The sequence below is a fragment of the Neoarius graeffei genome, chromosome 3 (genome assembly GCF_027579695.1).
Source record: "Neoarius graeffei isolate fNeoGra1 chromosome 3, fNeoGra1.pri, whole genome shotgun sequence".
Lineage (NCBI taxonomy): Eukaryota > Metazoa > Chordata > Actinopteri > Siluriformes > Ariidae > Neoarius > Neoarius graeffei.
Genome location: NC_083571.1, coordinates 37,631,541 through 37,775,719, shown reverse-complemented (window position 1 = coordinate 37,775,719; position 144,179 = coordinate 37,631,541). Strand labels below are relative to the sequence as shown.

Below are 144,179 nucleotides of genomic sequence, written 5' to 3'. Positions count from 1 at the left end.
GATTACCACTGCTGTTTACTGGATGACGTCATTTTCGTTATATACCTGGGTGCACGTGAAACTCCCACACCACTCGGTTGGATCGCGACTCTCTTGTGGATCGGCCTGCTGTTACGCTTGGACCATTGAAACAACATTGAGAAAAACACTGGACCATGCTACATTTTCATTCATCCCTGGACATCTGGTACGTACCATTATTCAGTCACTATTAATAAAGGGAATTTCGAATACAATTTCAAGCAGTTTAAGAAGTTATGATGAACTTCAGTCATATCACTCGTTGGAGAAATTTCCCTCAACTAGTATCCATTTGAAACAACAACAATGCAGATGCATTATTCAATCGAAAAACGAGTCGAAGTAGTTGTCTTGTTGGAGTGAAAACTTAGCGTTTAAATCGAGCATGTAGGCCTAGGTCGCATGTCGTTTTGAGCTGACCTGTTCTTTTGTGTAGTCTCATTATTGTCTTCATGCTACATTTTATTCTATCAGGTGTCTACCTTAGCCTTTTGTGGAGGAACCGACGTAGGGGTCACAGTCAGGCGGATGCTGCGTAGCCTCCTGGTCAACAGCTTGGCCAGCCAATTTAACTGGGCTGGAAAGGGGGGAAAAAAACTGCGTTTAAGGACACCAAGATCCATGATGTCCTGTTTGGTAGGTTATGCATGTGCACAAAGCTGTAAAAGAGGGTAAAATAGTAAGCTGTCACAAGTACTTGCACACTACTTCTAAACGTTCTTTGATAACTCCTTCACTAACTGTAACATTACGATTATAACGACAACGACAAACATATTGTGAAAGATGCAAAGGATTAAAAAGGATTAAGAAACTCACCAGGCGCCTTACTCAGAAAAAGCAGGTGTGCAGGCAACAGGGTCTCCGCGGATCCTTAAAAAGTCTTATTTTTAATATGTGTTTTTTAAGGTCTTAAAAAGCATTATATTTCGCTATTTTTTGAGCTATGGTATTAAATTTCACATGGGAGGTATTAAATTTCATCCGGGTAGCCTACGGTAAATGAAAAAAAAAAACATATGTCTGGATTTTTTTTTTCCGCGCTAACGTTATTTATTCAACCAGCGTCGTTTGTTATAAAGATGCTGAACAAGTAGCACAAGAGCCGTTGTGTGTCTAGCACTAGTTCTAATAGCGCAGGAACCACGCCACTGGGGGCAGTGTGTTCTTTTATCCATGTAGTAGACAGTGATGGGAATAACGGCGTTAGAAATAAACGGCGTTACTAACGGCGTTACTTTTTTTTAGTAACGAGTAATCTAACTAATTACTTTTTACATCGTTATAACGCCGTTCCCGTTACTTACAATAAAATACTATGCGTTACTTTATTAAAGCTGTTCTCATCTGGCACGCTGCTCGCTCAGCCTTTCTTTCCTCTGCTTTCGTGTGGGGCGGGGAGACACGAGACAACGGCACAGTAAGCCAATCAGAGTAGATTTGGACAACATACGTAGGTAGGCCACGCCTACTGCACGCTCTTTCAATCAGAAGAGCCAGCGATGGCGAGCGGTCAGCCCAGCACTGCGCTTTCACACTGGAAATACAGCCAGGACTTTTCATTACTTGAAATAAAAGGCAAGAGTGTTTACGTGCAATGCACATTATGTCGAGGAACAAAGCGTTTGTCCTCGTCAGTGGCCAGTAATTAGTAACAATTTTAATAACTACAGAAATATATTACATTTGATAGATGTCTTATCTCACATTGTCCCACAAAAATATTAATATAGTGTAGATAACATTACTAATTGGTTCTGTTAAGTGTCCATTTCAGTCATTAAACACATTTAACATTCACTTTTATTATGATTATACCAATTGAATTTGATTTTTTTTTTTTGAGGGGGAACAAAATGTAACGGAATAATTACTTTCTCTGGTAATTAGTTACTTCCCAGATAGCAGAGGGTCGTTGATTCGACGTGGAATCATCGGCATGTTCTTCGACCTATACGCCGTCGAATCACCGTCGATCACCGACGTTGATTCAACACCGCTTTGCTCATACGAGTTTCCGTTGAAACGACGTTGAAAAGTGGCTGGTGGTCGACAGAGAATAGACCCCCTTTCACCCTTTATTCAACTACGTATTTCGGTCGATTTATAGTTGAATTTTCGGCGATGATTCATCCAACTTTACTTCCTGTTTTATGTACAACAGGAAGGCTACAACTTAAGCAAAACAGGCTAAATTAAACTAGCTAACAAAGCATCGGGGCTCTTGCCTAGGATGAACACACACATGCATACTTCAACCATGAAAGTGAAACTTATATCAATGTGCGTAGGCTCCGTCCTGTTTAATGTACAACAGGATATAAAAATGCATGCAACAATGCACCTCTCCTAATGTTTGTCAAGCTATCTAATGAGGCATAACTTAACATTTATAAGGAACAGAACACACTTGAACAAGTTCTTAGAAACATTTTATGATTTATTTATAATTTATAATTGTGGCCTATTCCTCCTGCGGCGCAGACACCTGTACATAGAAACAGAAAAACATAACCAAAATTAATTTGATGCAGCATTGATAAAGAAAGTCAGCAGTAGGCTATGGGTTTCTAAATGCCACCCTACCTCATTATTTGGACATGGGGAAAAACTATATTTAAAATCCAAAGAGGGATGGAGGGAGGAAAATTAAAACAAAAGAAAGAAATGAAATATAGAGTAGAGTATATTTGATAAAATTAAGGATGTTTTTATTCAGTAAACATTTTAAAAAAATGTTCTACAACACTCTAGCCTAGTGACTTACCAGTAACAAAATAGACTTGAAGTATTCAGATCCGCTCTGCATAAAGCAGCTAAATCCTCTCTCTGTCTCCCGGCAGAAAGCTCCTTGGTTTGCTTGTGTCTCAATCACAGCTGGTATTCTGTAGAAAGACTTCTTTTCACCTTTCCCATCAGCTTTGTTAGAACCCTAACACAGCACAAAAGTTTACCATTGTAGGTTTATGATGAACCCGTGGGTTCACATACCGCGCGCTGCCGTTATTTCCCCCTAATCACGAGTTTGTTGGTCTTCCAATGTGGCGCAGGGTTTGTTTACTTCCGGTTTCGGGTGACGTCAGTGAAAGGGGTCTAATGGGGGCATTACCGCCACCCACTGGATTGGGGTGTAAAGCAGTCTGAACAAAACGTGTAAACATAAACATAGGAGAAATGAACCCGTTTTTCTAACTCGTCCTCACTTAGTCTACTTTTCTTTTTTGATTAGTCTGGATTTGATATTGTAAATTTAAATGTGAATCAATGTATATTCATCGGACATGAACAAATGAATAAATCTTGAGTAATCTTGAGGGGCGTGTGTGTCCGGGGCGCGGTGTCGCGGGGGGGATCAAACGAACCCTCCGATCCCCCCTGGCTACGGGCCAGTTGCTCATCCTACCAATGTTGAAAACTGGCCGGCAAAAGTGACGATGGTTCAACGTCGTATATTCAACCTTCTCTGACGGTCGACAGATCAACCTTTACCCACGTTGATTCAACGGTGATAAATCGACCCTCTCAGACGGCGGAGAAATCGACGTTTCACGGCGCCGTTTCAACGTTGATTTTCTGACGTACGACGGAAACCGACCATTCTGACCAAAACTCTACGTCGTTTCAACGACCCTCTGCTATCGGGGATTTTATGACAAAGTAACTCCGTTACTAACTCAGTTACTTTTTGGGAAAAGTAACTATAACTAATTACTTTTTGAAAGTAACGTGCCCAACACTGGTAGTAGAACCATTGAGAGTAGAGCAGACGAGGAAGAAGTGGTTGAACTTGAACATGAACGGAGATGGGGAAGTGTAAGTTTAGTAACAAGTGGCTTGAGGAGCCAAAATACAAAAGTTGGCTAACAACAGCAACTTCAGAATATGAAGCGAGATGTAAGGTATGTCGGAAAGACATCAAGTTAACAACAATGGGCTGTAAAGCCCTTGACGCTCACTCGAAAGGGGAAAAGCATATGCGCTATGCTGCTAGTCGGGCAACAACAGTCCCCAGAGGCAGTTCGATCAGTAGTCAAACTTCCTTGCTTCCTCACTGTTTGTTCATGGCAGTACCCTACTATTAAAATATTGAGAAAGCAGTTAATGTTCTGTTTTGTTAACTGAAGATCAATTTGTTTCCTCACTGTTTGTTTACAGCAGTACCCTACTATTAAAATATCGAGAAGGCAGCTAATGTTCTGTTTTGTAAACTGAAGATGCACATTTTTTATAAAAAAAAATGCTTTGAACTTAACCTAGAGTGTGCTTTTTTTTTTTTACTGTACGTATTTGTTCCACGGTAGTGGTCTTATTTTTTATACTCAGTGGTCTTAAAATGGTCTTAAAAAGTATTATTTTTGCTGGTCAGAAATGTGCAGAGACCCTGGGCAAGTCCAGGGAGGCTGACTGAGTGACGAACGGTCCGGTAGTGGCATTTCTATTTCCGCTTTGTGTCAATGGGGAAATTAAAATGTTTTTTTTTTTTTTTAAATCCCGTTTAAATTGTCACAAGATTCACATCTATGGTTTCTGATTTTTACATATTTTCTGTACTAGTGCCATTACTTGCCACCTACCACTAGAGTGTGACGTGCATAGTCTTAACAACTCAAACTTTAACAATTATCACCATGCAAAGTCTCAATGTTGTTTTGTTCTTTTTCTTTCAGATGCTCTACAAAAGCAGCTGCCAGGGAGCACACGCTACTTTTAGTGACGCAATCAAGAAGTGGCTTAAGTATGCGCCAGAGAGAGAGGGAGGGATGAGGAGACGTGAGGTAGGGTGGCATTTAGAAACCCATAGCCTACTGCTGACTTTCTTTATCAATGCTGCATCAAATTAATTTTGGTTATGTTTTTCTGTTTCCATGTACAGGTGTCTGCGCCGCAGGAGGAATAGGCCACAATTATAAATTATAAATAAATCATAAAATGTTTCTAAGAACTTGTTCAAGTGTGTTCTGTTCCTTATAAATGTTAAAAGTTATGCCTCATTAGATAGCTTGACAAACATTAGGAGAGGTGCATTGTTGCATGCATTTTTATATCCTGTTGTACATAAAACAGGACGTAGCCTACGCCCATTGATATAAATTAAGTTTCACTTTCATGGTTGAAGTATGCATGTGTGTGTTCATCCTAGGCAAGAGCCCCGATGCTTTATTGTTAGCTAGTTTAATTTAGCCTGTTTTGCTTAATTTGTAGCCTTCCTGTTGTACATAAAACAGGAAGTAAAGTTGGATGAATCATCGCCGAAAATTAAACTATAAATCGACCGAAATACGTAGTTGAATAAAGGGTGAAAGGGGGTCTATTCTCTGTCGGCCACCATCCACTTTTCAATGTCGTTTCAACGCAAACTCGTATGAGCAAAGCGGTGTTGAATCAACGCCGGTGATCCACGATGATTCGGCGGCGTATGGTCGAAGAACATGCCGATGATTCCCCGTCGAATCAACGCCCTTTTGCTATCTGGGTCTCCACCTGACATGTTAGCAAAATCTTTTCAAACTCGAAATCATATTAGGTAGCTAACGTTACTAGAAAAGAAAGATTTCTGCATTTTGTTTATTTGGCAAGATTATGCTAAAACATTTCTGAAAGGACTTCAGATAAGTTAATGTTATTCATGTGAGTGTAACTCAGTTTTTACATGCTAACTAACAGTGTCCAATTTAACTAGCTACGTTTTATCATTAGCTGTGGATAAGGCTATGACAACTTGGTGGGAAAATGCATAGAAAGTCATTTGACTAACCAGACTGCTTAGGTATTGCAATGTTATCACTAGCTCTAAAAGCACAGACAGCTTCATTGCAAGCTTTCTCTTGGAATAAAATGTTTACAGATCTCAATATGCTTTCACAGGTCGGACGGCAAGTTTTTGAAGGCTGTGATGTGGTTTGTTTTAGGCAAACAAAGCAAACATTTAAAATGAAACAACTCTTTATTCCTTTCAGAAAACTGAAACATGGGTTCTAGGTATAGCCATAGGTGTGGGCATTCCCCAGAAGAACCGCCTCCTTCCGTTCTGTCATCAACTGATCGTGTTAAATAATGCTGTGGAGAAATCATTGATCTTGATTTTATACAGTCTATGGACACGACGTGACCCTAGTGATTACCGATAGGCTGTCTCAGTGTCACCTGCGAAAAAAACCCCCACCATGTTTTAGAAAAGAAAAAAAAACATCCACTTTCAAAGCCACTTCATAGTAACAAGTAACAAGGATAGAAATGTAGTGGAGTAAAACGTAAAATATTTGTCTTTCAAATGGAGTGAAATTAAAGTCATAAGTTGCCTAAAAAAATTACTCAAGTAAAGTACAGATACTCAAAAAGTGTACTTAAGTACAATACTCAAGTAAATGTACTTCATTACTGTCCACCTCTGGCATATGACAATAAACACTTTGAAACTTGAAACTAGAATAACAGAGTTGGTTGTGGCTCTGAACTGAGTAAAATAGTACAAGAGTTAATTTCAAGACACACGGAATTGAGTCAAATACCAAAATAAAGTCAAATACCAGATAAATGAAGTGGTTGTAAAAAGCAGTTTTAGAACTGTGTTGGAATGTGTGAAAAAACATTACCTTAACTATTGTGACTTGACCTGATGAGATTAAGAGTTGGCAGTGGGAGGGGGGTTTCACTCTCCTCATTTAATGGAATGGAATTTTTTTACCCTTCTCATTGAATACCCCTCCCACTGCCAACCCTTTAAACCAAAACAATAGGACATACATTTTTGATGGCCACTTAATCGTCCAAATCAATGTAGCAGATTTATTTTTTTTGTTCCCGATATATTCCTAAGACTGAACAGAATCACCTCAAGTGACCAAATCGGTTTGTCACAATGGATAAGGTAATTTTTTTTCACACATTCCAACACAGTTCTAAAACTGCTTTTTACAACATCTTCATTTATCTGTTTTTTTTTTTTTTTTAAGTACAATCATGATATGCACACTACATAGATATTATTGTAGGTGAACTTGTGCTGAATACACAGAGTCATATGACTTTGAAAATACTGCTTAGATTTGTTGAAATTTACAACAAAATCAGAGCATGCCAAAATCATTAGTGTGCCAAAAAATACCCTCAGACCCCAGAGGGTTAAAATTATCTCCCGAGTTGGGATTCCCAAAGAAATCCTGACTCATCAGGGTACTACATTCATGTCACGCACACTTCATGAGCTCTATGATGTACTAGGGGTTAAATCAATCTGCACCAGTGTTCATCACCCACAGATAGAGGGCTTGTTTGGTTAAACCGTTCAACCTCTTACAAACTTGATTTGTAAATTTGTAAGTGAAGACAGACATAATTGGGATAAATCACTGAAGCCCCTGTTATTCACAGTATGAGAGGTCCTGCAAGCCTCCATGGGTTTTTCTCCATTCAAATTATTATATGGACATAAGCCTCGTGGCATCTTGGATGTGCTGCATGAAAATTGGGAGGAGGGACCTTCGAGCAGTAAAAGCAAAATTTGATACATTCTCGACAATTTGCAGCAGGCATAAGAACGTCAGGCCTGGCTGTACTACAGGGGTGTGCACCTTTAAAGAATTCACACCAGAAGATAAAGTGTTTGTATTATTACCCACGTCAAGCTCAAAATTACTCGCTAAGTGGCAAGGGCCCTTTGAAATCACACAGCGAATTGGGTATGTTGACTATGAGGTGAAGCAAACGGGCAGGGGCAGGGCGCTATAGATAGACCACCTCAGTCTGTTAAAACATTGGAACAAGGGGGTCCCTGTGGCATTGGTACCAGTAGTTCCAGAGAGGATGGAGCAAGGGCCGGAGATAAAAAATGAAAGTAACCACTTAAGTCACTCCAGTCCTCTGTGGAGACCACCTCTCGCCGGCCCAACTCACAGAAGTTGCCATGTTGCGAGTGGAGTTTTCAGACATGTTCTCGCCCCTCCCTGGCCACACACATCTCATAGAACACTACACCAAGACGCCCCCGGGGTGGTGGTGCGTAGCCACCCGTACCACTTACGTGAACACAAGAAAGCTATGGTTTGGGACAAATTAAAGGCCATGCTCGAAATGGGAATAATTGAGGAGTCACACAGTGACAGGGACCAAGACCATCAGACTGCTCCAAAGACCAACTGGTCAGTCCGGTTCTGTGTGGACTACAGAAAGGTCAATGCGGTGTCTAAATTTGATGTGTACCCAATGCCTCGCATTGAAGAGTTGCTTGATTGGTTAGGTGCTGCTTGTTTTTACTCAACACTGGATTTAACAAAGGAATATTAGCAGATCCCCTTGACTTCTCTATCTCGAGAAAAAAAATGGATTTTTCCACACCGTTTGGCTTACACTAGTTTGTCACCCTTCCTTTCAGGTTATTGGGGGCTCCAGCAAAGTTCTAGCGGCTCATGGACAAAATTCTCCATCTGCATGCTATCTAGATGACATAATTATATATAACAATGATTGGCTGCAGCTGATTTCCAACATGGTCCTTGATATTAAGACATTGTGACAGTTCGTATGGGTGGGTGGAGCACAGAAGGACGGCAGGCCAGAACTGAGTTCACAAAACTTTTTTATTGTGACACTTTTCAGCGTACACTCTCCCAGACACTCAGACACATGCTCACACATTAGTCGTCTGGTTGGGGAGAGAGCTCCCTCTGCTCTCTCTCTCTCTCTCCTTAAATAGGGCGCGGTCACTGGGGAAGACACACAAACACATTAACATCAGGTGTAGTGATTCTGCCACTTACCTTCCCTGACTCCGCCCTCCGGTCACAGACCGACGCTTGACCACACCCCCGCTGCCACAGACATAAAACATAAAAACAATAAAACACAAACTTTAACACAGACAAGTCCAAGAATATCACTAAAACAAAATGGGACAAATCATCTAAAAAAAAAAAAAAACCACTACCCTACAAAGAGACAAATCTCACCAAATTCATTATGAATCTAGCCTGGCAAGCCAGACTAAATGTGAATATTTAGTCTGGTCTCGGTCGTAGACATTTCCAAAGGGTGTGGGAGGAACAACCCGTTGTCTTTCAAACTGTCTCTGTGCGTATAGGCCAACGCTCTGACAAATCAGCACAACAGTGACTGTGACGTAGTCAGAGCAACAGAAAGCAGTGGGGGAGGCCTTGAAATAAATAATTTTTCAAAATGCGTATTAATTAATAAACAGGTTCTAGATATTAAGAAGTTTGGAGTCTGTACCACATACTTAACATACACTCATTTTTTTTTCAAGTGTTTTTCAAGGGTTTGCTTAAACTGTTTTTGAGAGTTTTTATTTTTATTTAGTGGTGTTTGGTGAAATAATTTCCCTTAAATTTAAAATAAAGGGAAAATAAGAAACAATCAAAAAGTAACGTTTCAAAGCTGTTTATTAATTCTTCGTACTGCACAAACTAGCCCCATCCTTTTGGCTACTAGCGGAGCCAGCTGGTAGATCAGACTTTTGCCATAGCCGGTCGGCAAAACAGCGAAAATGTCCTTCTTGAAAAGGAATGAGCGGAGAGCCTCTTCCTGCTCATGTTTCAACGAAAACTCCAAGTCTAATTCTTCTAAAACTGATTCCAAAGCGGAGTCAAATGTGCGCTGTTCGCTAGCCGTAGCCATCTTTCCTGTTGTGCTTTCTCCAGCGTCGCACAGCCTTGTCGTCACTCCTGCAAAAGGCCGCCCAAAGAATCCAAACAAAAACCTTGCGTTGTGATTGGCGGGCACGATTTGATGCCCGGGGTGTTTTGTTGATATGGTGCGAGGCTAGACCCACTCGTAGGCAAAAATATTTTTGGCCGCTAGGCGGGTGGGTCTAGTTTACTAGGCTATTATGAATCTGTTACTCTATTCCATAAAAAGTCTTAACCTGACTTCTAAAAGCCCCTCCGATGTTTAAGATTTTAATGGAAAGTGGCAAACTATTCCATAACATGATACCAGTGTAGAAAACAGCATGTGTGGCTGCATTATTGACTCGGGGCACTTTACAAGAGCAGACACTGGCTCTAATGTTATGATTATGTTGTGTATAAACCATTGTTATATGAGAGCATAAATATTTGGGAGCATGGCCATTCATGACATTATACATATGATTTAACTTTAACTGCTCCACTCTGAGATATACTGGCAGCAGTCCTACCCTTTTAAATTCATTTCTACCAATATGAGTCCAGGGGGCTGCATTTAACAAATACCAGATAACATTATTTTGCATCACTTGCAATTTGTTTTTAAGTTTAGCTGACAATCCACAGTACCAAGCAGAACATGTATAGTCAAAGTGACTTGAATCAGTGATGACAAGTAATTTCTTGATAGAAAATTCCAAATGCTTTGTCCTACGAAACAGAAATTTCAATTTACTGGCACACTTGGATATTTTGGCAGCAATAGATTCACAAGTTAGTGACTGTTCTAATGTTAACCCCAAGTATGTAATGCTTGCTTGTGACACTATTTCAGTGACATTACATGTAACCTTTAGTGCATTAGTTTTTGACAACTTCCTCTTAGTTCTAAATAAAATGGACTCAGTTTTACCCTGATGTATTGAGAGCTTATTGTCAATAAGCCACTTGTTAACTCTCTCTAACTCTCTACCAAAAGTATTCTCAATCTCACTGACATTACTCACAGGAACCAGTAATGCAGAGTCAACGACATATAAAAGAAGCTTACATTTCACTACAGCTGGCATATCATTGATATGAATGAACCCTTTATTATCACTGTTGCCAGTGAAATTGACCATCAACCTGTCCTTACAGAGGGGGAACAGGACAGGAAGACAGGGATAAAAGAAAAGGAAACACAACATGAGGAGAGATAAGGAAAAAAAAAGAACACCCCCCACCACTATGCTCCTGTCAGGAGTACAGTGTGGGAACATTTAAAAAAACATTTGCACATAAGCACACAATAACACAAGTACACTTTAAACACGGGACTTGAGGGGGGGAAAGGAGGGGGCAATCAGGGGGAGGGGAGGAGGTAGAGGTAACCCAGCGCAAGCAAGCAGCCGTCCGCTCCTGCAGCCATGAAGGCGCTGGTCACGCACCCGCTTGTCACACTGGGGATGAAAATGGCAACCGCGGAAAGTTGGAGAAGGAATGCGAGGAATGCAAGAGCGTCTCCCAGCAGTGACCTTCAGGGGGAAATGTTGTCTCAGCAACGGCCTTAACCGAGGCCGGTGCTGTCTCAGGGAGCCGAATGTCAATAAGATATAAATTGTTTGGTCTTTCCAGACGCAGTCTTTGCATGTCCACACCGCTCGTCTATATCTGTCCATTCTGTTCAAATTGGTCTCTGAAAAACTTATTCCTTGCAAAGCCAAAAGCTTCTCCAAGATAACAACCATATTGTGGTTCAAGTTCTGAATATCCACAGTCTGAGTGCTGACGGCTTTGCCCACCGCTCCAATCATATCAGGCAGCTTTGTGGGGTTTTGAACAGCTGTCACCATTGTCTGATTTCTTCGATATACCAGGGCAATGCCTAATCCAATCAGCAAAAGTCCTGTAATCATGGTTCCGAATAGGTAAATATCTTCAATGTCCTCCACAGAAAGAATCGCCAGGCACACGACTTGCCACCGCTCCCACGCGTCCATCGTGTAACCAGCCGCAAATGTTCCGGCAGGACAGGCGGGTTACCCCGAACCCAGGCTTCTCGTCGAGAAAACTGTGTCAATTTTGTTAGGAGACCAGTTTATCAATTCCATGCTTTTTTAGTTTAGAAAGTAATGCAGGGAGAGTCTCTTCAAAAAGTACAGCAGACAAGACAAAGAAGCGCAAGCAGGGAAAAAAAGAAGGGAGAGGGAGAGCAGAGAATGCGACCGCCTTCCGTGGAAGCACGGAGAGAAAAAACGTATATAAACTAGAAATAAAAGGAGGCCCAGAATAGAACCTTGGGGCACTCCACATGTAATATCCTGAGGTTCTGATATGGTCCCCCCCCCAACATCACAAACTTGAGTTCTTCCAGTTAGATATGAAGTGAACCATTTTAAAGCAGTACCTCTGAAGTGTAGTTTTAATAGTAGTATTTTATGATTTACAGTAACAAAGGCTTTCTGCAAATCAAGAAGAATCATGCCAACATACTTTCCTTCATCAAAGTTCTGTCGAATATAATCAAATAAATGAATAAGACATGTTTCAGTAGAGTATGCTGCTTGAAAGCCAGACTGGAACTCATACAGCAGATTTTGTTTGACTAGATACTCCTTCACCTGCTCATACACAAGACGCTCAAACACCTTCGATATGGCTGTCAGGATTGATACTGGCCTATAATTGCCAACAACTGATCTAATATTTTCTTAAAAAGGGGGACTACCCTGGCCCTCTTCATTTCACTTGGAAAAATACCCTTACCTAAAGATAGATTTATTATATGTGAGTGTACACTAGAGATTACACTAGCACTATCCCTCAGAAATCTGGATGGAATAAGATCCAGTCCAGTGGCTTTATTCATAGAGAAAGTGGATAGACATGTCCTCACCCTCTCTTCTGAGACAGGGCTCATTTCAAAAGTGTCAGGAATAACATTTTTATCTTTATAAAAGGAATTTACAAATGCCTGGTCATATCTACCTGAAACATTAGGCAACTTATCAACCAAACTGGCAGCAATGGTTGTAAAAAAAATTATTAAAATGACAAGCAACCTGACATTTATCAAAATGTATCTTATTCTCAATAACTAAATCAATATTGCCAGACTTTGATTTTGACTTTCCTGTGGAGCCCATATCATTAAGTACCTTCGCTTTTTAAGTTGATGTGAGTTTGCAGCAATAGCATCAGCATAAAATTTAGACTTTGTTTTCTGTACCTTATAGCTAGCCTGGTTTCTGAAGTGGATGTATGTATCATAATCACGAGGCAATTTTGATTTCTTGTACTTTCTGAACCATCTATCACATTGTCTGATAAGATCCAGAATTTCAGAAGTTATCCAATTGGCACTTCTGCTTCATTCTTGTTTCCTTCATTGGTGCAACAACATCAAGTGCAGCTATAAAGTGCTGTGTAAACAAAGCCCAAGCCCTATCAACATTATTGCTTCCTAATACATCAGACCAATCCCGCTTGGAGAGCTTTTTTATAAGCCCTTCGGCTGTATAATATTTTATGCATCTGTATCTAATGGATTGATGCTTACCAGTCATCCTTTGTGATTTAGATATCTTGCATGTTCAAAAAGTGATGTGATCATTTAAAGCAATATCAAGGACCATGGGCGCTGCCAGGGGGGGAAAGGTTAGAACAATTCTAGGGGCCCAGCACTGCCATGGGGCCCTTTAAGGGGCTGATAATATGCTTTTAATGATTTTCATAAGACTCTTGAAATAACAACAATGCAATATTCCATCTGATAAAATGAGCTAATTGAACAAGGTTGTCTATTTCTTGAGTTCTTCAACATATTGTCATTTAACCCTCCCCCTTTTGCGAAATGGTACGGTCCAGTTCCGGTAGAAGCGCGATGCATTAAATCTGTGTGCTGATCAGTGCAATGCTACTTGCTGCTGTGTCGCGGTGCAGCAACCAGCCAGCCAGCAGTGGAGTGCGTACAGTCTATGATCGCTAAATATGAAGAGTGGCTGTCAAAAACGTAAAGAAAGGCAGCTGAAAGTTGAGAGGGACCGGAGAGGCAGGCAACTGGTCACTCAGTTTTTCCTAAAGAAAGGTAGCTATCGCTCACGTGTTTAAAATATTAGCGAATAGTAAATGAACAGTATGAACGTGGTTGGATTATCCTATCAAGAGAACACTTTTACAGTTTGTACAGTGACATTTTTTCCATTTTAATAACTGAACTGACTTGTGTGATAAACAAGATGAAATATTACGTTATGCTGGTCAGTGGCGGTTCTAGACCAAAATTACTAGGGGGGCCAAGGTGGGGCCAGTGTTTTTTCAGGGGGGCACATACACTACCGTTCAAAAGTTTGGGGTCACTTTGAAATTTCCTTATTTTTGAAAGAAAAGCACTGTTCTTTTCAATGAAGATCACTTTAAACTAATCAGAAATACACTCTATACATCGCTAATGTGGTAAATGACTATTCTAGCTGCAAATGTCTGGTTTTTGGTGCAGTATCTCCATAGGTGTATAGAGGCCCATTTCCAGCAACTATCACTCCAGTGTTCTAATGGTACAATGTGTTTGCTCATTGCCTCAGAAGGCTAATGGATGATTAGAAAACCCTTGTACAATCATGTTAGCACAGCTGAAAACAGTTTAGCTCTTTAGAGAAGCTATAAAACTGACCTTCCTTTGAGCAGATTGAGTTTCTGGAGCATCACATTTGTGGGGTCGATTAAATGCTCAAAATGGCCAGAAAAATGTCTTGACTATATTTTCTATTCATTTTACAACTTATGGTGGTAAATAAAAGTGTGACTTTTCATGGAAAACACAAGATTGTCTGGGTGACCCCAAACTTTTGAACGGTAGTGTATAAGGACAAAACATGGCAATATTTAAGCATTCAAAATGTTTTGTTTAGTTTATTTAAAACCAAAACAAAATACATTGAGCATAAATACAATGAGATAAACATTCTGTCTCAATAGCCTAAACATAAAATACATTGTGCTCAATAAATCTTAAAACCATGTTTCTCTTTTTTGTAAAATAAGATTTCTATTTTTGCTTACAATGAACCTTTTATCTGTACATGACACTTTTTAAATTCACAGCATGAATGAATTTTCTTTTTCACAGCATGAGACTTGAATGTATAATCACTATCTTTATCCAAATCACACTGTCATCATCTCAGTGTGATTTTTCACACTGAAATTCAGATCAATTTTCCTTACCTTCTCCTCTTTGCAGTAGCCTAGTCCTTGCAGGGCTGCAGCTGTTATCTCTCACATCCGAAGTTTACAATTCGCGCTGCTGCTGGTCTTTCTGCTGCAGGTAACAGTGTGCGTGTAGCGCTTTAAGGAGTCCATGTAGAACACGCCGTCATGTCAGTTCCGATCTTCGAGCCAGCGCACTTTGAAATTAATAAATCTTATTATCTGTTCAGCACAGGGGCCACAGCAGGGGCCAGGAGCAATTTTACAGGGGCACTGGCCCCCCCTGGCCCCCATTTAAAACCACCTATGATGCTGGTGCTAATAACCAGTTTCATAACTAATGGGGTGCCCTAAATATGCACAGATTCAGCCTCAGGGGGACCTCTGCCCTACCAAACCACTGAACCCCCCTTTGGAGAAGGAGGTAAGCAGCAATACAACCCATAAATGCTTTAGGATTGAAGTTTTTAATGAGTGAGCACCATATACAGTTTGCTAGATTAAAGTGTTGCTAATGTAACAGACGTTGCGTTGTGTTGTTCACCAGTCTTTTTATTCTGAAGAAATGAGACACAAATACACTGCTGAGGACGGGCTGCAAACGTCCAGTGGCATTGGCGCTTACATTTCCAAAACGAACTGAAGGAGGCCAGCGCCTCGTTCCCATAACTGCCTGCGCTCTTAAAGGGCCAGCGCAGAATTTCCCCACCACTACACACAATGGCAAGTGGAAAAAAATAAACCCGTTACACTAATAACGGACACCAGTCAAGTGTTTGACATGGTTACGTGTGTGGAATGTTCACACGTTCTAAACCATTGGTTTCAACCATTGGTTAATACATAAAACGTAATAACAAAGTCACAAACTCAAGGTCCATGGGCTATCAAAAGTCGAATAATGACAATAGTGCAATTGTGACGAGGGTGGGCAAAGTTGAGGGGCCCAAAATTCTAATCTTTCATGGGGCCCAAAATTTCTGGCAGCGCCCCTGTCAAGGACACCTGACTGAGATATACTATCAACTTCTGAGACTAATATTAAATCCAACAGGGACTGACTATTAGCAGACACTCTAGTTGGTTTAGTAATTAACTGTTGCAAACTAGACATTTTACAAAAATTTAAGGAGGATTCTTTCAAGCTACTATGACGCAGTAACAGGTTTGTATTAAAGTCACCCATAATGATACATTCTTTCTCCATGCATACATTACTCTTACAACAGTTTCTTTGGGTTTTTTTTAACTTTAATTTTTATTGGATTTTTTCATTCAAATACAATAATACACAAAAAACAAACAACAAAGAAAGAAAAAAAACCCTTCCATTAACAGCTTATAGGTCCTTCCATTCAGTCACAATGCAACAATTCTGTCTTGTTCAGTTGTCATGACTATAATTTCTAGTGGTATCATCCTTACCCCTTCTGTAATAATTCCATTTCTCCCATTTCCTTTTAAACTGTTCCTCCCTCATTCTCAAGGTATGTGTGAACCTCTCCATATCATAAATCTCCTCCACAATGCTCAGCCACTGATCTCTAGTTGGGGGGGGTCTACCTTATACCAGACCCTTGTAATTGCCTTCCTGCTAGCCACCAATAATACTTTCACCAGGTATTTATCTTCTCCTTGTACCTCCTCTTGTGGGATGTTCCCCAGATATAATACCAAACAAGTTTTAGGTATCTCATATCCCAGTATCTCCCTCAGTACACTCCAGATTCCCTCCCAGTATCCCTCCATCTTTTGACATTTCCAAAACACATGTGTATGGTCTGCCTCCGCTTGACCACACAACCTCCAACATGATTTCTGATCTGGTGTGTATCTCCCCTTAATCTTTGGTGTTATGAAAAACTTTATAATGTTCTTCCACCCAAATTCTCGCCATACCCTAGAGCTAGTGGCTGAGTGTTGAACCTTGCACACTTTATACCAGTCATCTTCTGTTATTTCTATTCCAAGCTCTTTTCCCCATTTTTCTTTAATATAGACAGTTGAATTACCCCCACTGGCACCTATAGCTTGGTATTGAGGTATTTCACTCACGTGACCAAGTCATGTGATGCTGCCATTTTGGACGGCACGGCTCGAATCAGTTTGAATGCGAGGAAGGCGACAAACGAAAAACATAAAAGAAAAAGGAGCGAGATGCAGAAAACACCTTCACTATCCAGCGACGTAGGGCATTTACAGGGCGAGCAGAGGGAGAGGTATTTGCAAAAATTGAGGTTAGCAGGCTTAGAGAATGACATTTACCTGCTTCCACCAGGATTGTTCACTGACAGCTAAGATTTGTTCACATTTTCATTTACTTTCGGTCCTCAGGATAAACAAAATGTTATTAAATGTCATTGAAATAACTTCTTAGTCTGTTGAGACATGGCCCGTTATAAGTTTTTTCTTTACTGTATTTACTAGTTTACTGAGCGCGCTCCGGGGCTGGCTGGCCGGCTAGCTAGCGCTCCGGGGCTGGCTGGCCGGCTAGCTAGCGCTCCGGGGCTGGCTGGCCGGCTAGCTAGCGCTCCGGGGCTGGCTGGCCGGCTAGCTAGCGCTCCGGGGCTCGCTGGCCGGCTAGCTAGCGCTCCGGGGCTCGCTGGCCGGCTAGCTAGCGCTCCAGGGCTCGCTGGCTCAGTAAACTAGTAAATCCAGTAAAGGAAAAACTTGAGACTGAAAGGTTTTAACAGTCATCCAAATGACTGAACGTAAACATTGCTACAGTAACATACCAGCTACTGTTGTTGACATTAGCTAGCTTGCCATCCAAAATGGCGGACACCGGGGCGTCATGTGACCCTGTGACGTCAGGTGAAATACCTCAATAGAGCTGAGATTACTCTACATTTTCTCCCTTCGTATGCATTTATCATTATTTTAATAATCATATTCTGTTCTTTGGGTTCTTCTAACTTTATTTCCTTTAAATAATAATCCCTTACCTGAAAATATCGAAAAAGTTCATTTGCCTCCAAATAAAATGTCTCCCTTAAAGCCTGAAAACTCTGCATTTCCCCCCTCTCAGCTAGTGTACATATTGCTGTAATACCCCTATGTGCCCATCTCTCAAAGCCCCAATCACTAATTCCTGGTTTGAATCTCTTGTCATGGGTTATCCACCTCAGAATGTTTGCTTCAGTCTGTAGTCCACACTTTCTCACTACCAAGTACCAAATCCCCAATGTGAATTTAGTTATTGGGTCCAACAATCCCTCTTCCCTCTTAAACAATTCCCTATCAGTTATTAATATTTGTACTGGGCTAGCCTCTACCTTCATTTCTATATCCTTCCATCCAGCTACATATTCTCTATTACACCAACAAGTTACAACCCTAAGCTGTGCAGCATAGAAGTAGTCTTGCAGATTCAGTACTGCCATGCCCCCTTTGTCCTTGGGGAGCTGCATGGTGCTATATCGAATCCTTGGCCTCCTACCCCCCCCCCCCCCCCCCCCCCCCATGAACCTGGATATCCATCTATCCCACTCCATAAACTGTTTCTATCGTATCATTACTGGCAGAGTTTGAAACAGGTACAGTAGCCTCGGTAATACATTCATCTTGATTATTTCTATCCTTGAACTAAGATCCAATTGTAGTATTGACCATCTTCCTATATCCCGTCTGAGTTCCTGGTTAATCTGAATGTAATTTGCAGCATATAACCTCCCCACTCCCTTTGTGATGTTCACTCCCAGGTATCTAATTGTTTCTGAATTCCACTTAATTTTGTATTTCTCTTCTAACTCTGGTGTAGGGGCATAGTTTATAGCCAGGATTTGCGTTTTGGTAACATTAAGTTTGTATCCTGAGTAATATCCATATTCCTCCAGTAGGTTCATCAGTGCAAGGAAGGACTCACTGGGTCACTCCAAGTAGGCTACCACATCATCTGCAAACAACCCTATGTTATGTTCTCTACCATTCACCTCCACCCCTTTGATGCCCTGGTTCTGTCTAATCACCTGTGCCAATGGCTCTATAAACATTGCAAAGAGAGTTGGAGAGAGACTACACCCCTGTCTAGTAGACTTTCCCAGACAAAAGGGGTCCGTGAGACTACCATTCACCTTAATCCTAGCAGTCGGTTCTTGATATAACGCCTTAATACACTGGACAGATTCCTCATTGAAACCAAATCTTTCTAACACCTTATTATAAGTGAGTCCAATTGACACTGTCAAAAGCTTTCTCTGCGTCTACACTAATTAAAATTGCACTATTCTTCGTTCGTTGAGTCTCTTCTACAATGTGTATCATCCTCCTAATATTGTCCGGTGTCTGTCTTCCTGTAATAAAGCCAGTCTGGTCTTTGTCTATAATGTCAGTCATGAATGTCTCAAATATTTTGGAGATTATTGAGGTGTACATCTTGTAGTCCACATTTAGTACTGATATTGGTCTATAGCTACTACAATGCTCTTTATTTTTGCCCTCTTTGGGTATGGTTGTGATAATGGCTTCCCTCCATGAAGGAGGGATTTTCCCTTCTTTAATTGTGTGTCTAAATGAAGCCAACAGTACCAGGGTCAACTCTTGTCTAAAGGTTTTATAGAATTCTGAGGGGAATCCGTCACTGCCAGGAGATTTATTGTTCTTCATCTTAGAGGTCACCCTTTCCATTTCCTCCTCTGTGATATCTGCAGTCAATAATGTATTCTGCTCTTCCCCTATTGATGGTAGATCCAGCCTGTCCAGGAAGTTTCTCATATCATGTTCGTCTGCCATTGCTGGTTGTGTGTATAAGTTTTGATAATATTTCCTGAATACTCTCTCTATTTCGTCTGGTTCAGTAAGCAAGTCATTAGTTTGGGCGTCTCTAATTTTGTATATGGTGTTCAATGCTTGTTTTCTATTGCCGCTTTTCCACTACAAACGCGGCTGAGTCGGGCTGAGCGGGGCTGTTGGAGTTGCATTTCGACTACAACCGCGCTGAACCGTGCTGGCTGGAAGTGGGTGGACACATTGGGTGGAGTTAGCGAAAGTGGGTGGACGTCAGGTGATGTCGTTAAGCAGCGCAAACAGTGACATCAGTGAGCTTTTAAGCGGTAGTCTCACGACCCGGATAGTAAACAATAAACATGGAGGACATGGAGTCGTTAGTGTTGCTGGTCTTGGTGCTGTGGCTTGTTGTCACCGACAACGCGGACAGATACTGGCAAGAGCGTATAGATGAGGCGAGGCGCATAAGGCTTCAGAAATTCTCATAATTCGTAATTCTTCTCCTTCCGGGTTTGCGGTGTTTACAGATCCCAGCGTGCTTGCGGGGCATGTGTGGGCATGTGAGGACACTCCTCCTCACCAATCAGTGCACAGGGGAGTGTCTGCTCACGCCCCCAGCCTCACTCAGCTCGGTTTGGCTCGCTTCAGCCCTACTCCAAAACGGTGCGAGTTTTAGGGGCTAAGCAGGGCTGAAGCGAGCTGAGTCGTGCTGGTTTTTGGTAGTCGAAACGCGAGCCGTGTCGGGCTGAAGTGAGCTGAAGCGAGCTGAAGTGAGCTGAAAAAGGGTAGTGGAAAAGGGCCATTATACATCTAGCCTGTAATCTGCTTGCTTTGGGACCTCCCTCATAATAGGTTTGTTTGACAAATCTACCCTTCTTTTCCACTTCTGACAGTAATATATTATCAATTTTATTCTTTGTTTCTTTCACTTGTCTAAGTACCTCTGGGTCGCTTGTGGCATTATGTTTTCTCTCCAAATCCTTTAAGTGACCAATTTGTGTCTGGTAGTTCACTAGTCTAGATTTCTTGCAAACCGTTGTCTGTGGCATCAAATTCCCCCTAATGACAGCCTTATGCGCATCCCAAAGAATGGTTGGATCTATTTCCCCATTATCGTTTTCCGCTATATACCTATTTATATCCATTTTCATCCTTTCCACCACGTCTTTGTCATTCAGTACCCCCACATTCACCCTCCACACTGTAGTCCTCCTTCTCTTGTTTAAGTTTATTGTCAGGTAGACTGCGTTATGGTCTGATAAATATGCTACCCCTATCCTACAGTCCTCTACCCTATGCACATCTCCCTTTATCATGAAGAAATAGTCCAACCTTGCATACATTTGGTGTGGGTCTGAATAGTGTGTGTAGTCTCTCTCCAAGGGATGTAGGTCTCTCCAAACATCTACTATTCCCAAATCAACCAGTTGCGTACTCATATCTACTAAGCCATGTCCGATTCTTCTTTGTACTAGTCGCATCTAAATTGTAATTCATCACCATATTGAAGTCCCCTCCACATATTAAGATCCCCTCCAATTCTACATTAACGATGTCAAATAATGATTCAAAGAAGGTTTTCTTGCTATCTGGAGGTGCATATACATTGATCAGTGTCACTCTCTGTCCGTCTAATTTACCCTTTACCATTATGTACAGTGGGGCAAAAAAGTATTTAGTCAGCCACCAATTGTGCAAGTTCTCTCACTTAAAAAGATGAGAGAGGCCTGTAATTTTCATCATAGGTACACTTCAACTATGAGAGACAGAATGGGGGGGGGGAGAATCCAGGAAATCACATTGTAGGATTTTTAATTAATTAATTGGTAAATTCCTCAGTAAAATAAGTATTTGGTCACCTACAAACAAGCAAGATTTCTGGCTCTCACAGACCTGTAACAACTTCTTTAAGAGGCTCCTCTGTCCTCCACTTGTTACCTGTATTAATGGCACCTGTTTGAACTCATCAGTATAAAAGACACCTGTCCACAACCTCAAACAGTCACACTCCAAACTCCACTATGGCCAAGACCAAAGACCTGTCAAAGGACACCAGAAACAAAATTGTAGACCTGCACCAGGCTGGGAAGACTGAATCTGCAATAGGTAAGCAGTTTGGTGTGAAGAAATCAACTGTGGGAGCAATTATTAGAAAATGGAAGACATACAAGACCACTGATAATCTCCCTCGATCTGGGGCTCCACACAAGATCTCACCTCGTGGGGTCAAAATGATCACAAGAACGGTGAGCAAAAATCCCAGAACCACATGGGGGGACCTAGTGAATGATCTGCAGAGAGCTGGGACCAAAGTAACAAAGGCTACCATCAGTAACACACTACACCGCCAAGGACTCAAATCTTGCAGTGCCAGACGTGTCCCCCTGCTTAAGCCAGTACATGCCCAGGCCCGTCTGAAGTTTGCTAGAGAGCATTTGGATGATCCAGAAGAGGATTGGGAGAATGTCATATGGTCAGATGAAACCAAAATAGAACTTTTTGGTAAAAACTCAACTTGTCGTGTTTGGAGGAGAAAGAATGCTGAGTTGCATCCAAAGAACACCATACCAACTGTGAAGCATGGGGGTGGAAAGATCATGCTTTGGGGCTGTTTTTCTGCAAAGGGACCAGGACGACTGATCAGTGTAAAGGAGGGAATGAATGGGGCCATGTATCATGAGATTTTGAGTGAAAACCTCCTTCCATCAGCAAGGGCATTGAAGATGAAACGTGGCTGGGTCTTTCAGCATGACAATGATCCCAAACACACCGCCCGGGCAACGAAGGAGTGGCTTTGTAAGAAGCATTTCAAGGTCCTGGAGTGGCCTAGCCAGTCTCCAGATCTCAACCCCATAGAAAATCTTTGGAGGGAGTTGAAAGTCCGTGTTGCCCAGCGACAGCCCCAAAACATCACTGCTCTGGAGGAGATCTGCATGGAGGAATGGGCCAAAATACCAGCAACAGTGTGTGAAAACCTTGTGAAGACTTACAGAAAACGTTTGACCTCTGTCATTGCCAACAAAGGGTATATAACAAAGTATTGAGATGAAATTTTGTTATTGACCAAATACTTATTTTCCACCATAATTTGCAAATAAATTCTTTAAAAATCAGACAATTTGATTTTCTGGATTTTTTTTCTCATTTTGTCTCTCATAGTTGAGGTATACCTATGATGAAAATTACATCTTTTTAAGTGGGAGAACTTGCACAATTGGTGACTGGCTAAATACTTTTTTGCCCCACTGTACCTTCCCTCCCTATCACACATTTCTTTTTCAGGTTCAAATTTGGTTGAATTTGTTATTAATATGTCTACACTTCTCCTATTACTTTGTTTGTGGTAAGTGCTATAAAATGTGTTGTTATACCCAAATCTCTTTATGGCCCTTTTCCACTACCCTTTTTCAGCTCACTTCAGCCCAACACGGCTCGCGTTTCGACTACCTCAGAGCAGCATGACTCAGCTCACTTCAGCCTCACTCAGCACCCAAAACTCGCACGGTTTTGCAGTGAGGCTGAGGTGAGCCAAACCGAGCTGAGTGGGGCTAGGGGCGTGAGGAGACACTCCCCTGTGCACTGATTGGTGAGGAGGAGTGTCCTTACATGCCCACACACGCCCCGCGAGCAAGCTGGGAACCACCATCTGTAAACACCGTAAACCCGGAAGAAGAAGAATTACAACAAATTATGCGCCTCACCTCATCTATACGCTCTTGCCAGTATCTGTTGGCGTTGTCGGTGACAACAAGCCACGGCACCAAGACCAGCAACACTAATGACTCTACGTCCTCCATGTTTATTGTTTACTATCCGGGTCGTGAGACTACCGCTTAAAAGGTCACTGATGTCACTGTTTGCGCTGCCTAACAACATCACGTGATGTCCACCCACTTTCGCTAACTCCACCCAGTGTGTCCACCCACTTCCAGCCAGCATGGTTCAGCACGGTTGTAGTCGAAATGCAACGCCAATAGCCCCACTCAGCTTGACTCAGCCCAACTCAGCACGGCACGGCTCAGCCCAACTCAGCCGCATTGGTAGTGGAAAAGCACTATTAGTTTCTCATGTTCCTCTGTAGACAAATGTGTCTCCTGCAGAAACACCACCTGCATTTTTTCTTTTCTGAATTTGGCCATAAACTTTGCCCTCTTAATTGGACTACTCAGCCCATTCACATTCAGTGATACCACTTTAACACCTTCATACTGCATTATACATCAGTTCCCCAATGCACTTTCATTACCCATAAGCTAAACATGGACACAAAAAAACATCAACAACAGCTGTTCTAACTAAACAACAGTAAACAAAAGTGATCTCCCATGGTAAACTGGGGTTCTTTATCTCTCCCCATTTCCCCTGTTGGTGAGGAGAGGGGAAATCCTCTCGTAAGAGGGCCCCTCTTAGCGATGGAAAACTCTCCAAACTGAAGTCCTCCGTTCATGCTAAAAATGTCCAACATATTCCAACCATCACTCCCAGCCTTGTCCTTATGGTTCTTTTAAAGCCAGCAAAACGTTAGGCATAGGGATATATCTTTACCCACACTGTCCAAACCTCCCCACTTAATGAAGAATGAAATAAAATAGAATAGCATACCCCATTCAGTAAAACAAGTAGGATAACAAAGAAAAAAACCACAACAAACAAACAAACAAAAAAAAAAACAAATATATACACGTGTGGGCTATGTCATTCGGTTCGTCTCTCATAGCATGTGTAACAGTACTTAGCAGCTAGCATCTAGTGTTTCCCCTCATTCTTCACCCAAATAAAATATGCCTAAAGGCTACTTACGTAACTTTCAGAAATCAGCCAGGGACCAAATAGAATCTTTGGGAAAAATAATAAAAATCCAAATAGAAAATACAAAAGTTCGTGCCTGTTTCATGATATAGGCCACAGAGATAATTTCTTCTCGCCTCCTCTCATTTCTTCCAAGTGAACCATTTCAGTTCCTTCCTTGCTCTCCCAGCGACGTCGGTCTCCTGGTCCCCAACTCTGCGCCACTTGAAAGCGGACTCAAGCTGCTGCTCCAGCGTCGGTTGTTCCTCTATCAGTCCATCTACCTTCATTCCCTTCTCCTCCATCACCCGCGCAGCTTCTTGTGGACTGCCATAGGTCTTGATGCCTCCTTGCCAGTGGACTCTCAGTGCCGTTAGCAGTGACTGGAACCTAATCCCTTCTCCCTTTAGAATCCTCTTCAGTCCCGCATAGCTACGGCGCTTTGCAGCCACCTCCATTGGGTCGTTGTGGTCGAACGTCACTCTCCTTCCCCCAATCTCGATTTTTGTCTGCCAGGCCTTTTTGAGGATGTCCTCCTTGATTTGGTACTGCAGGAAGTTGACAATGATCACTCTGGGGTTCTTGTCTGGGGCGGGTCTCAGTGCCAATGCTTTGTGAGCACGTTGTATTTGTAGACTGGCATCTTCCCCGAGTTTAAGCTCCTCGCGAATCAAGCGCTCTATAAACTCGGATGCTGAATCCTTCTCTGCGCCCTCTGGTACTCCCCAAACTTGAATATTGTTCCTTCTCAATCTGCCTTCTAAGTCAGTTACCTTCTCCTGTAACCACCTTTGCTGCTTGAGGGAAGCAGCGAGAATCCCCTTCCGATCTGCATTCCACTCCTCAGTCTCCACCACATGCTCTTGCATGTCTGCAATATCTCTGCCCTGGGCTTCCATTCTCCTGTCTGGCCTCGAACCTGTTGCCCATCTCCTCCTTAAAAGTGGCTAGTTCTTGTCTCAACATACTTCCTAGATTTTGAATACTCTCTCGAATGTCCTTCATTTCTTTTTGGTTTTCCTCACTATTGGTCCCAATCTGCTTGGACACTTTGTCAAAGCCGGCCTTCATGCTAGCTAGCATGTTGTCGTTAGCAGCATCTGACCTATCGTCTCCCTTTCTATCTCCCATTTTTTCTCGCTCTCTTTGCTTCTCCTCCGTTTCTTTTTTGGACTGTTCCCTTTTATTACTCATCCCCTCTCTGGTTGCACGTTTGAATTTTGGCTTTTCAATGTTTTATCACTTCATCCACCAGGAGCTCCTGATTTAATGTCTATCCACTAGTTTGCTAAACCGGAAGACCCTTACAACAGTTTCAAGGAGTTCATGAAACTCTGTTTACTTAGGAGGTCTGTAGGAAATGCCAATAATAATGGGCTTGGTCTTGTGAAGCAGCAGTTCACCCCATGCTGTCTCCAAACCCTCTGCCTGGAGATCGGCCCGCGGATTATATGTTAAATAGTTTCTTATAAAACAGGCACACTCCTACTCCATTTCTGCTATGATTGTGCCAGTAGATGGAGTAACCATCAAGCTCGACTTCAACATCTTGAATGGAACAATCAAGCCAGGTCTCTGACACAGCAATCACAGTGACCTTAGATGTAAATGTGGGGTGCCTGATCTCCTCAAGCTTAGGCAGCAAACTACTTGCATTGATATGAATAAAATGAAGCTCTTTCTGATTAAAAACAGGCTCAGAATTACAGTGGTACTTGAAAGTTTGTGAACACTTTAGAATTTTCTATATATTTCTGCATAAATATGACCTAAAACATCATCAGATTTTCACACAAGTCCTAAAAGTAGATAAAGAGAACCCAGTTAAACAAATGAGACAAAAATATTATACTTGGTCATTTATTTATTGAGGAAAATGAATGAATGAATGAATGAATTTATTTATTTCGAACATGTATAAAAATGTATGTAACTATTTGTACATACAAAAAAAGAAAATGAAAATGAAAAAAGTGACAAAAAAAAGAATAAATAAAATAACATAAGAGCTAATACATTACAATACACCGCACATTGTTCGAAAAAGGAGTGGGAAGAAGTACAATACTTTTTTTAATTTCCCACCCCTTTTTAACTACCCCGAAATCCAAACTACATTAATACACCTATAAAAATATATACCATATATACACTTCATGATTATCCATATAAATATATAATTACAAAAATAAATATATACTACATACCATATCCATATACCTATATACATATACACATATACATACACATATATAATCTCCTTCTCACCCCCGGCGGGGGGTGGTATCCATGTCATCCTCAAGCTCGGGTCCTCTACCAGAGGCCTGGGAGTTTGAGGGTTCTGCGCAGTATCTTCGATGTTCCTAGTACTGCACTCTTTTGGACTGAGGCTTCAGATGTTGTTCCTGGGATTTGCTGGAGCCACTCTCCCAGTTTGGGGGTTACTGCCCCAAGTGCCCCCACTACCACGGGGACCACGCAACCCTTGACCTTCCACATCCGTTCCAGCTGCTCTTTCAACCCTTGATACTTCTCAAGTTTCTCATGTTCCTTCTTCTTGATGTTGGCATCAGCTGGGATCACCACATCTATCACCACCACCCTCTTCTGCTTTTTGTCCACCACCACTATGTCCGGTTGGTTAGCCAGGATCTGTTTGTCAGTCTGGAAGCTGAAGTCCCACAGAACCTTGGCCCTGTTGTTCTCAGCCACCTTCTGTGGTATGGCCCATTGGGACTTGGGTACTTCTATTCCATACTGGTTGCAGATGTTCCTGTATACTATCCCAGCCACTTGGTTGTGCCTCTCCATGTACGCTGATCCAGCTAGCATCTTACACCCTGCTACTATGTGCTGGACTGTTTCAGGGGCTTCTTTGCACAGTCTGCATCTTGGGTCTGATCTACTCTGGTAGATCCTGGCCTCTATGGCTCTTGTGCTTATGGCCTGTTCTTGTGCTGCCATGATTAGTGCCTCTGTGCTGTCTGTCAGTCCTGCATTATCCAGCCACTGGTAGGATTTCTTGATATCAGCCACTTCCTCTATCTGACGGTGGTACATGCCATGTAGGGGTTTGTCTCTCCAGGTTGTCTGTTCCTCCTCCTCCTCCTCTGCACTCTCATCAGGGTTCTGCTGCCTGAGACATTCACTTAGCAGTTCATCCTTTGGGGCCATCTTTCTGATGTATTCTCGGATTTTCGATGTTTCATCCTGGACCGTGGTCTTGACGCTCACTAGCCCTCGGCCTCCCTCTTTCCACTTAGTGTATAGTCTCAGGGTGCTGGACTTGGGGTGGAACCCTCCATGCATGGTGAGGAGCTTTCTAGTCTTGATATCTGTGGCTTCTATCTCCTCCTTTGGCCAGTTTATGATACCAGCGGGGTATCTGATGACTGGTAGTGCGTACATGTTGATGGCTCAGACCTTGTTCTTACCATTTCTGACTTTTCAGGACCTGCCTTACTCTCTGGAGGTATTTGGCTGTGGTTGACTTCCTTGTGGCCTCTTCATGGTTTCCATTAGCCTGTGGAATGCCAAGGTACTTGTAGCTGTCTTGGATATCACCTATGTTGCCCTCTGGTAGGTCAATCCCCTCAGTCCGGATCATCTTGCCTCTCTTTGAGACCATCCGGCCACACTTGTCCAATCCGAATGACATCCCTATGTCATCGCTGTAGATCCGGGTGGTGTGGATCAGCGAGTCTATTTCTCGCTCGTTCCTGGCATACAGCTTGATGTCATCCATGTAGAGCAGGTGGCTGATTGTTGCCCCACTACGGAATCGGTACCCGTAGCCGCTCTTCGTGATGATCTGACTGAGGGGGTTCAGGCCTATGCAGAACAGCAGTGGTGATAGCGCATCTCCTTGGTATATGCCGCACTTGATGTTGACTTGGGCAATGGGTTTTGAGTTGGCATCTAGGGTTGTCTTCCACATTTCCATTGGGTTCTGGATGAAGGTCTTTAGGTTCCTGTTGATCTTATACAGTTCCAGACATTCCAGTATCCATGTGTGTGGCATTGAGTCGTAGGCTTTCTTGTAGTCAATCCAGGCAGTGCACAGGTTGGTCTGTCTCTTCTTACAGTCTCGGGCGACTGTTCTATCGACCAGTAGCTGGTGCTTGGCTCCTCTGGTGTTACTGCCAATTCCTTTCTGTGCGTCGCTCATGTATTGAGCCACATGCTTACTCATTTTTGCCGCAATGATGCCTGACAGGGCCTTCCATGTTGTGCAGAGACAGGTAATTGGCCGGTAGTTGGATGGGATGGGTCCCTTATGGGGGTCCTTCATGATTAGGACTGTCCTGCCTTGGGTTAGCCATTCTGGGTGGGTTCCATCCCTCAGCAGCTGGTTCATCTGTGCTGCTAGGCGTTCATGGAGTGCAGTTAGCTTCTTCAGCCAGTACGTATGGATCATATCGGGGCCTGGTGCTGTCCAGCTCTTCATCTTTGACACTCTTTCTTGGACGTCTGCCATTGAGATGGTTACTGGTTCTTGTTCTGGGAGGTTGCTGTGGTCAGCTCTTAGGTCCACTAACCATTGGGCATCGGTGTTGTGTGATGCCTTTCTTTCCCATATGTCTTTCCAATATTTTTCCACCTCAGCTCTTGGTGGGTCTGACCGGTTGTTGTTCCCCTGCCACTGAGAGTACACCTTGGCTGGTTCAGTGGAGAACAGCTTGTTTATGGAGAGTGAGTTGTACTTCCTGGGTGCCCCTTTATTCACCATGTTCCCTTTCTGTAGTTCAGCTAGCTGGCTAACTTCTCTCCGTGCTGCCTTTATCTTGGCCTCTAATCGTCTCTTCCATGGTGGATACTGTTTATGTCCCAAGCCCACCTTGTGTCCAAGCATCTCCATGATTACTGTTGCTGTACTGTGTATCAGCTTGTTGGTCTCAGTGATGGTTCTTGTGGAGATTGTCTTCAGAGCAGCATTCACATCTACTAGTAGATCTTCTGAAGGTACTTGGCAACTCAGCTTCGGTATTCGTCGGGGGCTCCAGGTTTCCAGTTGGGTCACGATCTTCCTTCTCAGCAGCTCTTGTGTTGAGGCTGTTAGTTGTTGGGGCTTGGATGATGAGGGATAAATAGAATAGGGTTGATTGTTATATTAGAACTAGCTTAGTATATGGTATATATTTATTTATGGGGATAGATATCTTCATATTTACAGGGATAAGTATGTAGTATATATATTTTTTGTAATTATATATTTATATAGATATTTATGAAGTGTATGTGTTTGTATGTATATGTATGTATATATATATATATATATAAAAAATGTGTGTATATATATCAGCTGGATAGTACAGTGGTAACGCTTACTGACTACGACGCAGGAGATCGGGGTTCGAATCCCGGTCGGATGCAAAACATCATCCAGTAAGGGTTCTTAGGCAAAAACCCCTCATGATATATCAGCCTACCTCAGGAATGAGTGAATACATAAATGATAGAGTCATACCGGCTCAGACGTCGAACCAGGGCAAACTGATGAGAAATGGGCTACTGGAACAAGACATCGATGGACGAGGACAGAAAATACGGATTTGCTGGAATGCTACTATACAAGCAATCCCAGAGAGCAGCGAATGTGGGACCATTGGATACTTCGAAACCCACAATCAAGAAACAGCTATTAGCTATTAGTAATCACAACTAGAGATTAATGATGCTACGGCAAGGGGGAGCCAGGAAGACAGGTCAGCGGGGAGATGTCATCATCCCCACAACCAGAGACTGGGTACCAAGCCCCAACAACTAACAGCCTCAACACAAGAGCTGCTGAGAAGGAAGATCGTGACCCAACTGGAAACCTGGAGCCCCCGACGAATACCGAAGCTGAGTTGCCAAGTACCTTCAGAAGATCTACTAGTAGATGTGAATGCTGCTCTGAAGACAATCTCCACAAGAACCATTAACATACTTCCTCTGCAATATACTTGTTTAAAAATATTTTTTGTACCTTTTTTTAAACAGATTTATATTTGCACTTTGTTTTATTTCTGTCTCCAGTCTGTTCCATAAAGTCACCCCACAGCTCGATACGCACATGCTTTTCATATTTGTTCGAACCTTTGGTTTTTTAAAATTTAGGTCTCCCCTTAGATTATATCCCCCCTCTCTCTCACTAAACATTCCTTGTATATTTTTCGGCAATAGATTATTTCTTGCTTTGTACATTATTTGTGCTGTTCTGAATTTGACCAGATCCATAAATTTCAACATGTGTGATTTTATGAATAGTGGGTTTGTTTGATTTCTGTATCCTGTTTTGTTTATTGTCCTTATTGCTCTTTTCTGTATTGTACATATCGGCTGCAGAGTGGTTTTGTAGGTGTTTCCCCAGACTTCGACACAATAAGTCAGATATGGCAAAAATAATGAGTAATATAGAGTATGCAAAGATTTACAATCAAGAATATATTTTGTTTTCCACAGAATTGCCAAGCACTTTGCCAGTTTTGCTCGTACGTATCCTACATGAGGTTTCCAGCAGACTTTAGGATCCAAAATCACACCAAGAAATTTAATTTCCTGTACCATTTCTATCTTAGTATTGTCTATTATCAATTCTACATTACAATCTATTTTATGTCTCCCAAACAACATAATCTTTGTTTTGCTTAGATTTAATGATAATTTATTTTTGTCAAACCATAGTTTTAGTTTATTTATTTCAGTTGTGATTATCTCTAAAGTCTGCTGCAAATTCTCACCGGAACAAAAAATATTGATGTCATCTGCAAACAAAACAAATTTCAGTTCTTGCGAAATTGTACATATATCATTGATGTATATTATGAATAATTTCGGGCCTAATATTGACCCCTGTGGTACCCCGCATTTAATGTTCATGAAATCAGATTTATGGTCACCTATCTGCACAAACTGTTGCCTGTTTTTTAGATAGCTCGACAGCCAACTCCACCCAACTCCCCTAACACCACACTTTTCTAGTTTACTTAATAATATACTATGATTAATAGTATCGAATGCTTTTTTTAGGTCCACAAATACTCCAATTGCTATTTTTTTTATTGTCTATACATTTTGTGATTTCCTCTATTAGTTCCATTAGTGCCATCGATGTTGATCTGTCCGTTCTGAATCCATATTGACTGTCTGTAAGGAGGTTGTGTTTTTCAATGAATTTGTCCAATCTATCTGAAAAAAGTTTTTCGAGTATTTTGGAAAATTGGGGGAGTAAAGAAACAGGCCTGTAGTTTGTGAAATGGTGTCTATCGCCAGTTTTAAACAATGGTATCACTTTTGCAATTTTCATTTTGTCTGGAAATGTACCTGATTGAAAAGATAAATTGCAGATGTGGGTGAGTGGTTTCACAATTCCCTCAATAACTGTCTTTACTGTTAACATGTCTATATCATTCCAGTCTGCCGAAGTTTTGTTTTTACATTTTCTTACAATTTGGATAATTTCTTCCTCATCAGTTGCAGTTAGAAAAATTGTACTTGGATTTCTGTCCCCCATATCTTCTATGTTCCCACATTGTGTTGTCTCAGGTTCCTTTATTTTTGCCGCTAAATCTGGTCCCACATTTACAAAGAATTGATTAAAACCATTCACCACATCCTCCATATTATTTATGGTCTTATTTTCAGTGTAGTACTCCGGGTAATTTGAAGTTTTGGATCCATTTCTCACAATACCATTTAATACAGTCCATATACCTTTAATATTGTTTTTATTTTTCTCCACTAATTTATTATAATAGTCTTTCTTACATATCCTCATAATATTAGTTAATTTATTTTTATATTTTTTATATTTTTCCTCGGGCGGCACGGTGGTGTAGTGGTTAGCGCTGTCGCCTCACAGCAAGAAGGTCCTGGGTTCGAGCCCCGGGGCCGGCGAGGGCCTTTCTGTGCGGAGTTTGCATGTTCTCCCCGTGTCCGCGTGGGTTTCCTCCGGGTGCTCCGGTTTCCCCCACAGTCCAAAGACATGCAGGTTAGGTTAACTGGTGACTCTAAATTGACCGTAGGTGTGAATGTGAGTGTGAATGGTTGTCTGTGTCTATGTGTCAGCCCTGTGATGACCTGGCGACTTGTCCAGGGTGTACCCCGCCTTTCGCCCGTAGTCAGCTGGGATAGGCTCCAGCTTGCCTGCGACCCTGTAGAAGGATAAAGCGGCTAGAGATAATGAGATGAGATATTTTTCCTCTGCCTCTATAGTTCGATGCTTTAAGAATTGTCTGTATAATATATTTTTCTTTTTGCAGGCATTTTGTAGCCCCTTGGTGACCCACGGACTATTTGTATATTTATGTATATTACTGTATTTCTTTATAGGACAATTATTATATAGTTCATTGAATATTATTAAAAATTTCTCATATGCTTTATCAACATCTTTTTCTTTATAAACTACATTCCAGTCCTGTATTATTAAGTCATTTTTTAGTGCAATCATGGTTTCTTCAGTTTTCACTCTTATATATTTATAATTTTTAGTATCCTTTTTCTTGCTATAATTACAGTAATATACATTAAAAATAGGTAGGTGGTCACTGATGTCTGTTAATAGTAGACCGCTCTCTATATTATTTTCCAGGATATTAGTACATATATTATCTATTAAAGTGGTGCTGTGAGAAGTGATCCTGCTTGGTCTGGTAATAGTTGGGTACAGTCCCATACTGAACATTGAATTAATGAACTCTTCTGTCATTTTGTGTTTCTTATGATTTAAGAGGTCGATGTTAAAATCACCACAGATGTACATGACCTTCTGAGTTGATTTTATAAACATACTTTCCATCCAATCTATAAAAACTTCTATGCTTGATCCAGGACATCTGTATATACAGCTCACCATTATATTTTTCATTTTTTCACAGCATATTTCTATTGTAATACACTCCATCCAATCATCAACAGCTACCATCATGTTATTATTAATTTTATATTCCAAACTATTATCAACATATATTGCTACTCCCCCTCCTCTTTTGTTCTTTCTATTGATATAATTTAATTCATACCCGTTCAGCTCAAAATCTACTCCCATCTCATCGTTGATCCAAGTTTCTGATATGGCTATTATATTGAATGGAGTATTGAACTGACTGAGATATTCCTTCATTTTATGGAAATTGGCATACATACTTCTGATATTGAAATGAATAATTGATATCTTATTTCCGTCTCTGATCTTTGCATTGTATTGATATTCAGTGTAATACCGGCAGCTGATATTGATGTTGCTGAAAAGATTATTTTCCGGATCAATATTATTTTCCATATCTTGTATTTTGTGCTCAGTATAAAGGAAAGTGTCCAGTTCTTGTGTCCAGTGTCCAGTCCTTGTGTCATGATTGTAAATTGCTTTATTTGGCTCCCTCAGAATTTGTCCAGTTCCCCAATATCTCGGATGACCAAGATCTTGGCCTCTTCTGGAGATCCCTTCAGCTTAATGAAAATCTTGCAGTTTTGTGTCCAAGTGTTTTGGATTTTCCCCTGTTTCCTTAGTAGTCTCGCCTTTTTTGCAATGTCTGCATTTTTTTTTGTTAAGTGCTCATTTAAAAAAACATCTGAGCCTTTCAGTTTCTTCCCTTGTTTTAACAGTTGCATCTTATGCTTTCTGTTGGCAAATCGCATTATTACAGCTGGTTTGCCTGTGTTGCTTCTCCGTGGGAGAGGGTGACATGCTTCGATGTTATTGCTTTTTACCTCAATCCCCTTGGAGTGCAGGAATGCTAACACCTGTTTCTCCACAGAGTTAGCATCCTCCTCGTTCAGTTCCTCTCCATCTCTTCTCGCCACTGCTCCAGCATATGAGCGGGGTTGAATTTGCAGTCCGGTCACAATGATGTCATTCATCCGGGTGTACTGCTCCAGCTCCTCCACTCGGTTCTCGAGAATGGCAATCCTCTTTGCCTTCTCTGAATTCTGCAGCCTCAGAGCTTTGACCTCTTCTACCAGGTCCAGGATGGTCTTCTGCTGCATCCTGACAGCAGAGATTTCTTCCCCCAGAAAGTCGAGGGATTTTTTAATATCATCTATCTCCTCGACCGTAGGAGCTTTCTTCGGGGGCATTGCGTTTGTTGTTATTACGCGGCCCATTCCTGCGCAACCTCTCGGCCCGCTCTCGCGCAGCTTCACTCCCACGCAACCTCTCGGCCCGCTCTCGCGCAGCTTCGCTCCCGCGCCCCATTCAGTTCCCATTTATAAAATGATAAAATATTATATATTTGTGAGTGGCAAAACTATGTGAACCTCTAGGATTAGCAGTTAATTTGTAGGTGAAATTAGAGTCAGGTGTTTTTAATCAATGGGACAACAATCAGGTGTGAGTGGGCACCCTGTTTTATTTAAAGAACAGGGATCTATCAAAGTCTGATCTTCACAACACGTTTGTGGAAGTGTATCATGGCACAAACAAGAGAGATTTCTGAGGACCTCAGAAAAAAAGTGTTGATGCTCATCAGGCTGGAAAAGGTTACAAAACCATGTCTAAAGAGTCTGGACTCCACCAATCCACAATCAGACAGATTGTGTACAAATGGAGGAAATTCAAGACCATTGTTACCCTCCCCAGGAGTCGTCGACCAACAAAGATCACTCCAAGAGCAAGGCATGTAATAGTCGGCGAGGTCACAAAGGACCCCAGGGTAACTTGTAAGCAACTGAAGGCCTCTCTCACATTGGCTAATGTTAATGTTCATGAGTCCACCATCAGAACACTGAACAACAATGGTGTGCATGGCAGGGTTGCAAGGAGAAAGCAACTGCTCTCCAAAAAGAACATTGCTGCTTGTCTGCAGTTTGCTAAAAGTCATGTGGACAAGCCAGAAGGCTATTGGAAAAATGTTTTGTGGACAGATGAGACCAAAAAAAACTTTTTGGTTTAAATGAGAAACATTATGTTTGGAGAAAGGAAAACACTGCATTCCAGTACAAGAACCTTATCACATCTGTGAAACATGGTGGTGGTAGTATCATGGTTTGGGCCTGTTTTGCTGCATCTGGGCCAGGACAGCTTGACATCATTGATGGAACAATGAATTCTGAATTATACCAGCAAATTCTAAAGGAAAATGTCAGGACATCTGTCCATGAACTGAATCTCAAGAGAAGATGGGTCATGCAGCAAGACAATGACCCTAAGCACACAAGTCATTCTACCAAAGAATGGTTAAAGAAGAATAAAGTTAATGTTTTGGAATGGCCAAGTCAAAGTCCTGACCTTAATCCAATCGAAATGTTGTGGAAGGACCTGAAGTGAGCAGTTCATGTGAGGAAACCCACCAACATCCCAGAGTTGAAGCTGTTCTGTATGGAGGAATGGGCTAAAATTCCTCTAAGCCCAATTCCTCCAAGCAGGACTGATCAACAGTTCCCGGAAACGTTTAGTTGGAGTTATTGCTGTGCAGGGGGGTGTCACACCAGATACTGAAAGCAAAGGTTCACATACTTTTGCCACTCACATATATGTAATATTGGATCATTTTCCTCAATAAATAAATGACCAAGTATAATATTTTTGTCTCATTTGTTTAACCAGGTTCTCTTTATCTACTTTTAGGACTTGTGTGAAAATCTGATGATGTTTTAGGTCATATTTATGCAGAAATATATAGAAAAGTCTAAAGTGTTCACAAACTTTCAAGTACCACTGTATTCCTTGCATCATCCAAACTGTCCTCAGAACAATGCATTGTCTCCTCCAGACCATCAGTCAAGTTTGCATGACACATTTCATTCAAACAGCACCTACTGCACACCAGGGGAATGTTGGACTTACTCCTAAGGGCCAAATCATATGTTTTCAAAGTGATATTCTCACATTTTATGTGAACAAAGACATCACAAAAAAGTCACAAGCAACTGCTTTCACGTTAACACTCACCACCCTTCCACAGTTAGGACAGTCACTACTGCTGCTGGCATTTGGCTGGTGCTTCACCTATAAGTTGTTTGGGCTCGCACACTGATGGATATCTCCAGAAAGCATCAGACAGATGGATAATATGGTGCCAAAAGCATCAGCTTGTTGCATTTCTTGGGCTTCATTTGCCTTACCAGGGAGACTGAACTGTATGGTGGTCAGAGCAATATTGCCATGTCCAAAATATTTTTTCTTAGCATTCACTGAGGATCAACCATCTGTCCAAAAACTCTTGAAAAGGTGCATTTCCACAGTAGTTGTGGCAATACTTGACAGTTTTCAAATCTAAAACCCAAAACATTTAAAAACAATACATAAACCAATATTGCTGCCAACACTCCACATGCACCTGGCACCATCTTTCGTCGCCACTTCATATGCTGCATGAAGTGCCTCACTGACAGAGCACTGCAAAAAAGTGAAAACTGAATTTGAGGAGAAAATTACTTAATATTAGTGAAATTATCTTTCTGCATGGGCAGATATTTTTACTTGATAAGGCATCTTAGAATAAATTGGTTGCAATCTAGAACTAGGTTTAATAATTTTAGAATTGGTGTCTTGTATTCTTCTAATAGGAAATGCTAGATCATTTCAACTATTTTCAAGATATTTTCACTTGCTAAGACATTTTTTGCAGTGAGAAAAGTGCAGTCTCGGTTGAGTGCCTGGCTTGGAAGCTGGACTGGTGAGGACCCAGGAGGTTGTTCTGTGAGAGAAAAGAGGAAAGTTGGTTAGCAAAAGCACATTCAAGCATCTTTGACAGGAAAGGGAGAAGAGAAATGGGGTGGTAGTTCTGGATGACGGGGGTCTAAGTTGTTTCTTTTTTTTTTAGAAGAGGAGTGATGTTGGCCTGTTTGAAGTTGGAGGGAAAGTATCTGGAGGACAAGGAGGAGTTGACAAAGGAGATGATAAAAGGGAGGAAGTCAGGAGTGATGGTCTGGAGGAGAGATGAGGGGATAGAGTCAAGGGCACAGGCAGTTGGATGATGAGAGATCAGGAACCGGGAGATATCTGAAGTGGAAAGAGGGGAAAAAGCAGAGAGCAAGAGGGAAGAGACGGGGAGGGTGGGGAGGGGGCATGATGAAGGAGTTGTGGATGGTTATGATATTTTCTTCAAAAAAGACCTCTGCAGTGATGGAGGACTGAGGTGTTGGTGGTGGAGAGTTGAGAAGAAAAGAGAAAACAGCTGACGAGGGTTGAAGATGGAGGTATGAATTTTGGAGTGATAAAACTTGATCTTGGCTGATCTGAGCACGGCTGTGAACTCAAAAAGGAGGGACTGGTAGTGGGACAGGTTGACAGGGGCCTTGGATTTTGCCCACTTCCTCTCTGCTGCACATAGACCAATTTTGTAGGAGTGAAGTGTTTTGGACATCCAGGGACTAGAAGAGGAAGATCTTGCTGGCCAATGTATTCAATGATGAGGAGAGAGAGGAGAGCAAGGAGAATGCAGCAGATTCAGTGGGGAGACTGGCAAAGGATTCAAGCAGGGGGAGGGAAGCAGTGACAGAGGAGGCAAGAGAGGAGAGAGAGAGAGAGAGAGAGAGAGAGTGGAGGTTATAACGGACTGTAACAATGGAGGTAGGAGGGGGGATGATGGGTGGAGAGGACAAGTGAGGGAGAATGAAATGAAGTAGTCATGAGACAGATGGAGAGGGGCAACTGAACTGTGGGATCTGATGCAGAGCAGTTTCTGAGGAAGACCAAGTTGAGGAGGTTGCCAGCTTGATGGGTTGGAGGAGAGTTCAGCAGGGAGAGATCAAAGGAGTGGAGTAGAGGAAGGAAGGCAGCAGAGTGGGAGGCTTCTAGGTGGAGGTTGAAGTCTCCCAGGAGCATCAGTGGGGTACCATCTTCTGGGAAGGAGCTGAGTAGGATGTCCAGTCCATCAAAGAAACATCCCACAGGGGCAGGAGGGCGATAAACAAGAATGACAAAAAGGTAAACAGGAGAAGAGACTGAAACAGAATGAAATTCAAGGGAAGAGATGGAGAGGTGGGAGAGTGGAAGAGGTGAGAACTTCCACAGCTGAGAGATCAACAAACCAGTAGCACCACCACCATGACCAGCCAGGCAAGGGGTGTGAGAGAAGGAGCAGGAGGTGGAGAGGGTTGCAGGTGTAGTGGTGTTGTCAGGTGAAATCCAGGTCTCAGAAGGGAGGCATGGGCAGAGATAAAGTCAGCCTTCCGTGTGGCAAAGTGGCAGTTCCATACTCCAGCAGTGATCCAGAAGGTGTCAGTGGAGGTAGCTCAAGGGTAGATGAGGTTGGAGAGGCATCGTTCTCGCAGGGGGCCATAACCATGGAAGCACCTCTTGTGGGTGAGACCACAAACAGGAATGGTGTCAAGACACATGATGAACAGGTTATGGGAGATTTAGGGGAGGGGGAGAGATTTTGAGAAGGCATGCTCAAAACCACACTAAAACCCTAGCTAATTAGCAAAGGAAAAACAGCTGATTGCTCATGCAATCAAAACCGATTTGCAAATCCCAACTAGTAGCAAAGCAGATGTAAACACAAGGTAAATGCAAGGAGTAGCATGTGCCTAACAAGCAGCAGATAAGCAGAGTATTCAACAGGTACAAGCAGCAAAAAAGCACACAGTATTCCAATCACAAAAACAATTGCCAGAACACAGAAAACTTAGCCTGCTCTAGTAGTTATCCAAAGATCCAGTAACCAACAATGAATGCACTCAACTGGACAGTCTGAAGACACATTTAGAAGTTGACTCTGGACACTTAGAATTTTGCTATGATGGCTGAGGACTACAATCATCATGATAATTTTAGGACTGCAGTTGTCATGATCAGTTTTACACTCAAGTGTAGCACTTAAAATGTGCAAGGACTTTTATTTTGAGATGGGACTTAAGAACCAGGAAGTGCAGAAGAAGAATGGAATGTTGGAGTACAAAACCAATGTAGTGCTGACACTCTGGGTTGATCGGTAACCTCAAGTAGTGAACAGCCCTTTAGAAATTGTTGTATACTTTGAGGTAAAAATGAACTTCAAGAGTTCCAGATACAACGAAACTCAGTGTTAAGTTGTGTTTGATGCCCCCACAGAACTTAACATTACACAAGTCTCCATCAATGAACAGTTAATAACTTCAACAAAATAGACTTCATGTTAAACTATAATGAATTTCCTGGTTACACAGTTATATTTTTTGACTCTATAGGACACAGTTATAGAAATGATTTATTTATAGTCATGCTATCTGTTATCACCCAGATGAGGACGGGTTCCCTTTTGAGTCTGGTTCCTCTCAAGGTTTCTTCCTCATGTCATCTGAGAGAATTTTTCATCACCATTGTCACCTCTAAAATCTATATTTTCTGCAAAACTGCTTTGTGATGATGTCAATTGTTAAAGGCACTATACAAATAAAACTGACTTGACTTTGCACTCGAAACATGGATCTGACAACAATTAGAGCAACTGATTTTTTCTGGTCGCTACAATAATAATCCTCCTCCCGAGAACTAACTTTATTTTCAAAATCAAACTGAGAATGGGACTAAAGGCCATTTAGATAAAAATAATAATAATTGTAAAAGTTGTAAATAAGTGACTACCTACAAGCATTTTCTTTACTTGTTTGGAGCACAGTGTCAGTGAGGTATTTAAAAATACTATTTCATGAGCTTCTATAAAAACATTTTGGCTTCCTCAAAATTTACACCAGTGGAGAACTGCTGGCCTCTAAATCAACACCTTCTGACCAATCACAATCCAGAATTCAACGAGTACATGATGCAGCCATGGTACATGTCATGTTTAGTGCTGTGTCATTTATTGTGTATTGTGATTTTGACATGTTTACTGTATTTTAATGACTGTGACCTTGCTGTACAGCACAGAACATTCTCAGGAGGCTTCAGGAGGGCATGAGGAGGATCTGGAAAGTTTTAAAAAGGAAAGAAAAACAGAACAGAAAGTTGTTGATTAGACAGAAAACACCAATGGGAACTATAAACTGCAATGTCATCATCCATAAAACTGCACACACACACACACACACACACACACACACACCTCCAGTGACCTCAGATTTCTCCAAATTGTCGTAATTAGGCATTTCCCAGTCAGACATTCTGACCATGCGGTAAGTGTGGGGTGAAAAAGTTCAGCTCCTGCTGAACTATTTGTAGCTGACTAATCCCCAACAGTACATCGAGCAGTAATGTACACAGCCTCATCAGCAATCGTGCCAACATTCCACATTAACCGACTCGCATGATTAATACATGATACTGAAAGATAGGTTTATGATTGTTCAACATCAATATTAAAAAAATTAAAAATTATATTTTAAAAAAACCACTGAATTTTGTGTGTGTGTGTGATGACCCCTGCCCCTTTCTGCCAGCCTGCTTTGTGTACCAGCTTTTGGGCAGGGGATCTTATGCCTAGCCCTGCGATGATCTGGCAACTTGTTTAGGGTGTACTCTGCCTCTTGCCCAAAGTCAGCTGAGATAGCCTCCAGCTTGCCTGCGACCCTGCACAGGATAAGCGGTTATGGATGATGGATGGATGGATCCTTGGTCATTTAGTAATAGTCTCTCTCTCTCTCTCTCTCTCTCTCTGGGCTGTTTTTCATTCGGTCCCTCACTTTCAGTCTGGGATTTGGCTTCATCTGTTTGGCAGGCTATAAAAACCTGCATTCCTCAAAGATGATGTCTCTCTGATGTTGCCTTTTTTTCTAGGAGGCTGAGGCCTTCTGGATATTTGTTTTGTTATGTCGTTTATTTTGTTACTTTAGTAGTTTTCTTTCTTTGTATCTGACAATACTCATTTACCTTTTTGTATCTTAATTATGTATGTAAGTAATTTCAATTATTTAATAAATTACTTTATCTAATGCTGCAAAATGGTATGTCTTTGTCGTGGCCGTGCGTGTGTGTGTGTGTGTGTGTGTGTGTGTGCAGTAATAGCTCGAAAAGTCCAACATTAATGTCATTACTAATGTAATATAATGTTTTTCAAAGAAAAAAAAAAAAACCTAAGATTTTAAAGTATAAAAAATAAAAGATTACTTCAATTAATTATGCTTTTTTTCCTTCATAAAAACAGTGTTGATGATTGAAGAATGTGATGAAAGGAATAATCTGGAATTCTGGCAATTTTCCGAGACGTAAGCTCGTACACTACAGTTAATAAACCAGATAAAACTATAAATATTAAAAATGTCCAGTAAACGTTCCCTCATGATTTCAGCAACAAATAATTTACCAATTACAAAAGGACACAAGAATGGAACATCCTCATTCTCTTATCTCAAACACACACACACACACACACACACACACACACTATAAAACCCTGTTCATGTTCACACTTCAGTGCTGTGAGGATCAACACAAACCTTTCTGGTGAGTGATGCTGTCTACCTGAGCATTTTATAGTCATGTATACATTTTATTAACGTACGGTATTGCTATATCAATAAAAATAAGGATCTGTTTGGACGTTAAGTTGTGTGTTAACCAGTGGTATGGTTTCTATCATAACAGCTCATTCACAAGGATATGTACAGCAAATGCCCCTCATTAACTGAATAAAAACGTCATCAATGATATGAAGTTTTCTGTCAGGAGACTTTTATTTCAATCTTTAAGAAATAAAACAGCACGGGGGGCTGCAACTCAGCACATTGATTATTTTCCTATAACAGCACATCCTGAAGTGTTACAATTTTTTAATTTATTATTGAACCAATTTAATCACACTTTGTATAAAATCTGTGAAACAGGTTACTTCCTGTTCTTGTTTACATTATTATGAACATCCTGAAGATGTCGGAAAACTGAAAGTTACAGATATTCTACAAGGGTGAGTGTAACTATAAATGAATAAAAAGTTTGATGCTTTCCTGTTTTTTATCACAGAGATGGTGAATTGGATGGTTCTGCTTCTGGCGTTAGCGTCCGTCAGCCTCTCTCTGTGTAAAAGAGGTATGATTTCACTGATACGGTTTATTTTGTAGATCAGTATATAGGTACAGATGAATGTTTGTGTCAAACTTAAAGAATTATTTTGTTTACAAGTATTACGTGCTGTTGACTACAACTTTTTTTAAATAATAACAGGATAAATTAATTTACAACAAAACACAGTGGCATAACCCCACATTTATTTCTGCAGAACCGGAATACTTCAGTCCACAGAGCTGCAAAGAGCTGATGCAAAGATATAAAACCAATGAAGGTGTGTTAGAAAATAATTTCTTGAAAAAAAAAACATTTTATGAACTGTTTCAGAGCCTCACTCTGCACTACAGTGTGGAATATTGTGTAATTTTTTTTTTTGTCCATGTGACTGCAGATGGTATTTATTACCTGAGCACACCAAGTGGTGTTGTGTATCAGACGTACTGTGACATGACGACTGCAGGAGGAGGATGGACTCTGGTGGCCAGCGTTCATGAGAACAACTTGGACGGGAAATGCTCCACCGGTCAGTTCTGTAGCTTTACGTCATTATTTTTAATAAAATTCATCTAATGCTCATCTAATGTTCATCTAACCTTCATCTAACTCTCCAATAACATTTTGTAGCGTGGCTCGAGTGTGGGTGGAGCACAGAGGATGACAGGACAATGCTTGAGATGCAGAGGGGGCTTTTATTAAGCAACTTTTCAGTCTAATCGCCCGCTTCTCGTATGCTGCATAACACACAAACACACACACTCTGTAATCTCGTCCCGGGTTGCGCTCCCTCTCCTCTCTCTCTGCCTCCTTAAATAGGGAGCGGTTACTGGGAAAACACACACAAACACAGGTTAATTACAGTCAGGTGTAGCGATTCTGCCACTCACCTTCCCTGGCTCCACCCTCCTGTCACAGACCGGTGCTTGACCATGCCCCCACTGCCACATACTGTACCCCCACCGCCCGACTCAGGCCGGGCGCCCGTCCGGCCCGCAGCCGACTCCCCCCCCCCCCCCCCCCCTTGATGGGAGAGGAAGTCCGCCACGACCATCTGCGCCCCCGGCCTGTGGACCACCTTGAAGTTGAAGGGTTGGAGTGCCAGATACCAACGGGTGATCCGCGCGTTGGCATCCTTCATGCGGTGGAGCCACTGGAGGGGCACGTGGTCCGAACAGAGGGTGAAAGAGCGCCCCAGCAGGTAGTAACGGAGGGCGAGGACCGCCCACTTGATCGCCAGGCACTCCTTCTCAATTGTGCTGTAGCGCCCCTCATGCACTGACAGCTTCCGGCTGATGTATAGGACTGGGCGGTCCTCCCCCTCCACCTGCTGGGACAAAACGGCCCCCAGCCCTCTGTCCGACGCATCGGTCTGCAACAAAAAAGGGAGAGAGAAGTCAGGGGAGTGTAAAAGTGGCCCCCCACACAGTGCAGCCTTTACCTCAGAGAAAGCCCGCTGGCACTGCTCCGTCCACTGGACCGGATCTGGCGCCCCCTTTTTAGTGAGGTCAGTCAGCGGGCTGGTGACGTCCGAATAATTAGGTATAAACCTACGATAGTAGCCAGCCAGCCCCAGGAACTGTCTCACCCCCTTTTTGGTCTTGGGCCTCGGGCAGGCCGCAATCGCTGCTGTCTTATTAATTTGGGGACGCACCTGCCCGTTGCCCAAGTGGAAGCCCAGATACCGTACTTCCACCCACCCAATCGCACACTTCTTCGGGTTGGCAGTGAGTCCCGCCCGCCTCAGCGACCTAAGGACGGCCCTCAGGTGTTGTAGGTGCCACTGCCAATCATTACTATAAATGATGATATCGTCTAAGTAAGTGGCCGCATAAGTGGTGTGAGGCCGGAGGACCCGGTCCATCAGCCGCTGAAACATAGCGGGCGCCCCAAACAGCCCAAACAGAAGTGTGACGAACTGGTGTAAGCCGAACGGTGTGGAAAAGGCCGTTTTTTCCCGGGATAATGGAGTCAAGGGGATCTGCCAATATCCCTTCGTCAAATCCAGTGTCGAGTAAAAGCGAGCCGTGCCTAGTCGATCGAGCAGCTCATCAATACGAGGCATTGGGTACGCGTCAAATTTAGACACCGCGTTGACTTTTCTATAGTCCACACAGAACCGGACCGAGCCGTCGGCCTTGGGAACCAAGACCACCGGGCTGCTCCAGTCACTGTGGGACTCCTCGACGATGCCCATTTCGAGCATGGCCTGAAGTTCTTCCCGAACCACCTTTTTTTGTGTTCGGGTAATCTATAAAGACGGCTCCGCACTACCACCCCCGGGGGCATCTCTATGTGGTGTTCTATGAGGTTAGTGCGACCGGGCAGGGGCGAGAACACATCCGAAAACTCGGCCTGCAACTGGGCGACCTCCGTGAGTTGGGTCAGGGAGAGGTGGTCTCCACAGGGGACCGGAGAGGTACGTGATGCCAATGACCCTTTTTGGACCTCCGGCCCCAGCTCCGCCTTCTCCGGAACTACCGACACCAATGCCACGGGGACCTCCTCGTTCCAGAGTTTCAGCAGATTAAGGTGGTAGAGGTGTAGTGCCCCCTCCCTGTCCATTTGCCTAACCTCATAGTCGACGTCCCCGACTCGCCGTGTGACCTCAAAGGGTCCTTGCCACTTGGCGATTAATTTGGAGCTCGACGTGGGCAACAGGATGAGTACCTTATCTCCCGGAGTGAACTCTCTAAGGCGCGTGCCCTTGTTGTACAGGCGGGCTTGCCGTTCCTGGGCCTGCCGCAAATTCTCCTGAGTTAGGTGGGTGAGCGTGTGGAGTTTTGCACGCAGATCCATAACGTACTGAATTTCGCTTTTGCTCTGTGAAGGTCCCTCCTCCCAATTTTCCCGCAGTACATCTAAGATGCCACGCGGCTTATGCCCATATAATAATTCAAACGGGGAGAACCCCGTGGAGGCTTGGGGGACCTCTCGCACTGCAAACAACAAGGGTTCGAGCCACTTATCCCAGTTACGTGCGTCCTCACTTACGAATTTTTTGATAATATTCTTGAGGGTGCGATTGAACCGTTCAACTAAACCGTCCGTCTGTGGGTGATAAACGCTGGTGCAGATCGGCTTAATACCCAGTAGCCCATACAGTTCGCTCAGTGTTCGTGACATAAACGAGGTGCCTTGGTCAGTCAGAATCTCTTTTGGGATTCCAACCCGGGAGATGACGTGGAAGAGGGCCTCCGCAATACTGCGTGCTGAGATATTGCGAAGAGGCACTGCTTCCGGGTATCGCGTTGCATAGTCCACCAGAACCAATATAAAGCGGTACCCTCGTGTTGACCGATCTAATGGCCTGACGAGATCCATCCCAATTCTTTCGAACGGGGTCTCGATTAATGGTAGGGGGCGCAAAGGCGCTTTTGGAATGGCCGCTGGATTTACTAACTGGCATTCACGGCACGCCGTACATCACTTACGGACGTCGCCGCGAATCCCCGGCCAATAGAATCGGGCCATTATCCGGGCTAGTGTCTTATCCTGCCTTAGGTGTCCAGCCATGGGATTAAAGTGAGCCGCCTGAAATACCAATTCCCGGCGGCTCTTTGGAATTAACAGCTGTGTGACTCGCTCTTTCGTCTGAGTGTCCTGCGTCACTCGGTATAATCTATCCTTCATAATAGAAAAATAGGGGAAGGACGGGGTGGCGTTCGGCTGGAGCGTTTGACCATCGATTACTCTCACTTGGTCAAACGCATGTCGCAGAGTCTCGTCTCGCGATTGTTCTAATGGGAAATCCGCGAGTGATTCCCCAACAGAAAGAGGAGGAGCCGGCGGCTCCTCACTCTGTCGCGGAGATGACGTAGACGGCTCTGCGACAGCAGCTCCAGCCAAAGCGACACCGGGACCTCCCCCTGTCAAATGGCAGGACCCACTCTTTACTAGGCACGTCATTTAACCCCGAAATCCCGGCCAATCAGTCCCCAAAATTAAAGAGTGGGTAAGGCGAGGATTAACCGCCGCCTTCACTATAGATTTTTCCCCTCTGAAATATATGTGGACCGACACCAAAGGGTAGCTGTGAACATCCCCGTGCACACACAACACCTTCACCCCCTGTGCTCCCCCCAATGCCTCGTCTTGCACCAGGCTTTGGCGGATTGAGGTCTGATTGCAGCCAGAATCCACCAACGCCTGATATGTAGCCCCTTGTACACTCACCGGTATGCGATACACTCCGGCCCGATCGAGGGCAGCCTCTGGCGCGTCGGGGATCCTTACCACCGCGCCCACCTCCATTGCTGCGCATTGTTGTTGCAGATGGCCCGGCTCCCCGCAGCACCAGCAAACCGGCCCGGGCCTTCCCTCTGCACCTGTGCTCTGGGGCTCACTCACCTGAGGGGGTGGAGAGACAGACACAGAAGGGAGAAACGGGAGGGCACCACGGGTGCCCTCCGCGGTGGGGTAATGGGGCGAGGACGGGACACAGAAGGGGGTGGAGGAAGAGATAGAGAAGAGGAGAAAGAAGACGATGTCCTTGGTTGTCCTGCCGCCGGAACAGCTGCCAGATGATCCTCCGCCAGTCCTACGGCCTGATCCAGCGACGCCGGGCGGTGGCACTGGACCCACTCCGCGGTTCCGGCGGGTAAGCGGGCGATGAACTGTTCCAGCGCCACCTGGTCGATGATTCCCTCAGCGTCACGATCTTCGGCCCTCAGCCACCGCCAGCAGGCGTCCCGGAGCTGCTGGCCGAATGCGAACGGGCTGCCGACTTCCTCCATCTGCAGCGCGCGGAAACGCTAGCGCTGCTGCTCCGGCGTGCACCCCACGCGCTGGAGGACAGCCCGGCGAAGGTTGGCGTAGGCCAGCCTACAGTCGGCAGGGAGCTGTAGTGCAGCCAGCTGTGCCTCTCCCGTCAGGAGGGGGAGGAGGCGCGCCGCGCGCTGCTCCATCGGCCACCCCGAGGCTTCAGCGACCTGCTCGAACAATGTGATGAAAGCCTCGGGGTCGTCCTGCAGGCCCATCTTGGTCACGGTGAGGGGAGACGGGCCCGCAGCTGGGGCGCTGGTGGACCCCGCCGACGCGACGAGACGCCGGAACGCCTCTCGATCTTCCTGCTGGGCCAGCACCAGGGCTTCGAAGCGGCGCTCCTGCTCCTTTCGGAGCGTGACGAGTGCCTGGTGCTGGCTCTGCTGAGCCATGGTGAGGGCGTGGACCAAGTCCATGAACGGGGAGGATTCCACGGGGCTGCTGCGTTGGTGCTCCACCTTAATCCCGGGTTTCGGAACCACTATAGCGCGGATCGAGTGTGGGTGGAGCACAGAGGATGACAGGACAATGCTTGAGATGCAGAGGGGGCTTTTATTAAGCAACTTTTCAGTCTAATCGCCCGCTTCTCGTATGCTGCATAACACACAAACACACACACTCTGTAATCTCGTCCCGGGTTGCGCTCCCTCTCCTCTCTCTCTGCCTCCTTAAATAGGGAGCGGTTACTGGGAAAACACACACAAACACAGGTTAATTACAGTCAGGTGTAGTGATTCTGCCACTCACCTTCCCTGGCTCCACCCTCCTGTCACAGACCGGCGCTTGACCACGCCCCCGCTGCCACACATTTATTTAACTGTAGCGAGATTCAGGTGTGGGTGGAGCACAGAAGCACGGCAGGCAGCTGTTTGCGTTGAAGAGGGGTTTTTATTTTACAACTTTTCAGCATAGGGCTCCAAAAAACTCTCAGTCTCTCACACACGCACACACATACAGGCTGTCAACGAGCCCTCAGCACCGACCTCCCCTTCTCACTCTCTTTTTATCGGGCGCGGTCACTGAAGGAGACACACAAACACACGATAATTGACAACAGGTGTAGTGACACAACCACTCACCTTCCCAGACTCCACCCTCCATTCACAGACCGACGCTCAGCCACGCCCCTGCTGCCACATATCCCCACTGCCCGACTCAGGCCGGGGAGCCATCCAGCCTGAAGCTGACTCCCCCCCCCCCTTGACAGGAGAGGAAGTCCACCACCACCATCTGCACCCCCGGCCTGTGGACCACCTCGAATTTAAATGGCTGGAGTGCAAGATACCAACGGGTGATCCACGTGTTGGAATCCTTCATGTGGTGGAGCCACTGAAGGAGCGCATGGTTCAAAAACAGGGTGAAAGGATGCCCCAGCAGGTAGTACTGGAGTACGAGGACCACCCACTTGATGGCTAGGCACTCTTTTTCAATCATGCTGTACCTGCCCTCTCACATCGACAGCTTTCAGCTAATGTACAGCATGGGACGCTCCTCCCCCTCCACCTTCTGGGACAGAACGGCCCCCAGCCCTCTGTCCAACACGTCTGTCTGTAAAATAAAGGGGGGAGAAAAGTCAGAGGAGTGTAACAGTGCCCCCCCACACAATGCAGCCTTTACCCTAGAGAAAGCCTGTTGGCATTGCTCCGTCCACTGGACCGGATCGGGTGCTCCCTTTTTAGTGAGATCCGTCAGCGGGCTGGTGATGTCAGAATAATTAGGTATGAACCTCCGATAGTAGCCAGCCAGCCCCAGGAACTGTCTCACCCCCTTTTTGGTCTTGGGCCTCAGGCAGGCCACAATCGCTGCTGGCTTATTAATTTGGGGATGCACCTGCCCATGGCCTAAGTGGAAACCCAGATACCATACTTCCACCCGCCCAATCGCACATTTCATTTCTTTGGGTTGGCTGTGAGACCCGCCCACCTCAGCGACTTTAGAATGGCCCTAAGGTGTTCAAGGTGCCGCGGCCAGTCATTACTGTAGATGATAATGTCATCCAGATACGCGGCTGTGTAGGTAGCATGGGGGCAGAGGACCCTGTCCATAAGCCGCTGGAACGTAGCGGGCGCCCCAAACAGCCCAAAAGGAAGTGTGATGAATTGGTGTAAGCCAAACAGTGTGGAAAAGGCCATTTTCTCTCGGGACAGAGGAGTCAAGAGGATCTGCCAATATCCCTTCATTAAATCCAGTGTCGAATAAAAACGAGCAGCGCCTAATCGATCGAGCAACTCGTCAATGCGAGGCATTGGGTACGCGTCAAATTTAGACACCGCGTTGACTTTCCTATAGTCCACACAGAACCGGACCGACCCATCGGTCTTGGGGACCAGGTCCACTGGGCTGCTCCAGTCACTGTGGGACTCCTCGATTATGCCCATTTCGAGCATGGCTTCAAGTTCATCCCGGACCACCTTTTTTTTATGTTCAGGCAGGCGGTAAGGGTGGCTGCACACTACCACCCCTGGGGCATCTCAATGTGGTGTTCTATGAGGTGGGTGCGGCTGGGCAGGGGCAAAAAACACGTCGGAAAATTCTTTCTACAACTGGGCTACCTCTGTGAGCTGGGTTGGGGAGAGGTGGTCTCCACAGGGGACCAGAGCGGTGGGCGATGTCCATTTTCTTTTTTGAACCTCCGGCCCCAGCTCCGCCTTCTCCAGAATTACCAACACCAATGCCATGGGGACCTCCTCATTCCAATGTTTTAACAGATTGAGGTGGTAAATCTGTAATGCCCCACCCCTGTCCATTCGCCTCACCTCATAGTCGATGTCCCTGACTCACCGTGTGACCTCGAAGGGCCCTTGCCACTTGGCGACCAATTTGGAGCTCGACATGTGCAACAATACGAGTATTTTGTCTCCTGGTGTGAACTCCCTAAGGCACGTGCCCCTGTCGTACAGTCAGACTTGACGTTCTTGCACCTGCTGCAAATTCTCCTGGGTTAAGTGCGTGAGTGTGTGGAGTTTGGTGTGCAGATCGAGAACGTATTGCAGTGGTGCAAAAACGGGGTATGCTCTATATGCGGTGCATATGGGCACTCTGCCGGGGGGCGCCAAAACAAGGGAGGGACAAAAAATTATCATGCTATGTTTTAAAACTACTCTTGTGCTTTTAACTCTTGGCTATGCTCAAAATATTCTGCTTAAAATAGTAAAGAAGCATCCAACGTCCCTTTACTTTCTACAGCTTAGGCTACTCACCGTGGAAGAAGGGGGAAGGAGAGGAAAGGAGAGGAGAGGAGGGGGGAGGGGGGGTGCTGCTGAGTGCTCCATACAGTAGCTGTCGCCCATAGACCGGGTGATTGTTTAAGGCAGGATGGAGAAAGCGAAAAAGTTATCAGGTGCCCAAGTTAGGAAGAGAAAGAAAGAAAAGGAGAAGGCATGTGAGGGGATGCACCAAAAAATGTTGACGTGGATGAAAGACAGTAGCGGGTATGGACTATGATGGAAACAGATTTTGTGTTCAGGGTCAGGGATTAGGCTATGAAGTCCACAGAAGACTAGATAGTGCTGCGCTGGCCTGGCTAGCTGAAATTGGCTAGCTGAAATTGTATACTTTTTCCTTTTAACACCCTGACTGGTGTTCTGGACATTGTGTAAATGTTTTGTGCTATGAATACCTCAGTTGTTATACTGAGATATGTTTAAATAAACTTCAGTGAACTGTGAAATGTGCATATATATATATATATATATATATATATATATATATATATATATATATATATATATATATAATGTGTGTGTGTGTGTGCGCGCGCATAGGGGGGCCCCAAAATTGTTGCTGCATACCCCCCAAAAAGTGGGTAGTTGTGCCCCTGACGTATTGAATTTCGTTCTTACTGGGTGATGGTCCCTCCTCCCAATTTTCACGTAGCATGTCCAAAATGCCACGCGGCTTACGCCCATATAATAATTCAAATGGTGAAAAACCTGTGGAGGCTTGCGGGACCTCTCGTACTGCAAATAACAGGGGCTCGAGCCACTTATCCCAATTACATGCATCTTCGATTAGGAACTTCCGAATTATATTTTTGAGAGTTCGATTAAACCATTCTCTCACACACGCACACACAGACAGGCTGTCAACGAGCCCTCAGTGCCGACCTCCCCTTCTCGCTCTCCTTTTATCGGGTGTGGTCACTGAAGGAGACACACAAACACGTTAATTGACAACAGGTGTAGTGACACGACCACTCACCTTCCCTGACTCTGCCCTCCATTCATAGACTGACACTCGGCCACGCCCCCGCTGCCACACTAACCTTCATTGAACCTTCATCTAATGCTCCTCTGATATTGATATAATGTTCAACTAACCTTGATCAACATTCCTGTAACATTTATCTAACTATAATGTAAAGGTGATCGCTGGTCCAGTCAGCAGGGTGGAAGTCCACAGGTACCTGAGGGAGATGGCTCATGGAGTAACACCGTCACATTTGGCACTGCAGAAGCTGCAACCAGTGACGACTTCAAGGTCCAAGTCAAAATAAGTACACACATAAGCCTAAACAAATGAGAATATGGAATAAATATCATTAAATTACTATAAAATGTACAATAATAAGTGTTATTTCCATAAATACACTAATTAATGTTAAATACAAACATCTTCCATCATTATGAGGAAATTCTGACATGATGAAAAGATTCTTCTTCCTCTTCTTTTTGTACTTTATCCCACAGAATCCTGGGTATTATGACATTGCAGCGGAGAATGTGGCAGTGTGGCACGTTCCGAATAACGAGCGAGTGGATCGTTGGAAACTAACATCATTCCTGCGCTACCACACGGAGAACAGATTCCTCAGGAACTACGGAGAAAACCTCTACAATCTCTTCAAAGTAACAGAACATTCACTCCTGGACGGTTCACTTTAGAAATGTGTCCTGTTGCCATTAGCTCTGATGTAATGTCTTCTCATGCTAATCAAACTCTAATCCAACACCAGTCTAATGTTCATCTAACATTCCTCTAATGCTCTTAGGCTCCCCACACATGCATTTCACCTTCATCTAACACTTATATAAACCTTATATAACATTCATCTAGTGCTCATACAGTGGTGCTTGAAAGTTTGTGAACCCTTTAGAATTTTCTATATTTCTGCATAAATATGACCTAAAACATCATCAGATATTCACAGAATTCCTAAAAGTAGATAAAGAGAAACCAGTTAAACAAATGAGACAAAAATATTATACTTGGTCATTTATTTATTGAGGAAAATGATCCAATATTACATATCTGTGAGTGGCAAAAGTATGTGAACCTTTGCTTTCAGTATCTGGTGTGACTGCCTTGTGCAGCAATAACTGCAACTAAATGTTTCTGGAAACTGTTGATCAGTCTTGCACACCAGCTTGGAGGAATTTTAGCCCATTTGTCTGTACAGAACAGCTTCAACTCTGGGATGTTGGTGGGTTTCCTCACATGAACTGCTCGCTTCAGGTCCTTCCACAACATTTCGACTGGATTAAGGTCAGGACTTTGACTTGGCCATTCCAAAACATTAACTTTATTCTTCTTTAACCATTCTTTGGTAGAATGACTTGTGTGCTTAGGGTCATTGTCTTGCTGCATGACCCACCTTCTCATGAGATTCAGTTCACGGACAGATGTCCTGATATTTTCCTTTAGAATTTGCTGGTATAATTCAGAATTCATTGTTCCATCAATGATGGCAAGCTGTCCTGGCCCAGATGCAGCAAAACAGACAAAACCACGATACTACCACCACCATGTTTCACAGATGTGATAAGGTTCTTATACTGGAATGCAGTGTTTTCCTTTCTCCAAACATAATGCTTCTCATTTAAACCAACAAGTTTTTTTTTTTTTACTCATCTGTCCACAAAACATTTTTCCAATAGCCTTCTGGCTTGTCCACATGATCTTTAGCAAACTGCAGATGAGCAGCAATGTTCTTTTTAGAGAACCAAGCCATGCACACCATTGTTATTCAGTGTTCTCCTGATGGTGGACTCATGAACATTAACATTAGCCAATGTGAGAAAGGCCTTCAGTTGCTTAGAAGTTACCCTGGGGTCCTTTGTGACCTTGCCAACTACTACACACCTTGCTCTTGGAGTGAGATTTGTTGGTCGACCACTCCTGGGGAGGGTAACAATGGTCTTGAATTTCCTCCATTTGTACACAATCTGTCTGACTGTGGATTGGTGGAGTCCAAACACTTTAGAGATGGTTTTGTAACCTTTTCCAGCCTGATGAGCATCAACAACATTTTTTCTGAGATCTTCAGAAATCTCCTTTGTTCGTGCCATGATACACATCCACAAACATGTGTTGTGAAAATCAGACTTTGATAGATACCTGTTCTTTCAATAAAACAGGGTGCCGAATCACACCTGATTGTAGTCCCATTGTTTGAAAACACCTGACTCTAATTTCACCTTCAAATTAACTGCTAATCCGAGAGGTTCACATAATTTTTCCACTCACAGATATAAAATATTGGATCATTTTCCTCAATAAATAAATGGCCAAGTATAATATTTTTGTCTCATTTGTTTAACTGGGTTCTCTTTATCTACTTTTAGGACTTGTGTGAAAATCTGATGATGTTTTAGGTCATATTTATGCAGAAATATAGAAAATTCTAAAGGGTTCACAAACTTTCAAGCACCACTGTATAATGTTCATCTAACACGCATATAAATCTTATATAACATTCATCTAAAACTGATATAATAACGTTTATATAACACATATAATATTCGTCTTAGTTATCTAACTGTATGTATATTTCCCATGTGTTTATAGCGCAGTATAGTTACAGTATTTACATTAATTCAGTATTCTCTGGTTTCCAGCAATTCCCAGTGAAGTACAATGTCGGAAGCTGTCCTACTAACCACGGCCCCTCTGTTCCTATAGTGTATGATGTTGGAGATGCCACATCCAACCTCAAGCTGTACGGACCCAACATCAGAGGTGGAGGATTTACTTCACTTCTGACATTTTTGTTTATTACAGAACTTACACTCATTACATTTTAATATCTCGCCAGCAAATTCTGAACCAGGATTCATCACATTCCGAGTGATAAATACAGAAAAGGCGGCGATGGCGATCTGCTCTGGACTCAAGCCCAAATTATGCCACACTGAACACGTGAGAATGAAATCTGTTCTGTTCATTAATCATCTGAGTCTGTCAACTGCTAAAGTGATAATGGTTTATTTAAAGTTAAATTGTGACCACATACCAGTTTTAGCTGAAGGGGTGGAATCGTTAGAAAATCCTTCATGCTTTTGCAGGTATGGCTGCTTATGATCATCCTGCACACTTCCTGTCTATCTTGGCCAAGCTCTCATGGAAAATAAAAAATAAGAAGTCCGTAGCAAACCATTTCCTACTGCATTAAATAGACTGCAATAAACACTAAGTGGGCTTTCGCAGTCTTTAGTGCTGTGGTGGAGATATGTGGTATGAAGCTTGATGCAGCACTTCATTTTCTACATGTGTGTACAACAAATTTCAGCTGCATTTCACTGTTACATTTAATACTTTATAAATTTATTAATAATGCAGTACCACACTGAGTTAGCCACTGCATCTGATATGGACCTACCATCCACCCGGCCATGTTTGCTGTGTGTGCTCAGGCTTCAATTCCTACAAGAGGGCAACTCCCATTCAGATGAACAAAAGCCTTCAAAACTGCACTATGGGAGCAAAAGGCACCATGTTGTCCACACACACACACACACACATACACATATACATACATACATACACACACACACACACACAGGGGCGCCGCCAGAAATTTTGGGCCCCATGAAAGATTAGAATTTTGGGCCCCCCAACTTTGCCCACCCTCGTCACAATTGCACTATTGTCATATGTTGTAACCTCTATCCCTCTTTTGTGTGCGCTGCGCTTTCTCCAGCTCCTCAATTTGAAACCAATGGTTTAGAATGTGTGAACATTCCACACACGTAACCATGTCAAACACTTGACTGGTGTCCATTATTAGCAACACTTTAATCTAGCAATATGGCGCTCGCTCATTAAAAACTTCAATCCTAAAGCATTTATGGGTTGTATTGCTGCTTACCTCCTTCTCCAAAGGGGGGTTCAGTGGTTTGGTAGGGCGGAGGTCCCCCTGAGGCTGAGTCTGTGCATATTTAGGGCACCCCATTAGTTATGAAACTGGTTATTAGCACTAGTTATTAGCACCAGCATAACGTAATATTTCATCTTGTTTATCACACAAGTCAGTTCAGTTATTAAAATGGAAAAAATGTCACTGTACAAACTGTAAAAGTGTTCTCTTGATAGGCTAATCCAACCACGTTCATACTGTTCATTTACCATTCACTAATATTTTGAACACACATGTGAGCAATTAGCTACCTTTCTTTGGGAAAAACTGAGTGACCAGTTGCCTGCCTCTCCGGTCCCTCTCAGCTTTCAGCTGCCTTTCTTTACGTTTTTGACAGCCACTCTTCATATTTAGCGATCATAGACTGTACGCATTCCACTGCTGGCTGGCTGGCTGCTGCACCGCGACACAGCAGCAAGTAGCGTTGCACTGATCAGCACACAGATTTAACGCATCGCGCTTCTACCAGAACTGGACCGTACCATTTCGCAAAAGGGGGAGGGTTAAATGACAATATGTTGAAGAACTCAAGAAATAGACAACCTTGTTCAATTAGCTCATTTTACCAGATGGAACATTGCATTGTTGTTATTTCAAAAGTCTTATTAAAAGCATATTATCAGCCCCTTAAAGGGCCCCATGGCAGTGCTGGGCCCCTAGAATTGTTCTAACCTTTCCCCCCCTGGCGGCGCCCATGCACACACACACACACACACACACACATACAGTGGTGCTTGAAAGTTTGTGAACCCTTTAGAATTTTCTATATTTCTGCATAAATATGACCAAAAACAACATCAGATTTTCACACAAGTCCTAAAAGTAGATAAAGAGAACCCAGTTAAACAAATGAGACAAAAATATTATACTTGGTCATTTATTTATTGAGGAAAATGATCCAATATTACATATCTGTGAGTGGCAAAAGTATGTGAACCTCTCGGATTAGCAGTTAATTTGAAGGTGAAATTAGTGTCAGGTGTTTTCAATCAATGGAATGACAATCAGGTGTGAGTGGGCACCCTGTTTTATTTAAAGAACAGGGATCTATCAAAGTCTGATCTTTACAACACATGTTTGTGGAAGTGCATCACGGCACGAACAAAGGAGATTTCTGAGGACCTCAGAAAAAGCGTTGTTGATGCTCATCAGGCTGGAAAAGGTTACAAAACCATCTCTAAAGAGTTTGGACTCCACCAATCCACAGTGAGATTGATTGTGTACAAATGGAGGAAATTCAAGACCATTGTTACCCTCCCCAGGAGTGGTCGACCAACAAAGATCACTCCAAGAGCAAGGTGTGTAATAGTCGGTAAGATCACAAAGGACCCCAGGGTAACTTCTAAGCAACTGAAGGCCTCTCTTACATTGGCTAATGTTAATGTTCATGAGTCCACCATCAGGAGAACACTGAACAACAATGGTGTGCATGGCAGGGTTGCAAGGAGAAAGCCACTGCTCTCCAAAAAGAACATTGCTGCTCATCTGCAGTTTGCTAAAGATCACGTGGACAAGCCAGAAGGCTACTGGAAAAATGTTTTGTGGATGGATGAGACCAAAATAGAACTTTTTGGTTTAAATGAGAAGCGTTATGTTTGGAGAAAGGAAAACACTGCATTCCAGAATAAGAACCTTATCCCATCTGTGAAACATGGTGGTGGTAATATCATGGTTTGGGCCTGTTTTGCTGCATCTGGGCCAGGATGGCTTGCCATCATTGATGGAACAATGAATTCTGAATTATACCGGTGAATTCTAAAGGAAAATGTCAGGACTTCTGTCCATGAAGTGAATCTCAAGAGAAGGTGGGTCATGCAGCGAGACAACGACCCTAAGCACACAAGTCGTTCTACCAAAGAACGATTAAAGAAGAATAAAGTTAATGTTTTGGAATGGCCAAGTCAAAGTCCTGACTTTAATCCAATTGAAATGTTGTGGAAGGACCTGAAGTGAGCAGTTCATGTGAGGAAACCCACCAACATCCCAGAGTTGAAGCTGTTCTGTACAGAGGAATGGGCTAAAATTCCTCCAAGCCGGTGTGCAGGACTGATCAACAGTTACCGGAAATGTTTAGTTGAAGTTATTGCTGCACAAGGGGTCACACCAGATACTGAATGCAAAGGTTCACATACTTTTGCCACTCACATATATGTAATATTGGATCATTTGCCTCAAAAATAAATGACCAAGTATAATATTTTTGTCTCATTTGTTTAACTGGGTTCTCTTTATCTACTTTTAGGACTTGTGTGAAAATCTGCTGATGTTTTTGGTCATATTTATGCAGAAATATAGAAAATTCTCAAGGGTTCACAAACTTTCAAGCACCACTGTGTACACACACACACACACACACACACACACACACACACACACATACAGTGGGGCAAAAAAGTATTTAGTCAGCCACCAATTGTGCAAGTTCTCCCACTTAAAAAGATGAGAAAGGCCTGTAATTTTCATCATAGGTACACTTCAACTATGAGAGACAGAATGGGGGGAAAGAATCCAGGAAATCACATTGTAGGATTTTTAATTAATTCATTGGTAAATTCCTCGGTAAAATAAGTATTTGGTCACCTACAAACAAGCAAGATTTCTGGCTCTCACAGACCTGTAACAACTTCTTTAAGAGGCTCCTCTGTCCTCCACTCGTTACCTGTATTAATGGCACCGGTTTGAACTCGTTATCAGTATAAAAGACACCTGTCCACAACCACAAACAGTCACATTCCAAACTCCACTATGGCCAAGACCAAAGAGCTGTCAAAGGACACCAGAAACAAAATTGTAGACTTGCACCAGGCTGGGAAGACTGAATCTGCAATAGGTAAGCAGCTTGGTGTGAAGAAATCAACTGTGGGAGCAATTATTAGAAAATGGAAGACATACAAGACCACTGATAATCTCCCTCGATCTGGGGCTCCATGCAAGATCTCACCCCGTGGGGTCAAAATGATCACAAGAACGGTGAGCAAAAATCCCAGAACCACATGGGGGGACCTAGTGAATGACCTGCAGAGAGCTGGGACCAAAGTAACGAAGGCTACCATCAGTAACACACTACGTCGCCAGGGACTCAAATCCTGCAGTGCCAGATGTGTCCCCCTGCTTAAGCCAGTACATGTCCAGGCCTGTCTGAAGCTTGCTAGAGAGCATTTGGATGATCCAGAAGAGGATTGGGAGAATGTCATGTGGTCAGATGAAACCAAAATAGAACTTTTTGGTAAAAACTCAACTTGCCGTGTTTGGAGGAGAAAGAATGCTGAGTTGCATCCAAAGAACACCATACCTACTGTGAAGCATGGGGGTGGAAACATCATGCTTTGGGGCTGTTTTTCTGCAAAGTGACCAGGACGACTGATCCGTGTAAAGGAAAGAATGAATGGGGCCATGTATCGTGAGATTTTGAGTGAAAACCTCCTTCCATCAGCAAGGGCATTGAAGATGAAACGTGGCTGGGTCTTTCAGCATGACAATGATCCCAAACACACTGCCCGGGCAACGAAGGAGTGGCTTCGTAAGAAGCATTTCAAGGTCCTGGAGTGGCCTAGCCAGTCTCCAGATCTCAACGCCATAGAAAATCTTTGAAGGGAGTTGAAAGAACGGTGAGCAAAAATCCCAGAACCACATGGGGGGACCTAGTGAATGACCTGCAGAGAGCTGGGACCAAAGTAACAAAGGCTACCATCAGTAACACACTACGTCACCAGGGACTCAAATCCTGCAGTGCCAGACGTGTCCCCCTGCTTAAGCCAGTACATGTCCAGGCCTGTCTGAAGCTTGCTAGAGAGCATTTGGATGATCCAGAAGAGGATTGGGAGAATGTCATATGGTCAGATGAAACCAAAATAGAACTTTTTGGTAAAAACTCAACTTGTCGTGTTTGGAGGAGAAAGAATGCTGAGTTGCATCCAAAGAACACCATACCAACTGTGAAGCATGGGGGTGGAAAGATCATGCTTTGGGGCTGTTTTTCTGCAAAGGGACCAGGACGACTGATCAGTGTAAAGGAAGGAATGAATGGGGCCATGTATCATGAGATTTTGAGTGAAAACCTCCTTCCATCAGCAAGGGCATTGAAGATGAAACGTGGCTGGGTCTTTCAGTATGACAATGATCCCAAACACACTGCCCGGGCAACGAAGGAGTGGCTTCGTAAGAAGCATTTCAAGGTCCTGGAGTGGCCTAGCCAGTCTCCAGATCTCAACCCCATAGAAAATCTTTGAAGGGAGTTGAAAGTCCGTGTTGCCCAGCGACAGCCCCAAAACATCACTGCTCTGGAGGAGATCTGCATGGAGGAATGGGCCAAAATACCAGCAACAGTGTGTGAAAACCTTGTGAAGACTTACAGAAAATGTTTGACCTCTGTCATTGTCAACAAAGGGTATATAACAAAGTATTGAGATGAACTTTTGTTATTGACCAAATACTTATTTTCCACCATAATTTGCAGATAAATTCCTTAAAAATCAGACAATGTGAGTTTCTGGATTTTTTTTTTCTCATTCTGTCTCTCATAGTTGAAGTGTACCTATGATGAAAATTACAGGCCTCTCTCATCTTTTTAAGTGGGAGAACTTGCACAATTGGTGACCGACTAAATACTTTTTTGCCCCACTGTACACACACACACACACACACACACACACACATATACACACACACACACACACACACACACACACACACACACAGTTGTTGTGGTCAGAAGTTTACATACAGTGACATGAATGTCATCTTGGATATGAATGACATGGCAATATTTGGGCTTTCAGTTATTTCTCTGAACTGTTCTTTTCCTGTGGCAGAATGATTTTGCAGCATACATCTTTTTAAAAAATGAGAATTTGGTGCACAATTTTCTTTGGGTTTTCTGGAATCAACACAAGGTCAAAAGTATACATATAGCGTCAAAAATGTACATACAGCACACCTAATATTTGGGTAAAATGTCTCTTTGCAAGATTCACCTTGACCAAAATCACAATTTTGTTTACCATGAACAAGCTCCTGGCAGAATTCTGGTTGGATATTTTACAACTCTTCATGGTAGAATTGATAGAGTTCAATTATTTTTTTTTCTTGGCATGGACTCGACTTATAAGCATGGTCCATATATTTTCAATAAGGTTGAAGTCAGGGCTTGTTTTAAGCATAATATTAGCCAAGTTGAGTCAAGTTTATTTGTATAGCGCTTTTAACAATAAACATTGTCGTAAAGCAGATTTACAGAATTTGAACGACTTAAAATATGAGCTAATTTTATCCCTGATCTATCCCCAACGAACACACCTGTGGCGATGGTGGCAAGGAAAAACTCCCTCAGACGACACGAGGAAGAAACCCCGAGAGGAACCAGACTCAAAAGGGAACCCATCCCCATCCGGGCAACAACAGACAACATGACTATAACATTAACAGTCCTAAAAAAGTCAGCTTCGTTGATGCTATAAACCCCCCACCAACGGAAACCCAAGTACAAAACCGTTCACAACAACCGCAGTCCCAAAGTCAGCAAATTATATTAGCCTACTTTATCCTCCACAACCAGTTCTGATGCATATCTGGGTTCATTGTCCTGTTGCGATTCCCAGTCATGTTCAAGTTTCCAATGGTTTGAAGTTATGCTGAAGAATTCTGAGGTAGTCCTCCTTCTTCATTATTCCATCCACTTTGTGCAATGAACCAGTTCCACTGGCAGCAAAACAGCCCCAGAACATGATGATCCTACCACCACCATCACCTGCTGGTACAGTGTTTCTCTGTCCATTGTGGTCATTGTGGCCAAACAACTCAATCCTCCAGAAGGCTTTTTCTTTGTCCATGTGGTCAGTTGCAAACTTTTGTTAAGCTTGAAGGTGTCAATTTTGGAGCAGGGGGTTGTTTCTTGGATAGCAGACTCTTAGTCCATGGTAATCTGAACTGTAGACAGTGATCCATCAGCTTCCAGTTCATGGCAGGGCTGTGCCATGGTGGTTCCTGGGTTGTTCCTGACCATCTGAACCAATTTCCTTTCAGCTGAGGGTGACAGTTTGGGTTTTCTTGAAGCAAAGTGGCTTGGCAAAGTGACTACACCTCCCAGTAACTTACATACAATTGTTTGAACTGAGCTTGGAATCTGCAGTTGTTTAGAAATGGCTCTAAGAGACATTCCTGAGTTGTGTACATCTGTGATCCTCTTCTCAGATCTGCACTGAGCTCCTTGGACTTCCCCTTTTTACTGTGTGTGGGTCAGTCCAATGAGTGCTTAAACAAGCCCTTTTTATGAAGGCACAGAGAAGCTACCAGCTGTAGTCAATCATGATCACTCACAAGAAGTTAAGAGGCCTTGGCCTTAGCAAGATAAGAGACATTTTGGAAGTCTCAGCACCTCTGAATTAATAATCCAAGTGAGCGTATGTGAATTTTTGACCCTGTGTTGATTTCAGAAAACCCAAAGAAAATTGTGCACCAAATTCTAGTTTGTTTGGGGTTTTTTTAAAGATGTATGCTGTACAATCATTCTGCCACAGAAAAAGAACAGTTCAGAGAAATCTTTGAAAGCCCAAATATTGCCATGTGTCACGCTTCCAGGCTCACCCTCCATCTGCCTCAACCCTCAGGACTCCATTTCCCATAATCCCTCTCACTCACCAGCTAATATCACATGTACTTCATCAACCAATCCGGTGGTGCACCTGAATTCTAATCACCATCACCTGTACCCTTTGTTTGTGTCTGTATTTATAGCTACCCCTTTGTCTGTCTTGTCCTTTGCAAAGTATTGTCATCACTTCTCGTAAGCCTACTGAGTGTATATTGATTGTTTCTCTGTGTATGACCCTTTTTGCCTTCCGTTTTTTTCCCCATTTTGCCTAGCCCTTGTGTTTTGATTGCCCATCTTGTGGATTCCTGGTTTCTCGATTATTGCCTGTTTTTCTGATTACAATTTGCCTAGCCCTTGTGTTCTGATTGCCCGTATCTCTTGACTCCCGTTTTTTTTACTTTTGCCTGTTTTTTGACCACGATTTGTCTAGCCCTTGTTACTCTTTTGGATTTCTTGGTTTTGACCTGGCCTGGCTTTTGTACATTGACTTCGGATTGTCCTTCTCTCATTAAAGCCTTGTTTTCATTTTACATCCATGAGCATCTGGTTCGTCACAGCCACATTACACCATGACATTCATGTCCAAGATGACATTCATGCCACTGTATGTAAACTTCTGACCACAAATAAATAAATAAATAAATTTATTTGTTGTCAGAAGTTTACATACAGTGGCATGAATGTCATCTTGGATGTGTATATATATTTATACCAGAACAGTCATAACATTAAAACACTGACAGGTGAAGAGAGTAACATTGATTATCTCATTACAGCGGCAGCTGTCAAGGGGTGGGATTATTAGGCAGCAAGAGAACAGTCAGTTCTTGAAGTTGAGGTGTTTAAAGCATGAAAAATGGACCTGAGTGACTTTGACAAGAGCCAAATTCTGATGGCTAGATGACTGGGTTTGAGCATTTCCGAAATGGCACATCTTGTGGGGTGTTCCTGGTATGCAGTGGTTAGTACTTACCAAAACTGGTCAAAGGAAGGACAACCGGTGAACTGGTGACAGGGTCATGGGTGTCGCAGGCTCACTGAGTCAGATGAGGCACAAAGGCTCACCCGTATGGTCCAATCCCACAGCAGAGCTGCTGTAGCACAACCTGCTGAAAAAGTTCATGCTGACACCTTTCTGTTTTTGCCAGCATGAACTTTTTCATCAGTTTGTGCTACAGTAGCTCTTCTGTGGGATTGGACCAAATGTATTGAGGATGAAGTGGTATGTTAATGATTTTGTGTGTGTGTGTGTAGTTCTGTATCGGAGGAGGCGGACATTTTCCTGAAGCGTCTCCGAGGCAGTGTGGCGATTTCACATCTTTTGACTGGAATGGTTATGGCACTCACACCGGATGGAGTGCCAGCAAACAGGTGACCGAGGCAGCGGTGCTCATCTTCTACCGCTGATATCAGACCCATCATACACCAAATCTTCAGGAATGGATTTGCAGATCACACTTCTGATAAAGAAAATAAATAAAGCAAACAAATGATGGTTTTTAACAGGCTCTGAGAACTGTGTGTCACTTGGTTTTAAAACTCCTGCATTTCGATGCATTATTACAGTTTTACACCACAGACCTGTTGAATCCTGGATCCTGATTGGTCAGACAGTATTGATATGTCTTATATTCATATTAATGTGTTGGTTCTAATACGTTATCGTCTCTATAGTAACAGCTCATTAACAGGGACATGTACAGCAAACGTGTCACATAAACTGATAAAAATTATCAATGTAATGGTTTTGTGAAGTAAAGACATTTAATTAAAGGTGTAACTAAGTTTTCAAACATCTTCAGGACAGAGGAGTTTATGCTTCTTCTTTGTGGTTTCTCAGTAACATAAGCTGTGATTTTTTTTATTATTAACTTGAAGGGAGAAAATAAAGAAAGACTGCTGAGGGAACAACTGTTTACGGCTGCTATAACATACGTGAGAACAAGAACAGAACATTAAATGTCACCAGAAACAGACAAATAGCATGAAGTGTCGTTGCTTTGTAAATAAGGAATGTAACTGTTGGTGAAGTGCCGTGGTGGAAGAGGAATAAAACACTTCAGGATGTGTTGTTAGAGGAAATTAATCAACTTCAGGACGCTAACAGTGACTCAGTATTTTACTATAGCAGCAACACAGTGTTTATTACTTCCATCTCACTCGTCTCATCCTCTCTGATAAAGGAGAATCTGTGGACAGTTTTTCTTGGGTTTTTTGAAAGCCTTTCTGATTAGGAAACGCTTGGTTCCACTTAGAACCTCCAGAAGGGCAACTGAAGAACTCCTAATGGTTCTAAATTAAACACAATCACAAAATAACTGGACAAAAAGTAAATAAATATAAAATAAATTTAAAAATATCCAGATCCAGAATGTTGATTCTTTTGTTTGTTCTCTACACTGAAACCTTCTTCTTTATGTGTCATTTTCTGGACATGAGGTCATTTATCAGGACACGCCTACAATATATACTCCATCAATAAAAAGCCAATCAGAAGTTTAAAAGAGATTTTAATGTCAAAAAGTCAAACTTGTACATAACTTTAACATACCAAACAGCTCCAGAGCCCTCATTCAGTGTTCATCATCACAAACACAAAGTGAACCGATTCACTGATTTATCGATTCATCGATTCAACACATCAAAGCAAAATAAAAAATACATTTTCCTCATTAAGTGCAGATTAAACGCCGTTAGCATGCCGTTCAGGTTAAAGTTCATGGCCGTCTCTCCATGTGTGACGGTACATATGTGAGTCGAGTGCTGGTTAAAAAAAGCTTGGAGATGATTAATGAATCAGTTAAAGAGAAACGTGCATTAGAAAAAGGAGAAGATACAGAGGAGTTCATTTACACCCTGATCTGTACAGGAATCATTACACACTGCTCTAGAACAGCAGGTTTTAGCCTACAAAGAACACACACACACAAACAATATCATGTTTTAGTTTATATTTTTTTCTTTTTAAAGAAAGAAATCACTCATTATTTGGCTTTGGACCTCCGGAGTCCAGTCTGAAGCTTGAAATAAAGCAATGGATGATGACAGAACTGAGGTGAAAGGAACAGTTCCGCAAAAAAAAAGAAACACTCCGTTAGCTTAACGTACTCAATCAGCCATGTGAGGTTCTACTAAAGCTATATGAAGCTAATGCTAATGTTGCTCAGAAGAATGCTCTGCAAACAGCAGGTTTAAATCACCACACACTTACCTCAGTGGTTGTTGTTTGGTTCAATAACATTAATGATAAACATGCAAATTAAATTAGAGCATTATTATTATCATATTAAATACTTCCAGTGTTCAAGCTCCACCCTCAGATGTTAGGCCATGCTCCCTATCTGAGTCTGCCGCTGGTATGGAGTGACACCAAACTGTGTGCTGAGGAAGGAAGTGATTTTGGCTGCCTCTGTTTTACTCTCTGTGCCTTTATCCCTGTTTATAAAGTCAGAAACTACTTAGCTAATCTGGTGGCCATGAACTTCTGTTACTCATTAGCAACAGAAGCATCGCAGGTGCTGTGATAAAACTAAAGAAGAAAAATTCAAACTCATAACATTTCAAGAAATTTTACTGACTGAACTGTTCCTTTAACCTCTCAAGACCCAAACTATACTCTCAGAAATAGAGGTTCCACTTGAGTTCTCACTTTCTAAAGCCATTCTACTTAGGAACAAAGCAAAGAACCCTTTAAGGTACCAGAGGAACTGGTTTTTAATATTGCAATAAATCAATCTCTTCGTGGAGGGTAATCTGGGGTAAAGTAATTAAAAATATGCAAATAAGAGAAACAAAGGAGAAAAAATAAAGAGATGAAGACAAGAGACAGAGAGATAGAGAATAAATGAAAAGGGGAAATGAAAATGTAACAGTCTGAAATTAGCTGACCCCAAGCCCTGCCTACTTGTAAATCAGGTGACACCAAACCCCACCCACTTGTAAATCAGCTTGACTGATTCCATGCCCCACCCACTCATAAATCAACTGACTGAGCTTAAGCCCCACCTACTTGTAAACAACTGCCACCAAACCCCGCCCACCTGTAAATTAACTGACATCAAACTCCACCCACTTGTAAATCAACTTGACTGATTCCATGTCCTGCCCACTCATAAATCAACTGACTGACCTTAAACCCTGCCCACTCCTTGTCTTTGTTGCGGTCTCATTTATGATTCTGAAAAATCATAAATGAACCTGAAAGTGTTCTCCAGTTTATGGAGAACCACAGAACAGATAGACAGCAGGCCATAAACAACCCTTAAGGAACATTTTAAGTATAAGGGTTTTTTTTTTTGTTTTTTGTTTTTTGTGTTTTTTTTAATCAAACATTTTGTTTGTGGCTTTAAGGAAAATCTAAATACTTCTCTGTAGAACCCTACAACAAGTCAGGGTTTCTCTTATAGAAAAGCTCCCAAGCAAAACCCATTTAAGAAGCAAAAACCCCACAAGTATCCAAAGAACCCCTGAGGAACCCTTTCATTAAGACAGAACATCAACAATGAAGACACAGTTAGAAAAAGGGTTCTTCAGTGGGTTCCTTTGGATAGATAAGCATTATCTTCCTACAAGTTCTAGTTTGGAACACTTTGGGAAACATCTTCTTTTGTGTTTTTTTTATTGAACCCTTAAGGGTTCTCCCAGAGGAACAATTGAAAAACCTTTAAGGGTTCTACATTTGACCTTTTATTCTAAAGCACTCTGTCCACCTGAAGTCTGTCAACAGGGTAGGAACACACATCTTAGACTGACTATATGTTTACAAAGGTTCTTCAGCTTGGAACCTGTTTCTTATTTAAGTTTCTTATGTTCTTATGATAATTTCTTATGATTTCCAAGCAGAATGCCATGAGAAAGTTAGAATTTGCAACCATTCAAGAACCTTAAATCAATGTTACACTTTGAGGGGGGGAAAAAACAGTAGATAGAACAATAATTGATTCTTGGGTTTGTCCATTAATTTTTCTTTGTAATACAGAGGGCTTCCTTTTGACAGAAGGTTCTAAGTAGAACTGCTTTAGAATCTAGAACTGTCAACCATCCAAAGAACCTTTGAAGAACCCTATAAGAACTGTTCTTTATAAGAGCAGGCTCACTTGACTTTACTGTGGTTCTCCTCTTCTTTCCTTGGACAGCTTTAGTTTCCTAAAAGGATTCTACATGGAAGAAGTTTAAATGGGGCGGGGCTGGGGGTTGGTAAATGAGGCGGGGCTTGGGATTGGTAAATGAGGCAGGACTTGGGATTGGTCAATTAAAAACATGATTCATAATGACATTACATCATGAAATCTGTTATAATCAATAAGATAAAAATAAAAGTGCAGGTGTTTTTTATGCAATTATGATTTGGATATCCTGTATCTGGACGCACACACACACACACACACACTTTTTTTTTTTAAAGAGATTAAATCCCTTTGGGATCTAATTTTTTATATAAAAATTAGCGTTAGCTTATAGGCATGCAGTGTCATCTTTACAGAAATTTGGTTTACCTACATTAAACAAACAAAACACAAACAAAAAAACAAACAAAAACAGACAAAATTTGTTATCATAGTGTTTTAATAGTTAATGCCCTGAAATTCTGTATGCACTTAAACGGAGGATTAGTTTACTCCAATAATGTGTGAAGATTAAGCAGGCAAAATGCTACAGCTAATTCCTCTTATGATGGTTAATATGTAGCATATGTGTGTGTGTGTGTGTGTGTGTGTGTGTGTAGTTGTTGAAGAAAACGTGGCTAATGAAGAAACTACAGTTCCTTTTTTCATTCTGTTTTTGTTGTTTCTGTGTTTTGTCAAAGTTCAACGTGATTTTGTGATTTTTTTTCATTGTTTTGTTTTTCAGTCTTTTACGAACGGCGTCCAATTTTGTGTGTCATCCACCAAATTTGCTCCATTTTGTGTGTCATCCACGAAAAAAGGACAGAAGAAACATCTTGAATTTTTGTCTTCTTTTGTCTACTGATTCTATAAAAGCTGATTTTAATATCATTTGAATACTTACATTTGATTGGTTAAGTGCTAAATGATTGTTTTAACTTTTTTTTTTTTTACTTCACTTTACACTTCACGTCTCTGATTGGCTGTGGAGATCACATGTCCTGATTACTCCCAGCGACAGGAGAACTTGGGTCAGCAGGGGTGGGGCTTAATGTAAATTTGTTCAGCCATTCATAAACTTCATGAAAACATTATGATAAGTTTGCATGCTTAATTATTTGCTTACACAATACAATAGTTTACCTAATGATCACAAACTTCAGCTAATTAGCGAATGTTAGCGCTGTACTGCATGTAGGTAGTTGCGTAGCTTAGCGATTGCTGTGTAGAACTGAAAATTTTACGCTAAATTGATGTCCAGCCAAAAAAAATGAAAGTCAGGTAATGGGGTCACATCATGAAATTTGTGATTGGCTGATTAGTTGGCACATTTAACCTAAGCTCCGCCCAAGGTGATCCAGAGACACCTGTCAGTCAAAATCAGGATGTGCATAGTAGTCCTTCCTGACATCATGAATACTGTTCACTGACTGAAATCATCCGCATAGCTCAGGTTTGTTTTGATTTTTTTGTTTTTTTGCTACCTTAAGCTAGCTTGCTTTTAAACAACAACACAGCGTTATTGAAGTATGTTAGCTAAACATAAACAGCTAGCTGGATAATAGCTCATTGAAATGAGGTAATAAATATATCTAGCTGGTTAGCATTACACCAAGTGTTGTCTGTTAGTTAGCTACTTACGATCAGGCTAAAATAAAGTTAGCTTAACACTAAAACTTTCGGTACTTTCTGTAAGGATGATGTCAGAGGAGGCCACCGCGTCCACTGGGTTCACCATGCCGGATTCAGTTCCGTAAAAGCTCTCTCTCCCTTTCTCAACATCGCCCCCTGTCTACAGGAGGCCAAACATGCAGCTCATTACTTTTAAAGTCTTTTAAAGCCCTAAAAGTAATACAGTTTATAAATTCATTTCAAATCCTTGATTTTTTTTTCAGATTTTTTTTCCATCTCCAGGAGATCAAACATGCAACGTTCAACAGTTTTTCTTCAATAGTTCGCCACTTCTGTATAGTCTGTGAGATGACTCATTCCTAATCCTCAACTCCGCTTTTGTTTTTCATCCACAGAAATGATGAGATGAAAAACGTTCAGTTCCAGAGCATAAATGCTGAAATTCCTGAAACTCATCCGAAACAGGTGATGATTTTTATTCCAGGTTTGAGTTTGTGGCTCAGGTAAAAACTAATTGTGCAGGTGAGAACTGGTAGCTCAGGTGAGAATTCATAGTTCAAGTCGCTCAAGTGTGTATTAGTAGCTCAGGTCTGTCTTGGTACCCCAGTTGACTACTGGTCGCTCAGGTGAACACTGGTCAGGTGAGGACTGGTACCCCAAGTGACAACTGGTCAGTTGAGGACTGGTACCCCAGGTGACGACTGGTCAGGTGAAGACTGGTCAGGTGAGGACTAGTAGCCCAGGTGAGGACTGGTCAGGTGAGGATTTCTAGCTTGGGTGAATTAGTAACTTAAGTCAGAACTGGTAGCTTAGATATGTTTTGGTAGGTCCAGTCAGAACTGATAGCTCTGTATTGTAAGGTCAGGTGAGAGATTTCAGGTGTGATGTGAACTCAGCACTTTGTATCAAATTTCTATCTCCTGCATCGTCTCAGATGTCAGGTGGGAATTCTCATCTCAAGTGAGCATTTGGAGTTTCAGGTGCTGTCCAACTTTCAGATTTTGGATGTGAATGTGACTCAGGTGTAAGTTTCTTGCTTAGCTGTGATCTTGTAACTAAGATGCCAATTGGTAGCTCAGGTGAGAACCAGCAGCTCAGGTTCTTCACCTCCTAGATGTGAAGTTTGATTTTAAGGCTCAGATTCCTAGCATAAGTGAAAATTCCTTTCTCAGGGGTGACTTCATATCTCAGGTAGAGATTTGTAGCTCAAGTGTTCAGATCAGGTGCTCTCTTGGAACTTCCTGTTTGTACCTCAGGACGAGTTCAGGGTTCAGATAAGACCTCATCTATTAGATGTAAATTCATGTGTGAGCTCATATCTCAGGTGAATTTGTTGCTCAGGTGTGAGTTTGTGTCTTGGGCGCGAGTTCATATATCAGGTGAGTTTGTATTATCAAGTGCAAGTTTGTATAGCAGGTACGAGTTCGTATCTCAGGTGTGGGTTTGTGTCTCAGGTGAGTTTGTTGTTTAAGTGCGAGTTTGTATCTCAGATGTTCCTCACAGATAAACTTCCCTGCGTGATAGTGTCAGGCATGATGTTGTTTTGAAGTCTCCTCCCCCTGCCCGGGTCAGTGGAATAACCTCATGTGGACGGGGTACCTCTGAGTCATCACCATGGCACTGAGCTCCAAATCTAGCGCTGCTAAAGGTGTCATAGGATGCCGATGTCATCTTGCGGTTCAACAGGTTCCGATTGTGATCCCCGATGTTCCTGTTGCGGTCACCATGGCGACGGCTTGCGAGCGGATCACCATTAGCCAGAGGACTGTGTTTGTCATCGGCTCCACCTCCTCCGCTGCCTTGGTCCGAGCCATCCTCCTCCTCTCCTTCTTCCTCTTGATCGCTGTTGTCGTGATTGTTATTGTCATCACCTGCTGATGTGAAGCTGGACAAGCGTTGCCGTGGTGCTCCATTGCCTTGGAGTCTCCGTGGTGATGACTGCACAGGCATCCAACAGGTGTCAGAGTGGCCATACTCACCACAATCACGAGTGCATTTTCCCGTTAATGCCACATCGGGGAGCTGCCTTGAGTCTGAGAAAGAGAAAATAGATAGGGTAAGAGACAGAGAGAGAAATAGAGGGGAGTCAAGGTGATGGAGAGAATGAGAAAGAAAAGGAAGAGACAGATAGAAAAGAATGAACAAATGAGAAAGATGTGTAAAAGGGGCAGATTGTGAAATGTGAAGAGAAACAAAAAGGCAGAGAGAGAGAGAGAGAGAGAGAGAGACAGGAAAAAGACGTTAGAGTGCTGCAGTGAAACAGAGCTACAGCTCCGCCCTCTAGTGGTCACATAGGAGAATTACAGTTCTCAATCTGAAGTTTAAACCACAACTCCTAACTCTTTAGGGGTGTTCACACGGCACATATTTCCATCGATGCTGCACCGATGTATTTTGTTGCGATATATCTTACACTGGTGTAAATTTTGTGGAGCGTTCACACGTCACAAACCTGCTTACTAGAGAGAAGCGTGTTAGCACCTGTGCAGCCCCACTTGCGTTCACACGGCAGTTTTTGCGACCATGCTATACGATAGTGTAGAACTCTCTGAGGTGTGGGTGGAGCACAGAGGATGGCAGGACAAAGCTTCAGGTACAAATAGGCTTTTATTGCCAGACTTTTCAGTATAACAACACAGCTTTATTCTGGTAAATACACACACACACACACACACGCTGTGTTCTTGTCCCAGGAAGAGCTCTCCTCTGCTCTCCCTCTGCCTCCTTAAATAGGGCGCAGCTACTGGGAAGACACACAAACACAGGTTAATTACCGTCAGGTGTAGTGATTCTGCCACTCACCTTCCCTGGCTCCGCCCTCCTGTCACAGACCGGCGCTTGACCACGCCCCCACTGCCACATACCCCCACTGCCCGACTCAGGCCGGGTGCCCGTCCGGCCCGCAGCCGACTCCCCCCCCACCTTGATGGGAGAGGAAGTCCGCCACGACCATCTGCACCCCCGGCCTGTGGACCACCTTGAAATTGAAGGGTTGGAGTGCCAGATACCAACGGGTGATCCGCGCGTTGGCATCTTTCATGCAGTGGAGCCACTGGAGGGACGCGTGGTCCGAACAGAGGGTGAAAGGGCGCCCCAGCAGGTAGTAACGGAGGGCGAGGACCACCCACTTGATCGCCAGGCATTCCTTCTCAATAGTGCTGTAGCGCCCCTCACACACCGACAGCTTCCTGCTAATGTACAGGATGGGGCGGTCCTCCCCCTCCACCTCCTGGGACAACACCGCCCCCAGCCCTCTGTCCGACGCATCAGTCTGCAACACAAAAGGGAGAGAAAAGTCAGGGGAGTGTAATAGTGGCCCCCCACACAGTGCAGCCTTTACCTCAGAGAAAGCCCGCTGGCACTGCTCCGTCCACTGGACCGGATCTGGCACCCCCTTTTTAGTGAGGTCAGTCAGCGGGCTGGTGACGTCCGAATAATTAGGTATAAACCTACGATAGTAGCCAGCCAGCCCCAGGAACTGTCTCACCCCCTTTTTGGTCTTGGGCCTCGGGCAGGCCGCAATCGCTGCTGTCTTATTAATTTGGGGACGCACCTGCCCGTTGCCCAAGTGGAAGCCCAGATACCGTACTTCCACCCACCCAATCGCACACTTCTTCGGGTTGGCAGTGAGACCCGCCCGCCTCAGCGACCTAAGGACGGCCCTCAGGTGTTGCAGGTGCCGCTGCCAGTCGTTACTATAAATGATAATGTCATCAAGATATGCGGCCGCATAGGTGGCGTGGGGCCGGAGGACCCTGTCCATCAGCCGCTGAAATGTAGCGGGCGCCCCAAACAGCCCAAAAAGAAGTGTGACAAATTGGTGTAAGCCGAACGGTGTGGAAAAGGCCGTTTTCTCCCGGGATAATGGAGTCAAGGGGATCTGCCAATATCCCTTCGTCAAATCCAGTGTCGAGTAAAAGCGAGCCATGCCTAGTCGATTGAGCAGCTCGTCAATACGAGGCATTGGGTACGCGTCGAATTTAGACACTGCGTTGACTTTTCTATAGTCCACACAGAACCGGACCGACCCGTCGGCCTTGGGTACCAAGACCACTGGGCTGCTCCAGTCACTGTGGGACTCCTCGATGATGCCCATTTCGAGCATGGTCTAAAGTTCTTCCCGAACCACCTTTTTTTTGTGTTCGGGTAGCCTGTAAGGGCGGCTACGCACTACCACCCCCGGGGGCGTCTCTATGTGGTGTTCTATGAGGTTAGTGCGACCGGGCAGGGGCGAGAACACATCCAAAAACTTGGCCTGCAACTGGGCGACCTCCGTGAGTTGGGTCGGGGAGAGGTGGTCTCCACAGGGGACTGGAGAGGTACGTGATGCCAATGTCCCTTTTTGAACCTCCGGCCCCAGCTCCGCCTTCTCTGGAACTACCAACACCAATGCCACGGGGACCTCCTCGTTCCAGAGTTTAAGCAGACTGAGGTGGTAGATCTGTAGCACCCCACCCCTGTCTGTTCGCCTCACCTCATAGTCGACGTCCCCGACTCGCCATGTGACCTCAAAGGGTCCTTGCCACTTGGCGATTAATTTGGAGCTCGACGTGGGCAACAGTACGAGTACCTTATCTCCCGGGTTTCGGCACCACTGTAGAACTCTCTGAGGTGTGGGTGGAGCACAGAGGACGGCAGGACAAAGCTTCAGGTACGAATAGGCTTTTATTGCCAGACTTTTCAGTATAACAACACAGCTTTATTCTGGTAAATACACACACACACACGCTGTGTTCTTGTCCCGGGAAGAGCTCTCCTCTGCTCTCCCTCTGCCTCCTTAAATAGGGCGCGGCTACTGGGAAGACACACAAACACAGATTAATTACCGTCAGGTGTAGTGATTCTGCCACTCACCTTCCCTGGCTCCGCCCTCCTGTCACAGACTGGCACTTGACTACGCCCCTGCTGCCACAGATAGTAATAATGCGGAAATGAAATATGCGCATGCGTGAAAATGTATTTCCTTTTCCCGGTTGTCATGGCATCACCAAGTGCCGGGAAAACAACGTGGATGAAGACACTAGTGTTGCCAGATACTGCTGATGTTTTCCAGCCCAAAATATGTTCAAATCCGCCAAAATGCCTTTAAAACCGCCCAATCTGGCAACACTGGAAGACACGCAGTTCTGTTGTTGTTGATATTCGCCATTTTGGAAGCGCAAAATACCAGGATGCAAATTATGCAATGCCCTTAAGTAATCAACTCTCCTCACACATAGCGAGTCTACCCCTGTAGCATTCAGACGTCCCATTTTATATTGGTGCTGCCCCGCAAACTAGCATTTACTCCGGAATAAATTTCTTAAACCACCTCCCGAGCAGGGTTAGATTTGCACCGGTTTAAGCAGCTTTCAGGGGCTACACCGGTATAACTTTGTACCGTGTGAACGCTCTACCGGGGCAGCCCCGGTGCTACACCGGAGTAAAAGTTGCCGTGTGAACACCCCTCTTGTGTGTGTGTGTGTGTGTGTGTGTGTACCGTTCTCCACGTGCTCCTCCTCCCCCACACTGCCCTCAGGTGTTGTTCTCTCATAGCCATCTTCAGGAAGAGACAGGACACCGATCTTACTGCTCTTACTGCTCGGTGTCTCCGACTCGTCCACCCCACTGTCATAGCAACCAGTATCTGTCGCCACAGAGAATGTCACCCTGCGCAATGGCTGAGGATAGACACACAAACACACACAAAGATGTCACTTTAAGTAGGACACATTCATTTAAAATTTGAAGACCTCCATTGTAAAGAAATAAATACAGATCGGAGGGAGGCTGGAATATTCCGGGGGAAAAAACTCAGGATTTCGGAGACAAAAGTCATAAATTTAGCAAAATAAAACTCAGAAATTCTGACATGACAAAAAATCTTAGACTTAAAAGATCACAAATTTATGAGAAAAACCTCTGATATTCTCTGAGACAACAATCACATGATTCCTGGCTGCAGTGCATTCTGGGAAACGTAGTTGAAAATCTCTTAGCGCTTTAGTCTTTTATATTGTGCAATCGAGAACGAACTCCCAGCTCAGCCATAGTGTCTGTGGTGTGATGACATTGATCCCATCTTGCAAACTGAAATGATTTGATTCCTTGGCAAAAATAAATAAATAAAAAACCCCACTATTTTTCCAAGTTTTCTCATACATTTGTAGCTTTTCAATCTCTGAAATTATATGTTATTTTTCTGGGAATATTACCCTCTCCCTCAGCTACATATTTCTTTCTTTATTTATCTCATCTCATCTCATTATCTCTAGCCGCTTTATCCTGTTCTACAGGGTCGCAGGCAAGCTGGAGCCTATCCCAGCTGACTACGGGCGAAAGGCGGGGTACACCCTGGACAAGTCGCCAGGTCATCACAGGGCTGACACATAGACACAAACAACCATTCACACTCACATTCACACCTACGGTCAATTTAGAGTCACCAGTTAACCTAACCTGCATGTCTTTGGACTGTGGGGGAAACCGGAGCAACCGGAGGAAACCCATGCGGACACGGGGAGAACATGCAAACTCCGCACAGAAAGGCCCTCGCTGGCCACGGGGCTCGAACCCGGACCTTCTTGCTGTGAGGCGACAGCGCTAACCACTACACCACCGTGCCGCCCTTATTTATTTATTTATTCATTCATTCCTTTTTTTTTTAATCCTATAATGGCACTAATACACCATTGTGAACAGTAACACTGCAGATACCGAAGTATTTCTGTTCAGGAAAGTCATGTATGATAAAAAATAATTGTATGTACAGTGCTCAGCATAAATGAGTCCACCCCCTTCGAAAAGTAACATTTTAAACAACATCTCAATGAACACAAACAATTTCCAAAATGTTGACAAGACAAAGTTTAATATAACATCTGTTTTACTTGTAACGTGAAAGTAAGGTTAATAATATAAACTTAGATTACACATTTTTCAATTTTACTCAAATTAGGGTGGTGCAAAAATGAGTACACCCTGCTGAAAGTCTCTGGAGCAAAGCTAAATTGTAGGCTACAAATGTCTAATTTAACAAGAATACAATCACAGATGAGTCTAATTAGTCATTACACAGGTGTCCAGCAGACATTTGACTATAAAAGGGTGTTACTTAAAGAAAACTCCTTCCCATTTCATGCTGTCAGCAATGGCACCACATGGAAGAGAAATGGCACAAGACCTGAGAAAGAAATTAATTTCTTTACACCACAAAGGTGAAGGCTACAAGATGATCAGCAAACCTTTACTTATCAGTCAGAATACTGTAGCAAAAATGGTACAAAAATTTAAGAAAGATGTAACTGCAACCATCTCACAGAGACGTCCAGGTTGTCCACGGAAGTTAGCACCTCGACAGGAGCGTCTTCTGATGAGAAGGGTTGAAGAAAATTGCCATGCAAGTTCACTGCAGTTATCTAAAGAAATAGAAAGCCAAACTGGGGTGACTATTTCCCGTGACACAATACAGCGTACACTGCAGAGGAATGGCATGCATGGATGCCGTCCACGAAAGAAGCCTCTCCTAAAGCCCAGGCACAAAAAAGCCCGCCTAGAGTTTGCCAGGGCCCATGCTGACAAAGATGAAGACTACTGGGACTCTATACTCTGGAGTGATGAGACCAAGGTAAATGTTTTTGGAACTGATGGCGTCGCAAAGGTGAGGAATACAAAGAAAAATGCATGGTGCCTACAGTGAAACATGGTGGTGGCAGTGTCCTTATGTGGGGCTGCATGAGTGCTGCTGGTGTCGGGGAGCTGCATTTCATTGATGGCATCATGAATTCACAGATGTATTGCTCTATACTGAAAGAGAAGATGCTACCATCACTCTGTGCCTTTGGTCATCGTGCACTTTTCCAACATGACAATGATCCTAAACACACATCTAAGGCCACTGTTGGATTTCTGAAGAACAACAGGGTGAAAGTGATTCAGTGGCCAAGTATGTCTCCTGATCTGAACCCAATCGAACACCTATGGGGAATTCTGAAGAGACAAGTTGAGCATCACTCTCCATCCAGCATCCAGTCACTAAAAGAGGTCATTGTTAAAGAATGGAAAAAGGTTGATGTTGCAAAATGTCGCCAACTTGTTCATTCCATGCCTAGAAGACTTGGTGCTGTCACTAAAAATCATGGAGGCCATACAAAGTACTAGATGTAGTAGTTTTTGTTGTGGGGTGTACTCATTTTTGCACCACCCTAATTTGAGTAAAACTGAAAAATGTGTAATCTAAGTTTTTATATTATTAACCTTACTTTCACGTTATAAGTTAAACAGATGTTATATTAAACTTTGTCTTGTGAACATTTTGGAAATTGTTTGTGTTCATTGAGATATTGTTTAAAATGTTACTTTTCAAAGGGGGTGTACTCATTTATGCTGAGCACTGTGCATTATAAAAATACAGTAATTGCTAGGAATTTATTTTTCATTAAAAAGTCAGAATTTTAGGATGAAAAGAAATATATTTATATAGCACCTATGTGTAGAGTTTATCAAGAAAAAAATGTTAATTAACTGTACATGGAGGTTTTAAAGTGCCATATGATATTGATTAAACAATTATTAATCAAAGGGAATGATCAATTAATCAATTATCAGGATAATCCAGAAAGACAGTCCCACACACTCTACTGAAAACACCGGTGTGTGTATGTGTGTGTGTGTATGTGTGTGTGTGTGTGTACGTGCGTGCGTGCATGCATGTGATCAGACATTTCAGGGTGAAACACCGCACACAGCAGTGGTGTGTGTTCCTGCCTTTGAAGTCTTCTTTGAAATGAAGGCTTTAATTATTTTATTTTGATTGCACCTGATTCAACCCATCAGCTCATTAGCACACACTTAACAAGGATAAAACAGGTGCATGTCAGAGTGACAGTGTGTGTGTGTGTGTGTGGGGGGGGGGGGGGGGGCTCTTTTGATATCTCATTATAGTTGGTCTAATTTTATTAAAGATCTACTACATTTCTAATAATAACAAATTCAGATTATATTTATATTAAATCTTCGTTTCTATTTCGAGTCACATTGCAGTGTTTTTAAAGATTCTATTATGTCTATTACAATTCCTTTAACATGTAAATTCAGTTCATTTAGAGTTCTATTAATATTCTAATAAATCCTGTTTAATATTCTACTGCATTGGTTCTGTCAGTTCTTGTAACTTTAAATTATGTCCAACTGTTCGAGTAAAGTTAATATTCTAATACAGCTTTATTAAAACGCTATTCCAGCCTTATTACAGTTCCTTTAAGCACCAAGTTGGAAAATGAAGGAGGGCTGAGTAAAGACAACAAAACCAGAAAAGAATAACATTATAGGAAAAACAAAGATTCTTCTTATTCCATCTGCTCCCATTAGGGGTCGCTACAGCAGCTCATCTGTTTCCATCCCATCCTGTGTTCAGCATCTTCCTCTGTCACACCACCCACCTGCATGTCCTCTCTCACATGTCCATAAATCTCCTCTTTGGTCTTCCTCTTTTCCTCTTGCCTGGCAGCTCCATCTTCAGTATCCTTCTCCCAAAATATTCAGCATCTCTCCTCCACACATGTGCAAACCAACTCAATCTCATCTCAAACCATTCAACCCGGGCTGTCCCTCGAATATACTTGTTCCTCATTCTGTCCATCTTCATTATTCACAATGCAAACCTTAGCATCTTTAACTCTGCTGCCTCCAATTCCGTCTCCTGTCTTTTAATCAGGGCCACAGTCTCCAACCCATAGAACATGTCTGGAACCAATACCATCTTCTTCAGCTTCCCTTTCACTCTTGCTGCTACCCTTCTGTTGCAAATCATTCCTGAACCTCTTCTCCACCTACCCCACTTTTCTCCACCCTACCCTCTTTTCTTCACTCCCCATTACACTGAACAGTTAAACTCATCCACTTTTGCCACCTCGACTCTTTGTATCCTCACCATTCCACCATCATCCCTCTCATTCACACACATTTATTCCATCTTGCTCCTACTGACTTTCATTCCTCTTCTCTCCAGTGCATACCTCCACCTCTCCAGGCTCTTCTCAAGCTGCTCCCTGCTCTTACTTACACACAATGTCAACGGTGAACATCGCAGTCCACTGAGACTCCTGCATGACCTTGTCCATTAACCAGTCCATCACCATTTCAAACAACACAGGCTCAGAGTTGATCCTTGATCTAATCCCACCTCCACTTCGAACCCATCCGTCACTCCTACTGCACACCTCACCACACTCATACCGCCCTCGTACATATCCTACACCACTCTTACATACTTCTCTAACACTCCTGACTTCTTCATACAATACCACACCCCCTCTCTCAGGACCCTGTCATACGCCTTCTCTAAGTCCACAAAGATACAATGCAACTCCTTCTGACCTTTTCCATACATCTCCATCAATATTCTCAAAGCAAACACTGCACCTGTGGTGTTCCTTCCTGGCATGAAACCATGCTGCTCCTCACTAACCACCACCTCTCTTCTTCACCTAGATTCCACTACTTTTTCCCATAACCTGTGGCTGATCAGCTTTATACCTCTGTACTTACTACAGCTCTGCACATCACCCATATTCTTGAAAATCAATACCAGTTCACTTCTCCACTCCTCAGGCATCCTCTCACTTTCCAAGGTTGTGTTAAACAATCTAGTTAAAAACTCCACTGCCATCTCTCCTAAACATCTCCATGCCTCCACAGGGATGTCATTTGGACCTTTCCATTTTTTATCCTCTTCATAGCTGTCCTCACTTCAAATCTACTGCACTTCCTGATTAACAATCCCTACACCACACTCAAAAAAATAACTTGCAAATAACTTGCTCAGTGAACATAATAAAATTATGGAAAGTATTTCCACCCAAGTAAAATGTGTTAACTTAGCCAGAAACAATTTTGTTGAGTGACCTAAATGTCAACCGTTACATGTTAGACTTAGGTTCATGTAACAGACACCCATGTTGGGTTTTTTGAGTGCATCTACCTCTCTCTCTCTCTCTCTCTCTCTCTCTCATTTTCTTCATTCATCAGCTTGTCAAAGTATTTCCATCTTCTCAACACATGCTCTTCACTTGTCAGTACCTTTCCATCTTTATCCTACATCACCCTAACCTACTGCACATCCTTCCCAGCTCAGTTCCACTGTCTAGTTAATCAGTAGAAGTCCTTTTCTCCTTCCTTAGTAGCCAACCTCTTATACAACTCAACATATGCCTTTTCCTTTGTCTTTGCCACCTCTCTCTTCACTGTATGCCGAATCTCCTTGTACTCTATTTTCTTTATCTCTGTGATTTGCCAGCTTCTTCTTCACCAACCTCTTCCTCCATATACTTTCATGTACTCTCTCATTACACCACCAAGTCTCCTTGTCTTCTTTCCTCTGTCCAGGTGATACACCAAGTATCATCCTGGTTGTCTCCCTCACCACTTCTGCAGTAGTTACCCAGCTGTTCAGCAGCTCTTCCCTGTCACCCAGCGCTTGCCTTAACTCCTCCCTGAATTCCACCCTACCGTCTTCTTTCTTCAACTTCCACCATTTGATTCTTGTCTCAGTCTTACTTACACCACCATGGCAGCACGGTGATATATTCTTATATATCACCCTGTGTTCCTCCCTCTTCTTGAAATATGTATCCACCACACACATTTCCATTCTTTTCACAATTCCACCATCATCTTTCCTTCCACATTCCTCTCCTTGACACCATACCTTCTCATCACCTCTGTTCCTTTCACCAAAGTGCCCACTGAAGTTTGCTTCAATTACCACTCTCTCTTCCTTGGGTACACTCTCCACCACTTCATCCAACTCATTCCAGAAATATTCTCTCTCTTCCATCTCACACCCAACTTGTGGGCCATACACACTGACACTGTTTATGATCACACCTTCCATTCTCAGCTTCATACTCATCACTCTGCCCAACACTCTTTACCTCCAAAACACTCTCTACCTTCAGAATAACCCCTACCCCATTTCTCCTCCCATCCATACCATAATAGAACAGTTTGTACCCACCTTGCTCCCCTCCTGCCTGGTCTCTTACACACACAGTATATCCACCTTCCTTCTCTCCATCATATCCACCAGTTCTCTCCCTTTACCAGTCATAGTGCTAAAAGTCAAAGTTCCAACTCTCACTTACATGATCCTACCCTTCCTCCTCTCCCGCTGCCTCTGGACATGCCCCCCCCCCTCCTTCACGCAGCAGTAGTATAGTTTCCACCAGCACCCTGCTGGCCCACAGCACTGGTGATGGTCATTTGTAACCCAGGCCTCAACCAATCAGATATGGAAATCCAATTCGATTTGGCATTAGTTTTACACCAGATACCCTTCCTGATGTAACCCTCCCCAGTCCATCCAGGCATGGAACTGGCACTAAGAATGCACTGGCTTGTGCAACCCCAGTGGCTGGGTTGTGAAAAACAAGATTAATGACTCAAAAACCTGGACATTAAGAGAGGGAGATGAGGAGAGAGAGAGAGAGAGAGAGAGAGAGAGAAATATGGTAATTAACAGACAGTTCCTTCGTCCAGATTAATGATGAACTTTAATGAACGAGTGTCAGTCTGAGAGAACAGGAACGAGGGGGAGGAAGATGGAAAAACATCCCATAATATAAAAACACACTGAGGCCTCGAGAAGTCTGTCTGCGTGTGTGTGTGTGTGTGTGTGTGTGTGTGTGTGTGTGAGAGATATCACTGTGCTAGTTGATGACCTTGATAATTTATTCATAATATATGTGCATATCATTTGAATATTCAAGAAAGTGAGAGCTAATTAATCAGCTGTCATTCGTTTCCTTTGAAGTGTCAGGTAAAAGTGTTTTCCTTTCATTACCACACACACACACACACACACACGTGCCCTCTCTCATGTTTTTTGTCATTCATACAAAGGTGAGATGCACACCTGCTTTTCCAGACAGTTCCATTTGGTAAACCACACACACACACACACACACACACACACACACATACACAAACTCTCTCTCTGCAGGTTTGTCGCAGATTAAAGCGGACATTTTTTGTGTTTGCTGTCAAAATACATTAATATTCAATTGACTCTGCTTCTAAGGCCTCCAGCCAACACACACACACACACACACACACACACACACACTTCGCATAAATACCACATGCGTTCTGTTTGTTATTGAGCTTCATGTAAAAAAAAAACCAGGACCTCAGCATTACTGTGTTCAACTCCTTCAGTGTCATCATACATCACACACATCACTTCTGCCCCTGTACATCAAACTGCCCCCAGGCGGAGCAGCATCAGCGTATCCTCGATGCTGCTTATTACCCATAAATCTGTGCAGCAGCTCCATCACACAGCAGAATTAAATAATTGGCAAAGCTTCAAGGAAAAGTGAATTCATATACAAGTGTCATTTCTAAAGCTTTTTCACTAAGATTTTGAAGAAGTTACAGAGAAATAAACACTGCACTATTTTATAACCCTGTGACTGTAAATGCCTACATCTGATTGACATGATTTATGAATCATCTGTTAGCCAACTAGCTAACATTTACTAATGTACTCAAAATGAACATTATTTCACACGTTACTGTAAATTATATCCTAAAAGGTCGCCCATAACAAATGTTCTTAGAAGATGCTTTTAGTGGAAAGTCCTGCACTGTGAGACACCTGCCTATTACTGCAGCGAGGCAACAAGGCAGCGACCTTCTATTTCGAGCACAGACAACTTCTCCTGGTCTAAGAACACAGATGTTAGGGAGTCAAATGCTTCACTCATGTTTGTAAATGACTCATTAAGTGATTTACTTACATTTGGAAAAAGTGTTCTCAACTGATTGACTGGCAGTTGTGGTCAGAGGTTTACATACAGTGACAGGAATGCCATGGCAATATTTGGGCTTTCAGTAATTTCTTTAAACAGTTCTTTTTCTAGAATTTGGCGCACAAGTTTTAATTTTCTTTGGGTTTTCTGAAATCAACACGGGGTCAAAACTATACATACAGGGTCAAAATATTACATACGCTCACTTAGATTATTAATTCAGAGGTGCTAAAACTTCCAAAATGTCTTTTATCTTGCCAAGGCTGAGGTCTCTTAACTTCCTGTTAGTGATCATGATTGACTACAGCTGGTAGCTTCTCTGTGCCTTCATAAAAAGGGTTTGTTTACAGCACTCATTGGATTGACCAACATACAATACAATGGGAAAGTCCAATGAGCTCGGTGCAGATCTGAGAAAGAGGATCACACATGTACACAACTCTGGAATGTCTCTTGGAGCCATTTCTAAACAACTGCAAATTCAAAGATCAGTTCAAACAATTGTATGTAAGTTACTGGGAGGTGTAGTCACTTTGCCAAGCCACTTTGCTTCAAGAAAACCCAAACTGTCACCCTCAGCTGAAAGGAAATTGGTTTGGATGGTCAGGAACAACCTGAGAACCACCATGGCACAGCCCTGCCATGAACTGGAAGCTGATGGATCACTATCTACAGTTTAGTGAGTTTTACATCACCATGGACTAAGAGTCTGCTATCCAAGAAATAACCACCTGCTCCAAAATTGACACCTTCAAGCTTAACTAAAGTTTGAAGCTGACCACACAGACAAAGATAAAGCCGTCTGGAGGAAAGCTGTATGGTCAGATGAGACAAAGATTGATTTGTTTGGCCGCAATGACCACCATGTACAGAGGAACACTGTGCCAGCTGGTGGTGGTGGTAGGATCATCATGCTCTGGGGCTGTTTTACTGCCAGTGGAACTGGTTCATTGCACAAAGTGGATAGAATAATGAAGAAGGAGGACTACCTCAGAATTCTTCAGCATAATGTCATGATCCGCCCTGGACTTCCACTCCGGAGATTTATTATCTCCCAGCTCAGTGCAATCTGGATCCGGGACAGGACTTCCATCTTGCCAGCATTCACGTCCTGGTCAGCTCTGCTGTGTATAAATAGGCCGTTCTCAGAAGGGGACTTTGCCAGAACATCTTGTCTGTTTCTCATGTTGTCTCTGTGCCATTTCGCTTCCTGGATTTTTGCTCCCTGTTTTTGCACTCTCGTCTTGCCATTTTTTCATGTTTTTGTGCTATGTTTTTTGTTTACATTTTTTTTTTTGTCTGGACTATTTTTGCTATTTTTGTTCGTTTATTCTCTTGGACTTTAATTAAATCTTTTTTTTATTATTCATTGGATTTTCTGGTTTGTGTTTCTGCTTTGGGATCCTACTCACCACATCTTGTCACCCATAACAGTACGTTCTGGCCAACATGGATCCAGTGGAACTGAACCATCTGAGAATGGCTATGCAACAGCAAGGATCCCTCCTTGGGACCCACCAACAAAAACTCAGGCATATCACCCTGCCCAACTCACTCAACCTCCTAGCCACACAACTCCAGCACTCCCAAGCCATGCCTACCCCTGCCCAGCCGTCTCTTTCTTCACCTCCTGCCACTGCCGCTCTCCACAAACCAAGACTCCCTTCGCCTCAGCCCTACAGTGGAGAACCAGGTACCTGCAGATCTTTTTTGTCACAGTGCTTGCTGATCTTGGAGCTTCAACCTTTGGCTTTCCCCACAGAACGCTCCCGGGTAGCCTATACCATCACGCTCCTCACCGGCAAGGCCAGGGAATGGGGGATGGCGGTCTGGGACACTGACACGCCCTGTTGTTCCAGCTTCAAGGAATTCTCTGAGGAAATGAGGTGAACATTCGACCGCTCTCTGTCCAGCCAGGGGGCGGCAAGAGAGCTCATGGAGCTGTGGCAGGGGTCCTGATCTACCTCGGATTATGCCATCGAGTTCTGGACATTAGCAGTATCACGCAGTTGGAACGAGAGTGCCCTGGTCGATGTGTTCCTACATGGCTTATCCGACGCCATCAAGGATGAACTCGTCTTGCAGGAACTGCCATTGGACCTCTCCAGCCTGATGGACCTTGCCAATTGTATTGACGCGCGGGTTCAACAATGGAGGAGAGAGAGGAGCCGCCTCAACTTCAACCCCTCTCCACCACCTGCCTCGTCCATCGAACCCATGCAGATAGATCGGGTATGGGTGTCAGTGGAGGTACGACTGCACCGGCAGAGCACGGGGGCTTGCTTCTACTGCAGTCAGCAGGGACACATCTGCCGAGCCTGCCCGCTAAAAGGACGAGCCCACTAGTGAATCGAGGGGCCCTGGTGGGCAATGCTTGGAACCAGTCCCCTGCCAACCGACTGTTGCTCCCCGTTATCACTCTCAACAACCGGCATCACCATCTTCAGGCGCTCGTCGACTCGGGGCGGACAGGAACCTGATCTGCTCTGCCACCGCCAAAGATCTGGGAATCCCGTTACTTGCCCTCGAGGTCCCTCTCACTGTCCTGACACTCAATGGCACTGGCTTGACCACCATCACTCACCTCACCACCCCGCTCACCCTAAGGATTTCAGGTAATCACTCCAAAACTAACATGGACGGGTATCGGCAGGCCAGGCGTGCTGCAGCTCGGGCAGTTGCGGAGGCAAAAACTCGGAACTGGGAGGAGTTCGGGGAGGCCATGGAGAAGGACTATCGGTCGGCCTCGAAGAAATTCTGGCAAACCGTCCGACGCCTCAGGAGGGGGAAGCAGTACTCTGCCAACACTGTTTACAGTGCGGGTGGGGAGCTGTTGACCTCGACTGGGGACATTGTCGGGCGGTGGAAGGAATACTTTGAGGATCTCCTCAATCCCACCGTCATGTCTTCCACTGAGGAGACTGAGGCTGATGACTCAGAGGTGGACTCGTCCATTACCCAAGCCGAAGTCACTGAGGTGGTTTGCAAGCTCCTCGGTGGCAAGGCACCGGGGGTGGATGAGATCCGCCCTGAGTATCTCAAGTCTCTGGATGTTGTGGGGCTGTCTTGGTTGACACGCCTCTGCAACATCGCGTGGCAGTCAGGGACAGTGCCTCTGGAGTGGCAGACTGGGGTGGTGGTCCCTCTTTTTAAGAAAGGGGACCGGAGAGTGTGTCCCAATTATAGGGGAATCACACTTCTCAGCCTCCCAGGGAAGGTTTACTCCAGGGTACTGGAGAGGAGAATTCGACCAATAGTCGAACCTCGGATCCAGGAGGAACAATGCGGTTTTCGTCCTGGTCGCGGAACACTGGACCAGCTCTATACCCTTCATAGGGTGCTCGAGGGTTCATGGGAGTTTGCCCAACCAGTCCACATGTGCTTTGTGGATCTGGAGAAGGCATTCGACCGTGTCCCCCGTAGTATTCTGTGGGGGGTGCTTCGGGAGTATGGGGTTCGGGGCTCTTTGCTAAGGGCTGTCCGGTCCCTGTACGAACAGAGCAGGAGTCTGGTTCGCATTGCCGGCAGTAAGTCAGACCTGTTCCCAGTGCATGTTGGACTCCGGCAGGGCTGCCCTTTGTCACCGGTTCTGTTCATAATTTTTATGGACAGAATTTCTAGGCGCAGCCAGGGGCCAGAAGGAATCCTGTTTGGGAACCACAGGATTTCATCTCTGCTTTTTGCAGATGATGTTGTCCTGTTGGCTTCTTCAAACCAGGACCTTCAGCATGCACTGGGGCGGTTTGCAGTCGAGTGTGAAGCGGCTGGGATGAGAATCAGCACCTCCAAGTCCGAGGCCATGGTTCTCGACCGGAAAAGGGTGGCTTGCCCTCTCCAGGTTGGTGGAGAAGTTCTGCCTCAAGTGGAGGAGTTTAAGTATCTCGGGATCTTGTTCACGAGTGAGGGAAGGATGGAGCGTGAGATCGACAGGCGGATCGGTGCAGCCTCCGCAGTGATGCGGTCGCTTTACCGGTCCGTTGTGGTGAAGAAGGAGCTGAGCCAAAAGGCGAAGCTCTCAATTTACCGGTCGATCTACGTTCCGACTCTCACCTATGGTCATGAGCTTTGGGTAATGACCGAAAGGACAAGATCGCGGATACAAGCGGCCGAAATGAGTTTCCTTCGCAGGGTGGCTGGGCGCTCCCTTAGAGATAGGGTGAGAAGCACAGTCACTCGGGAGGAGCTCGGAGTAGAGCCGCTGCTGCTCCACATCGAGAGGAATCAGCTGAGGTGGCTCGGGCATCTTTTTCGGATGCCTCCTGGACGCCTCCCTGGGGAGGTGTTCCAGGCATGTCCCCCCGGGAGGAGGCCCCGGGGAAGACCCAGGACACGCTGGAGGGACTATGTCTCTCGGCTGGCCTGGGAACGCCTCGGTGTTCTTCCCGAGGAGCTGGCCGAGGTGTCTGGGGAAAGGGAAGTTTGGGCTTCCCTGCTTAGACTGCTGCCTCCGCGACCCGGTCCCGGATAAAGCGGAAGAAGACGAGACGAGACGAGACTCCAAAACTATACAACTTCACGTCATGAACAACCCTCACGTTCCTGTTATTCTTGGTTTACCCTGGTTGATGCAGCACAACCCCCACTTAAACTGGACTGACCACACCATCTTCCTGCCTGGCCTCCTGCCTGAACTCCGCTCTGCCTCCCACCAAACCACCTCCGGCCTCAGCCAGTGAGTTTCCCGACCTTTCTCATGTGCCTCCAGAGTATCTGGACCTCAAGCCTGTCTTACTGAAGACCCAAGCCGTGTCCCTTCCCCCTCATAGGGTTTATGACTGCGGTACTGACCTCCTGCCAGGGACGGTGCCACCCAAGGGACGTCTCTACTCTCTTTCCCCTGCCAAGAGACAGGCCATGGAGAAATACATCACTGAGTCTCTGGCAGCTGGGATTATCCGCCCTTCCTCCTCCCGGGCAGGGGCAGGATTCTTCTTCATGGAGAAGAAAGACAAGTCATTCCACCCCTGCATTGACTATTGAGGTCTCAACGCCATCACAGTCAAGAACCGCTACCCACTACCGCTTATGACTACAGCCTTCGAACTACTCCAGGGAGCCAAGGTCTTCACTAAACTGGACTTACGCAACACCTATCACCTAGTTAGGATCAGGGAAGGGGACAAGTGGAAGACAGCCTTCAACACCACCACAGGCCACTATGAGTACCTCGTAGTCCCTTTCGGCCTGACTAACGCACCTGCAATATTCCAGGCATTGGTTAATGATGTCCTGAGGGACTTTCTTAACACCTTTGTCTTTGTTTACCTGGATGATATCTTGATTTTCACTCACTTCCTGGAGAAACATCGGGGTCACATCCAGCAGGTTCTTCAACACCTGCTGGAGAATAAGCTGTTCGTTAAGGAAGAGAAGAGCGAGTTCCACCAAAGCTCTGTCTTGTTCCTGAGGTTCATCATTTCACAAGTCAAGATCCAGATGGACCCCCTCAAGCTGGAGGCAGTCGCTAACTGGCCCACCCCATCTTCAATACAAGAGCTCCAGCACTTTCTGGGGTTCGCCAACTTTTACAGGCATTTCATTCACAACTTCAGCACGGTGGCCGGACCTCTCTCAGCCCTGACCTCGACCAAGACCAAGTTCAAGTGGGGGGAGGAAGTAGAGAAAGCCTTTTCCAGTCTCAAGCACAGGTTTACCACAGCACCCATTCTCACCATACCCAATTCTACCAAGCAGTTTATCGTCGAGGTCGATGCCTCCAAGTCAGGGGTTGGACCCATCCTATCCCAGAGGGCCAACGACAACAAGGTCCACCCATGTTCCTTCTCCCACCGGCTATCCCCAGCCGAACAAAACTACAACATCGGTGACCGTGAACTACTGGCCGTGAAACTAGCCTTGGAGGAGTGGAGGCACTGGCTCAAGGGGTCTGACCTCCCATTCCTAGTCTGGACCGACCATAAAAACCTGGAGTATCTCAAGTCTGCCAAATGTCTCAACTCCCATCAAGTCTATTGGTCTCTCTTCTTCTCCCAGTTCAACTTCATGCTCTCCTACCACCCAGGCTCCAAGAACAGCAAACCCAATGCCCTGTCCAGGATGTTCTCCTCCCACCATGAGGAGTCCAAGCCACCCAAGACTATCCTTCCGCCTGGTGGGACCTGCTATTCTCGAGGTTGAGATGCTCATGCAGAAGGCCCTGGAGCAGGACCCTGGTGAAGGTAACTCCAACAATATTCCTCGTAACCATCTGTTTGTCCCCTGTCATGTGCAAACTCAGGTGCTGCAGTGGGGTCACAGTTCCAAGTTGGCCTGCCATCCGGGAGCCGCCCGAACCCAGGCTCTCATCCAGTAGCGCTTTTGGTGGCCATCCATCAAGGAGGACGTCCAGGAGTTCGTGGCAGCCTGTGACGCATGCTCCTGGAACAAGACACCCAATCGACCCCCTGCCAGCCTACTAAGACCCCTTCCTACTCCACATCGACCTTGGTCTCACATTGCCCTGGACATCATCACAGGACTCCCCAATTCAGGTGGCAATACATGCATCCTCACTGTCATTGACCATTTTTCTAAGACCACCTGTTTCATTCCTTTGCCCAAGCTCCCCTCAGCCAAAGAGACCACAGAACTACTCATCCACCACGTTTTCTGCCTGCATGGTCTGCCTACCAACATAGTTTCTGACCAGGGTCCTCAGTTCACTGCACAGTTCTGGAGAGCCTTCTGCAAACTCATCGGGGCCACCTGTAGTCTCTCCTCAGGCTTCCACCCATAGGCCAATGGCCAGGCAGAACGGGCCAGCCAGGCTTTGGAGGTTGCACTCAGGTGCATGGCATCCAGGGATGCCAGTTCTTGGAGCAAGTACCTTCCTTGGATTGAATATGCACATAACACTCTCCCTTCCTCTGCCACAGGTCTCTCTCCATTCCAGTGCTCACTAGGGTACCAACCACCACTGTTCCCCAGCCAGGAGGAGGAGCTCGCCATACCATCAGCCCAGGCCTTTATACACTGCTGCAGGAGGACGTGGGCATTGGCCTGGAGAAGACTCATTTGCTCCACACTCGCATCCAAGAAGCAGGCCGACAAACATCGCTCCAAGGCACCCACCTACCAAGTGGGCCAACGAGTTATGCTCTCCACACACCACCTGCCACTTAGGTCCGTCTCTCGCAATCTGGCACCCAGGTTCCTTGGACACTTCCTCATCAAGAAGGTAATCAACCCATGTTCTGTTAGACTGGCATTATCACTTACCATGCGACATGTTCACCCTACCTTTCACGTATCACAGCTTAAACCTCTGGTTTCCGGTCCTTTGCTCCCACCCTCCAAACCACCTCCTGCTCCCAGGCTCATCGATGGCAGTGAGGCCTACACGGTCAAGAAACTGCTGAAGGTGTAGTGGTGAGGCAGAGGTCTCCAGTACCTGGTGGACTGGGAGGGTTACGGTCCCGAGGAGAGAAGTTGGGTCCCTGCCAGGTTCATACTGGACCCAACACTTATCACGGAGTTCCACCGGCAACACCCTGACACTCTTCCTAAAGCGCCTGGAGGCACTCGTTGAAGGGGGGTTACTGTCATGATCTACCCCGGACTTCCACTCCGGAGATTTATTATCTCCCAGCTCAGCGCAATCCAGATCCGGGACGGGACTTCCATCTTGCCGGCATTCACTTCCTGGTCTGCTCTGCTGTGTATAAATAGGCCGTTCTCAGAAGGGGACTTTGCCAGAATGTCTTGTCTGTTTCTCATGTCCTCTCTGTGCCATTTTGCTTCCTGGATTTTTGCTCTGTTTTTGCCTGTTCTTTGCCACAGTTTTTGCACTCTCGTCTTGCCTTTTTTTTTCATGTTTTTGTGCTACATTTTTTGTTTACTTTTTTTTTGGTCTGGACTATTTTTGCTATTTTTGTTTGTTTATTCTCTTGGACTTTAATTAAATCTTTTTTTTATTATTCATTGGATTTTCTGGTTTGTGTTTCTGCTTTGGGATCCTACTCACCACATCTTGTCACCCATAACACATAAACCATCAAACTTGAACATAACTTGGGACTTGATAGTTACAACAGGACAATGAACCCAAACATGCATCAGAGGATAAAGCAGGCTAATATTAAGCTTAAAATAAGTCCTGACTTCAACCCTATTGAAAATATATGGATCGTGCTTATAAGTCAAGTCCATGCCAAGAAAAAAAACCTAATTTAATTGAACTCTACCAATTCTACCATGAAGAGTCCTGAAATATCCAACCAGAATTCTGCCAGAAGTTTGTTCATGGTAAACAAAAATGTTTGGTCAAGGTGAATCTTGTGGAGTCATTTTACCCAAATATTAGGCAGGGCTGCCAACTTTTCAAAATTCCTTGGAGTGAGATTTTTTTTTTTGGGGGGGGGGGGTTCGACGGCAAAATTTTTCCACACACCATGCAGTAAGTGGGAACTTTGTATTCAGTTTGATATTCACTTGTCCCCCTGCATTCTGGTGTTTTGTTTGTGGGCCGTCCAGCTGGAGATGGACAATGGGGGGGGGGGGGGGGGGGGGTGTTTGAGATTTTGGATTTAGTAGATGTTCCTGCATTCTGGTGGATTTTTGGAGTGGCCTGCTGTGCCATACCTACATTCTTACATACCCTGACTTGCCAGGCCTTCAGCTTGTGGCCAACAAAAGCACCAAGTTTTGGCTTAAAAGCCCCCACACTAGAAAACTACAGATGACTGCCAATGTTCCTGTAGCCCTATAGACCTGTGTTTCAGATTTAAAGGCAAGTTCATGTTTGAAAATATTTCATCAGCTAAGCCTAAACACCTTCTGAATTGAAACTAAATGTTAAGTTTTTAATAACTGTTGCAAAAAATAAGATTGTCCCTCACTGACTATTCATTATGCATGTAAGGGCTTTCCCCACCACTGGGTTCAGCAGAAGATTGGCATGGGGAAAAATATCAACAGCAAAAGAACAAATCAAATGCATAAACAGTAAGCAAAATGTGCATGTGCTACAAGAAACATTAAAATGATTAAGTTTGAACAGTATTGAAACACAAAAAGCTGAACCTTGGCCATAGGTGGGACTGTGCACACAAAGTTGGGCTTAAAAATTTTGGTCATACTTAAATAAGCTATATTAATATATTTCTTATTAATTTATTTCTTATCTATGTTTCTTATTAGTAACAGAGCATTCATCAGGGCCTGTTATCTGACAAATATTCTCTACCTGTCTTGCCCTCTTTGAAACCCTGTCTCCTCAGTATATTGTTCTCTGTCTTTTTTTTAATTATTCACAAGTTCAAGTTCTTTGATATTACAGGTGACCATGCTTTATTTGCTTTAACTGAGCAATTACATACATCATAAATAATTAAAAATAAATACCCTGTAAATAAACAATAGGTATGGTGGCTAATGGCTCTTCTTGTATTTGTAATATTATCTCTTACTTGCTTTATTTTACAACATTACCAGTATGGCTTCAAATAAAGTCATAAAGTATGATAACATACAGTAAACAAGCTAAAAATGCGCCTTAATAAACGTGTGCTAAGGAGGTGCTCTCCCGTGCTGCTTGTTGGGGAAGATAGAGGCTGTGGCATGGCAGTAGGCCTATAATGATTTAGCATGCCTAGTACACATCTCTCGATATGGCATTAAATATTCTCACAATACTTATAGGCTAAAACGATTAAGAAACTTTATATAAGTTCATAATTACGCCAGTAACACCACACATTGGCATGCATATGTACAAACCTGTCTGAGACACTCGTCATCAACTCGGATACCTTCTTCTCTCTCCTCTTCCTCTAAATTGACGGTAGGCAATTATCCAACTTCCGGCGAGTGCAGCATCATTAGATGCGCCACCTACCATAGGGGAGTGTGTACAGAAGGGAACACCACTCTGCCTGTTTAGCCGTGCGTAAGGCGTAACTGATCGATCACAAGTGGTTGCACGACACAATGGGTAACCTAGATTAGATAGATAAACTAGATTTTTTTTCTAGCGTGAGAAATCGGAGGTATGGCGTGTTAGCGTGTGAAGACAATCAAATGCGTGTGTCTCACGCTCATTGCGTGAGAGTTGGCAGCCCAGAATTAGGTGTGCTGTATGTATACTTTTGACCCTGTGTTGATTTCAGAAAACCCAAATAAAATTTAAACTTGTGCACCAAATGCTAGTGGGTTTTTTTTAATTAAAGATGTATGCTGCACATTCTGCCACAGAAAAAGAACAGTTCAAAGAAATTACTGAAAGTCCAAATATTGCCATGACATTCATATGCAAGATGAGATTCATGTCACTGTATGTAAACTTCTGACCACAATTGTATTTTTGTAAATGACTCCTTGATGATTCACTTATGTTTGGAGACAACTCCTCAACCACTTCAATTACTATACGTTTGTAAGCAACTCTTCAAGTGATTCGCTGATCTCTGTAAAAGAGTCCTCAAGTGATTCACTTATTTTTGTAAATGACTCCTCAAATTATCTATGATTGTATGATAAGATTTATAAATGACTGATTCACTTATGTTTGGAGACAACTCGTCAACCAATTCAGTAGTTTGTAAATGAATCTTTAAAGTATTCAATAATGTTCGTAAATGATTCCTTGACTGATTCACTTATGTTAGTAAATGACTCCTGGATTAATTCATTTATGTTTGGAGACAACTCCTCAACTGATTCACTTCCTGTATGTTTGTAAGCAACTCTTCAAGTGATTCATTTATATTTGTAAATGACTCCTCAAATGATCCATGATTGTATGATTATAAATGACTCCTTGTTTATTAGTGACTCTTCAAGTGTTTGTAAAACATTTCTAGAACAGCAATCCATCAAATGATGCACTTATATTTGGAAATGACTCCTCAAGTGGCTTGTTTGTGTTTATAAGACGAGGGCTAAAAAAACATGAAAAAATTAGCTCACTACACCCTATGTAGTGCCCTACATGTAGTATGGACCAATTTCAGATTCCCAACATGGAGCACAACAATAATGGCTCCTACATCCTATATAGTGCACTAAGCAGGCAGTATAGAGGTATTTTGGGTTCAGTTCTGTATTCCCCACAGATGTGCACTATGTAGAGTACAAGGGAACTGATTATATGTAGGCTATTAAGTGTCCTAGATGTTAAAAAGAGACTCATTTAGATTCATTTCTATATAAGTGCACTACTCAGGGAATGAAATAATATCCACTATACACACAACTTCATGAAGGGCATGATGTTGCAGAAAGGTCACTGTGTGTGTGTGTGTGTGTGTGTGTGTGTGTGTGTGTGTGTGTGTGTGTGTGTGTGTGTGTGAGTGTGTGTGTGTGTGTGTGTTCGTTCGTGGGTGACAGCATGAAGCAGGTTAGTACTCGTCCTGCACCACTGCACTGTCTCTGCAGTCTACACACACACACACACTGTCTCTCATCGCATTCACTCTCTCTCTCTCTGCAGGTTTGAGCGAATGGAGGGAGGATCAGCAGTGTGTGTGTGTGTGTGTGTGTGTGTGTGTGTGAGAGAGAGAGAGAGAGAGAGAGAGAGAGAGAGAGAGAGCGAGCATCAGCACTGACACTGCACCCTGAATAATAATCACCCTGCAGAGAGGGGGGAATGGATGAGTAAAATGATGAGCAAAGAGAAATGAGGAGAGATGGAAAGAAAGACAAAAAATCTGAAAATGAACAAAGTGAATAGGGGGGTGAGGAAGAAAGGAGGTAGAAAGGGAAGAGACTACAAAAAATGAAAGAGTGATAAAGAAAAGGAGAACTAGAGAGCGAGAGATGGAGAGAAAAACAAGGGAAGATGAGGATGAGTAAGTTAAATGATTAGTCAGGAAAAATTAATGCAGGAAAGACAAAAATAGAGTGAGAGAGAGTGGAGAGAAAAAGAGCGAGAAGTGAACTGAGCTGAACTGGGATAAAGGGGAAAAGGACAGAAAGAAATGAAGCGCAGTAATAAAGAAAGAAAAGAAAATGTGAGAGAGAGAGAGAGAGCATAAGCAGAGAGTTTCATATCTGCAGTATGATGTCACCTCTGCCCTCTAGTGGTCACATGATAAACTGCTCGCTCGCTCTCTCTCTCTCTCTCACTCACTCACACACACACACACACACACAGTGGTGTTAAATTGCTTCGATAAATCCTCGGTAAACATGTGATGGTATAATTGTGAGTGTTGAACAGAAGAGCTACTGAACTCCATGCTGCATCTGAGCTTCACCTGTGTTTAAACTCCTTTCGCTTTCTTCCTCTGCAGGTGGAACTGAGATCTTCATCTCCTCAGAGCTCCTGCTTCTTCACATGGGACGTCACTGAACATCCCCAACAGCTGACTTCTGAGCTGGGATTTTATACTGAATGTTGAGGGATACATTACTTCCTTCTGAAGTAAGTCAGGAAGTCAGGGAGATGGCGTGCTGACGCACTCAACTGACTTATGCAACAGCTAATTGCATTCGAGACACACCATGCCACACCCCCACCCAATCTAAACACACCTGATAGTAGCTTAGCGAGCTATCAGAACTTAGAGATCAGTGAAGATGTTAGTATGAGTCAACTAGCATAAACTCCACCCCCTTCCATGTGAGTAAACTCCACCCATTCATTCGCCATTGGAAAAGTTAATTGTGTGTGTGTGTGAGAGAGTGAAGACGAACGGCCAAAAACACACAGACAAACCATGTTTACTGTAAACAAGTAGAGCACGAAACGTCCCCAGGGGGTGGGGCATATACACATTATAGAGAGAATTAATACGTACACAAGTATGTGATTCACTGTACGTGTGAACAACATGTATCATGTGTGTGTGTGTGTGTGTGTGTGTGTGTGTGTGTGTGTGTGAGAGAGAGAGATTTATGACTTTTCCAGCATCTCTATATCTGTTGAACGCATAACTGGATCTTTTGTGCTATATGAAGTCAACAGGACACAGACACACGCGCACACACACTGGACACACAAAAGACACATTGTGACAGAATCATAAAGTCCAGATTTTGCGTGTGTTGGTAATAAGCTGCATCATTCATTATCTTCACACACACACACGCACACACACATAGAGCAGCAAGGTCATATGGACTGGCAGTAAATAATAAAGTCTTCATTCAAGTGCATGCAGAGACAGAAACACAGAAGACAGACCTCACACGCACACACCTTCACATGACCATGACCTCCACTGCTCTTTCCCATCGGAACTCTGTCACCACCACAGTGACGCACACTGACAGGAGGAACATCATGCTGGGAGACACAACAACCTCCCACACATACACATGCAAATAAAAAATCCCCTCATGCAAAAACTCCACACATACACACATACATACACACGCACGCATACACACATGCACACACACACACATGTACATCTGTCTGAGTGAGAACACACCGCTGTGTAACACACACGAGCACAGAATGTCTCACTGCAGGCTGCAGCATCTGTGACAATGAGCTCAGTGTGTGTGTGTGTGTGTGTGTGTGTGTGTGTGTGTGTGAGAGAGAGACACACAGAGTGGTGTTATAAAGCAGAACACACTGCGCTCTTTCAGTCATCTGCTGTCTCTTCTTCATTTTTAATGTCTTTTCTGACATGTGCCAAATTTGAATTTATTCCAATTATTTTTTTTCCGGAGTCTTCCGAAGAACAGGAAGAGGATTTCGGAGGACAATGAGGACCTGAGAGAACCAGTCACTTGAGAGAAAGTTAACTGCTCAGTAATTAATGAATATAAGATATAGATACAGTAATATTTAAGAGCAAGGGATGTATCAAGAAAGTGTACAACTATTATAGATAGTATATTTTACACACACACACACACACACACACACACACACACACACACACACAATTTCATTTCACCTTTTTGACCAATTAAACTTCTGCATTCCGTCTCCAAGGAAACACATTCCACCGTCTAATTGGTTGTTTGATTTTCTTCACTTTGATTTAATTCTGTCTGAGTGACGAGGTTATTCTGACCCCTTATTCCCTCGAGGTGTGTGTGTGTGTGTGTGTGTGTGTGTGTGTGTGTGTGTGTGTGTGTGTGTGTGTGTTTCTATCAGCATCACTCTTAAAGCATGTACATTTTTGGTGTTCACTGCAGCGAAGTGGATGAAGTTCACTGCAGTGGGCGAGTGTGTGTGTATCTGGGTGCAGTTTCCCCCTGAGGCTCCATATCTTTATGCTGACTTCTACCTATTGATGCATACAGGCAGGTGGGAGAGAGGTCTCTCTCTCTCTCTCTCTCTCTCTCTCACACACACACACACACACACACACAAACAGGCTTTAGCTTGCCCACACACTCTGGTTTCAGCAGTAGGATGAGTTAAAAGATCAGACAAAGAAACAGAGGAACCACTCATCCCTCCTTCACTTTCTGTCTCTGTCTTTGCCTTGAGGGATGCTAAACTAAACACATGCACACACACATACACACACGTACACTTTGGTTTTTACTTGTCTATATTAATGGGTTGTCAAAGCAGAAGCGTTTCCTGAGTCAGTGTTGAACTCCAGGCAGATTCTACAGCTCCATTATTATATCATTACTTCTGTATTAAACCCTCACTTTATATTCACACACAGACACCAGTGTAGCTGCAGCTACGTGGAAACCAACCTGTGCTGCGTTGCAGTCACTGTGTGAGACACAAACTTGAAACACTGCAAACCAAAAAACTACACAAGCTCACTCAGCTTTTATTACAGAGTCCACTGTGAGCAGCACCATCAGTAAAACCACTCAGATTTTATAAACAGAATGATACATCCTCAGTGTTCCCAGTGTCCCCATTATACCCAGTATGACCAGTGTCCCCAGTATCCCAATTTGCCCAATACCTCCACTGCCCTATTGCCCCAGAACCCCCAGTGTCTCCAGTATCCCCAATGTGCTCAATATCCCCAGTATCTCCACTGTATCCAGTATAAATATTAATAGTGCACTTCTCGAGGCCTCAGTGTGTTTTTATATTATGAGATGTTTTTCCATCTTCCTCCCCCTCGTTCCTGTTCTTTCAGACTGACACTCGTTCGTTAGAGTTCATCATTAATCTGGACAAAGGAACTGTCTTACTGTGTGCCCAGTAACCACAGTATCTCCAGTATGCTGACTATTCCCAGTGTGCTCAGTAACCCCAGTGTGCTCACTATCCCCAGTATCCCCAGTGTGCTCACTATCCCCAGTGTGCTCAGTAACCTCAGTATCCCTAGTGTGCTCAGTAACTCCAGTATCCCCAGTGTGCTCAGTAACTCCAGTATCCCCAGTGTGCTTAGTAATCCCAGTATCCCCGGTGTGCTCCGTATCCCGTGTGCTCACTATCCCTAGTGTGCTCAGTAACCCCAGTATCCCCAGTGTGCTCAGTAACCCCAGTGTGCCCAGTAACCACAGTATCCCCAGTGTGTTCACTATCCCCAGTGTGCTCAGTAACCCCAGTATCCCCAGTGTCCTCACTATCCCCAGTATCCCCAGTGTGCTCAGTAACCCCAGTATCCCTCGTGTGCTCAGTAACTCCAGTATCCCCAGTGTGCTCGATATCCCCAGTGTGCTTAGTAATCCCAGTATCCCCGGTGTGCTCACTATCCCTAGTGTGCTCAGTAACCCCAGTATCCCCAGTGTGCTCACTATCCCTAGTGTGCTTAGTAACCCCAGTATCCCCAGTGTGTTCACTATCCCCAGTGTGCTCAGTAACCCCAGTATCCCCAGTGTGTTCACTATCCCCAGTGTGCTCAGTAACCCCAGTATCCCCAGTGTGCTCAGTAACCCCAGTGTGCTCAGTAACCCCAGTATCCCCAGTGTGCTCAGTAACCCCAGTATCCCCAGTGTGCTCAGTAACCACAGTATCCCCAGTGTGCTCAGTAACCACAGTGTGCTCAGTAACCCCAGTATCCCCAGTGTGTTCACTATCCCCAGTGTGCTCAGTAAGCCCAGTATCCCCAGTGTGCTCACTATCCCCAGTGTGCTCAGTAACCCCAGTATCCCCAGTGTGCTCAGTAACCTCAGTATCCCCAGTATCCTTAATATTCCTGTTGTCTCCAGACTCCCAATATCTGCAGTGTCCCCAGTATCACCAGCATCCCCAGAGTTTCCAATATCCCCAGAGTCCCCAAATTCCCCATTATCCTCAGTGTCCCAAGTTAGGTTCAATCCATGACAAAGGAAATATGAAATAATGCCAGAAATGTAACTGTTTGATATTTCTTCACTGCAGCCATTCACAATTTATTATCTACTTTAATCCAGTCCTGTTTCAAATCCACAGAACACTCAAAATGTAGAACCCAGAGGACACAGAAACCAGAGAACACAAAACCAAGAAAATACATAAACAAGGTAACATGAAAAGTGAACATAGGACCTGAGAACATAGAAAAATGGGAACATAGAACTTAAGAAAATAGGACAATGGGAATTCAGGACATCAGATGATAGGACCTGGGAATAAAGAACCTGGGAATCATAGGACCTGGTAACCTTGGACTTTGGGAAGATACAACATCAGAAGAAAAGGCACTGGGAACATAGAACCATGAGAATAAAGAACCCTTGGATCATAGGAAATGGGAAGATAGGACTCTGCGACTATAAGATACCAAGGATCTCAGAAGGTATGGTAGAACTTTGGGAACATGTGATTGAGGAAAACAGGACACTGAGAACTTAGAACCCACTGAACACAGGGCCTGGAAAGGTAGCTTATCAGAAATTCAAGACATGTAAGAGAGAGAGAGAGAGAGAGAGAGAGAGAGAGAGAGAGAGAGAGAGACTCACTGGAGACAGAAATCTGTGAAATTCAGAGGAAAATACACATTCCTAATCATACATCACTTTATGGGAATTTCACAAGCAGATTTGTGTGTGTATGTGTGGGGTTTTTTTTCCAGGTGTTGTTGCTGCTTGTCAGTGTGTGTGTGTGTGTGTGTGTGTGTGTGTGTGTGTGTGTGTGTGCGCCCTAAATTCCTGACATGTCGAGCTTCGCTTGTTTTCATTTCCTTTCCTGATGTTCACACTGATGTTCCACAGCAAATCTACTTGTACGTTTAAAGGAGATTTAATTAATAATCCATAATATATATTTTTTATTTTTTACAGTATTTTACATAACTTTCCACAACAATAAATGCAACTATAAACAGACAAATTATATGTTGTTCTTTAATAAATAGAAATAGAATATTTCTGGAGATGTGAATGTCAGTGTTATTGTTCTATGTAACTGCTGTCAGAACCCATATCGTACAAGTGTTGAAGATAATCTATTAATTATCCTGATGAGGCTTGGTGTGTGTGTGTGTGTGTGTGTGTGTGTGTGTGTGTGTGTGTGTGTAAATGTTCCCTGAGCTATAACACTCACATGCTTTCAGCTTAATCACCTGTAAATTATTCATCTATAAACGAGCAGCACATTTTTCATGATCTTATGGCATGTCGTTATTTTCACAGCATCATAATTCTGCATGCGCGTGCACACACACACACACACACACACACACACACACGGGGCATGTACAGAAAAATCCATCTGTGTAATGGAGTTAAAATATTCAATAGACAGAAAATTGAGAGTGTTACGTCTGCATGTCATCTGTCACATGTTTCACTCCATCACTCTGTGTGTATGTGTGTGTAAACTATATTGTCTCACCTTCTGACCCGGTGTCTAATCCTGGGTATGTGTTAAGTTACCAAGCGTCACCTACTACACACCTACCAGACCGGTATTCGCGAACACACACACACACGTCTGAGCATGGTGTGTGTGTAAGCTGAGGCCTGTGTATTGATTGCTTGAGATCTACTCAAATGATTAGAGGAAAAGTGTGAATCCTAGACAGGATACTGCCCAGACGAGTGAAAAAGAGAGAGAGACTTGATGGGGCTAAAGGCCAATTTATGCTGACAACGCAGTCTTCGCAGAGTGTGACTGTTTAGGGGTGAAATTGAGGGTGGGGCTATTTGAGGGCGGGACTGAGGGTGTGGCTGTTTGAAGGTGGGGCTGTTTGAGGGTGTGGCTGTTTGAGGGCAGGACTGACGGTGTGGCTGTTTGAAGGCAGAGTTGAGGGTGTGGCTGTTTGGAATGCAGACTGTTTGAAGGCATAATAAGGATGTTCAGTGTTCAATGTTCTAGATTAGTTCCCACTGAGAACCAGAGTAGCTCTGGATAAAAACTCGGGCTACATGAATAAATACGAATTTTAACCTCACTAGCAGAAAGGTAGTTCAGCAGTAACAGGCCTGATAATTATCTACACTAAAGGTGCACATATACTAATGAGATTCAGTTGTATGTCTTCCCTAAAGACACACACACACACACACAGAGCCTGGGTCAGAAGCTCAGCAGCAGAGGAGTTAATTACACTGTGATCAATAATTCAATATGCTGTCAGAAGAGATCACACACACACACTCTCTCACACACACACACTCTCTCTCTCTCTCTCTCTCTCTCACACACACTCTCTCTCTCTCTCTCTGTCACACACACGTACGCACGCACGCGCACACACACACACACACACACACACACACACACACACACACACACACACACAAAACCATCCAATAAGCATTTCCTCCAGTGTAAAGTAAGCAGTCTCTCTCTCTCTCTTTCTTTCTGTGTGTGTGTGTGTGTGTGTGTGTGTGTGTGTGTGTGTGTGTGTGTAATGGATGATCATCGAGCTGACAGGGTGAACGAGGTGATGATGCTTCAGCATCTCCATAACGACTGCATCAGCACTTTTTTGAGGATGGGTAACCACGGCGACAGCCCTTTCACCATAACTCTCTAAAGCAGTGATGCATTAGAAATCACACACACACACACACACACACACACACACACACACACACACACACACTATAGACACATGTATAGACACGCACACACACACACACACACACTATAGACGCATGCATACACACACGCACTATAGACACATACTGTTTGGATGTTCCAATAAGTGCATAAACAATTAGTTCAAAATGCAGCAGCAAGAGTCCTTACTAGAACTAGAAAATATGACCACATCACCCCTGTCTTATCCACACTGCACTGGTTCCCAGTCAAATTTGGTATTGATTATAAAATACTATTAATGACTTTTAAACCACTGAATAGTCTCAGGTCGCAGTACCTGAGTGAAGTTCTGGTTCTTTATGATCCACCACGCCTACTTAGATCAAAAGGTCCAAGCTACCTGCTGGTACCTCGTATAGTGAAGGCTACATCAGGGGGCACAGCCTTTTCTTATAAAGCCCCACAGTTATGGAACAGCCTTCCAAGTAGTGTTCAGGAATCAGAAACAGTCTATGCTGAAAAAATATCTGTTTAGTCAAGCCTTTTGTTAATAGTGTTTATGAGGTAAAGTAGATCTGGAGGGTCCTCAGGCATAGAGTGTTCTGGTAAACTGGGATGTATGGATGCTGTCAGTCTCCACTCGCTTGCTCACTTGGGTTTGTTGACAGTGTAGTGGCTGGCTGCTTTATGTCCCGGGGCTCCCTCATGCCTGTGTTACCTTATGGCTCTCCCCTTTTAGTTATGCTGTCATAGTTAGTTTTGCAGGAATCCCTGCTTGCACTCAGCACGAAATGTATACTGTTCTTACTCATCAGGTGACATTGGGCATACCTAACAACCTGTCTTTTCTCTCTCTCTCTCTCTCTCTTTCTCCCCTCCCCCCATTCACTCTGTCTGTCCCTCTGAGTTACATGTCAATCCTGAGATCAAGATGCTGTCCGCTTCTGCTCCTCGGGCCTGCCTGATCCATCCTGATGCCCGACGTCTGGCTGGAGTCTCATCACATTGCTGCTGTGGAGGACGGCCCCACATGGACAATTGAAAGTAGCATTTGGAAGACACTCTGGACACTTACAGTAATGTTTTTTTGGCTGAGGACTACAGTTAACTTGCTAACTTTAGGACTACAGTCATCATGAACAGTTTTGCACTCAAGTTTCCATCAATGAACAGTTGATAACTTCAACAAAACAGACTTCATGTTAAAACTATAATGAATTTCCTGGTTACACAGTTATACTTTGTGACTATACAGGATGCTGTTTTAGAAGTGAGTTATTTATCATCACGTTATCTGTTATCACCCAAATGAGGATGGGTTCCCTTTTGAGTCTGGTTCCCCTCAAGGTTTCTTTTTCATGTCGTCTGAGGGAGTTTTTCCTTGCCACCGTCACCACAGGCTTGCTCATTGGAGATAAATTAGGGATAAAATTAGCTCATGTTTAAAGTCTTTAATTTTCTGTAAAGCTGCTTTGTGACAATGTCTATTGTTAAAAGCGCTATAAAAATAAACTTGACTTCAGACACACGCACACCTCAAAGAAAGGTCCTGTCTCATTCAAAGACACATCCATCTTTCTCAATTAGACACACCCATGTGTCCCACATAAAGACACACCTATCTGTCTCACTTAAACACGCCCATCTGTCTCACACACGCCCATCTGTCCCACATAAAGACATACCTATCTGTCTCACAAAAAGACCCACCCATCTGTCTCAAATGAACAAGCCCATCTGTCCCACATAAAGACACACCCATCTGTCTCGCTAGACACTCCCGTCTGTCTCACTTGGACACACCCATCTGTCTCACTTGGGCACACCCTTCCCTCTTAGAAATGTCAATCACTTTGACTTTCACCATCAGTCCAATGTAACGTTTTATACATTTTCCATTTAGATTTAAATACACGTACAAACACACCCACAAACACACATACATACACACACAAAACCAGACACACACACACACACACACACACACAAGCAGACCGAAACACACACACATACACTGACACACACACCAAGACACAGAAAAAAACACACACACACACACACACACACACACACACACACACACACACACACACACACACACACAGGGTTTAAAGGCTGAAAGTACGGCTGTATAAAAATTAAATGTCTCATTTAATCCGTTATGTGGACACAGTGAGCTGAAAATACCTGTCAGGAAGTGCAGACATCATCTCTTTTACTCTCTCGCTGAGCGTTAATGGAGTGGCACACATACACACACACACTTCTGGCTGGATAAATTGCGTGTAGCTCATGACCCGTGAGGCGATATGAGGCTGACACGTCACGTCAAAAAGACTCGCTGGCTTTGCACCTCAGAGCTTAGAGGCCTTTTTCTTTTTTCCACTGAGCTCTCTCTCTCTCTCTCTCTCTCTCTCACACACACACACACACACACACACACACACACACTGAGCAGTCCCTAAGCTCAGAGCTGCACTGAAACACAAAGACACAAATTCCCCGTCTGTATTCCCTGTTCATACTCTCTGTAATGTATGTCCCAATCAAAACGTGGGACTGTGTGGAAGAGAGGAAACACTGTCAGAGTGGAAAAAAGAAAAAGAGTGACAGAGAGAAAGAGAGAAAAAGAGATAGACAGAGAGAAGGAATGAATACACATCACAATCATGACATTTTATCACCATTCACACTTCAAACAGTATTATCAATAATCTGTGTAGAACAAATTAAAATCAGCTTTTCATTTTTCAGTCCTTTTTTTAAACGTATCCAGGGGTTAAATTGGGCCGGGGCTGTCCGGGGCTGAGCCCCGGCACATAAGCTCGGAGCGGATGGCATATGATCACGCACACATCAAAAGCAACAAACCCTTTTCACGATTTTCAGTTCTGAATAATTAAATATCGTTTTATTAATCAATAAACCCATGACTTTTATGAGATAGATCATAGTTTTCCTGATAACAAGACGACCTGTCAAAGCTATTTAGAACAGAACTTGCGATCAGAGATTCTGGTTTCTGGAACACTGCGTGGGTTGCCAATTCCGCTTTTTATAAGCGACTTTGGGGTTTCTTTTTTTGTGAGCTCGCTTTAAAAAAAAATCAGAAGTCGTGGTTTGCGGGTTTTTGGGCTTGTGTTTCAGCGTTGTGACTTGTTTATAATTTTCTCCATACACCGTCTCCCCTTTTACCTGCATACAATCCTAATCCATCAGAGGTCATTATCATATTTTTTATTATTAAAAACAAAATATCAAATAATACTGAAGAGGGGAAAAAATAATACTGATCTAAATATGTTGTGTTTTTATTTTTAGACAGTATGTGTTAAACACATACTGTCTAAAAATAAAAACACAACATATTTAGATCAGTATTATTTTTCCCCTCTTCAGTATTATTTGATATTTTGTTTTTAATAATAAAAAATATGATAATGATTATGTTCACTGTATTGTTAATATTATTAGTGTTTTATTATTTATTGTTAATATTTAATTTAATGTTAATTTATTATTATTTATTGTTAATATTATTAGTGTATTATTAGTGTAATTATTATTGTTATTATTATGTATTCAATTATTTATTTGGCATGTGGTACTTTTTGTATTGTCTAGAACATACATAAGATGAACATATTATAGCAGCAAAATAGAAGCACAATCATTTGAATGCAGCAAAAGTTTTGCTGCATTCAAATGATTGTGCTTCTATTTTGCTGCTATAATATGCTCATCTTATGTATGTTCTAGACAATACAAAAAGCACCACATGCCAAATAAATAATTGAATACATAATAATAACAATAATAATTAATGCTTCCAATGTTATAGTGTTGTTTGTATTTGGTTGCATTCACTGCATGAATATATTTGATTGACAATTTGACTGACAGTGTTTTGGCATATTTAACATTTATCCTCCAAAATAAATCAACTGTTTTGGTTTAAGATTGTGCAAGCCTTCAAATTTTCTCACTGAACATTTCTCCTTCACATTTTTCACCTGTAGGCATGTGACAAGATTTAACATGATATTGCTCAACCTACCTCTGTAAAGTCAGCTAACAACTTATTAAAATGCACCAGAATTCAGCAAATAACATGTATGATAATAAAAAACTTCTGGGGGAGGACCCCCAGACCCCCCACTAATCATTTCCTTCAAACCAATGTACAACAACCTGTACAATCTGTTACATTGGCCAACCAATCTACATTCAAACTGCCATAATGTGTAGGGGGGCACTACAAGACACACATAGGCCTACAACACACAGATAAGGTGTATATCTCTGTGCAATATGATATGGTTATCAAATTAGAGGGTTATTTTCCAAAAAGTATATTGGGGCAGGGCGGCGGGGGCAGGGGCGGGTACGAGGCAGAGCCCCCCCACATAACCAATCCCAATTTAACCCCTGAACGTATCGAAAATGCAAATGATTATGAAAATTAGGTAACACCCCCAAAATTCTCCTGCCAGTAAATGTCGTGAACATGTTTAGGTATAATGTTACCACAGCAACCACTACAACCAATACCTGTTCATTGTTAACTTTCATCACAAAGTCATTCAAGTTGTATAAGTGTGTATGTGTACAGATGTAGTTCTACAACCACAATTCCAAAAATGTTGGGATGCTGTGTAAACTGTAAATAAAAACAGAATATGAAGATTTGCAAATCATAGAAACCCTATATTTTATTGAAAATAATACAAAGACAACATATCAAATATTGAAACTGAGAAATTTTATTGTTTTTTGAAAAATATTTTTTGAATTTCATGTCAGCAACACAAAAAAGTTGGGACAGGGGCATGTTTACCACTGAGTTACATCACCTCTACTTTTAAAAACACTCTGTAAATGTTTGGGAACTTTTTGTCTGAGAAATGTTGTACCATTCTTGCCTGATATACAATTTCAGTTGCTCAACAGTTTGGGGTCTCCTTTATTGTATTTTGCACTTCATAATGCACCAAATGTTTTAAATGTGAGACAGGTCTGGACTGCAGGCAGGCCAGTTTAGCACCCAGACTCTTTTACTACAGAGCCATACAGTTTTAATATGTGCAGAAAGTGGTTTGGCATTGTCTTGCTGAAAGAAGGAAGACCTTCCCTGAAAAAGATTTCATCTGGATGTCAGGATATTGCTCTGAAACGTGTATATATCATTCAGCATTAATGATGTCTTCCCAGATGTAAAAGCTACCCATGTCATGTGCACTAATGCACCCTCATACTATCACAGATGCTGGCGTTTGAACTGTGCACTGATAACAGGCCAGATGGTCCCTCTCCTCTTTAGCCTGGAGGACATGGTGTCCATGATTTCTAAAAAGAATTTCTACTTTTGATTCGTCAGACCTCAGGACCATTTTCCACTTTGCCTCACCCCATCGTAAAAGAGCTCGGGCCCAGAGAAGTTGGCTGTGTTTCTGGATATTGTTCATATCTGGTTTTAACGTGCATTTGGGGATGCAGTAATGAACTGTTTTCACAGATGATGGTTTTCTGAAGTGTTCGTGAGCCCATACAGTGATTTCCACTGCAGACACGTGTCCGCTTTTAATGCAGTGTTGCCTGAGGGCCTGAAGATCACAGGCATCCAATGTCGGTTTTCATCCTTGTCTCTTGCATACAGAGATTTCTACAGATTCTCTGAATCTTTTAATGACATTATGTACCATAGATGACGTGGTCCCCAAATTCTTTGCAATTTTACATTGAGGAACGTTATTCATAAATTATTGCGCTGTTTGCCCACGCAGTCTTTCACAGAGTGGTGGACTCCTTCCCATCTTTACTTCTGAGAGACTCCGCTTCTTTGGGATGCTCTTTTTATACCCAATCATGTTACTGACCTGTTGTCAATTAAACAAATTAGGTTTTTTTAGCATTACACAACTTTTTCAGTCTGTTGTTGCCCCTGTCCCAACTTTTCTGAAAGGTGTTCCTGACATCAAATTCAAAATGAGCATATATTTTTCAAAAAACAATAACATTTCTCAGTTTCAACATTTGATATGTTGCCTTTGTACTATTTTCAATGAAATACAGAGTTCCTGTGATTTGCAAATCATCACATTCTGTTTTTATTTACAGTTTACACAGCGTCCCAACTTTTTTGGAATTGGGGTTGTACTTTATGCTGTGTTACATGCTGACAGGAAGTGTGTGGGCATGGCCTGGTGACATCGCTCTTATAAAAGGTCCTGTAAACAACAGTGTTTATTTATTTAGTCTACAATTGATTTTCTGTCAGCTCACTGATCTCAAGATCACACTCTGTAACCTGATTGATTTCCCTTAAACACACACACACACACACACACACACACACACACACACACACACACACACACAGTGGTGCTTGAAAGTTTGTGAACCCTTTAGAATTGTCTATATTTCTGCATAAATATGACCTAAAACATCATCAGATTTTCACACAAGTCCTAAAAGTAGATAAAGAGAACCCAGTTAAACAAATGAGACAAAAATATTCATCTCATCTCACCTCATTATCTCTAGCAGCTTTTTCCTGTTCTACAGGGTCGCAGGCAAGCTGGAGCCTATCCCAGCTGACTACGGGCGAAAGGCGGGTCACACCCTGGACAAGTCGCCAGGTCATCACAGGGCTGACAGACAAAAATATTATACTTGGTCATTTATTTATTGAGGAAAATGATCAAATATTACATATCTGTGAGTGGCAAAACTATGTGAACCTTTGCTTTCAGTATCTGGTGTGACCCCCATGTGCAGCAATGACTGCAACTAAACATTTCTGGTAACTGTTGATCAGTCCTGCACACCGGCTTGGAGGAATTTTAGCTCATTCCTCTGTACAGAACAGTTTCAACTCTGGGATGTTGGTGGGTTTCCTCACATGAACTGCTCACTTCAGGTCCTTCCACAACATTTCGATTGGAGTAAGGTCAGGACTTTGACTTGGCCATTCCAAAACATTAACTTTATTCTTCTTTAACCATTCTTTGGTAGAATGACTTGTGTGCTTATGGTCATTGTCTTGCTGCATGACCCATCTTCTCTTGAAATTCAGTTCATGGACAGATGTCCTGACATTTTCCTTTAGAATTCGCTGGTATAATTCAGAATTCATTGTTCCATCAATGATGACAAGCCGTCCTGGCACAGATGCAGCAAAACAGGCCCAAACTATGATACTACCACCAACATGTTTCATAGATGGGATAAGGTTCTTATGTTGGAATACAGTGTTTTCCTGTCGCCAAACATAATGCTTCTCATTTAAACCAAAAAGTTCTATTTTGTCTCATTCGTTCACAAAACATTTTTCCATTAGCCTTCTGGCTTGTCCACGTGATCTTTAGCAAACTGCAGACGAGCAGCAATGTTCTTTTTGGAGAGCAGTGGCTTTCTCCTTGCAACCCTGCCATGCACACCATTGTTGTTCAGTGTTCTCCTGATGGTGGACTCATGAACATTAACATTAGCCAATGTGAGGGAGGCCTTCAGTTGCTTAGAAGTTACCCTGGGGTCCTTTGTGACCTCACCGACTATTACACGCCTTGCTCTTGGAGTGATCTTTGTTGGTTGACCACTCCTGGGGAGGGTAACAATGGTCTTGAATTTCCTCCATTTGTACACAATCTATCTGACTGTGGATTGGTGGAGTCCAAACTCTTTAGAGATGGTTTTTTAACCTTTTCCAGCCTGATGAGCATCACCAACACTTCTTCTGAGGTCCTCAGAAATCTTCTTTGTTCATGCCATGATACACTTCCACAAACATGTGTTGTGAAAATCAGACTTTGATAGATCCCTGTTACTTAAATAAAACAGGGTGCCCACTCACACCTGATTGTTGTCCCACTGATTGAAAACACCTGACTCTAATTTCACTTAAAAATGAACTGCTAATCCTAGAGGCTCACATACTTTTGCCACTCACAGATATATATTATTGGATCATTTTCCTCAATAAATAAATGACCAAGTATAATATTTTTGTCTCATTTGTTTAACTGGGTTCTCTTTATCTACTTTTAGGACTTGTGTGAAAATCTGATGCTGTTTTAGGTCATATTTATGCAGAAATAGAGAAAATTCTAAAGGGTTCGCAAACTTTCAAGCACCACTGTAATTCTGAGACTGTTTTTAATCAGAAAGGACTTCATTTTATTCATACGGTATCAATGCAAGGAGTTTGCTGCCTAAGCTTGAGGAGATCAGGCTCCCTGCATTTACATCTAAGGCCACTGTGATTGCTGTGTTGGAGACCTTGCTTGATTGTTCCATTCAAGATGTTGAAGTCAAGATTGAGGGTTACTCCATCTACCGACACGATCGTAGCAGAAATGGACAAGGAGTGTGCCTGTTTATAAGAAACTATTTAACATATAATCCGCTGGCCGATCTCCAGGTAGAGGGTTTGGAGACAGCATGGGTTGAACTGCTGCTTCGCAAGACCAAGCCCATTATTATTGGCGTTTGCTACAGACCCCCTAAGCAAACAGATTTTTATGAACTCCTTGAAACTGTCTGTTGTAAGAGTCATGTATACATGGAGAAAGAATGTATCATTATGGGTGACTTTAATGCAAACCTGTTACTACCTCATAGTAGCTTGAAAGAATCCTTCTTAAATTTCTGTAAAATGTCTGGTTTGCAACAGTTAATTCCTAAACCAACTAGAGTGTCTGCTAATAGTCAGTCCCTGTTGGATTTAATATTAGTCTCAGAAGTTGATAGTATATCTCAGTCAAGTGTCCCTGATATTGCTTTAAATGATCACAACGTCACTTTTTGCACATGCAAGATATCTAAATCACAAAGGATGACTGGTAACCATCGTTCCATTAGATACAGATGCACAAAACATTATACAGCCAAAGGGCTTATAGAAAGGCTCTCCGAGCGGTATTGGTCCGATGTATTAGGAAGCAATGATGTTGATAGGGCTTGGGCTTTGTTTAAGCAGCACTTTATAGCTACACTTGATGTCATTGCACCAATGAAGGAAACAAGAATGAAACAGAGAAGTGCCAATTGGATAACTTCTGAAATTCTGGATGTTAGACAATGTGATAGATGGTTCAGAAAGTACAAGAAATCAAAATTGCCTCATGATTATGATACATACATCCACTTTAGAAACCAGGCTAGCTATAAGGTACAGAAAACAAAGTCTAAATTTTATGCTGATGCTATTGCTGCAAACGCACAAGAACCTAAAAAGCTATGGAAGGTACTTAATGATATGGGCTCCACAGTAAAGTCAAAATCAAAGTCTGGCAATATTGGTTTCGTTATTGGGGATAAGATGTATTTTGATAAATGGCAGGTTGCTTGTCATTTTAATAATTTTTTTTACAACCATTGCTGCCAATTTGGTTGATAAGTTGCTTAATGTTTCAGGTAGATATGGCCAGGCATTTGTAAATTCCTTTTATAAAGATAAAAATGTTATTCCTGATACTTTTGAAATGAGCCCTGTCTCAGAGGAGAGGGTGAGGACATGTCTATCCACCTTCTCTATGAATAAATGACCAAGTATAATATTTTTGTCTCATTTGTTTAACTGGGTAATCTACTTTTAGGACTTGTGTGAAAATCTGATGATGTTTTAGGTCATATTTATGCAGAAATAGAGAAAATTTTAAAGGGTTCACAAACTTTCAAGCACCACTGTACGTGTAAAAGTGTACATTGGAGATGTGCTGTTACAGGAAAATAATCAGCGTGAGGGTGGTGACAGTGACTCCACTTCATCACCCCATCATTTAGTGTTTCACTGTTAATCTGGTAAATTTACGCATAATTATTAGGACTCAGATAAAAAGAGAGAGAGAGAGAGTGTGTGTGTGTGTGTGTGTGTGTGTGTGTGTCGCTAAGTCACTGCTCTAATTTTCTGATGTTCAGCTTTCGAGGAGAAAGTCAGTGCTAACCTATTTTTCCTTCCCAAATCCCCAGGGCTTGATTCTCTCTCTCTCTCTATCTCTAGCTCTATCTCTTTTCATCCATATTTCCCATTACTCTCTCAATACTTCGCTTTTGATTCCATGCTCAGTTCATCCTCAGTACACACACTTCTCTTTTCCTTCCTTCCTTTTATTCACTTTTCCTTTAAGTCAGTTTTATGGTATTTATTTTTTGGACATTGAGACTTTCTCACTACTCCTGTATAAAACTGCTTTGGGGGCGGGGCTACACATAAGCTCGAATAAGGAATGGCATCACAAAACGGACTCCGCCATTGGAACCAATCATACAGTATTACTGCAGGATATTGATGTTGTAACCTGAATCTCTGATCCACAGAACCTGTGTGCTATGCTAACCAGCTAGTTCACTAACTCAGGTGATGTTTATGATGAACAGAATGTGGGTGTCATGGAAACTTTGTTTCCTCACACCTGAATTATATAATCCATAACAAACTAAGGTTTGTCTGGGTTGTTTATTTTTTTGTTGTTTGTTTTGTTTTTGGTTTTTTTGCATGTATACCTTAATTTTGATTTCGACATAAAATAGTGGGTGGATTCAATGCAAATGTGGAGTCTTTTCATGAATAAACCCTGGGACTCATTTCTCAAGATGGATATGAATAGACTTATTTGTAAACCATTCACTGGAACATTGACACATAAAAAATGAAAATCCCCTAATATTGGGAAAACGTTCATAAGCTCCTCATGCTTCTGAGTGTGCGTGAATTTGTGCATAAGACGACGATGAAGAAAGAAGGTCAACTTTGTGTAAATTAACATAAATGAAGGGCAGGTAATACAGTGGTGCTTGAAAGTTTGTGAACCCTTTAGAATTTTCTATATTTCTGCATAAATAAGACCTAAAACATTATCAGATTTTCACACAAGTCCTAAAAGTAGATAAAGAGAACCCAGTTAAACAAATGAGACAAAAATATTATACTTGGTAATTTATTTATTGAGAAAAATGATCCAATATTACATATCTGTGAGTGGCAAAAGTATGTGAACCTTTGCTTTCAGTATCTGGTGTGACCCCCTTGTGCAGCAATAACTGCAACTAAACGTTTCCAGTAACTGTTGATCAGCCCTGCACACCGGCTTGGAGGAACTTTAGCCCGTTCCTCTGTACAGAACAGCTTCAACTCTGGGATGTTGGTGAGTTTCCTCACATGAACTGTTTGCTTCAGGTCCTTCCACAACAATTCAATTGGATTAATGTCAGGACTTTGACTCGGCCATTCCAAAACATTAACTTTATTCTTCTTTAACCATTCTTTGGTAGAACGACTTGTGTGCTTAGGGTCGTTGTCTTGCTGCATGACCCACCTTCTCTTGAGATTCAGTTCATGGACAGATGTCCTGACATTTTCCTTTAGAATTTGTTGGTATAATTCAGAATTCATTGTTCCATCAATGATGGCAAGCCGTCCTGGCCCAGATGCAGCAAAATAGGCCCAAACCATGATACACTCATTTAAACCAAAACATTCTATTTTGGTCTCATCCGTCCACAAAACATTTTTCCAATAGCCTTCTGGCTTGTCCATGTGATCTTTAGCAAACTGCAAGCAAGCAGCAATGTTCTTTTTGGAGAGCAGTGGCTTTCTCCTTGCAACCCTGCCATGCACACCATTGTTGTTCAGTGTTCTCCTGATGGGGGACTCATGAACATTAACATTAGCCAATGTGAGGGAGGCCTTCAGTTGCTTAGAAGTTACCCTGGGGTCCTTTGTGACCTTGCCGACTATTACATGCCTTGCTCTTGGAGTGATCTTTGTTGTTCGACCACTCCTGGGGAGGGTAACAATGGTCTTGAATTTCCTCCATTTGTACACAATCTGTCTGACTGTGGATTGGTGGAGTCCAAACTCTTTAGAGATGGTTTAATAACCTTTTCCAGCCTGATGAGCATCAACAACGCTTTTTCTGAGGTCCTCAGAAATCTCATTTCTTCGTGCCATGATACACTTCCACAAACATGTGTTGTGAAGATCAGACTTTGATAGATCCCTGTTCTTTAAATAAAACAGGGTGCCCACTCACACCTGATTGTCATCCCATTGATTGAAAACACCTGACTCTAATTTCACCTTCAAATTAACTGCTAATCCTAGAGGTTCACATAGTTTTGCCACTCACAGATATGTAATATTGGATCATTTTCCTCAATAAATAAATGACCAAGTATAATATTTTTGTCTCATTTGTTTAACTCGGTTCTCTTTATCTACTTTATCTAAGTTATTTCTGTAGTTGTAACACGCCCGAAATTTGTAGAGGTGTAAAGAGAATGTTATTGTTATATATTAATATTTTAATTTTACTGTACCTCAATACACTGTGTATATCTTAATTTTTATTTTTGCAAAAGTTTTTCCATGCAATAAGGAATGTATTTATGTAGCATTTACAGAGAAAATCGTAGCAGCAGAGAGAAAAAACAAAACAAAACAGAATCTTCATGTGTGTTAATGAAAAACACGCCGAATGTTTTTATTCAGGTGTGCAACAAGCAACAGGAAGATCACGGCAACACTAAACTCTGGAGTGATGCGACTAAAAAATTAGCAGCTCCTCCATTTTTTACCAAATAAAGAGTGACATCATCTTATTTTCTACTGACTAGGTTAAAGTTCACCTCGAAGCAAACATAAACATACATGTGTGAATCTGCTTTCATGTTTGGTGACTTTTATTTAAAACAATGAGATAAAAATTAATTCCTCGTGTCAGTGATGAAGTGGGTCACTGTTTTAAAAGTGCGGCTGATGCTCATGATTGTGATACAGTATTGTGTACAGTGCAGCTCTGTGGCGAGCTCCATAATCAGGATATATGATATACTGTATATACACTAAAGTAAATGTATAAAAGAATCAGACGTTTACTGTTGCTGTGGTTACACTCGATTGGACTGTAATCTAATACTTCACTGTAATTTAATATAACGCAATGTAATATTTTCACGCTGCTGTAATAAAACTTTATGACTCGTTCTATGTTGTGTTTTATAAAGTGAAAACAGAAGCAGATATGGACATGGCTGTATTGTGGAAATATTCCTGACATTCTTGAGCGTATGAGGTGGATCAGAGGTTAAAGCACTTTTGTCGAAAAATCCAAGCACCGCTTAGCTGCTACAGCACCGAGGCTAATCTCTGACCTCTGACCCCAACTTCCAATCCAAACAGACTTTCTGTACACATCTCGCCCAGTATGACCCCAAGTTCACCACTTAAAAGTCCACTTAATTATTTCCTGACTCATCTTACAGCACATTACTCAGGAACTGCAGTGAAAATAAAGAAAAAGTGTGGCGTCATGAAAGTTTAAGATTGTCCAGGTTTTAAAAAAAAAGCAATGTTGAAGTGGAACAATTTGATAAACTGTACCTTCAGGCATCATATTTTATTCCAAATGTAAAACTAATTAATGTTTTTAACAAGAAATGTTAACAGCTCTGCAATGGCCTGGCGACTTGTCCAGAGTGTACCCCACCTCTCGCCCATAGTCAGCTGGGATAGGCTCCAACTTGCCTGAGACCCTGTACAGGATAAGCAGCTACAGATAATGGATGGATGGATTTTAATAGCTGAAAATGACCACGATACTTAGGAAATGTATCAGGAAATTAAAATATCATAATAATGATATCAAATCACTAAATCACTATGTGGTGTGGCGGCACAGTAGTGTAGTGGTTAGCGCTGTCACCTCACAGCAAGAGGGTCCGGGTTCGAGCCCCGTGGCCGGTGAGGGCCTTTCTGTGCGGAGTTTGCATGTTCTCCGCGTGGGTTTCCTCCAGGTGCTCCGGTTTCCCCCACAGTCCAAAGACATGTAGGTTAGGTTAACTGGTGACTCTAAATTGGCCGTGAGTGTGAATAGTCGTCTGTGTCTATGTGTCAGCCCTGTGATGACCTGGCGACTTGTCCAGGGTGTGCCCCGCCTTTCGCCCGTAGTCAGCTGGGATAGGCTCCAGCTTGCCTGCAACCATGTAGAACAGGATAAAGCGGCTAGAGATAATGAGATGAGATGAGACTATGTGGTGTAGCAGCATAGTGTAATGTAGTTGAATGTATTATAGTGTAGTATAGTGTAAAATAGTTAATACAGTATACTGTACTGCAGTATAGTATAGTGTATTATAGTATAGCATTGCATAGTATAGTATAGTGTGGTATAATGTAATGTGGTGTGGTGTAGTGTAGTGTAGTATGATGCAGTAAAGTGTTCTAAAGTGAGGTGTAGTATATTATGGTGTAGTGTAGTGTGGTACAGTCTAGTATAGCACAGTGTAGTACATTATGCTACAGTGTACTGCAGCATAGTATAGTACAGAATAGCATAATATAGTGTAGCATAGTATAGTGCAGTATAGTATAGGGTAGTATAGTATAGTGTGGTATAGTGCAATATAGTAGAAAGTAATGTAGTGCAGTGTGTAATGTAGTTTAATGTATTATAGTATAGTATAATATAGTACCGTACAGTATGGTGCTGTGTAGTGCAATATAGTATAGTGTAGCATAGCACAATATAGCATAGTGTAGTATATTAGTGTTGTGTGGTATAGTATAACATAGTTTCATACTATTGTACTGTAGTATTGTGTAATATAGTATAATAAATTGCATTAAACTATATTACACCATACCACATTATACTGTGCATTATAGTATTGTGTAGTACAGTATACTGTAGTGAAGTATTGTAAAGTCTAATTTTTTTTTAAAAATTACTATCATGATTGATTCAGAAATGAAATATGTGCAAATGTATAAATATGTGTCTGTGTGAGGTTGTAGTCGTACATTAACACATATCAGTTTGTCCCATGAGGACCGTTCCCTACACCTTCTCAGCTCTGTTATTTTAGACAGGTTTAAAGAAGTGAAGCTCACACATGTCCCTGCTGCAGAGAATAATCCCATAATACTGTTCACCTGATGAGTGCAAACATCAAAGTCTTGAAAGTTAAGTCTTGGCTGAGTGTAATTTGTATTACGATTAGCTCTACGCTGAGGTGTGAAGGTCCCATGTCCATGTCCATGTCCAGTGTGTGTAGCATTCCCTGACCTGATCACCTGCTTCCTCAGCGTCTCTCAGCCCATGTTTACATTAGACCGTATCAGCGGATCATCAGATTAACGTTTTTAAAACGATTAGTGTACGCACAGCAACACCAATACACGATTCGCGTGCACACAGCAACGCCAATACACGGATACACTCGGCTCCGCAGGCATCCTGCGCTCCAAATCACTCCGCCCTGAACAGCGAGTGCCCTCTGGAGGGTGCGTACTCTGGCCTTGCGCAGCTCACAGAGCACGCGAGTGAAGTGCACAAGCAGTGATTCGGGACTGAGCCGCTGTGTGTGTGATCCCAGCGCATATCACTTACCACTTGCAAGTGGAAGGATGGCAAGCCTAAAGACAATCATAACTACACAATGGGCAGTATTTGCATCAGTATTTGCAGTATTTTCATACTTTTATACTCTTTAATGAAAGGTTATACAAGGCGGAAGTCCGCGCCGTTTTTCAGCAGTCACGTCACATGACCAACGCCAGCGAATCAGGAAGGTGGATGTCACAGTGACGTTGTCCAATGAGACGCCAGCTAGAGCTCAGCACAGCATATCCGCGTATTCTCAATGTTTACACAGCACCGGAGCTGACACGATCTGGATTGAATACGTGGACCCTGGCAGATTCCCGTTTCCCGGCGTTTCCAGGCGGTTTAATGTAAACGGACAGTGCATCCGCGAAGAAAATGAGACAAATACGGTCTAATGTAAACTTGGCCTCAGTGTCCTGAGCGAGTCTATGAGCCCAGACAGCACTACTCAACAGGAAGTTACCGATATTCATTTACATGACAGTCCTGAGTGCACTGAATATTCATCTCAGCCCAGACTGCAGCTGTTCCACAAAACCCCCAAACAGTGAACAAACTGAAACACATGTAAAAAAAAAAAAAACAGGGCTGTCTTAAAACTACCACCGCAAATGAGATGAAAGTCGCCTGGGGAAACAAGATGATGAGTTGAGAAGACAGGAATCAGCAGATCCATCAACACCATCCATCAACACAACAGCTGCTTTAAAATCAATAATTACACAAAACAAAAAGAGGAGCTTTTCCTGAGGGACATACTGAGCTGAGAGGGATGGGGGGGTGAAAAAGAAAGAAAGAAAGAAAGAAAGAAAGAAAGAAAGAAAGAAAGAAAGAAAGAAAGAAACCCAGACTCAGCACTTCATTCACTCAGGTGTAAATACAGTACATTAATATAAAGCTGATAAACCCGGGTGTGTTGCTATGGAAATGAATGGTGGCATCTCACCTGTTTGCTGTATTTGTTGTTGTGGCAACTGTAGTCAGAGCAATGGTCAGAGCTGAGCGACATGGCGTCAGCGTTCCCGTTCCCATTCCCGGTGAAGGTGTTTGTGGGAGGAAGTTCCTGCACGGCCTGGTGCTTCTTCCCCTCCACCGGCGGCGAGTTGGGCTGCAGATGGACGGCAGGTAATGGAGAGCTCGATTTGTAATGACGAGCCAGGTCAGGACTGGAGCGGTGACGCCTAGCTCCGATGCGCTGACTTACTTCCTGTTCCTCCTCTACTTCTTCTTCCTCTTCTTCTTCCTCATCGGTACGTCTGCAGCTGTTCACTGTGACGATTCCGGCATACAGCGATCGCTCAGATTTGGACCGGACGTCACGTTTCTCTGCGTCGCGACGTTTTTTTTTTCTCAGGCGGCGGCTGGGAGGGTGGACGGGGCGTGAAGAAGTCCTCCTCCGGTTCTTTCTTTCCCGCCTCATAGCCATTCTTCCCAAGTGCACCGCACTGGCGCGCCGTCAAAACCAGCAGGATGATGAGAACCACAGCAGCCGCACCAGACAGCACGCCAATCGCCACACTGAGACGCTGCTTACCCAGAATCCGCTCATTATCAGGGTCGCCTGCAATGTCCAAGGACAGGGGGACCCCCAAACTGCGTGCCACCTGAAGGGGAGGAGCCAGAGTGAGAGACCATCAGGGCGAGAGGTAATGAGAGAGAGAGAGAGAGAGAGAAAGAGAGAGAGAGAGAAAGTGTATGTGATAAAATGGTGTGTGCACTCTAATAGAATTGCATCCACATTTTACGGCCCTGTTAGTTACATGCACTACTGTAATGTTCAGATTTTTCAATTACTAAGTCAAGGCGATGAAATTCAGTCATACATTACGTGTGTGTGTTTGTGCGCGCAAGTGTCAGTGCGGGTCTACAGCAATTTGAGTCATGAATATTTATGAACATTAGACATTTTGCAGTTTTATAGTTTTACAGTGTGACACGCCGTTACGTCGGCTGCCAGAAGTGAAGTGCCACGTTGTTCAATAGCTTCCTGTTATGGACCACAATGCACCTCTGTGTTCTGTCCTGCACACGCACACGCACACACACACACAGACCCTCCGGTGAATGTGTCCGTACTTGATTCAGATTCAGCACGGGTTCATCATTGACTCCTACTGTCTGTTATTTAGAGTGAACAAGCCCCATTATCCTGCGTGTGCAGCATTCATTGTCCCAAACACACACATAAATGTTTATTACTATTAATTGACATTCCATTATTTAACTCATAGAGTTACACAGTGTTCTATTAACACGGCTGTTCACAATCAGCCAAGGCCAGATTTAGTCTCTGAAGTTTGCTTTTACTCAAGAAGAACGGAGCTTTTCTGTAACTCATAACTCAGTGGTTCTGAACTTGTGCTTCTGGTGTTTGCTATATCTTTGACCTTTGTTTGACTCTATCTTACCTGCAGTGACCCTCATTCTGAGCTCAAATAAATCACATTGCAAATATGTACATGCTACTTCTCAATACACCCCCAAAAAGTCATCTCCCCCCTCCCCTACACACACACACACACACACACACACACACACACACACACACCCTCTGCTCTTAGCAAGCGTCTAGACAAGTCCATCGGACGAGTCCACACATCACACTGACACTTTGGAATGAATGTGTGGATGGATGCTACACTGGTATTCCAACATAAACAATGCAAACAAGGCCTTCTGGACAAGCAACCTCACAAAACATCAACCATGCTAGGCTAGCACAACCCCAACACACCAACCCCAACACACCAACCCCAACACTTTTTGTCCTGCAAGTATATATTACATTTATCACAGTAAACATTTAGCACACTACAGTTTAAAGCCCTATTCAGACGGTATAAGTTTGAGAAGCAACACTTCTGGAGGTTTTAGACGCTACCAACATTATGCCCATGAAGCGTGTCCGGAAAACTAATCCCATCCAAACAGTACTTAAGTCTAGTCTAAGTAATTCAATAGTTTTAGCATCCAATTGGTCTCTTAGGAGCAGTTTAGGGTGTTCACACGGCAACTTTTACTCCGGTGTAGCACCGGGGCTGCCCCAGTAGAGTGTTCACACGGTACAAAGTTATACCAGTGTGGCCCCTGAAAGCTGCTTAAACCGGTGCAAATCTAACCCTGCTCGGGAGGTGGTTGAGGAAATTTACTCCGGAGTAAATGCTAGTTTGCGGGGCAGCACCGATATAAAATGGGACGTCTGAACGCTACAGGGGTAGACTCGCTACGCGTGAGGAGAGTTGATTACATACGGGCATTGCATAATTTGCATCCTGGTATTTTGCGCTTCCAAAATGGCGAATATCAACAACAACAGAACTGCGTGCCTTCCAGTGTTGCCAGATTGGGCAGTTTTAAGTGCATTTTGGCGAATTTGAACATATTTTGGGCTGGAAAACGTCAGCAGTATCTGGCAACACTGGTGTCTTCATCCACGTTGTTTTCCCGGCACTTGGTGATGCCATGACAACCGGGAAAAGGAAGTACATTTTCACGCATGCGCATATTTCATTTCCGCATTATTACTATCGTATAGCACAGTCGCAAAAACTGCCGTGTGAACGGAAGTGGGGCTGCACCGGTGCTAATACGCTTCTCTCTAGTAAGCAGGTTTGTGACGTGTGAACGCTCCACTAAATTTACACCGGTGTAAGATATATCGCAGCAAAATACATCGGTGCAGCATCGATGCAAATATGTGCCGTGTGAACACCCCTTTTGACACATAAACCACGCCCCTTTCACTCTGCAACATTGAAAAGCATCACTACAATGATAGTACAATACAAATAATCACTGATCATGTACAGATCTGAGCAGGGTCCAGTGGGGGATTGAAGCAGTGTCCTGTTCAGATTAAGAAATTTATGGCTGGGTTTTGTTTTTGTTTTTTTGTTTGTTTGTTTGTTTGTTTGTTGTTTTTTGAGGGGGGGATTGTGTGTGTGTATGTGTCTGGTGTTTTGTTTATACCTGAGCGTCCACCAGGGTGGCATTAGTGAGACTCTCGTTGACGAAGATGTGGATGAGCGCCGTGGCACACAGTGAGGGAACTCCACTGTCGTTCACTCGTACCACCAGTCGGTGAAGTCCTCGGTGTCGTCTCTCCAATGGTTCCGTCAGCGTGATGACACCGTTGCTTGGGCCGATCTCGAACAGATGGAATGGGTTTCCACCAATCAGAGCATAGCGTAGGTCTGCGTTGGACCCAGCATCACTGTCCAAGGCCTTTATGGTGCTCACGACAGTCCGAGCGCTGCTGGACGGGGTGAGGAATGTGTACGAATCGTTAGACGGGGCAATGACAGATGGAGCATTGTCATTTTCATCCGTTACGTAGAGAGAGACTGTGGCAGTCGCAGATCGAGGCGGGTCACCTCCATCTATGGCCCGAACACGAAATTTATACGTGCTGCGGCGCTCACGGTCAAACGACAACGCAGAAAAGATGGTTCCGGTGTTGTTCTCAATAGAGAATGTCTTGATTAACGTTTCCTGCTTTCTACTTCCTGCTTCATTTTCCTCTTCATCATCATCATCTTCCTCCACAAACAAACTCAACTCCGCATTCTCCCCATCATCTGCATCTGTAACAGTCAACATACCCACGGGGCTGTTGGAAAGCAAGTTCTCTTTGACATAAAACATGAAGACGTCCTGGACGAACTTTGGAGCATTGTCATTCCTATCCGTTATCTGGACGACAACTGTTGTAGAACCTTGTAAAGATGGACTACCCTTGTCTCTTGCTATTACACGGAACTCATATCTATCACGTTGTTCTCGATCTAACACTCCGGCCGCACGTATATCTCCATTATCTGTGTCTATGTAAAACGCACCGTTCACAGATGGATCCAGGGAATATGCGATTTCTGCATTTTTTCCGCTATCAGCATCGGACGCAACTATGGTGACCACTCGCTCCCCTGGTGTGTTGTTTTCAGCAAAATGAACTTCTACTAGATTTTGAGCGAATGTTGGCGCGTGATCATTTATATCCACCACTCGCACCATCAAAGTGCTGTTAATGGACAAACTCGGACTTCCAGAATCCACCGCAACAATCGTGACCATGTAATCCCTTGTAGTTTCATAGTCCAAAAGCGCCGAAGTGTGAAGGAAGAACTTCTTTTTGTTTCGTTCAAAGGCATCATCACCAGCTGGAGGAGGAGCCAGCGCATTTTCTCCTGCAGGTTTTAGCGTAAATGGGACGTCCCCCACCACCGTGCAAGTCACAGCACCATTTTCTCCTTGATCACGATCCGAAACTTGGACCAAAGCTACAGGAGTGTCCACTAGAACATTCTCGGGTACCATAGCAGCGCCGTCTCGTACAAGGATGCGTCCGATTTTGCGGATATCAATAACAGGAACGTTGTCATTTTCATCTCGTACACTGAGTATCACTGTGGCACGGTCCGTTCGAGGTGGCTGGCCTCGATCTTTTGCAGTTACTATAAAGCGAAGTTGGGAAACTTCCTCTCGGTCGATACGGTGCAAAACGCTGAGCCAACCCGAGGCCTCGTCGAGGCGAAGTAACCGGCGTACGGATTCTGTTGCGGCACCAAAAACATATTCCACCTGTCCGTTTACACCAACATCACGATCTGAAGCTCGCACCTGAAGTACAGGTGTTCCTGGAGGTGTGTTTTCTGCCATTTCAGCTTCATAAACAGTCCTTTCGAAGCGTGGATTGTTGTCATTAACATCGGTGATGGAGATACGAAGCAGCGCTTGAGACGAACGTGGTGGATTTCCACCATCTCGTACTCTGAGAATTAACTCATAGGAATCGCGCGTCTCTCGGTCCAGTGGGCCTTTAACAATCAACTGTGGCTGTTTCTGTCCATCAGGTGTATCGGCAACTTGCAACTCAAAGACACTGTTGCTCCGGCCATTTTGTGTAGGCCCAGCCTCCTGGACACGCCTCCTCTCACCACCACCATTCCGTTCAGTTCCGGTGGCCATGCTGGGATTGGGTCGGCGCGACCCGGAAATGGCATCCTGGTGCACGAGCTCGTAGCGGTCGATACCGTTGCGTCCGAAGTCGCGGTCCGTAGCTGTCGGGAGAAGGTAAAGCGTTCCGATGGGTCTGTTTTCCTCGACGGCCAGAGTAAGCATCGGAGACGGGAACGACGGCGTGTTATCGTTGATGTCGGTCACGACGACACGGCCTTCGAAAAGATCCACCCAGCTTTGGAGAGGCCCGATCACGGAAACTTCAAAGTCCAAGAAGCACTCGTTCTCGTCAAAGATCATGGCACACTGAGGTAACTTCTCGCGGTCTATACGCCGGGTGCTGGTGGTCAGCTCACCTGTCACGTTGTCTATCTTGAAGTACTCTGCTCCAGATTCCAGGGCAAAAGTCACATCTCCTGTGCCAATTCCGGACGTCGCGAGCCCGAGGTCGCTGGCCACGTTGCCGATGCGCACATCTGCCGGACCTTCTTCAGCCACCCGGTAGCGCAGCGCTGAATGGACCTGAGTCAGCAGCTGCAGCACGAGCACGAGGTAGCAGCCGAGCGGCGTGTTCACTGCGCCAACGCTCAGGCTCCCCATCTCTCTCTCTCTCTCTCTCTCTCTTTATCTCTCTGCAGCTTGCTCCAGTTCCAGGAATAATTTTCAGTCTCTGCTTGTAGTGGGTTTTTTTAGATGATCGTGCACTTCCTTAGTTGTTCCAGTCACGTCTGCACGTGCAAGATGATCGCGTTAAAACAAAAACACAAAAACCCTCTTCAACGAAAATTCATGTCTGTAATAAATAAGAAGATCCGAGGAGATCGGTACCGGGTTTTTCTCTCCTTCTCCGGTTCATTTAGATGCTGCACGGCGCGCGCGCCGATCTCTTTCGCTTTGCACCGGGTTTAAACTGCAATGCAGTAGAACACAAAAGAGAGAGAGAGAGAGAGAGAGAGAGAGAGAGAGAGAGAGATCCGTGACTTCAGCTCGGGACGCTTCTCTCCCTCCCTCTATCTGTCTCTCTATCCAGCTATAGCTCGCTCTCTCTCTCTTTCCTTCTTCAACGCGCACACGACAACGGCGGCTTTGTCCTGGCTCGGGAAATAAAGTCTCCTTTGCTTTATTATCTATTTCTCTCTCTCTCTCTCTCTCTCTCTCTGTCTTCGCTTCTAAAGTCCTTCCCGGTTCCTCCTCCTCCTCCTCCTCCTCTTACCTCAGTCTCCTCTGCAGTCTGCGGCCCGCGTGCCAACCGCGCGCTTCTCCAAACCGTCTAATAAATAAAAGTTAAGGGCCGCTGATGGAGTTAAGGAAGGAAAGGAAAACAAACACCGGTCTCAGGCGGACAGATTACCCCTCCTCAAAAAAAAAAAAGTAATGTGGAGCTCGTGCAGGAGGACAGGAAGTGTGTTGCGGGAACTGTTCCGCGTGCTCGATGCGTCTTTGGCCCCCTGAAGTCCAGGTCCCGCATGCTCCGTCCACGCACCTCCTCCTCTTCCTCCTCCTCCTCCTCCCATCACCTGCACGTTCTACCGCACTGCACGCGCGAGTGAGACTCTCTCAAATGATGCTACACACACACACACACACAGAGAGAGAGCGCGCACGTAACTTGATCGGTGAATGGGAAGCCAAGAAACAGGACAGGCTGAGTGTGCGTGTTGTGTTTTGTTAGAGGCCTGAGATTACTTTGTTGAAAGATGTTTGTATTTACATGTGTAGTGGCTTTAATATATCCATCCATCCATCCATTATCTGTAGCCGCTTATCCTGTTCTACAGGGTCGCGGGCAAGCTGGACCCTATCCCAGCTGACTACAGGCGAGACACAGGGTACACCCTGGACAAGTCGCCGGTTATCACAGGGCTGACACATGAATAATTGTGATTATTTTGTTTGTATTTACAAGTGTAGTGACGTTAATATATCCATCCATCCATCCATCCATCCATCCATCCATCCATCCATCCATCCATCCATCCATTATCTGTAGCTGCTTATCCAGTTCTACAGGGTCGTGGGCAAGCTGGAGCCTATCCCAGCTGACTACAGGCGAGACACGGGGTACATCCTGGACAAGTCGCCGGTTATCACAGGGCTGACACATGAATGATTGTGATTATTTTGTTTGTATTTACAAGTGTAGTGACGTTAATATATCCATCCATCCATCCATCCATCCATCCATCCATTATCTGTAGCCGCTTATCCAGTTCTACAGGGTCGCAGGCAAGCTGGAGCCTATCCCAGCTGACTATAGGCGAGACACGGGGTACACCCTGGACAAGTCGCCGGTTTTCACAGGGCTGACACATGAATGATTGTGATTATTTTGTTTGTAGTTACATGTGTAGTGACTTTAATATATCCATCCATGCATCCATCCATTATCTGTAGCCGCTTATCCAGTTCTACAGGGTCACAGGCAAGCTGGAGCCTATCCCAGCTGACTATGGGCGAGACACGGGGTACACCCTGGACAAGCCACCGGTTATCACAGGGCTGACACGTGAATGATTGTGATTATTTTGTTTGTATTTACATGTGTAGTGGCTTTAATATATCCATCCATCCATCCATCCATCCATCCATCCATCCATTATCTGTAGCCGCTTATCCAGTTCTACAGGGTCGTGGGCAAGTTGGAGCCTATCCCAGCTGACTACAGGCGAGACACGGGGTACACCCTGGACAAGTCGCCAGTTATCATAGGGCTAACACGTGAATGATTGTGATTATTTTGTTTGTATTTACATGTGTAGTGACTTTAATATATCCATCCATCCATCCATCCATCCATTATCTGTAGCCGCTTATCCAGTTCTACAGGGTCGTGGGCAAGTTGGAGCCTATCCCAGCTGACTATGGGCGAGACGCGGGGTACACCCTGGACAAGTCGCCGGTTATCACAGGGCTGACACATAAATGATTGTGATTATTTTGTTTGTATTTACATGTGTAGTGACTTTAATATATCCATCCATTATCTGTAGCCACTTATCCTGTTCTATAGGGTCACGGGCAAGCTGGAGCCTATCCCCGCGGACTATGGGCGAGACACGGGGTACACCCTGGACAAGTCGCCGGTTATCACAGGGCTGACACGTAAATGATTGTGATTATTTTGTTTGTATTTACATGTGTAGTGGCTTTAATATATCCATCCATCCATCCATCCATTATCTGTAGCCGCTTATCCAGTTCTACAGGGTCACGGGCAAGCTGGAGCCTATCCCCGCGGACTATGGGCGAGACACGGGGTACACCCTGGACAAGTCGCCGGTTATCACAGGGCTGACACGTAAATGATTGTGATTATTTTGTTTGTATTTACATGTGTAGTGACTTTAATATATCCATCCATTATCTGTAGCCACTTATCCTGTTCTATAGGGTCACGGGCAAGCTGGAGCCTATCCCCGCGGACTATGGGCGAGACACGGGGTACACCCTGGACAAGTCGCCGGTTATCACAGGGCTGACACGTAAATGATTGTGATTATTTTGTTTGTATTTACATGTGTAGTGACTTTAATATATCTATCTATCCATCCATCCATCCATCCATCCATCCATCCATCCATCCATCCATTATCTGTAGCCACTTATCCTGTTCTACAGGGTCACGGGCAAGCTGGAGCCTATCCCCGCGGACTATGGGTGAGAGGCGGGGTACACCCTGGACAAGTCGCCGGTTATCACAGGGCTGACACGTAAATGATTGTGGTTATTTTGTTTGTATTTACATGTGTAGTGACTTTAATATATCCATCCATCCATCCATCCATTATCTGTAGCCGCTTATCCAGTTCTACAGGGTCGTGGGCAAGTTGGAGCCTATCCCAGCTGACTATGGGTGAGAGGCGGGGTACACCCTGGACAAGTCGCCGGTTATCACAGGGCTGACACGTAAATGATTGTGGTTATTTTGTTTGTATTTACATGTGTAGTGACTTTAATATATCCATCCATCCATCCATCCATCCATCCATCCATCCATCCATCCATCCATTATCTGTAGCCGCTTATCCTGTTCTACAGGGTCACGGGCAAGCTGGAGCCTATCCCCGCGGACTATGGGTGAGAGGCGGGGTACACCCTGGACAAGTCGCCGGTTATCACAGGGCTGACACGTAAATGATTGTGATTATTTTGTTTGTATTTACATGTGTAGTGACTTTAATATATCCATCCATTATCTGTAGCTGCTTATCCTGTTCTACAGGGTCACAGGCAAGCTGGAGCCTATCACAGCTGACTATGGGCGAGACACGGGGTACACCCTGGACAAGTCGCTGGTTATCACAGGGCTGACATGTGAATGATTATGATTATTTTGTTTGTATTTACGTGTAGTGACTTTAATATATCCATCCATTATCTGTAGCCGCTTATCCTGTTCTATAGGGTCACGGGCAAGCTGGAGCCTATCCCCGCGGACTATGGGTGAGAGGCGGGGTACACCCTGGACAAGTCGCCAGGTCTCACAGGGCTGACACATAGCGACAAACAACCATTCACACTCACATTCACACCTACGGTCAATTTAGAGCCACCAATTAGCCTAACCTGCATGTCTTTGGACTGTGGGGGAAACCAGAGCACCCAGAGGAAACCCACACAGACAAGGGGAGAACATGCAAACTCTGCACAGAAAGGCCCTCGTCGGCCGCTGGGCTCAAACCCGGGACCTTCTTGCTGTGAGGTGACAGTGCTAAACACTACACTACCGTGCCACCCACTTTAATATATCACTGTACTGTATTTACATTCCGTCACACTCTCAGCAGTAAAGGTTCCACTCTGGTCTCTGGTGCAGTGGGACCATCAGGGGCACATGTTCAGTACCTTTAGAGTGTGTAGAGTGTCCTTCTACCTGAGGAGGTGTGTGTGTGTGTGTGTGTGTGTGTGTGTGTGTGTGTGTGTGTGTGTGTGTGTGTGTAACGTTCATCAACTTTAGTGTTTCCTAAAGGTCCGGTTCTATAACTTACATTATTTTTAAAAGTATAAAGATATGTGCGGGGCGGCACGGTGGTGTAGTGGTTAGCACTGTCGCCTCACAGCAAGAAGGTTCTGGGTTCGAGCCCAGCAGCCAGCAAGGGCCTTCCTGTGTGGAGTTTGCATGTTCTCCCTGTGTCTGGGTGGGTTTCCTCCAGGTGCTCCGGTTTTCCCCACAGTCCAAAGACATACAGGTTAGACTAATTGGTGGCTCTAAATTGACCGTAGGTGTGAATGTGAGTGTGAATGGTTGTCTGTGTCTATGTGTCAGCCCTGTGATGACCTGGCGACTTGTCCAGGGTGTACCCCACCTCTTGCTCATAGTCAGCTGGGATAGGCTCCAGCTTGCCTGCAACCCTGTAGAACAGGATAAGCAGCTACAGATAATGGATAGATGTATGGATGTATGGATGGAAGATACGTGCTGAAGATATAAATCATCCATGTCTCCTTTCAACAAAGGAAAAGTACACTTTGGTACCTTTCGTTCTTAAAGTGTTCCACTGAAAGGAAACATGCTTCAAAAGGTGCCCTTGAACGATGAGCCATGTTTCACTGGTTCTGTAAATGATGGACAAGATTCTTTCCATTAATGAATGAAAGAAAAATGACTCACTGTGATGTAAGTGGAATAAAACACACACCTGCTGTCCTGTTACCTGTTCTAGACAAATCATCAACTTCCTGTCACAGTAAAGCCGTTTCACAACCCAATCCCACACTTGTCAACTCTCACGACTTTGCTATGAGACTCACAATTTTTTGTACTGAATCACGCTCTCAGACTTCCACTATCAAATTCTCACGATTTTTCAGAAAAATATATATATTCATGGAAAACAAAGCATTATCGATGCACCAGTGCATGCAATGTCCGCTATGTACATGATATTGTGTTTCCAGAAGGCCATTGAAAGAGCTTTTGAAAGGATGTTCGTGCTTGGTTGACTGCAGGAAGTCTCATCTCATCTCATCTCATCTCATCTCATCTCATTATCTCTAGCCGCTTTATCCTGCTCTACAGGGTCGCAGGCAAGCTGGAGCCTATCCCAGCTGACTACGGGCGAAAGGCGGGGTACACCCTGGACAAGTCGCCAGGTCATCACAGGGCTGACACATATGCCGCTTTTCCACTACCAACGCGGCTGAGTTGGGCTGAGTCGAGCTGAGTGGGGCTGTTGGAGTTGCATTTCGACTACAACCGCGCTGAACCGTGCTGGCTGGAAGTGGGTGGACACATTGGGTGGAGTTAGCGAAAGTGGGTGGACGTCACGTGATGTCGTTAGGCAGCGCAAACAGTGACATCAGTGAGCTTTTAAGCGGTAGTCTCACAACCCGGATAGTAAACAATAAACATGGAGGACATGGAGTCGTTAGTGTTGCTGGTCTTGGTGCTGTAGCTTGTTGTCACCGACAACGCCAACAGATACTGGCAAGAGCGTATAGATGAGGCGAGGCGCATAAGGCTTCAGAAATTCTCGTAATTCGTAATTCTTCTTCTTCCGGGTTTACGGTGTTTACAGATCCCAGCGTGCTTGCGGGGCGTGTGTGGGCATGTGAGGACACTCCTCCTCACCAATCAGTGCACAGGGGAGTGTCTCCTCACGCCCCTAGCCCCACTCGGCTCGGTTTGGCTCGCTTCAGCCCTACTCCAAAACTGTGCGAGTTTTGGGTGCTGAGCAGGGCTGAAGCGAGCTGAGTCATGCTGCTCTAAGGTAGTCGAAACGCGAGCCGTGTCGGGCTGAAGTGAGCTGAAGTGAGTCGAAAAAGGGTAGTGGAAAAGGGCCAATAGACACAGACAACCATTCACACTCACGGTCAATTTAGAGTCACCAGTTTACCTAACCTGCATGTCTTTGGACTGTGGGGGAAACTGGAGCACCCGGAGGAAACCCACGCGGACATGCAAACTCCGCACAGAAAGGCCCTCGCCAGCCACGAGGCTCGAACCCAGAACCTTCTTGCTGTGAGGCAACAGCACTAACCACTACACCACCATGCCGCCCATCATAAATGTATAGCTAAATATTTTTTTCAACAGGAACTTTGCATGCTGTGTTTGGTATATTTATTATTGTTACAGTAGTAGCCAAGCTAGTCTGTGTTGGTGACGGGAAATAAAAAATAAGCACATAAATGTATAAATCTATTACTATATAATTGGAAGTTATATATCCAATATATGATATATTGGAATATCTGATTGTCATAATGGTTTTGGGATTTTTGGTGATGGTGTTACTTTGAGTAATTCACTAATTTTATATTCCTTGAATATTATCTTTCTAATAATTTATTTAGCATTATAAACTCTAATGAATAAATATTTTATAAATGATATTTAATACATAGGACAGAATATTAAGTTTACTGAACTTGTAGTGTTATATTCAGATGATTTTTTGTAATGATATAATTATTTATTTACTCTTTCATTTAATAAAAGGCAAAATAAACCCCAAACTATGCTGCAATAAATTGCAAACACATGCACTTTTACAACTATGCATAGTTTTTTATGAATACTGGAATACATTGATCAAACAGTAATAATGTTGAGTGTCTGTATTTGATGAACTTTTTTCATTAATAGTAACAAGAAGGTGAAAACTAAATAGTCATCCTCAGGCCACCAATCCCCTCTTAAAGTTGGCAAAATTGTTTTTGGCTGTAGACCCCCCCATCAGGGCTTCACCCTGGACCTGACTGGGGCCTGCAGCCCCTGGACCCCGGCTTTCTCACTTCTTTTTTATCCCCCACCCAAACGAAGTTTGGCGGGGGATATAGAAACGGGTTCTGTCTGTCCGGCTGTCCGGCCGGCTGTCTGTCCGGTCACGTTTTCGTTTCCAGGCCATATCTTTAAAACTACTGAAGATATCTTCATGAAACTTTGTATACTCTATATCAAGCAACATGTGAACTGGTGCCTTTTGCTATTTTGGATTTTTGAAAAAAAAAAGTATTTTTCAAATATTTACATCAAAAATAGATTTTGCCTTAGTTTCTAAGAGCAATGTTCGTTTCCTGAGCATATATCCAAAACAATTCATGATACAGATTTGAAACTTGGTATACATGTTAACAAGGTGATGTGGATGTGCCTTTTCATACTGAGAAATTTAAGAAATTTTAATTTTTCATATTTCCATGGAAACAATTTCAGACTTAGTCTCTCAGGTTAGTCTTAGGGGTCGGTTTTGTTTCAGAGCAGAACTTGAAAACTATGAGTGGTGTGGCCTTGAAAGTTGGTATGTGTGTTGATTAAGTAATGTATATGTACCTTTTGATATGAAGAAATGTGAGAAATTTAAATTTTTAGCTCACCTGGTCCAAAGGTCCGGTGGGTTTATGCCATGGGCTGCTGAGGTCAGTGTAAAGAGGCAGGGTTGGTTTCCAGCAGCAGAACTTGAAAAATGTGACAAATAATATCTTGAAACTTGGTATATAGTTGGTATATAGGGCAGGGGATATAGATGACTGTCTTATTTTTATTATTATTATTATTATTATTATTAAGAGATAGGCATACTGTTTGAATGCGGCATGGCACAGCCCCGACACACACACACACACACATTTATATCTCTCTCCGGTCCCTGTACAGCTGCGCGAGCGCAATGCAGTACCAGCAGAGAGTGCTGAACAATGGAAAAGGAGAGAGACAGAGCAAGAGAGAGAGAGAGAGAGAGAGATTTAGCCAATTTATTTACGCAGCGTCTCAAAGTTGGCACTAAAACAGCAACGGCTCAGAATGGGTGGATTCTCAGGAATCTCTAAACACACACGCACGCACACTTCCGTCGGGAATGCTGCGGTATAATGAGAGAGAGAACCAGGATGAGGAGGAGGAGCAGCGGAGCTTTGTGCTTGCCGCAGCCGGGGCTCGTTACACATTCCACCGGCGTCGCTCTGCGTCCTGCACCGCTCTCTCTCTCTCTCTGTGTTGTCATATCACACACACACACACACATATACACACACGCACAGCTCCACCTCCAGTCATCCCTTTGCTACGTCATCACACTGAATCACATGCCTCTTCATTTCGATTTACACAATCAGCATCATTCCAGAGAATCACAAGTTTAACAGGTTCTCAGTGACGTCACCCATCACTGTGAGAACCCTGAGAACCCTCACGATGTCTCTCTTAGCACAAATTCGCCCAATCAGTTGGGACATTTACAGATTCTGAGGTTTTGACAGGTTATTTCTGAAGCTAATTACTCACTAACAAGAAAATGGGGTGTGTAACCTCCAGGTTTAGGGTTTGTGCAGAGTCGCATCACACACTCGCTTCAGGGTACCAAAGACATCATTTTTCTGAAACATCCACAACCAGACACGAAGCTACGATGGGAGATGCTTCATGATGGTGCTTCAGCTGTTTTAGCTCCTGTTAGCAATCTGTATTTTTGGCTGAAGCATCTCCGATGACTTCTCAAAGATCATGACGCAGATATTTTCTTTTCCCTGGTTACACATTTATTCAGTCATGCTGAGGCGTTTAATTCCCCCCCCCCCCCCCAAAAAAAAAAAATCAGGGCTAGAAAATACAGACTGAAGAAAAGCTTCCTTTTCTGTAAATGTAACACGATGCAACATAACAGCAAGATTTAAAAATATAAAATACAACGATATCTGATGGAGAAGACACAAGCAGAACCTTTAAATAAATCTAACAGGAGTCTCGGATAGTAATTATATTTTGCTGAAAATATGGTTTTATTGAGCAAAACAGCTTCCACATTCATTATTCAGCAGAACAATAAAATAGCACTTGATGCAGCACACACTGTTATTTTACATTTTATAATGATTAAAGCAGATACGCAGAGCCATGGCCTCACTTTTTGTTTATAAATGCCTTGAGACCTCAAGAATGGCACAGGAATAGTTTTAAGCGTTAACAATAAATCTAATATAGTAATTTTTATGATTAAAGTGATTTATATAGGTAGCGGTCTGAGTGAATGACCTTGACATCTGTGACATCACCGCAGGAAGTCTATCGGTCTCATCGCTATTTCTGCTACTAAAACACAGAGCTGACTGCAACTCCGATCCTCCATTTTGAGCTAATTTATCGCCGTGCCACGTAGATGTGTTGCTGGCGGGTGTAGCAACATGACAGAAGGTGGATTTACGTTGCATTCATGGCCCAAGAATGTTAAAACTGCAAAGATTTGGACACATTTTGTGGGAAGTTCACGGGCACATTGGGCGCCTATGAAGCAGTCTCTCCTCTGCTCTGCACATTTTACTGAAGACTCGTACGAAACCTCTGATCTGTTGAGGAGCGTTGGCTATAAGCCCGTATTGAAAGAGGGTGCACTGCAATTAACAATTAAAGGAAAAGAAAACTACAAGAAAAGGAAAGTAAGTTCAGTTGCACCAGTTCTCCCGGAGTGTGAGCCGAGCAGTAATGGTGGAGTACTCAGTATGGAGAAAATTGAGAATGAGTGGACCAGTCGTCAGATTTCTCTGCTAGTTATGCTTTTTTTCCACTGGATATGCTAAACCATATTAGAGCTGAATTAATGTGCTTTATAAAGGTACTCCTTATAAACGTTGTAAAGATTTAACGTGTTAGAGAATGACTTAAATCAAATTACAACAAATAACTCGATATAAAAACAAAATAAATATAATGATGAGAAATCTAGAAAGAAAGCTGTAATTGAAGAATGATTCCTGTTCTTGATCCTTCCTGATGAAAGTCTGCATCATTAATGAGAAGGAAAAGGCCAAGCCCAGATTTGCGCACTAGTGCGAAACTCATGGCTAATGCTAAACTGAGCATAAAAAGCTGGGTGCTCTACAATGGAATGTGGGGATTTGATTCTGAGCTGGCTGAGTACTTTAGAGTCTATTACACACCATCTGTGAGCTGGTATTGTCATGTAGAGTGTGTGTGCGTGTGTGTGTGTGTGTGTGTGTGTGTGTGTGTGTGTGTGTGTGTGTGTGAAATAGAGTGAAGGGAGTGAATAGTGACTGTTAAAATGGTAAAATAATGACTCTGCTCTGCAGGAAGAACTGAAGCAGCAGTTAAACTAGCTAGTGTGTGTGTGTGTGTGGCCAGGCTGAATGCAGTTCTGACATCGTTAGCAACTCCACCTGGTCTTACTTTGGATAATAGTGTGAGTGTGTGAAATTGTAATGTGAAGATTTAATTTGTTTTGGATGTTGTTCTCATCTCATCTCATTATCTCTAGCCGCTTTATCCTGTTCTACAGGGTCGCAGGCAAGCTGGAGCCTATCCCAGCTGACTACGGGCGAAAGGCGGGGTACACCCTGGACAAGTCACCAGGTCATCACAGGGCTGACACATAGGCTACGTTTACACTAGACCGTATCTGTCTCGTTTTCTTCGCGGACGCACTGTCCGTTTACATTAACCCCCCTGAAAAAGCGGGGAAACGGGAATCCGCCAGCGTCCACGTATTCAATCTAGATCGTATCAGCTCCGGTGCTGTGTAAACATTGAGAATACGCGAATACGCTGTGCTGAGCTCTAGCTGGCGTCTCATTGGACAACGTCACTGTGACATCCACCTTCCTGATTCGCTGGCGTTGGTCATGTGACGCGACTGCTGAAAAACGGCGCAGACTTCCGCCTTGTATCACCTTTCATTAAAGAGTATAAAAGTATGAAAATACTGCAAATACTGATGCAAATACTGCCCATTGTGTAGTTATGATTGTCTTTAGGCTTGCCATCCTTCCACTTGCAAGTAATAAGTGATATGCGCTGGGATCTCACACACAGTGGCTCAGTCCCGAATCGTGGCTTGTTCACTTCACTCGCGCGCTCTGTGAGCTGCGCAGGGCCGGAGTGCACACCCTCCAGAGGGCACTCGCTGTTCAGGGCGGAGTGATTTGGAGCGCAGGATGCCTGCGGAGCCGAGCGTATCCGCGTATTGGTGTTGCTGTGTGCACGGCTAACGGTTTTAGTGTCAACGCGAATCGTTTTAAGAACGTTAATCTGATGATCCGCTGATTCGACGTAATGTAAACGTAGCCATAGACACAGACAACCATTCACACTCACATTCACACCTACGGTCAATTTAGAGTCACCAGTTAACCTAACCTGCATGTCTTTGGACTGTGGGGGAAACCGGAGCACCCGGAGGAAACCCACACGGACACGGGGAGAACATGCAAACTCCGCACAGAAAGGCCCTCGCCAGCCATGGGGCTCGAACCCGGACCTTCTTGCTGTGAGGCGACAGTGCTAACCACTACACCACCGTGCCGCCCCCTGGACGTTGTTTATCTCAGCAATAACAGGAAGCAGACTCTTCCCTGTGTGTCCAATTAAAATTAATACGACTTCTGATTGGCTGGTTACCCTCTTCACCCTGCCCCCCATCTTCACCCCTTCATCCCGCCCCTAGAGATAAGATCAAACTCTGTGTACGAACCAACCAATCTTTGTGAGTCTCCAGTTCATGTCCAATTAATTCTTCTCTCATGTTTTGCCAGCCACACCTGCAACATGTAACATACACAGTACTGTGTGTGTGTGTGTTTCGATCACGCTCAGGCCCAAGAGCATCTGAGCAAGGTGGGCTTGGTTCTCTGCCAAGCGAACTCAAGTGGAAAATGATCTGACTCTGAATCGACTCACTGCAGGAAGTGAATCAAATATAATGTGTGTTTCAGGCTCAGAGGTTTTTTGTAGATTTTTTTGCGAGTTGTTAAAATGAGTCGTGGGACACAAACTGAGCCAAAGCACACATCTGTAGCACTGCAGAATTGATGCATGTTCTGAAGATTTGAGAAAATAAATCGTGTGTGATGTCTCATCTCTCATCTCATCTCATTATTTCTAGCCGCTTTATCCTGTTCTACAGGGTCACAGGCAAGCTGGAGCCTATCCCAGCTGACTATGGGCGAAAGGCGGGATACACCCTGGACAAGTCGCCAGGTCATCGCAGGGCTCCACATAGACACAGACAATCATTCACACTCACATTCACACCTACGGTCAATTTAGAGTCACCAGTTAGCCTAACCTGCATGTCTTTGGACTGTGGGGGAAACCGGAGCACCCGGAGGAAACCCACGCAGACACGGGGAGAACATGCAAACTCCGCACAGAAAGGCCCTCGCCGGCCACGAGGCTCGAACCCGGACCTTTTTGCTGTGAGGCGACAGCGCTAACCACTACACCACTGTGCCACCCTGTGTGTGATGTGAAATATTTTAAACTTTTTATTTGTATAATTATCGAATCATTTCTTTAGCGCTGACTCCATGTACTCCGTGTTCTCTGTACCAGGGTGAGTTTTGCAATTTCTACTCACACTTGGAAGATTTGTTAAATTTTAGTCCATTTCTGCAATTAATGAGGAGGTTTTCAGCTCAACACACACATCAACCAGTGGGTGTTTTGTTGTTGTTGTTGTTTAATTATCGACAGCGAGAAACCAAACCATAACTGGAGAGATAGAGAGAGAGAGATTTTCTTTCCTCGACTGTCATTTTGTCAGTTTGGTGTTGCAGGAACGAGATGTCAGCCTGCTCCCTCTCTTTTACACACACACCACTTCACTGGCAATGCATGGACGTGTGTGTGTGTGTGTGTGTGTGTGTGTACCAGCTCAGAAACAAACCCCAGTCAGTCAAAGACAAAAAACAGGAAACAAGAGACAGACACCATGTTGTCCCCCACCCACACACACACACACACACACACACACACACCTCATGCCTCATCTGTGTAGTATCCTGGATTTTGATTGGTCGACTGAGGCTGAATTAACCGTTCTATCAGTCCACTGACAGTTATCGTTACTCATCTGTGCAGTTCACAGGAAGGTCATATGACATCATACTTGTGAATCAGATTGAATAATTTTAGTATTTATAAATATGTTTAAGCTACACATTGGGTAACTGTTTCCAAAAGCTGGATAAAACAACATAAAAAACAGTGTAGTTGGCATGTTAGCTAACATAAATAACTAGCTAGCTAATTGAGTTATAGGAAGAGCTCGTCACTGAAGGAGAATAAAAAAAATAGCCTTAATGAGGCTGTAGCTCATACTGGCCAAGATGCCCATAAAATCGTAAATATGACAGGTGGCGCCAGCATCTTGACAACTTTTATGCACACCCACCTGGGGAACATTGTATATGAGCTTGATCGAAATCCAATCAATCCTGCAGGAGGAGTAGCAATTTTTGTAAATTGTGGATGGATGACATGCGATCGCATAAACTCATCCAGCCTGGCCTGCAGCCAGATGAGCTAAAAACAAATAACTAAATCTTTGGCTAGCTTGGTAGTTAACTACTGTCATGCTATCGAGTATTAAATATTAATTAAATGCAGCAATACACATCAGAGAGGCATCAGTGCAGTAGCTACAATCACTAGCTGCAACTTAGCTCGCGAGCTACACCCTGTAACTAGTAGGATCCTGTCAGGTTAGTACATATAAGCTAGCTGAAGATGATTACTGGTTAGAAATATCACTTCCTGTCATGTGAGCCCAGGTTATTTTTTTAGATCTAGCACAAGCAGTGAAGATTCTGAATATTTTGAATTTGAATTAAATATTCCTCTCGGAAATCCTGTCAGATTCATAAATGTTAGCAAGCTAACTCAAATTAGAAATATATAATTATGAACATTTTAAATACTCTCAGAAGTTGTAATGTACGTGTGTGTTGGATGCTGTCAGATCAGCTCAGACTAACTCAGATTAGCTAGCTCACTGCTCCTAGCAAAGATTTATGAAATATTATGTAAAAATCACATCAGAAATTGTCAGCTTAGCTAAAATGGCTGCCTCGAGTATACATAGTGTTTCATGAATATAAATGTTTAAATCCTGTCAGGTTAACTCATATTAATTAGCTGAGTAGCACTGCACTCTCATCACTTCGACGGTCACTTCCTGTCATGTTAGCGCAGGTTAGTTTGGTAGCATTAGCAGTGAAGATGATGATGAATATTTTAAACATGCCTTAAAGGGCATATCACGGGTAAATTCAGGAGCAAAATCAATGTAATTCTCCTATTTTATATTAAACTTTGGTCAAATATCTGTAATGTTCTGCATTCTCTGCAATTTTTTTACCTTGCGCAATACCAGAAAAATTCAGTTGAAATCAAGTCATTTAAGCCGAATTGGTCCGCCTCTGAAAAAACTTGGCATTTGGATTTCCCGGCAAACACTGATTTTCGTGACGCCATCTGCGGGATGCCTCCCTCTGAATCCTACGTCAGCGCTGGTTTGTTTATGAGAAAACGACCTGGTGGTTTTCTGCAAATTTCTTCAACGTTATCATGTAATTATTAAAATGGTTAACAGATGTATCGTAGGAGGGTGTAGCAACACCAATCTTGATGGGATTAGTACTCATCGTTTTCCAAAAGACTGGACAATGAGAGAGAAATGGGAGCGCTTGGTCTACACAGGCTGTGCACTGAAACCGTGCAAGCTCGCGCAGCCTGCTGGCGCTTCCGCAGGTAACGTCACGAATCTGGCTCCAGAATCCCTTGGGATTTTTCCAGACGCGTTTTGTTATTTTATTTTTTTTCTGCTGTAGACAGATGGCCTTGTGCAAAATTACCCTTCTGGATGAGTGTGTAAAGGGACATACAGTGGCGCTTGAAAGTTTGTGAACCCTTTATAATTTTTTATATTTCTGCATAAATATGACCTAAAACAGCATCAGATTTTCACACAAGTCCTATAAGTAGATAAAGAGAACCCAGTTAAACAAATGAGACAAAAATATTATACTTGGCCATTTATTTATTGAGGAAAATGATCCAATATTACATATCTGTGAATGGCAAAAGTATGTGAACCTCTAGGATTAGCAGTTAATTTGAAAGTGAAATTAGAGTCAGGTGTTTTCAATCAGTGGGATGACAATCAGGTGTGAGTTGGCATCCTGTTTTATTTAAAGAACAGAGATCTATCAAAGTCTGATCTTCACAACACATGTTTGTGGAAGTGTATCATGGCATAAACAAAGGAGATTTCTGAGGACCTCAGAAAAAGCGTTGTTGATGCTCATCAGGCTGGAAAAGGTTACAAAACCATCACTAAAGAGTTTGGACTCCACCAATCCACAGTCAGACAGATTGTGTACAAATGGAGGAAATTCAAGACCATTGTTACCCTCCCCAGGAGTGGCAGACCAACAAAGATCACTCCAAGAGCAAGGAGTGTAATAGTCAGCGAAGTCACAAAGGACCCCAGGGTAACTTCTGAGCAACTGAAGGCCTCTCTCACATTGGCTAATGTTAATGTTCATGAGTCCACCATCAGGAGAACACTGAACAACAATGGTGTGCATGGCAGGGTTGCAAGGAGAAAGCCACTGCTCTCCAAAAAGAACATTGCTGCTTGTCTGCAGTTTGCTAAAGATCATGTGGACAAGCCAGAAGGCTGTTGGAAAAATGGTTTGTGGAAAGATGAGACCAAAATAGAATTTTTTGGTTTAAATGAGAAGCATTCTGTTTGGAGAAAGGAAAACACTGCATCTCAACATAAAAACCTTATCCCATCTGTGAAACATGGTGGTGGTAGTGTCATGGTTTGGGCCTGTTTTGCTGCATCTGGGCCAGGACGGCTTGCCATCATTGATGGAACAATGAATTCTGAATTATACCAGCGAATTCTAAAGGAAAATGTCAGGACATCTGTCCATGAACTGAATCTCAAGAGAAGGTGGGTCATGCAGCAAGACAACGACCCTAAGCACACAAGTCGTTCTACCAAAGAATGGTTAAAGAAGAATAAAGTTAATGTTTTGGAATGGCCAAGTCAAAGTCCTGATCTTAATCCAATGGAAATGTTGTGGAAGGACCTGAAGTGAGCAGTTCATGTGAGGAAACCCGCCAACATCCCAGAGTTGAAGCTGTTCTGTACGGAGGAATGGGCTAAAATTCCTCCAAGCTGGTGTGCAGGACTGATCAACAGTTACCGGAAACGTTTAGTTGCAGTTATTGCTGCACAAGAGGGTCACACCACATACTGAAAGCAAAGGTTCACATACTTTTGCCACTCACAAATATGTAATATTGGGTCATTTTCCTCAATAAATAAATGACCAAGTATAATATTTTTATCTCATTTGTTTAACTGGGTTCTCTTTATCTACTTTTAGGACTTGTGTGAAAATCTGATGCTGTTTTAGGTCATATTTATGTAGAAATATCGAAAATTCTAAAGGGTTCACAAACTTTCAAGCACCACTGTACTTTCATATAAAAAAACACGAAATTGGTCCAGAATATGCACTTTAAAGAATTCCTCTCAGAAAACCTGCCAGGCTGGTGAATGTTAACACTAGCATTAGCAGTAAAGTTAGCATTAAAGATGGAAATGTTTTGGAAATCCTTTCAGATTAGCTAAAGCTATCAGTGAGAATTATGACCATTTATAGATCTGAAATTGTTGTGTTGGTTAGTGATGAAGCGACATTTAGCAGTAAATGCTCTCAGTGTGTTAGCTCGCTTGCAGATTTGCTCACAGATTCACTTGTGTCAGACATTCACATAAAATATCGATAGATAAATCAATCACTGAATATCAACTGGGTTTAATTTTTCAGAAGCACTTTAAACACAAACGTAGTTGATGAAGGACTTCTGTCCTCTGGAAAATTTTCACTCTCAATGTGTTTTCTCAGTGTGTGTGTGTGTGTGTGTGTGCGCGCGCGTGTTCACAGCTCGTCTGAAGCTTGTTCACATCCAGTACGAGTTCACAAGTTTCCCACATGAGATGATAGAATGTTTGCTCCTCCACACCTCTATCTGTCACACTATGGCGCCGATCCTAGGCTTGATCAGACAGATTTTCTGCTGCTGTGCTAACATCTGTTTCTCTCTCACAGAAACCCAAAAATCTCTCGCGTCACTCTCGCATAGATCGTTTACAGAGTGGGGCCAATGAAACACACATTTACAGTCTGCATATACAACACATAACATAGCATCACACTGCACAACTCCAGTGGTGCTAAAACAATATAAAGGTGAAGGTTAGTGTTGGAGGGCAGAGTTATAGGCGGGGCTAGTGTTCATACTGTTTCATCTCATCTCATCTCATTATCTCTAGCCGCTTTATCCTTCTACAGGGTCGCAGGCAAGCTGGAGCCTATCCCAGCTGACTACAGGCGAAAGGCGGGGTACACCCTGAACAAGTCGCCAGGTCATCACAGGGCTGACACATAGACACAGACAACCATTCACACTCACGGTCAATTTAGAGTCACCAGTTAACCTAACCTGCATGTCTTTGGACTGTGGGGGAAACCGGAGCACCCGGAGGAAACCCACGCGGACACGGGGAGAACATGCAAACTCCACACAGAAAGGCCCTTGCCAGCCCCGGGGCTCGAACCCAGGACCTTCTTGCTGTGAGGCTACAGCGCTAACCACTACACCACCGTGCCGCCTCATACTGTTTCATCTGTTACTTAATTCTAAACAAAATCCCACATGTCGCCTTTCAAATTTGTACAAATTTCATATGAATATTTAATTCACTTGAGCCATTTCAACAACAAAAAAAATTTCATTCACTGATTCATTCATTGATTCATTCACTGATTTGCTTGTTCACAAAAAAACACTGAGAAGAGACAGTAACAGAGACAAATGGAGAGAGACTGAAGGAGGAAAAGAGGCAGACAATTATAGAGAGAATTTGAGATAGATAGGCAGTGGAAAAAAGAATGGTGACAAGGGAGAGATAGACAGTAACAGAGAGAAAGAAAGATGGAGAGAGAAAGATGAAGATAGAGATGCAAAGGGGAAGAGAGAAACAGACAGATGGAGAGATGGTAACAGAGAAGCAGCCCATGAAATAGGGGGCGGGGGGGAGGCGAGATGAACAGGGAGACAGAAACTGGACAAGAGACAAAGAGTAAGAGAGGGGGAGAGAGAGAGAGAGAGAGAGAGAGAGAGAGAGAGAAAGCAGGAGAGGTAGAGAGTAAGACAAATTTTTGCAGTAGAATGTGACTCAAAGATAAACAGTCGCTCTCTCCTCACTGCATTTCCTGTAGCTTATCTTAGTACAGAAGGTAATACACACACACACACACACACACACACACACAGAGAGCTCTCCAAGAACGTTGTGAGTTTTGTCCTCATCAAGCCACTTTGTGAGCCACATTGCAATTGGTGTGAAAAATTAATTGAGCACCCAGAGGGGCCACCATGCTCTGTGTGTGTGTGTGTGTGTGTGTGTGTGTGTGTGTGTGTGTGTGTGTGTGTGTGTGTAGCCCACTGGTTTTTGCTGAGCCCCACAATCCTACAGTAGAAGGAGGTGTTAATTAAATATGGCCACTCTGAGTGTAAAGGGGAAAACATACACTTTTTTGCCCCAGTTTATGAGTGAATCTCTCTCTCTCACACACACACACACACACACACACACACACACACACACACCTGGTCATTTCCTTAGGCCTAAAATAGTTCATTATTATTATTATTATTATTATTATTGGGCGGCACGGTGGTGTAGTGGTTAGCGCTGTCGCCTCACAGCAAGAAGGTCCGGGTTCGAGCCCCGGGGCCGGCGAGGGCCTTTCTGTGCGGAGTTTGCATGTTCTCCCCGTGTCCGCGTGGGTTTCCTCCGGGTGCTCCGGTTTCCCCCACAGTCCAAAGACATGCAGGTTAGGTCAACTGGTGACTCTAAATTGACCGTAGGTGTGAATGTGAGTGTGAATGGTTGTCTGTGTCTATGTGTCAGCCCTGTGATGACCTGGCGACTTGTCCAGGGTGTACCCCGCCTTTCGCCCGTAGTCAGCTGGGATAGGCTCCAGCTTGCCTGCGACCCTGTAGAAGGATAAAGCGGCTAGAGATAATGAGATGAGATGAGATTATTATTATTATTATATCTGTGTCGTTTGATTTTAAAAGCACTGTTTATGCAATAATTCAGATAAAAACACCCGAGACATTTTTCCCCTTTTGCACTTATGCGACAAGGCTAATGTTGCTAAGTCAGAGAAGTCTATAGCTTCCAGTTTAGCATAGGACACAAGGCTAAGTGCTGGCACAAAAGAACTACAAAGTAAGAAACCTAAAGCTGTGGACTAAAGTAAACACGATACAAATCAGAGTTAAATGGCAGAGTGCACTAAAACACAGCTGGGGTGCCAATACTTAAATCTAAATTAAAGTCCGAGTGCATTGTTTATCAAGAACAAGCAGATGTGTGATCTCTTACCCCTTTTCCACCAAATCAGTTCCAGGGCTGGTTTGGGGCCAGTGCTTAGTTTGGAACCGGGTTTTCTGTTTCCACTGACAAAGAACTGGCTTTGGGCCAGAAAAACCGGTTCCAGGGTAGCACCAGCTCTCTGCTGGGCCAGAGGAAAGAACTGCTTATGTCAGCGGGGGGGCGGAGTTGTTAAGACCAACAACAATAGCAAGACCGTGAGAGGGCGCCGTTTTTAAATAAGCGACGAGATATGGATGCAGTAAAGCAGCAGTCATCCATTATTGTTGTTGTTGTTGTTGCTTCTTCTTCTTCTTCTTCTTCTCCGTGTTGTTGTTGCTTTGATGTTCGCGCCAAGGTTTATGCAAACGCAGCGACGTAACTGACGTATACAGTGACGTAATGACGTGGCTCCCCTTAGCACCGCGAGCTATGGAAAAGCAAACTGGTTCTCAGCTGGTTCGCAAGTTGAACGAGTTGTGAACCAGCACCAGCACTGGCCCCGAACCAGCCCTGGAACTGATTTGGTGGAAAAGCGGTATCTGTGGCTGAATCTCCAATAATAATCTTTTTATTGTATTGTTTTATTTTTTATTTGATGTAATAAATAAGCTGTTTTGGCTCCACCCACATGGTTCTTGAGCAAGAAGAGGAACCAAATGCAGTACGGGTTTTGCAGTACATTGTGGCCTGCTGCTGGAAATAAGGACAATGGGGAGGATTATGGGTAATTTGCCTATAAAGCACTGATAGTGCTCTGTACAGGGTGTCGTAAAGGTTATTTCAGAAACACACACACACACACACACACACACACACACACACACACAGAGTGATGGATGGTGTTATTACCTGAAGTGGTTTGATGGTTCAAGGAACAAATGCATGTTTTATCATTAATGATTAATTTTCTCTCTCTCTCACACACACACAGACACACACACACCAGTAGGTCATGCTCTCACTCTCTCACACAAAACCTTCATGAAATATCGAGAGATAATTATAAAAATTAGAAACGAAACAAACAAACATGAGAAAGATAATTGCTATCCTTGCTCTGATTCTCACGGCTATAACCATCATCTTTAAGACCATCGCTCCTCCTGCTGTGACTGCCATTGTTTTTTCTGGCTGTTTTCAAACTGTACTTCTGATTTGTTGGTGACAGCAAAACTAAACACAAAGGTGTGTGTGTGTGTGTGTGTGTGTGTGTGTGTGTGTGTGTGTGTGTGTGTGTGTGTGTTGGGTTTTTCATGATTGTAGACCTGTATGAATATTTTATGATGTGTCTGAGTTTTAATGGCAAAAGGAGATCAGATTCTGCTACAACAGCACGGCACCACACACACACACACACACACACACACACACACTTCACTTCAGCATTACACACTAAACCTGCATGTGTAAATCCTCACAGTTGCCTCGCAGCACATTCTGTTTGTCAGGAACATTTTGTTCATAAAATAATTAAATATGGATATTAAATGCAAATTTTATCATCATCCTATTAACTTCTAATGAACAGGCTCCGCCTTCATATTTTAGGCCATGCTTGCTGTCTGATTCTGATACTGAGAAAGAAAGTGATCTCCCTGTGTGTGTGTGTGTGTGTGTGTG

General features: G+C 43.5%; 1 protein-coding gene across 1 annotated transcript; it reads right to left on the bottom strand.

Moving 5' to 3' along the window:
* Positions 1-64,190: 64,190 nt before the first annotated feature.
* On the bottom strand, positions 64,191-123,828 carry pcdh7a (protocadherin 7a). The gene is given in 5 exon segments (XM_060916790.1): positions 64,191-70,467; positions 73,914-74,094; positions 117,347-117,776; positions 117,778-118,004; positions 120,370-123,828. Coding segments are annotated over 5 exon segments (3,963 nt in total). The 5' UTR covers positions 122,959-123,828; the 3' UTR covers positions 64,191-69,931.
* Positions 123,829-144,179: the final 20,351 nt, after the last annotated feature.